Source organism: Megalops cyprinoides, chromosome 5, assembly GCF_013368585.1.
Source record: "Megalops cyprinoides isolate fMegCyp1 chromosome 5, fMegCyp1.pri, whole genome shotgun sequence".
Classification (NCBI taxonomy): domain Eukaryota; kingdom Metazoa; phylum Chordata; class Actinopteri; order Elopiformes; family Megalopidae; genus Megalops; species Megalops cyprinoides.
Genome location: NC_050587.1, coordinates 2,704,584 through 2,848,762, shown reverse-complemented (window position 1 = coordinate 2,848,762; position 144,179 = coordinate 2,704,584). Strand labels below are relative to the sequence as shown.

Genomic DNA, 144,179 nt, shown 5'->3' with positions numbered 1-144,179 from the left:
GAGAGGAGCCCTTGCATAAAAATTGTCGAACCTCAGCAGGTTTGCAGCGTGCAATCGTGAGCACAGGCTGTTTTTGAGCAATCTAAGCCGGAGCTGCAAACTGGTGAAGGGCTCGGCTTTTCCTGCTGTGCTGAGACAGATTCAGAAATTGACAGCTGGCTGTTTTGTACACAGCTCGTAGCACCCCAAACGCTAAACCAACTATATTTTCAGGAAAAAAAACCGCTGCAAGCATTAAATCCCTCCGGGGCCCATTATGTTTAATACTAAGTGGGCTAAAACATGTTCGGAGCCAATCTGCTCTTCTGGAAGCCTAAACAAGCGGCTCCATACAGGCGGCACGTCGGACGTGTGACAGTTTGTCAGTTGTCAGCACACCATGCAGCGAGCCCGCAGAGGCAGCCATGCTCTGCTTTTTTGTGTGGGCAGCTTCCGCGCATGAACTGTCAGCAGCGGAGCTGATGGAAGCCGTCCCAATTATGTCCAGATTTCCTGCCTTTCACCGACGCGCCGTTGAATGCACGCAGTTCCCGCTCGAGCAGGATGGTGAAGGCTACCGGGGAAGGGCCCGTGTTTGCACCTGCGGTGGTTCAGACATACATTAAGAGGAACGAGTAGCTGTCTGGCATGGCCTCCTGCCGAGGTGGAAGAGGTAGTGTTGTTGTTTCGGTGGAGGCTCGCCAAAGTCGCTCCCAGACCGTGGCCTCACGGTGCACTGCTGCGGTCGCCGCTGGGTGATTACCTCCTCTTCTCTTCTCGCTCACGGTACCCCATTCCATCACGGGGCCGTTCGATTACATAACCAGCCCAAATGGGGTCTTTCGGCCTGCGCCAAGTCTCTAATGGTGCTGACAAGGTCACTCGGAAGCGGATGCGCCGCAGGCCGAGGATCGAATGGCCGTTATGAAGTGTTTATCGATCTTCCACATGCATTAAAAGTAAGGACTGTGTCAACACTGAGCAGGACTGGCTTTAGCCTACAGTAAAGCTGTTTACCAGGAACACCCAGCTGTCAACATGAGCCACACAAACGCAGCTCCACATTCGACTAACTATGGGATGGAATTTTACAGCCTACCCTGTAAAACTCAGGCTCCTGTTTCCCTCTATAAACATGAAGAGCATGGCTAACGGATTGTGGATAATAACAGTCTTACATCCCTGATGGCTAATTCCAGCAAATTATAATGTTGGTGAGGAGAAATCATACAGCTGCAAGATAATTTTTTGGTAGCATTTCTTTTGATATTGAATCTTCTGTGCAAGTGAGATCCTATCCAAGTAAATCTCACCAAGGACTTGCACTGCAGTGTATGGCTTGACATGACTGTTGCTATTGTTTGACTAAAGTCAGGGTAAACCAACGGTCACGACCCTCTGTTCAGAACCACAAGGCATTCCTGTGCAGCGCAGCCTTCTGTGTCACTGCAGCCGGCTTGTGTCCCCATGCAGATGGAGTTAGAGCCATTTAAATTGTTCGGATGAGCAGAAGTGGTTCCCACGTGGTGCCTTACCTCGACTTCAGTGTACTGAAGCTGTGAAAACTTCACAGGAAGCGGTGGTGATCTCCATCTCTGATACCCACTCCTGTGGAGAGAAGTAGCTGACTGGTGGTGTAGCCCCACGCCATTGCTGTGCTGCGATGCATGTAATGCTAGATGTGTAATTTCATATGGCCCCTGCGCTCACAGAATGGGAGGCAGCATGAGAAACGGAGCCAGTGCAATCTTAAGCCTTTCGAAAGCCATTAACAACTCAGTATCGACTGGCTGAGCATAATTTAATCGCACTGCTCCTCAGACTTATCTGATATGATAGATTTCTGCCCCGCTCAGAGGAAAGAGCATCTTTATGCACTTTTATGAAAGACCTGCCACTGAGTCAATCAGTCTTAAGACACACAAAGAGTACTCACTAAAATGCTGTGTGTGTAACACAATGCACAGTGACTAATGAGTTCCAACCAAGTTGTCAGCACCATGTTTCTGTTGTTCTTTCCCACTGTTGTGCACTGTATATGATTAGTAATAGATTACATGATAAGTAAGTAAGGCACACACTGCACACTCCTAATAAGCTAGACAAGCACTCCTTAATATGAGGCTGCAGTCATTAACAAATATTAATGTAGGTCATAATGTGAAAGGCCCAGTTTTAATGGATGTAATGGCCAGATACTCAAAGGAATGCTTTATGTTGAAACATAAAAAATAATTATAAATTAGTATCGAGCACTATTGACTATTGTAGTAGTGATTGATAGCCTCCATGATAAAGCAATACCTGTCTTTGTAAACGCAGAAGACTACTGCTGTTTTGATGTTGACCCTAGATGGGCCTACACAGAAGAAAGTAATTTTGTAAAAAGGGAAGACTTCCCTCAAGCCAGAGACCACAGAGGAGAAAGGGACAGTAGCTCCCATTAATTGTCTCCACTTTAAGCTGCGTGTCAGAATGTATTAATGTAAAAAATATTTTGTTTTTTTTTAAGAGCACTTCCACCTTGTGATGTGTCGTCGGCTTGGTGGGTAATTAACAGGAGCTGCTTCCTCCTTCTTGCCCTTGTCCAGAGCGGAGCTTTTGCTACACTTACTTTGTGCTAGATGAATGCACCCCTTATATAGACTATGGAAGACATCTTATGTGTTGCTGGTGGTATTAATGATGGAGGGTGTACTTAAGTTGGTGAAATAAAGTTTGAAACATCAACAAGAGAAATAATAAAAGTGTGTAAGCTAAAATTTCAGGAAGGTGTAGACATTAAGCATCCCTTTTGGAAGGAGAATTCCTGGCCTAGGGCTTTATCTTCTGGACTCAGAGTACAGTATATGTCACACATATTTGGTTTTTTAGCTGTTTTTAGCCATTTACTGTAAGATCCACTCTGCCTAAGGGAGCCCATACTGTAAGGGCACAATCTAAGACATTTGGATATAAATACTTCCTGTGCTTATTTTTGACCTTCTGAATAATACAGAAGGTTTAGGCCTGCTTCAGATGAAGAAACTCTTGGACAAGGTTGGGCGCACTTTTAGGTTTGAGGATAAACATAGCCTGGCTTTTTCTGGCTCAGTGGCTGCATCGGTCCAAATGGAATCCGCAGGACTGAAGCTAATAAAGAGACACCCCAAAGTGCCAGCTCACCCCCACTGCAAGTGTATATTGATGGTTTGGATGGAACATGAAAGGGATATTTGACAGGGAGGATTCAGGATGGATTGTCAAGGACGAACAGAGGCGATAAATTAGAAGCTTTCTGCATGCGATTTGGCTGATCTACCGATCAGCCAGGGACTAAAGAATCAAATGCTTGAGCGTGCATCGCACCAAATGCACTGGAGTCCAGAAACCAGAGAAATCAATAACCAGTCACTTATAATTAATTATAAAAATTGTGTAATCCGCACCAGAGCCCATCTGGTGGCTTAACTTTTTTGGATCACAGCAGAAGCTCATGTGCATTGCAGTGGGAGAGTCTCTCTGCCTTTCTCTTGGTGGGCAGCAGAATGGATTGGTGCTATGAGTGTGGAGGTGATGCATCACTCTAACAAGCTGTGTCAGCCATCCTCAGGAGCACAGCATGGTAGGACAAAGCAATCCCCTTCTGCTCGTTCCGCTTCGTCAATATATTGGATATAGAGCTCTCACATGGCACCACAAGGGAGGAGGAGTCAATTCCAGGCTTTGTTGTGGGATTATATGGATGAGTTTTGGGAAGGGGTCTTGGATGTGTGTGAGTGTGTGTGAGTGTGTGTGTGAGTGTGTGTGTGTGTGTGTGTGTGTGTGTTAGTGTGTGTGTGTGTGTGGAGGGCTTTTTCATGGTTTCATATGTGTAGCTCTGGACTCTCCTACTCATGGCCACAGTAGTCCCCCTGTTTGGCTCAACTTTGGGATTATTACATCAGTGCCTGTACAGCGGTAATGAGACCAGGGGAGACAGAGTTGCATCTGCACCAAACATATGGGTATCTGGGGGGATATCGTTGTGCAATTAAGTCAGTTAAGAATTTCCAGGCCTTTTAAGGATCCTGGCAGAGGAATTAATGGAGGGAAGATCAGTGCTTATCTAATTTTCAAACTTTCTCAGTCTCCCCCAACTGCATTTATATATTATATAATGGGATATTTCAGCAAGATGCAGGAAAGAAGTGTCTTACAGTATGGGGTACAAAACCTCCATTTGTATTTCCAAACAGGCAGCTGTAACTATTGGAAAAAAAATACCACACAAAAATTCCATGTGATACATTCCATCCCCTACAGACACCTGTGTGAGCACCTTGCCCAAGCTTGTAGACCCCTCCTTGCCGGCATTCCCCAAGAGTACACTCTAATCCTTGGACTGCTTGGTCAACCTCATCCATCCATGCTGTATTGCCACATGGGAAGATGTTTTCAACCTCCAGTACCAGCAGATGACATCCCTGTGCCCTCCCTCTGCTCTCCTCTCTCTCTCACACACACACACACATACATACACGCATACACTCACACACTCTCTTTCCATCTGGGAAGTGAGGAGTGGCCAGCTCTGAAACCTGGCCCTTACAGATTGTGATAAGTCAAATTTAATTAGCTGTGCTAGAAGGACGAGTTACAATTGACTGGAGGTGAGGCCACCAACAGGGAGTGGATAATCTGTTCCTTTCCCCCCTTTGCTTTGCTCTCCACCCTGTCATTCAGCCTGTCCTCCCCTCCCCTGTGTCCTTTTCCCCCTGTCAGTACAGGGAGCAGTAAATGGCACTCCTGTTCACGGGGAAAATGTCAGGCAGTGTAGAGATTTGTACAGATGACAAAGACCTGCCAAGAATGTCCTTGTAGCTCTAAAGGCATTGATGCAGGTTTTGAGTTCTGCCTTGCATGCATTTCACCACCAAAAATCTTTGTTTTTCAGTCTAAAACAGCCTTTGCCTCTGTCCGCTTCAGCTGTTATTTTGCCAGTTATACTTTGGACTGGTGCAGTCTCCTTTGTTTGTGTGAAGAGGGAAGAATCACAGCACTTTTCTGGTGCAATCTCTCACAGCTCTCACCAGCAGTGCACCCGACGCAAGTTGCTTCAGTTAGAGTCCTCTGAGTTGGCCGCAGGCTCTCGTCTGAGGATCCCGTCTGAACCTGCAACGTCTCAAAAAGGAGTTGTTTACCACAGCCAGTCTCCCCGCGTTACCAGGCGCGGTGTCTTCTCTTGCGGGTGGAGCCTCCGGCCGAGGCCTAGCATGGGGATGCTTGACGTGGGCAGCGGCCCCTCCCCCTCCCGAGGACTCGGCCTGTGTTTTGAACACAGGAAGTGAGGCATCTTTAATTCATGTGGAGAGACACACACACAGAGGCAGGGACTGGGACAGCAGGTCCGTGGCCCGGCTCACCTCACAGCCAGTAGTTAATTACCTCACCCTCACCCCCTCGACAGCAGCGGTAATGAGAGATACCTAAACACCTTTCTCCTTAAATACAAAGGTATGAACAAGGGAGAGTTCACAATATCTCAGTGTGCACTTAGTGCTGTTGTTAAAGAATTCAGCATGCTGAAGAAATGATCAGTCCTCATGTTTTAATATCATACACTGTGAGAATGTCACAAGATTATACACATGATGATACACAAATTATACGCATCATGATAAATGACTATTGCATATTTAAAGTATATTATGAATGGTATTTTACACACACACACACACACACACACACACACATAATAAACACATTGACATGGTGTTTATTTATTAGCACGTTTCTCTACAACTTGGCCCACTACATAGCTTATTTGATTGTTGAGTGCTTGTACTGAAGTTATCTGTGTCTGGTGCCTTGCTCAGTGTTATTAGCAATTGTGCCCCACATTGGATTTGAATTCACAATCTCCCTGTCATGGATTCTGTGCTGCAGCCACCCCTCTGCAGTCCTGCGCCTGGATGCGGTCGTGGTTTAGATCCAGTGTAAGGGCTTCCCCAGTGACCGCACACTGCCAGTGTGGCTAGTTTCAGTTGGGGGTTGAGTTGGGGGTTGTGGTCCTGAAGTACAGGTCCATCTTCCTTTATGGCCAGTCTTTGTCACATGGAAAGCCAGCAGATGAGTTGTGTCGTGGTAGGGCTAGGATGCCACCTTCCACATGAGATTGTGCCAGTTATGCAGTGATGAATCTCCCGGGGGCTTGCGCTTTCTCCACTGCTCATCTGCATCATGTTACACCAGTTAATTGGGATTACAGGAGTGACTGCATTGATTGCACTTAGCTGTCCCTAGCTGTCAGCATTATCAAAAGTTTTAAGATCAAAGCAAGTGTCACTTCATAACTGAATGGTATGTGCAGCTGTGTTATGCTAGGTGTGATCTGAAAGGAAAAATTGCAGGTACGCATGTAGCCTAACATGTGAGTACATCATGACAATAACTTGGTATATTTTGTAATGCTCTAGTGCAGAGGTTTTCAACCTTTTTGGGGCTAAGGCACGTAAAAGGTCAAAGCAGAACATCAAGGCACACCAACTTAAAGTTGGTTATCGATTATGAAGAATGCCACACACATTATGATATAATGTCATTAGCGAGATTTGACCCATATTGCACTACAGCAGCATTATCAAACAGATAGTTAAATCAGACAGAATCGTATAATTTATTAAAAATGCATTGAAGTGAATCGGAGCAAGAACTTGTCGGACATAGTGTGGCATCATGAACAGCAACATACTAAAATAAAATAAATAAAATGAAACATTACTCCATTAGCCCTTTCGCATTTAAGGTCACACCGGTGTGATTTGCCGTTTGGTGCGTATGATAAAACCGGTGCGATTAGAACACTAGATTGGAAAAATTATGACTAATTTTAGCTTTGCGGAAACGGCGGTTTAACTTAAAAAAATATACCAAATGCGAACTGAAAACTATGAAAAGCCTAATAACACTAATGAAAACATAACCGTGTAACGTAACACGTGCACTACATAGCATAAAGATATGTTACGTGTGAAAGGGTTAATAGCGCAATATAAAACATAAGTCTTTTCACAGAGTGTGCACGCACACACCTATATCAAAACGCATCAGGTTCCTCAAAATTCCACGGCACACTTCACTTTGCCTCACGGCACACCGGTTGAGAACCACTGCTTTAGTGGATTGTGACAGCACTGCGTTGCATGGTAAAAAAAAAAAAACAACAGTCGTTTTATGTTTTTTCAATCAAATGACGACATTCATTTGCTTTGTAGACAAGCTTATCCAGGTGGACTTAAGATAGTGGACACTTTACCAGTTACACAGAACAGCTTCATATTTACTGAAGCAATGATCATAGTGGTGAGGGAGCAGAATTTGGAACCTCAGGGGTGCAGATTTAGTGCCTCTGTTTCACCCTTGAGAAAGGCATCTAGCTTGATTTGCTTCAGTAACTATTCAGATTGTTATTGACTATAATGATGAATGTAGCTACATTGCTACATTTCTGTTGTCAGGTTTTGTCACTCTTTGTTTTTATATTTTATGGTATAAAATGTAAAAAATATATATATATACAGGAGCATGGTGCTGTAAATAATTAATTTGCATTCCTGCTGTGAGCTTTTGCTTATGAGATAGTTAGCCAAACCTGATTGATGCACTAATTGTAAGTCACTTTGGTTTAAAAGCGTCTGCAAAATACCAAATTGTAAATTGTAAATTCTCTAAGTGGCTATCCAGTGGACAGTCATAAGTTGAAAATGGTTCATACTGTACATGATAGGTGAGCTCTGATGCAATTTGTTGATTTATAGAATTTTGGAATTGTCAACCAGTAGAGTAGTCATGGCCTGGACAGATTTGTGAAAACACTGGAAATGCCAAGCAACCTTGAGAAAAGTACTTTGCACAAAATTTGGCTTGTGCAAAGGGGCCTTGTAATCCAGCATTTGGCACTGTGTGTTGAATATGATAATCTATAATAAAATGTTTCAGTGTTGCGTACCATAGTTTTGTTACGTCTGTGATGTCACACAGTTTTATGTGTGTCCAGTAGTTATAACAGCACTCTGGATTCAGGACTGAAGCATATTGCTGTTGCAGTCACCCTGTTCTATTCACACACAATAAAATTGTACTAAGGTGCATCTGTTTACGGTCCTCAATGAGTTTTATTACTCAATACCTGTTGGCACAATGGCTTTAACACAGGTAAAACCTTAAAAGTCACTTCAAGGAAAGTACAGTTTTCAAATGTCTGAACAAAGAAATGTCATTTCCAGCACTGTGGGGGGGGGGGTAGGAATGAGCAAGATTTACTTGAGTTTTTTTATTAACCATACAGCCTCCTTTGTAGGCAGCTCTTGATTAAAAAAAGCTGTCATGCGAGGATACTTGAGCTGGCAGGAGGGTGACTGGTGGTGACCAGTACAGAGATAATAAATCTGGATTGTGTGTGCTGTTGCTGGAGCCTCTCTCAACAGCCTGTTAGCGCCGCTGTGGCAGTCTCCCTCCCCGCGCTCCGGAGCCGTGTCAGTGTCAGCCGGCCCATGGCCTGGTGCAGCGTCCTCCAAGGCCCCAGCGCCGCACAGTCTCCGGCTCAGAGCACCACCGCTCTGCTCTTCTGCCCGGTTTCTCCCTGACCAATCAGGGAGCAGCCTCCCTCCCTCCCTCCCTCATCTCCTCCCTTCTCCCTGCAGCTGTGTTCTGTAATTTGCCAGAAGCTCCAAAAATGTGGTGTCTGATGGGCAGGCCTCCCTCCGGCGTGTGTTTGGGCTGAGGCCCACTCTGCCCAGCAGTGTCACAGCCATGCAGTGAGGGGAGGGAAGGGGAGGGGAGGGGACAGGGGGACAGGACAGGGACCGGCTGGTCATGCCGAGGTGGCCTCGGATTTCTGTTGAACAGGAGGTGGACAAGATGAACACACTGTTTGGATCAGAGACATTGATCTGTGTATTTCTGGTTTGTTTCATTAAAAAACACTGCCTGCTTTTATTTACATTTTTTTAGCTTGTTTGGTGGATAGAGCACATCACAATAATGTAGTGGGATAGAAGCTGAAGCAGTGCGTTCACCATAGTCTTGGTGTGACAAACTAGCCTTTTGAGTACTGTTGATAAGTAGTGAAGCTACCTCTCTTTACAGGACCATCAGGCAGTTGTTTAGGGTGAAGTTATAGCTTACATATGTATCGCAATATGTCACCCTTAAGTGTAATTTAAAACTGATTGCAATTTAATAAGAGTCAGCTGGATTTTGTCCTAATGAAATAAACATATTAAAGGTAAAGCCAAGGCTTCAAAGGCCCCGAGCAAGCCATTTGTTTCTGAGGATGAAGTGAACATCAACAACAGTTGTGTTAAAGAGAGCAATGATACAAGAGGCATTCATGCACTGTGTAAACTCTTCCTCCAAGCTTTTTTTTTTCCTTTGGTGAGTGCCAGAGCCTCCCAAACTTTGGGATGGGTTGCACCTCCTTGTACAGCATGCGCCCTAATAGCCAAGAATCCTATGGAAAGAAAGGCGCCCAGACCAAATAGTCATGGCTAATTTATAGCTAAAGGCGTGTCGAGCAGCAGACAGTCTCTTTCAGTCAGGTGTCTTTTGCTGTGCAATAGCTACATTTGGAACAATCCCTGTCCATGCCAGCCCTTTCTCACCAATAAGAACAAGTATGGGGTTACTCGCAGACATAAACTGAACTGCATTCACAGTGGAGGGGAGATTGCAGCTTTGACTTTTCGCAGTGTGGCCATAGCAGGACAAGGCAAGTCTTTCCATTTTGTTAATGAATTACACAAAGTCTTTTGTAATGTGCTGCACAGAGAAATGTGTGCAGTGTAGCTTTACAGTGAGTGTTAGGGGGGGCACACCCGCACCCTTGTTCACAGTATTCTTGGCCTAATCTGCGTTTGGTGCTGCACGCTATCTGGCACCATCAGCAGTGACCTTATGGGGACAACAGTGCTGTGCATGTGGCAGTATGTCTGATATTCGACGTGGCCAAGGCCACACGGAGCTGCAGTTCTGCTCCTTTAGGCCACATGGAGCTGCAGTTCTGCTCCTTTAGGCCACATGGAGCTGCAGTTCCGCTCCTTTAGATCACACAGAGCTGCAGTTCTGCTCCTTTAGGCCATGCAGCACTGCAGTTCTGCTCTTTTAGGCCACGCGGAGCTGCAGTTCTGCTCCTTTAGGCCATGCAGCGCTGCAGTTCTGCTCTTTTAGGCCACGCGGAGCTGCAGTTCTGCTCCTTTAGGCCACACGGAGCTGCAGTTCCGCTCCTTTAGGCCACATGGAGCTGCAGTTCCGCTCCTTTAGATCACACAGAGCTGCAGTTCTGCTCCTTTAGGCCACACGGAGCTGCAGTTCCGCTCCTTTAGGCCACATGGAGCTGCAGTTCCGCTCCTTTAGATCACACAGAGCTGCAGTTCTGCTCCTTTAGGCCATGCAGCACTGCAGTTCTGCTCTTTTAGGCCACGCGGAGCTGCAGTTCTGCTCCTTTAGGCCATGCAGCGCTGCAGTTCTGCTCCTTTAGGCCATGCAGCGCTGCAGTTCCACTCCTTTAGGCCACATGGAGCTGCAGTTCCGCTCCTTTAGATCACACAGAGCTGCAGTTCTGCTCCTTTAGGCCATGCAGCTCTGCAGTTCTGCTCCTTTAGATCACACAGAGCTGCAGTTCTGCTCCTTTAGGCCATGCAGCACTGCAGTTCTGCTCCTTTAGATCACACAGAGCTGCAGTTCTGCTCCTTTAGGCCACATGGAGCTGCAGTTCTGCTCCTTTAGGCCATGCAGCGCTGCAGTTCTGCTCCTTTAGGTCACGCAGCTTCATCTGTGTGCCTGTGTGCTGAGTATATGACCCAGTGCCGTTTCTGTGACGCCATTTCTCTAGATTCCCTTAACCTCCTATGTCAACATCACAGTGTGTTCCTGGTAGAGGGTGTCTCTTACTTCTCACCCAGGCTTCGCACACACCTTCAGAGAGGCCGGGAAGGGATTACATAAAACATCTGGCAGCTTTGGGCTTTCTTCCTTTCTGAGAGAGGTGCAAGTGTGACCCTGAAGAAGAGACAGCAGTTTTTTGAAGAGGAGCCGTGGAGAAAGCGTGCTTCCACTCTCGAGTTGAATGGACTGAGTTCAAACCCCACTTTAAGATACATGAAAGGCAGGAGGGCTGTGTGCTAGATGCGCAAAGGAGGGTATTCCCTCACCAGTACCCCTGGCTGTCAGGGGGCTACTAAGGGGGTGCATGCCTGCTAATCCGGTCCCCTCAAAAAGGCATTGCACATCCTAAGCCTAAGGGACGATATGGGGCTATTTTAAGTCACTACCAACATCACACAAGCACGCCTCTTATATTGTGAAATTTGTTCCCTACTTTACATACATATTGCTTTTCTGGACATAAAGCCTCTGTGAAATTCTCATAAACAATTGCATTAGCTCACTACCTCACAATCAACTCCATATATAAGGGATGTTTAATATTCAGTGTGCATTTTTTAAGCATGCTTTAGTGTTTATGCAGTTTGTATGCTGTGGATGAGCAAAGATGGTTTATTTTTGATGTCAAATTGAATTGATTGAGCAAAGAAGCTTGCGCAGAGAAAGCATTTCTTCCAGGCAATTGGGAGGGAAACATCGTGCTCCTGTTCACTGAGGAGTGATGTGACAGTTCCAGATATGCTGTGGAGTAATTCTGATTTACCTGCTCTGGGTGGGAATGAGAGATGGAAGAAGAGAGGTTCTGTGTGCCTTCTGTAACAAGTGTGCATTTGTGTTTGTGTCTGTGTGAGCGAGTGAGTGGGAGTGTGTGAGTGTGGATCACTGGATTTCTCCCCGCCTGCACTTGCGGGCTGTCTGAAGCGGTGTCCCAGTGACTCATAGTGGCCCTGTCCCCTCTCCCCTGTCCCACAGATCACATCTGATGCCGAGGCTGAAGGAATCACGGTCTCACGAGTCGTTACTCAGCCCCAGCAGTGCAGTGGAAGCCCTGGACCTCAGCATGGAGGAGGAAGTGGTCATCAAGCCTGTGCACAGCAGCATCCTGGGACAGGACTACTGCTTTGAGGTAACACTGCTCACATTCCATGCCTCTACAGAAATGGTACCTACTGCTTTGAGGTACCCTTGTCCATGTTTCATGCCTCTGTTTAAACGCGACCTACTGCTTAAAGGTAAACCCACTCACATCTCATCCCTCATATAAACTGTACCTACTGCTTAGAGGTAAGCCTGCCCACATCTATTTAAACTCTATCCACTGTTTTGATATAACCCTCCCCACTTTGAAAGCTTCTTTTTAAACTCTGTCTACTGCGATAACCCGGGTCACATCTGACACCTCTCTTATTGCTCCACCCACATTTTGAAGTAATCCCATCCCTTATGCTCCACCCTCCCGTTAGCCCTGCCTCCTAGCCGCCACAGGCCCTCCTTGCAAGGGGCCTGAGCATGCGTTTGTGTTGTGTTTCTCTTTCTGCCGCTCTGTTCTCCTCACTAATTAATTTATGCATGAAGAGGATTCTGTGGAGGCTGTGTTGACCCAACGCTCAGCGTGCCTCTAATTATTCTAAAACTGGAGCGATCACCCCAAGGAAAGCACCTCCTGTGCCACAGGAAATATTAGATATTTATTACACTTTTTCACATTTCATAAGTGCCAAGATAAATGGAAACAGCGCTTTGTCGGGAGGGAGCCAGAGTCGGAGCATTTCCCTGGCATCATCTCTTTCCGGGTAGGCTTGTCTGACTGCTCACCGGGCCACAAAAGACTTGTTCCTAAAAGAGGGGAGAGAGCTGTTGTGTTAGAGTCCCTCAACCCTCCCTCTCCCTCTCCCTGTTTGTGGCACACGCCATTTCATTTGCTCTGGATTCGATTTTACCATGTGCAGTACACCAATTTGTTCCCTATTCCACAGAATGAAGCAAAATGGAAAAATTATTTCTCAAACAAGTACCAGCAAGTTCAAAAAGGGCTCAATTTAGGTGAAGCTTCATTATCAAAGAGACTGCAGTTTGGAAATGAATGCCACTGGTGAGAAAAATATTTGCAGCAAAACATTTTGTATTTTTCATGAAGCTCTGCTTTTAAAATGAATTTTTAACTGGGGCATGGTTTGATGGTAGCCCCAAAATGCTTGTGTTGGCAGGATTTATGATTTATGACCAAAGATAATCTGAAGCTGTAATGTGTGTGTGTGTGTGTGTGTGTGTGTGTGTGTGTGTGTGTGCGTGGTCCTTAGTGCTTGAATTGATCTTTTCCATTTGTACCATGGCACCACACACAGTCTGTGGTTTGACATTAGACTGACTGCAGCTTCACAGAGTTAGTATTTTGAAAGCCCAGGGGAATGAATCTTGTAGTGATATTTTTGACTAAATGCCCATTAGAGTCTCCTCATCGTCCCCGCATGGAGACGGCTGCTTTCACATTTCATATTTCTCACGCCAAATGGAGAGGAAGCCCTCGGCAGCCATGGTGGGAGGCGGCGGCTCATCTTTATCAGCCCTCGCAGTATGAACGTCTCTTGCTCCGCCATTAAACACCAAGCCCAGTGCTCATCACTCCAGTCTGTCCACTCACATAGATCTATTATCCATCAGCACCGCCAGCACTAATACCACAAGCACTAATACCACTGCATCCCACTATTACCTCTCCATGAGGGTGAGGTGCTAGCCTAGTCCACAGTGCCTCCTGTAGAGAGAGAGAGAGAGTGTGTGTGTGTGTGTGTGTGTGTGTGTGTGTGTGTGTGTGTGTGTGTGTGTGTGTGTGTGTGTGTGTGCTATGTTCCCTTCCTGTAGAGCAATTTCTGACATGAATGCAAGCACACTACAGCCTGTCTCATCTAATTAATGTTTAATAATTACCACTAAGGGGCTATAATAATGAGGCAAGACAGTTAAAACCTACACATCTTCACCTCAGTTTTGATCTTGTCTTCCCAAATGAGGATTCTGTTATCTGATTGGATGAATTAATGTGCTCGTTTATAACTGGCTTGCTCTTACACACACACACACACACACACACACACACACACACACACACACACACACACACACACACACACACACACACACACACACACACACGCGCGCATACAAACACATGCACAAGCACACACAAATACATACCTGCTCATATTCACACACGCATACACACACCACATAAATCAAACACACATGTATGTGTGTGTGGGAGAGAGAAAAGGCATGCCGGTTTTAAATGAGCATATTAATTCATCCAACTAGATAACAGAACCATCATTTTGGAAGACAAGATCCAAACTGAGGTGAATATTTGTGAATGTATAGATTTAACTGACTTGGCTCATTATCATAGTCCCTTAGCGGTAATTATTAAACATTAATTAGATGAGACAGACTGTAGTGTGCTTGCCTTTATATCAGAAATTGCTCTATAGGAATAGTTCTGTCAGTAACAGTGCATTTGAGTTTGTATGACAGAGAAGGGGCTATTTCCAATCGGGAGACACGCATTTCAACTCTACATTAGACATTATGTTTCAGGAAGGAAAAATGGCCACACTTTTTAAATATGTGTTAAAGTCCCTCAGGTTCAGGGATGTATTTTCGGTCGGTTGCAAGTCAGCCTTGAGGTCCGAGTCATGGGTGTATCTGCGAACGCCGTGTGGACGGGGCGCAGGAGAGCTGCCTGTTCCTCCTGTGCTTGTTTATTTGAACCCAGCCGCCGGCCGTCTCCAGGTGCTCTGTTTCCTGCCTGAGTGGGGTCGCGAGTGTGGCATCTCCCGGAATTTGCCGCTTCATTGCCTCGGCGGCTGCTTGCTGGAGGTGGGCTTTGGGGCGATCGTTCAGAGGGATTTAGAGGCTATTAGGCTAAAGCCCATCACCAGCTGGCCCGAGTGTGGCGATTTAGTGGCGTGGATTTAGGCCGGGTTCTGCAGGCTGCAGCACAGAGGGTGGCGTTGCGTGGAAACAGTCAGAGGCACTGTTAGAAACGACCGTAATCATTAAAAGCCATAATAACAGGGAAGGGCCATCGACTCTCAGTTAATCAGTACACATCAGTTATCCAAGCACATGTGCATCCATGCCCTGGACGATTGTACTTAATCCCTCTGTCTCTCCACATATCGCATACATTATACACATGGATGTGTTTTGCTGTCTTTTTGCCCACTCATACACTAGCAGGCAAAAATAATTGCCCATCTGAAAGGTAACGGCTTGAGTTTGGATAAATTGACTGCCACCATGTATGCATCAAATCATGAGATTGATATCATACATAACCTCCTTTAGGCTGAGGGATGATTTCACACTACATTCTCATAATAATAAATAGTCATGCATTTTTTTTTGCTAAGCGCCTTTCCCACGCTCCAGGCGCTGTGCAGTACAGGATGCAGTACAGTTGCACCATTTGTGAATACAGTGCTACAGTAAGAGCTACTGACTATATATTGCACATATTCCCATGGGGAAAAACGTATAATATGATTGTAAGCCAGGTTCAGAGATGCTCATCTGAGAGTTACACCAGCTCGGGGCCGTTTCCCAGTGCATGTGCATGCATTGGACCTGGGTCCTAGAGTCTCTCAGCGGAGGTTTCCAGTCCATTGCCTGGTGATATCAGGTGAAGGGCACTCATAACCTCATGTCCTGCCTACACCACATCCTCATCTTTCCTGCAGGATGGCAAATGTCCTGTGATCCTGCTCCCCCTGCCCACATGAATCAGGGAATGGTCACATCGCTTGTGCGTGTCGAGACAACATTGTTCTGCGTAGACATGCATCTCTGCGTGTGATGGGTAATCCTTTTAGACTGCCCCTGTCACGTCAACTCATGTCTCTCCTTTGGTGCCCTCCACCCCCCCGCCCCCGTGCAGGTGACCACCTCAACTGGAAGCAAATGTTTCTCATGCCGGTCATCAGCAGAGAGGGACAAGTGGATGGAGAACCTAAGGCGAGCCGTGCACCCGAATAAGGTAAGCCCATGTGATCACCCAGGGACAGTGTGGTAGGACAGAGAGTATAGTATGGTAGCACACCATGTGATCATCCAGGGACAGTGTGGTAGGACAGAGAGTATAGTATGGCTTCACCTCTCCCTCTCACTGCAGATTATGACTAATTATATTTGCAAATGTTGTTGTTACTAATTTCAAAAAGGATTCTGATCATGCAAACCCGATCATGCAAACACATACATAGTGGCCCTGTTTACACTTGTTTTTAAAACTACACTGATTTCCACCTGAAATATTACGAAAGATCAGCATTATAATGAAAAATGGATGACTGGAATTGTTCAGGACAGCCACTTGTACATGCATTTCAAGCTTACTTAGAGGGAAGAAACGGGCTTGGCACAGGGAGTTTTAAATCAAGTGTCTATTCATCACTCATGCATGAGAGAGGGGCTGTACCACTGCGGAGGTCACAGCACATGAAAGCTGGCAAGAAATGGACTTTTCCACTTGCTTTTCAATATGTCTCCTAAGTAAGGCAAGGAGTAACATGTATATTTTCAAGCTTTTGGGCAAGTCACCCTTTAAGGACATATAAGCACATCTACGCTGTAGTGGAAGCAATGTGATGACGAATGTCTGTTGGTGGAAAACATGACTAACTTGAATGAAACTACCTCTTATTTTACATTCAGGAATGCTCTTTCCTTCATTATTTAACTAATTCAAAAGAGCTCAGCTTCATCTACCATCTACCAAGTTCCTACATTCTCCAGGCTTAAAGAAAATCTTCTCATCTTTGTTCCAGTTTTTTTTATTGGGTCTTATGAAATAATTAGAATTCAGCAGAATTTGTTCCTCAAGCTTTACGATTTCAGTGTCAATCTCCTGCAATTTAAGAGGTTAATGGTAAAATAAAGTTCAGCTCATTTGCTCCTCTGAAAGGTGAACTATTTTAGAACATCAAATTGGAGCTTGAAATTAGTCTCAGGGCCTGCAGAATACAGTCTTGTATGCATTAAAAAAAATCCTACTCCTTCCAAGGCTTTGCGCATCCAAGGTCTCGCTAATCCCAGGGTAAATTTGTAAATGATTGCTGTTCATTGAACCAGTTGAGAGTTGTGGTTTCCTTCACAGTGTCCCACACACCCAGCCTCCCTCTTTCCACAGGACAACAGCCGCCGTGTGGAGAACATGTTGAAGCTATGGATCATTGAAGCAAAGGATCTGCCGGCCAAGAAGAAGTACTTCTGTGAGCTGTGCCTGGACGACACCCTCTACGCACGGACTACCTGCAAGCTCAAGACAGACAACGTGTTCTGGGGCGAGCACTTTGAGTTCAACAACCTGCCCGCTGTCAAGAGCGTGACCGTGCACCTCTACAAGGAGACAGACAAGAAGAAGAAGAAGGACAAGAACAACTACGTGGGCCTGGTCAACATCCCCATCGCGGCTGTGACTGGCCGGCAGTTCGTGGAGAAGTGGTACCCCGTCAGCACACCCAACCCCAACAAGGGCAAGGCATCGGGACCCATGATACGCATCAAGTCGCGCTACCAGAGCATGAGCATCCTGCCCATGGAGATGTACAAGGAGTTCGCAGAGTACACCACCAACAACTACATGCTGCTGTGTTCCGTGCTGGAGCCCGCGCTCAGCGTCAAGAACAAGGAGGAGATGGCCTGCGCTCTGGTGCACATCCTGCAGAGCACGGGCAAGGCCAAGGTAGAGTATCCCCCCCTCCCCTTCCACTTAGCAAGGCTACTGACACCTCTCCAGAGCTGGTTAGAGTGCCACTGCCACTGCTGGTGGAAGCAGTTGTGTAGTTTCTGCCTCCATTTTGTCTGTCCTGTGTGTTTTAAACTGACCTGGATTCAGGATGTCGAACCCTGGCTTTCGCCTGTTTTTTGCTGTTTTTGGCGAGGGCCGATGATCTACGCATCCCCACTATCCTCGCCTTTGGTGTTTCCCAGTTTTATTCAAAGGAATGAGGCAACAGTTGCTGGGCTTCCTGTTGTGCAGGAAGTTGTGAGCGAACTTTGACCCCGCAGCAGTCCCAGGAGCCCAGGGGTAGTCACCTACAATGACGAAAGGGGTCTGAAATTTAAAGTGGAATGAAACCTATTTTCAGCTGGAAATGGGGGTGTGGGGTATAAAAAAAGCCAGTGAGGCTGTTTAAATGTCAGATATAGGCCATTAACTTCAGTGTCTGTGAGTGTTAAATAGGATTATGAAATAGCAGCCACTAAGGCACATCAGAACTGCTGTATAGAAGTTCTTGCTAATGTTGGTGTGACCGAAGCACCCACATGAGTGCACCTGTAGGGATACAGTGCAGGGTCATTTTTCGTGCCTGGTTTGCAGTTGATGCTGATTGGCCCTTTCAGTAGGCAGGTCTTTTTCAGTCTTTTTAGAGTTGCCAGGGGGTTACATCAGTGCTCCCACTAATGTTTTAGTTCTTCTTTTAGTAATGAGCAAACAGCGGTAATGGGGGAACATTTTGGAGATCAGTATCAATTGTTCGACGGTCACCTTTTTTCCAGCTGCAGCTCATATCCACTTATAGGGCTGTGCGATGTAGCCGTCGCGATATATCACATAGCTATTTTTAGCACAATAACAGCTATGCTATCCCTGGTATGTGGCATTAGGTTTTTCCCTTTTGTCATACTTATCCATTTATCACGCCTATGTTATATCTTGAAAGAAACATTTCAGAAATGTTTTTTCAACAAAAAAAAAATGGTGACACAAACAAAACATGCCAGTGAGTGTAGATTACGGTACTTAGAGACAGCTATCTCATGGAGATAGGAGGCTTTATATCACTTCCTAATGGTAGCAATGTTTAATTTTTAACAAATCTTGTTCCATCAGATCAGGCCTGGTTGAAAATGGGTTGTTTTCGTATTTAAATGGGTCATAATGCCCTCGGAGGAGTAGCCACCCTAGCGATCTCTGGCACAGTTCAAAGAGCTGGTACAGGAAGTAGCTGGAATCCAGGGTTAGCCGTGTGGACCAGAGAGTGTTTAGTCTGTCACAATGGGGAGCATTCGAAAAGATTATCTCTCACTCAAACTTGGCTGGCACACTCACCCACCGCACCCTGCACAGCAGAATAAACTAAATATTTCCTGTTTTTGTCGGGTAACGGGCTGGCACAAATAATGTCAGAGGAGCCTTCACAGCTTATTGGCTGCTGCCTTGTCAGAGGGCGGGGTTGGCTGAGCTGTAAACATCAGGGAAAGTGAGTAATGGAGGAAATGTGGCTACTCTATAATGAAGGCCTATTAAAAATGTGTTTAGGTTGACCTAATCATGCATATCTTGGTTGTTCCTCCAACTGGAGAGGGAGACTGTGGTCACAGAGGTCTAAGTTGCAGTGGCCACATACTTCAATCACAGCTTTTTGTAGACATGTTACAAAAAGCTGGGGTTGAAGCATGCATCTCCTGCAAAGATGTCTGCTGTTCCAAGCTCTATGCTTCTCTTTAATTATGCCTAACTGTAGCAGCTAATTACCTATTCAAGCCATGAAACACAATTTATGAGAGTTATGGGCCAGCTCTGTTTGCTCTTAGTACAAGGAGTCTGCCTGGAATAAATTCTGTTACTTCCATTTTAGATATTGCTTTAAATTTAAATGTTAGTAAGTAAAAATATATCAAAAGGCAGACATTGTACAAGGAAGAGATATACTTTAATCCCAGTCCTCTTGCGTATCATTTTTCAGAAATTAGTTCAGGGTTTTTGTTTTGTTTTTTCCCCTCAGTTCTCTGTTGTACTGGCTGCAACATCTCCCCCCGTTCCCCCCCCCCCTTCCCCCACTGCATGGTTGCCAAGGACAACTTCTGAATCCGCAGCGGGTCTTGCATGTTTGTCAAAAGGAGCATTGAATTTCTGGCGCGCTGCAGCTTTCCAGGACAAGGGGATGGGGGGTCGATAAATGGATTGTTTCCAATGGATGGCGGACGGGTGCGTACAGGGTTACGCTCCGTTACCACGTGTCCCTGGAGAGACAGGCGCGTCAGAGCCCCTTGTTGTTAATTAGCTCCCATTAATTGCGGTGAGCACGAAACAACTTTACGGTCCTCCCCCTTCCTGCGGGTGACGCACAGTAAAAGTTTAATGCGGACGCTGTGTTAATTCGCAGCAAGGTCATTTTTCACAAGGGGCCACTTCGGCAGAGGTTGCGCCCGCGTGTTCCCATTACCATTACCGGCACGCCGCGGAGACGCGCCGGGCTCAGAGCAGGTAACGATCCTAGCGATAATTCCCAATGATCCGCACCCAGGCAGAAACACGGAATGGCAATTAAAGGAGGGACGTTCAAACAGATGCTTTTAACTGCTGCAGGATGGTATTGATTGAGTCAATTAAAAACGGTTCTGTTCGGCCCGGACTCTGGTGCTGTTGGCTCTTAATGAGAGCACTCTGCCCCAGATAACTGAACTATCTACACCGTGCCTTCCCACAAAGACTACCACCGTTAGTGATGGCAAATATTGTGCTCATGACTCATGAACAACAACTCGCCCAGAAGCTTCAGACCGATGGTTATGTTTACTTTCTGGAAGTTTCTTGGCTTTCACATGAGAACGGCTTCGGTGTTTCGGTGAAGGATACTAACGTTCCGAGAAGTGCCGGTCACTTCAGTGTAGCGTCGCTTATTAGAAGCTAAAAAGAAGCCCCACTCGACTAGACTTGTTTTCACTCTGTTGTCTCATTGCCATTGTTGCACTGTTTGCTTTCATCAAAAGGAAAAAAAAACGAAGTATTCATGGTTGAAACATCATTAGCTAATAGATGGTACATTAGCTATGCAATCTGTAATTGCTAATTAATACTGCCATCAGCAAAAGAGATCACTTCCTTGTGTCATTGTGCATCTCCGGTGTAATTCATGTATGTAGTGTACAGTTATTCTTTAAATTTTAATTGCATTGTCTGCTGACAGCTCGGTTTGTTATATCCTGTTTTAATCACCACACGGATGGGGAAATGGTAATTGGTGGAGGCTTGGCGCATGTTCGACTGAGTAGACAGCCATTAATATTCAGAACGCAGCTTTCCTGTATTATATACCGATACATCAATGCGCGATACATTTTCCAGGAGTGCTCTGATGTGTATCGCTGCACTCCAAGGCAGTGACTTTGAGGGGATGCTAGTGACGCTCTGAAGCGACAGATTGATGTGTCTGTTAATGCAGAAATCACTGCCAGGCTGGCGATGACATTCACGTCCCCACCCCCGCCCTCCCAGCCCGCGGAGCCTGTCGGATGTGCATGTAAAAATGAGGGGAATAATCTCGAGATGGAGTTAATGGAAGATCTGTGAAAGGGGCCTGAAACACCGTATAAAATGCGGCCTTGTGGAGGAAGCGATTTTTTTGCTATTTTTAAAAAGCTGCTTGTGTAACGCATCTCCTCACTCTCGTATCAAGAATTCGCTCCTGACTTGGATGAAGGCAGCGTACTGGAAAAAATATATATATTTCCTCTCTTCTTTTGCATCTGCCTCGTCCTAGCTGAAGCAGTTGTCAGTGTTTATGTTTATTTGCCCACGGAGGCGAAGGTGCTTTGGCACCCCTCAGAGTGTGGTTATCATTAGGTCCTGAGCTTACCAGGTCACAGTCTCTCCAGCGGCCTGTTTCGCCTTCTAACCACATTAGGTCTGTGCTACTGGATGGACATTCCTTACAAATAATAACAAGGGCTTTCTTTGTCTGCCTCAAGGGTCTCCTTCCATTTTCTTTGTTAAAATGGCTACAAGGGAGCATGCTGTGGAATTGATTCGCCATCAACAGTGGCCTATGGGAATAAATATCTCTTGTCTTTTTTTTTCTAGTGGCCGTTTACTCAATGAGGAGGAAAACGACCCAAATCACATCTTCCACACGTTTGAGTCTGTCAGTATTTAATTCCACCGAGTGCAAATGCAGTTAAGCTTGGGGAACATAACAGGTTCTTTGTTTTGTGGCGTAACCACTGACAGCATGTCTAATAAACACATTCAAATGGTGGAGGAGGAGAAGAAGGTGGAGGAGGCATCTCAGACTTCTGAGAGTGGAAAGAAAGCGTTATTACTGTTTTTTGGATGTTTTTACTGTGTGTGGTAAAGATGGAGGGATGCAGCAGCATGGCATTCCTGCTTTTCTGTCTCATTCCCTGCGCGCTGTCTGCGTGACCCACTTTTTCCACCGCGCTGAAGAATCATCACGTCAAAAGAATATGCCGGGAGACACTGGCATCTAAGCAGATAAAGAGCAGCTCATCGCCACATTCTCCCAGGTTCAGACCGGGGCTAGCTGCTGCGTGCAGCCCAACTGTATTTATTTATGCTTTGCACAGCACACAAACTGCACATCCCCATTAATTTCCTCTGCTTCGCTTTCATCTGTTCTCCATATTTGGAACTGAAATATATTTGTTATACCTTGTTACAATACCATTGGATTAATGTTCATTTGATCATCCTGTCACTGTTTTTTTCCCTTAAAAATGTGTTGAATTTATAGTAATGTTTAATAGTAACTGTTTGTCCTGGTGCTTCCTGATATCTTGTATTCCTCAGGACCCCTGCAGGGCGCCTGGTAATATGCCTGTGGGGAATTTTTGACCTATTGTTTTACAGCATGTCAAAACAAACACCGGTGGAACATTGAGTTTTAAACATTATTTCACAGTGGTCACTCTTGCAGCTTTTTATTGATGGGAATCTGTTTGCGTCAGTCTGTTGGACCTTTGTGAATTTGTTCAACAGCATTTAAAGACGAAGATCCAACACTGGCATCATATCTTTGGGAGTAAAGCTCTGACTCAGAATATAGTTTGACATCTTAATGACAGAGAGGGAAAAAAAGAAAGGGAAGATGGAAGAGAGCTTGGTGAGAGCTCCTCTGAAATCTTATTTCTTCTCCCCCTCTCTGCCTGGCGTGTCTGTCTGACTGCAATGATGCGGCTTTGATTGAACCCTTTACAACCGGCTGGACTCTCGTTATCATTAATAACAGAGAAATTCCAGTGTGTCTTCCTTGCCTTGCTCACACTGCCTTCCACCTTGACCACACTGGGATGTTCACAGTAAAGCATGCTGGGAAGGGGGATCAGAGCCTCGGAGCCAAACGTACCCTTAAGAAGATGAGATGGATTATCAATTGCGGAACTCAGAAAGCCATTTCATCTATCCAGTGCTCGACCCTTTGGTGTAAATTTACAGCTTCGGAAGTGCATGATGATTTGATTTCAGCCTTTCAGCTTCCACACCCCAGTGTCCTTATGAGTATATTCTCAGAAGTTGCATTACTGTTATTTCAGTGCTTTCAGCACTGACACACTGAGCTCACTTTCCCATTGCTCATCTCTGGGATGGCGTAGAGGCTGTGTGACCTGGGCTAGGTTATAGCCACTTCAACCACGGCGTCTTTGGCACGCCAACAACAAACTGTTATGCGCTTGTCCGATTCTGGAGAAGTATATTGTTGGGCGGTGTTAAAAAGGTACCCTGTCCAAGATTTGGGGTGCCTTAGCTCTATGCTGGCTCAGTGGATGCTGACGTTTGGAGCCCTGGAGGGTGCTTTGTGTGTGGAGGCCTGGTCTCGACAGGCTCGGGTGTCACTCTCCAGGCCTCAGACAGACAAGGCGCCTCCACAGGGTAACACCCTTAATCACCTCTGAGAGCCTCTCCACATTAGCACCTCAGCTAAACACATTACTGTCCCCCGGAGACTGGCTGCACGGAGGGAGGAGCTCACCATGGCGATGGGCCTTTCAACACTGGGCCTAATCAGAGGGATTGGGGGGGGGGTTGATCTGACACACCCCCAGATGGATCAGCCTCTCTTTCCCACAGGGAGGAGTCACTTTGAGGCCTGAGCTATCACTATCTCCTCACTCTTTAAAACCAACCAATCCACAAAGGGCGGCCACCCTCACCACCCAATGGGTGTGCATCAAAAGCCCCCCGCAGCCACTCCCTTTAGGTAGGAGGATTAAGAGGAACGCTCTGCGTTTTTGAGACACTCGGGAGAGGAGGCCTTGTTTGGCTTCAACGGAGTCTGTAATCCTTCCCCAAGCCTCTGAGGGCAATGGAGGGTCAGGCTGAAAGATTCCTCTGCACTCCAATGAAGCAACTGCCTGGGGGCTGAGAAAACAAAGTTATTGATTTTGCAAATGTGTTGTGTAACATGTTTTTGTTTTGTCTTACTGACCCCCCCCCCCCCCCCCCCCCTCGTGCTCTTTGTTTGCTGGTGGGACTTTCATGTTTGAGTCAGCTAACTTCTCACGCCAAGCTCCTGAATATTCAGATGAGGTCAATTATATACAAGGTCGGTCCAATTTAAAGGAGCTGAACGTGGCTGTGGTAAATGCCAAGTCCTTCCATTATTGGAGCTATGAGTATCATCAGAGCTGTCTGAAAGGTCATGGCGTGCATATCCATGTTCACGCTCTGTTTTCCCCTTTTTGCCATGGAAACATTGGAGGAGGACTGTCACTGCTGGCTCGGTGTCCATGCACACAGCCTGGGAAGAGCTTTATTATCAAACCTCAGTGGGATCGCAAAGGCTGTTAAAGCAGACTGTAGAGAGCGAGCATGTGTGTGTGTGTGTGTGTGTGTGTGTGTGTGTCTCTTTTTCACCCTCTTTGTCCACATTCTGTATGTTTGGGTGTGCATGGAGAGATCCAAACAGCTTTCACGCATAGGACACTGTTTAGGAGTGGATAGGTAGATGGATGGGAAGAAGCATACATAGATGGTAGGAATCTTAGGAGTTTGTCTAGATGGTATTAAACTGTGCAGTTTTTCTAAATGTGTTATTTTCACTTTATCTTTGTTCAGACATTTATCCTGCATCAGACTGTGATACTTAAAGGTGTGTTTATCCTGATTCTTGGAGCGTGTGTTGAGCAGGACTGTGATGCGTTTCGTGGGAATTAGGCTGCACCACGGTGGGTGTTAGGGCTGTGTGAGGAGGCCTTCAGAGGGGTGCTGGGTAATGAGGAGAGTTGCGCGCTACTGTGGACGTTAATGAGACCGCAGGGGGTGCTGGGACAGGCGAGGCCAGTGCAGCAGGAATATGGGGACTGAGTCACAGCAGCGATACAGGGATGCGAGACGGCCGGTCTCACTGCTCTCGGCTGTTGGCAAGCCTCAGCACACAGGGGCGCACACACAGACGGGCACACACAAACACCCTCACAAATACAGGGGCATGCATGCACCCACACACAGACACACATTCACATACAAACACATGCACACATTCACACAGACACACACACACACACACACACACACATGCACACATGCACACATACCAACACACACACAGACAAACACACATGCACACACACATGTACAGGCACACATGTAGGGGCACACACATACCCACAGATAGACACATGCACTAACACATGCAGACAGAAAACATGCACACACACAGACTTTCCATATGTCCTAGTGACCTGACAAGGGATTACGATGCCATTTTGTGCATCATAGTGTCCTTTTTATAGGCCTTTAACTCCTCCAGATACGGCCTTTGTCCTATAGTTAGGCTGTTGTATTTTTTTTAAATATTGTAATAAACAATGTGATTTGTAATTTTTTTGTTTATAACTTAAAGCATCATCCATGTTCTCATTTGACCTTAATGAAACCTAAGTGGGTCATTGTCCCTCTACCTGCAGGCAGCTAATCTCACTCAGCGGTAACCTCTGACCCACGTCCTACGGTGGCGTGCCAGTAGCCGCTAATGGCCACATGGGCTGCTGCTCTCAGACCCCCTCGGGTGGAGAGTTACACCCACATGGCCCAGCGACATCGCCCCCACCCCCCTGCTCCAGGGAAGCAGGCAAACACAAGAGCTGCACTTCAAACGGTGTCTCTCTCACGCATGCGCAACCATGTGTGCGCGCATAAAGGCAAACAAACACACACACACCACGCCATAAAGCCTTTATCTCCTGCCTTCAGGATGGCACCCGCCTTATTTCATTTTACCATTTAATTCAATCAGATGGACAGCACTTTATGAGTTTCTGCTGTCAGCCTAGCTCTGGGGAGCTTGTCCATCCCCCCCACCCCTCTTCCCCTTCCAGTTCTCTTTTTCTCCCCTGTTTATTATTGTTGATGTGTTTTGCCCCCACCCCCCCGCCTCGGCGCTCGGCCCTCGGCCCATCGGCCTCCTTTTTCAGGATGGTAATGATGCAGAGGCATGGCTCTGCTGATCTGATGTGACAGTAATGCAGAGAGCACTATACTTCCTCTTATTAAAGCCGGGGACCGGAGACCGGGGAGCAGGGAGGAAGCCGAGATAGGCACGATTCAGCCCCGGAGTCCTAATTGAATACAGAGCACTTTGGCTTCAATTAAGCAGCGGTGGGGGGGTCATATATCACGTGCCACACCGACGAGTCTCGGGGTGCCCCGTTATTATTCCCCTTGCCCATGCAGACAGACGCAGGCTGCTGGTTCCCCCCGAAATGACCCACCCTTATTTGGCGCACCCAGCCAGATCCCAGAGGCTCCGTTTATGGCCAATCAACAGCCCAGTGATCAAGGCTGGACTGCATCTCAGCTAGTGGGAAAGGGATGTGTCATGCTGCACTTAGCATTAAGATGTGTTTTTCCCCTAATTGGTTATTCACAGAACGTCAGCAGAAGGCTGTATTTGTGCCTCTGTGAAGGATGCATTACTCTTAGACAAGGAGGCTGGGCACTTATCTGGCATTCAGTCCACCGTAGCATTTATTCACATGATTTGATTATAATTAATGAATTGATTAAACTGGCTGAGCCTACATCCTGGTTCTGGAGCTGGTGCTGCATCGTAACCTCACTAGACTGGAGCCGCTGCGTCCCCCTCTGATAAAAATGCCCTCTTAACGCCCCCTACCCTCACAGCCAGGCGCTTCTCAGGCCCCTCTCCAGCCGGATTCGCTCTCCATGGGCCCCATAGAGGAGGAGCTCTCAGGAGAGCAGCGTGGGCTCCGTCTCCATGACAAGGACAGAGGCAGGGGAGCGGCTCCTGCTAGAATTGGCCGGCGTTCCCCCAGAACATGCATGCAAAACCTGGGCTAATTGCAGGCATCACGCGAGGAAGCCAGGGAAGGTCAGGCCGAGTAGGTGTGCTCCTATCGCTCTGATCCTGCAGCGGCGCCATGCAGCTCGGGGGCCGTTTGCTTGCTGGCGTAATTGAAAGAGACGTTTTGAGGGAGGGAGGAATGCTAATTTAGCGGAAAGGACAGATTTGGCGACGCAGTGGTGTTGCAGCAAACGTAGCGTTGTCCAAGCAGCCCAGCCCTAGAATAAAAAGAGTGTAGGTCCAGCTTCTGCTTTAATCAGAGAGCTGCTTCCTCTGGAGCATCCCAGCATGGTCCCCCCCCCCCCCCCTTTCCTGCCTTCCTTTCCGATAGGTAGCTTTTCCAGGGAGTGGTAATGGGTCTGAACTCTTTTCTGCAGAATCTCAGATGGGGCCTCGTCCCACACTGAACATGTTTTCATCCCTCTGCACCACAAGCTGCACAAATACGCCATCCTCCCCAGCCAGTGGTTATTACAGCAGCGTACGCCTCTCCGTTTGATTCACTAATCCATCCTTTTTTCGTCCCCCCCGCAGCCTGTTCTGTTCGCTGAGTCAGGCTGAGCCGCGCTCTCTGGTCCTGCTTTGTGCTGCGCACTCAGAATTACACATGCTCCCCCCTGTGTCAGTCAAACTTATTCAAGCTCCCACGCTCATGTTTCCATCGTACTGGCCTGGCTGCTAGCATACCAGCTCTCAGTGCATCATTCATTATACCTGACGACATATACAGTCCCTCATTGCAGAACATATCACCTCATCCCTGTTTATGGTCCTCTCTGTAACCGTATTAAAGAATGTTTCCCGTGCTAAAGGATGTAGGAGGTGATGGGTTTCTGAAGTGCTGTGCCAGTCATACTTTCATCAGTGTTTTCAGCCTGATCCACCAGCTATTTCGGCAACGTCATCCCTGGTGCCATCGTGTTTACGTCATGTAATGTTTATAAGCATTTCATTTTGATAAGATGTTGTTGAATCAGAACAAGACTGGGAACAGATTTTGTCCTCCTCTCCCTCTCTCTCTTTTTTACTTTCCCAGTCTGTCTGCATGTTATTTCAGTGCTAGTTTCCCAAAGTAGGTCAGGCATCTATTCTTGGCTTATGAATAAAATGATTGAAATATTCTCCCGCTGCCTGCTGTCCGGGCATCAGGAATCAACCAATCAGTGGGATTACAAGCCAGGGGTTGCCTGAGAAACATACACCAGCGCACAGCTTTTCTTTGTAATGAGCCCAATCAGACAGATTAAACCATAGTGATTGGGGGGGGGGGGGGGCTGCTTAGAACTGAGCCAGAGAACTATTCGGTGATTTTGGGATGGAAAAAAAACACCCAGCTCTCATAAGAGAATTGTCTGATCCACTGGCTCCAAGTCAATGGAGGATTGGACTGAGTCATCACTTCACTGGTAGCTCTGAGCCACCTAAAAATCGCTGCCTGTATTGTCATCTCCTTTCAGGAAACATCCACAGAGCTCTACAACTGTAGAGCGTGACTTTAAAAGAGAAGTAGCAGTTTTTTGAAATGACTAAGAATCCATTCAGCTGTAATTGGAGCTCACTCAATGTGTATTGCTGTTACTCCATTATTCATTTTTCTATCCGGGCTGGCTTGCATAACCAGTTTTTTCATATTAGCCATTTATGAGCCTCTGGTAACAAGTCAAGTTCCCTAATCACTATGCTGCTGCCGTTTTTGCTGTCACCCACTGATGTGGACATGAGACTGTTTTGTCCGTTGCTATCAAACACACTTGTAAACAGAAGAGATCATTTCTGGCCACACAATCATCCCCCTAGCTAGTTCCTGCTTACTCACAGCTAGCTCCTTATGTTCCACTATTCATAAGGATCTTGTGTGCCTCGGCCATTGGTTTTTAATGGACTTGAGTGCCCTGTGTGTCTGAGATAATGGAGTAGCCTCACAATTTGCTCGTTTACAATATGGTTGCCACAGGTTAGTCAGAAGCTACAGTGGAAGAGACACATCATGTACAGTCCCTGGTGCTTTTGCTTAATGTTGGCAGGACTGTGTGAGTAATATTGGCTGACCATTACTGTGTATTTGTGTAGTTATGTAAGATGGCTTACCTTTAAAACCTTATGGCCTCGTACCAGTATATTATGTGATATGTGAATAAACATTCATTAGTTGCTACCCTGTAACATCTGGATAGTAATGTAAAGGGTCTGGTTTGCTAATTGTGAACATATCATGTAATGGACACATGTAGTACAAACCACATCCTTTTTATGTTACTCAAAGAATGGTATGGACTCACCTAACACTCATTAAGTCCTCAGCCTGGAGATCACAGCAATGGCCTCTCAGCAATGACTGTGGGGGTTTTGAAGAGTTTAGCTTTCTCTGAAAAGGGAGCCTGTAGTTCTGCTCTTGAACATGCAGCATTTAACACCAGTTACATTGCAGTGGCAGTGTTCATACAGAACATTAAGGCTGGTAGCATGGATTTTCCCTTTCTTTGCCAGTAGAAGTTAAGGAAATAGCTTGTTGAAGCAGTAGCTTGTTGGCACCCTAGCAATGGTGGACAGATGTGCCCATCTGCAGACTAAAATGCAAGGAGCAAGAAGAGGGAAACGAGAAGCAGCATATGGGGCAGAGCCCCCTTTCCCCCCCAACATTAATCACAAACATGGATAACCTCCCATTCCACAGATCGCTGCACATAAACCCTCAGAGCGTACGCCATCCAGAGGGGATGGCGCCTGCCAAGCACCTCTGAATTTCCCAGAGCGAAAAACCTGCCTGTGCCATTTTTCCCTGGCTCCGTGTGCAGGGCCTGAGGTTGGGTGTTAGCACATTAGCATTTTAGCATGTTTAGCGGTGGATTGGCTCAGATAATCCTGAAACACAGCTAATCCTGAACACAAACAAGATAAGGCTTCTGATGTCCCATCATCAAACACATTCATCTCCAAATATGAAACTGTAAATTTGTCATCTGTGCCCGTAGCTTCTATATTTATAGAATTAAAAACACAGCATCTTGAGAAAGAATAACAGTGATGAGACAGCGTGTGTACTTCCTTATCAAATCTGTCATCTGTCTATTTTGATCATTTTGATTGTGGTTTTAGGTTACTTTTTAGGTTTAAAATGTGACTTTAGTAAGGATTGATAAAGTATCTATTTCATGACACAACACATGCCCAAAGGAGACGTGGATATCTAATTCAGCTAAGGTGTGTTCTCCATAAGAAGGGGTGGTAGGGCACTGCACCTCAGGGTTGTGGGTTCAAGTCCCAGCTGGACACTGCTGTTGCACTCCAATCCAGCTCCAGGAAAAGGCCAGGTATTTAATTTGTCAACGTATAAAACGCAGGTAGCAGAAGTTTCCCTCGAAGCGGGTCACTGCGTAGCTGGAGCTGTGATGTTACACGTAACAAGGGGACGGACAACTTTTGAGGACACCGCCGCTGCGGTCACATCGGGCCACACAGACACCTCCCTGGCAAACGAAATTACACCAAGCATCCGCATCTGTTCCTGTTTGGCTCAGCCACTGATCACACACCACTATGGCCAGGCAGGGGAGCTAAACATAGCCATGGGGAGGTTGGGGGAGAGGGGGTGATTGCTGGAGGGCTCTTTGTTTACTTTCCAACCCCCATTGTTTTCCCTTTCTCATCTGGAATTCCCATTGCCATTTGCACTGGTTGATGTTTGCCAGGCACACTCTGGGTACAGACAGGCCTCTGCCAGCACAGACTCCATCTGATGGCCCAAGGCCATTTACCTGAGTTTAACTGGGTTACAATAACAGGTGTAAGATTTAGGATAAATTGCGATTAAGATAACTGTAATTATGCAGTAATGGAAGTAGCTTCTCTGAGGAGACAGAATGTTTTCCAAAATACCAACTGAATGAAAAGCAAAATTATCACAGGAAGAGGTGCAGATTATGCTATTATAGGGGGGCATCATGCTGAACAAGTGCTAGAAGTCCCAAATGGACACACTCTAGTAGTAATGGTTATGTCTAGGAGCTAGGGGTGTAACGGTATCGAAACCAAAACTGCGATACAAACGTCCACAGTCTCATAGGGCTGTGCTCACACGTAGCGTGAAGCTGTCAGCATCTGTTTTACATAATAATCCTATGGAGTAGACCATGTTTTCAAAAACGTTTCAAAAACGAAGTTAGTTGTGCTAGTTTCTGAGCACAGTGACAGTTCGACTGTATCATAACATTCATCATAAAGAGGCCGCTTGGAGTCAATTTGGATGGATCCTAGGAGTTTCTGGAAAGTGTTTGTGTTTAATGCTTGAAGTTGTCTTTAGCAAAACTAGCCTTTTAGCTAACGTTAGCTCTGCAACAATGTATAGCCAGCTAGACGCTAACAATGTACATGCTACTGTTGTTATGGCAACAAAAGAAGCTCTCAACTGCTTTTTGGAACAAATGCTGCCAGAGTTTTTTTTTACTTGAAAGAATTCTCTGGCCAGCGTTTTTCATAAAAAAGATGCTACGTGTGAACACAGCAACTGAATTAGCACATGTTCAGTAGCGTAATGTCCTACCGTAGCGTAATCGATAGTTCATATCATTGTTCAGCTGAAATCGGGTATGTTGCTGGCAGTACGTCGAACATGATTACTCATTTGAGACAGCATCATCCAAATGTGAATATCATCGGTACAAGGACAAAACAGAATGGAGTGCAAACACTGCTCCCTGTGGCATTTAACTAAGCAACCTCTCCCTGCTAATTTATATCAGGCAAAAGCAATAACAAACGCCATAGGTGTTTGCCTTTATGTGCATTCCTTATGTGTTCAGGAAATTATGGCCAGTTTGCCACTGTTTACAAGTTTGTATAAGTTTATATGTTTACAAGTTAAATTCATAGTAAATGAAAAGAAATTTCATGTTTTGCATGTCCTTTTTCACCGTGCCAAAAATGCACCGAACCGCAACTTCAAGACCGAGGACTTTTGCGTACCGTTACACCCCTACTAGGAGCCCATACCAAATGAAACATGTTGTAATATACTGAGAAATATGTTGTGCAACCCGAGAATATATTGCAAATACTTTTAAAATATATTAATGAAAAGCACAAATGTATTGCTAAAAACCAAAATAGCAATAATTTGAATATTTTCAATATACTGATTGCGCTAAAATATATATTCTCTAAAATATTCAGTATTCAATACATTAATTTTTTGTGTGCGAGTGTAGTGTTTTCCATTATATTCTGCTAATTTCTTATTTTTTTCCAAAGGGTAAATTCAAGTATAAAGGGGACAGTTGCACCCTTTTTCCTCTAAGATTGCTCTGTGTTTATTTTGGCCTGGTCCAAAGCTGTCTTTTAAAGGGCAGGTTTGGTTGAAAATCATTTGGATGACTCCCCCACTGGGACCGGTGTGAAATGAAAATTGCGATCTGCCCATTAAATAGAAATTAATAATTTACCACTCACAGTGTCCATCTCCCTCTGAGGTACCTGGCTACATCCAGAATTCGAAGAGATGTTTGCTCTCTGTTTGTAACGCTTGTAAAGGTTTGCTGTGATTAAATTGTAGGACTGTGTTTAATCTTGTCTTGTTTAATCTTAGTCTTGTACATTAGAAGCAGGCAAAAAGCCGTGTTGGAAGAGCTTGTTTTTGAGGAGTTCTGACCTGGTGCATTTGCGTCCTTCCCTTGTCTCAGGACTTCCTGACAGATTTGATGATGTCCGAGGTGGACCGCTGTGGGGAGAACGAGCACCTCATCTTCCGGGAGAACACCCTGGCCACCAAGGCCATCGAGGAGTACCTCAAACTGGTGGGCCAGAAGTACCTGCAGGACGCTCTGGGTACGTAGAGCCGGGACAAAAAGCCGAATGGCGGCCAAATCTCCATGATCTCACATGAAAAAGACTTTCTCTTCTAGCCTCTGCCTCGGCAAAGAAATGGCAACTATAATCTGGATGGAGGGAGAATGGAAAAGGCCAGACAAGGCACGATAGCATCTCCTGTGTAGATGGAGAGCGTTGGTCCCCTCCTCCTTCCTTTGTGCATGGTGACATTTGAGGGTCCCCTGGAGGCTGTGCGGTAGAAAAAGCAATAACATTTATCTCTCCTGCAAGTGTCCTTAAGCCTCCACGTGGACGCTGGCCCATCCGCTTTCCCTCATTTCGGTTTATATTTAGGCCCCAGCTCCCAAGAGGTCCTCTAGACCTTGAGCGAGAGCCCCCACAATGTACTGGGGGAATGGAGCAGAGCCGTGCCACATGCACACCACCTCAGCCAATCAGACGCCAGCTCTTGGAGGGTGTGGGGCAGTGGGGATTGTCTATCCAGGTGTGTTCTTACACGTAGCCGCCTTGTCGGTTCAGATGATAACAGTGCGCTCACAGAGAGAATTGTTTGCTCAAAGCGGAGACCGCAAAATGCATGGAACAGCACCGAGAAACAACGCCCTCCACCAAGGTCAGCGTCTTTTTAAAAGACCGAGCACGAGCACGTTGTGGGTAATTTATGTTATCCTCTCCAAGGCCAGGACAAATCTTACACTGTGGTGTCACAACCTTGTCATTCAAAGCCACTTCTGGCCATTATCCCGCATGAGCGATACCCATCTGAAAGCAGGAAGGAGTGGGCGGACTGCTGCCAGGCTCTCTTTGTAAGCAGGATATTCTGGTAATAATACTCCTTGATATTGAAGCAACCAAGCAAGCCATGTCCACCCCAGCTGTCCCCACCGGCAATGTTACTAAATAATGTAAATTCAGAAAGGTTCAGATAAGATTCATACAGTTTTACATAAACTGATGGGATCTCACATGCATTTATGTGACTGTCACGCATGCAATTTGAGGTCTGGAGATGTTTGCCATTGTGCGCCACATTTTCATTCTCATCCGCAGAATCCGCCCTCTAAATTCTCTTCGCTTATTTCTAATCTTGTCAGTGTAGATTTGAAGGTAGGAATACATCTCTAGGTTGAGTCGAGAATCCATTGAAGGTCGTGAATAATTCATGAGTGTTTTTCTAAGAATTAACGTCGTTGGAAGTGGTCCTGAATTATTCAGCCCATCACTCCCAAAGATTGACTGGTTTTGGCGAGTAGCAAGCATCAGGCGCAAGGACACAAGAATCTCCTTGGATCTCTCCGCCTCCTAAAGTCCTGTTTCGCCTAAAGTGAGAAAATCCCTCCCCAGTCGTTTTGTTAGTGAAAGCCATTCCTTGTTTGTAATCACCATGACTAACAGCATAGAGAAAATTACTTTAACCTAATATCGCAGTTGAGCAATGCGACGGGAGCAGCAGTCGTTGGATGTAATTTAGCAAGCTGCTGTCTGGTGCGAGTCAGTGGGTTTCTCTGAGGGAGCGCTATCTCAGGAAGCTACAGTAGGGCTCTGTGGCAGGGGTATGAACTCACTGTGGGAGCCCGCCATGCCAGTTCATCAGATTGCTAATTGCTATGTTTATCCTTCCACACAAACTAGAGGGAAAAACACCTTGAATGCAATGTGAATGAGATTCTGCAGCAAGGAGCAGACTGAAAATTATAAAGCCAGTTGAGTTGAAGGCTGACTATTGTGCACTTTTTCTACTGAAGATCTACTGATCAAGTAAGGTCTGTCTTTTTCATAGAGAGTGTGTCATAGTTAGCCTTCAATTTCAACTTAGTTGACTTTCTATTTTTGAATGTATACTACATTAACAAATGTCCACACACACTGTTTGATAGTAAAGGAAATGAAAGCATTACCAAAAAAATCTCCATACCTCTGAACATAGTGTATATGAGTTGCTTTCTAAGCAAACATAAATGAAATCTGTGCAATTTGACATAAGTTATAATAAATTCAGTAGTTTTTTTTCATGTGTTTATTTAGTTACTGATGAATGTTTTCAAGATATCACAGAAGGCCCTAACAGTAACATTGCTCATTTCTCCTAACCAGCAACATACATATTAAATTGCTTTGTGAGTCCTGCAAATTTTACCATAAACTGGACTTGAGTCTATAGTGACTGGGTGTAGCTCATAGCTAAGCTGAGTCAGTACTCAAATGAAAAAATTAGCATGATGTCATAACCAATGTTGTGATATGAATGGCTGTCTTTTTAGCTTTAGCTTTAGTTGTATAGTTTTCTGCCGGCTGGGTCTCATGGCTGAGCTGAGATGCACTGGGTCACTAACGCTGCTTTCAGCTGCTTACTCTCTCAAAGTATAATGGAAGGTCCTTCAGGTCCTTATGTCAGAAGTTGAAAAGGTGTTGTTTTAAAAATGAAGCAAAAGCTAACAAAACTCACACAAGGTCAATTTTCCTGATCAATTCAGTTCAGCATCCCAGAGAGAAAAGGGACAATTTGGATGATCAGTTCATTGCAGCCCTGTTGAGTGCCATTGTCATGACACATCAATGTCAGATTCTTAACTGGGACCACATTTTTGCTGCTAATTCATGACTTAAAGGGCACTTATAACTGTTCTTTGGAATTATTATCAGCCATTTACCTAACAAAGTCAGAAAACCAGTATGTTTAATTGAAACTTGAACTTGCTTTTTTTTGGTTCTGGAGAAAGGTCAGATATTTCAAAATGAACTCTTGTAAAGGTATTAAGTGGGACACAGCAAGCACACCCTGAGTCAATGGCCCTTACCGAGAAAATTAACACATAATCGGCTATTTCAGCTCAGGGGACAGGGGTGGGTGCGGAGTCCTGACTCCTGAGTCTGCTTGCCTGGTGCAAATATGTGAAGTCAGTGTTTTTGGGCTGGGGATCAAAGGGGGTCAGAGTGAGTCGTCTCCGTTTCAGCCAAGAAGCGTGTGTGTGCATATGTGTGTGTGCATGAGTGCACATGTGCCTCACGCATGTCTCTGACTGCATCTATGGTCCCCTCCCTCAGGTGAGTTCATCAAGGCGCTGTACGAGTCAGATGAGAACTGCGAGGTGGACCCCTCCAAGTGCTCTTCAGGGGACCTCCCTGAGCACCAGAGCAACCTGAAGATGTGCTGTGAGCTGGCCTTTTGCAAGATCATCAACTCCTACTGGTAATTGCAGCAGCGTAGCTCATTATCATCTACTCCATCATTAGCCCCTGTAGGTAACCGTAGTAACACTGTTTATTATCATCAGCTCCTACTGTTACCTGTAGTACTACTGCATACTGTTATCATCTTCTACTGACTGCTGTGTGTTTTACTGCTCTGTATCACCAACATATATTCCATCATGACATCTCCTTAATAAATGACTCAACATCCTTAACTCCACAACATCTGCAGGACTGGCAGGAACCAGTATGGAACACGAGTGCATAATCTCTCTGAGCATCCCCTATCAAATAGTCATCTTAACAATTAACGCTGTGCACAAGTCTGGCTGCTAACTAATCATGCCGATCAAAACCGCGTATTCTTGTTGGCAATTATGGTAATTCCCACTTGTGCCGTGCTGAACTCATACATGACCCACTCATGCTGAGGGCAGAAAGTTGAATTTATCAGCAGCAGCAGCTTCCATGTTTTTATCTTGAAAGCTGACCTTGGTTGAGAAAGAGGCCTGGTGTTCCTGTTTGACAGCACTGGGATTAGACCACAGGGACCTGTCTGACCAAATCTGTCAGGAATTCACACATGGAATAGAACCCAGCAGGAGGAATTCTTTGCCTTTTATCGGCAAACGAGCCGCGGCTTTCTGAGGTCTTCAGCGGGGTGTCCCAGCTTGGTACCTCAAGGCAGCTCTTTGTGGGATTGTAGATATTCTTTGCCACAGAAATGGAATTCCCTGGAACCATCAAACTTTGTGTGTTTATTTCTCTGTACATCAGCCCGTAATTATGTGTAAAGTGTGCCCTGTAATCTTTTATTCATGAAATGTCCATGTTGGTGAAGTAACTGCCGGTTTGAAACAAAGATGGTTGGTCCAGTGTTGTGGCTCTATTCTGTTCTTTAATTATGGCTATCTTAAAATGGACCTGGCCTGCATGAAAGGACCACATGTGAACATATTGTGTTACTTATGTGTAGCTGTTGTTCTCTGTTGATGTTGGAGGAATTTCACTGGCCCAGCTGGCTAGTTCTTGTTAAATATGTGACTCTTGGTCCTGCCCCCCTTCAGTGTGTTCCCACGCGAACTGAAGGAGGTGTTCGCATCATGGCGACAGGAGTGCAGCAACCGGGGGCGACCAGACATCAGCGAGCGTTTGATCAGCGCCTCACTGTTCCTACGCTTCCTGTGTCCCGCCATCATGTCACCCTCACTCTTCAACCTGATGCAGGAATACCCCGACGACCGCACTGCCCGCACGCTCACCCTCATCGCCAAGGTCACACAGAACCTGGCCAACTTCGCCAAGTGAGTGCTTCGGACTACTCCGGTTTGGCTGTGGTTGTTCATGTCTTTTCACCCCCCCCTTCCCCCAAGACCATCCCAGACATGACTCCCTGGGCTCTGTCCCCTCTGAGCAGGTTTGGCAGCAAGGAGGAGTACATGTCCTTCATGAACCAGTTCCTGGAGCATGAGTGGACCAACATGCAGCGCTTCCTGCTGGAAATCTCCAACCCAGAGACCATTTCCAACACGGCAGGGTTTGAGGGCTACATCGACCTGGGCCGCGAGCTGTCCACTTTGCACTCCCTGCTGTCCGAAGTGGTGTCCCAGCTGGAGCAGGTACGGACCTGGGTGTGGCTGTACACTCAGTGGGGGGTGGGTGATCTAGCTTAGGAGCTATTCTTACTATAACTTAGAAGTAATTGAGTTCAAATTGAGGATCTGTTCAGTACAGGATATGTATATTTTGAGACATGCAGGGAAACAAACGTAAATGTAATGGTCCTGTGTTTCCATAAAATGCTGCATAGTGCATGCTTCCAGTAATATTAGGAGGTTAGCTGGAGGTTTGGTATGGAAAAGATCGTTAGAATGAACATCTATAAATAAATGGTTTACATCAGAGCATACTGAGTCACCAAAACATTGTGAGCAAAACTGGCTCCATCACTTGAAATGTGCTCATTGATTTTTGAATACGGTACCAAAAAGGGGAAATTATAGAAAAACCTAGAGTAGATGCCTTTATGGATTCTCTCTCAGTAAACCATCGTTGAGACTGTAGCTAGTATTTCAGTCATATTATTAATCATATAAGCAACTACATTTTTAAAAGTTTTAACCTTTTAAATGTGTCAGTGGTATTTCTAATGCTGTTAAATAACCATACTATTATGAAGCTCATATTGTGTACAAAATGAGCATTAAGTGCTAATGTCTTTGAAGAGATAGTATCATGATGGTATAGGTGTCACCTTAATCATGAGCTGAGATATTTCCTCTGTTATTTTAAATGTCTTTCAGGAGTTGTAACTTGTCACTTCAACAGTTCTTGCTAATGATGAGTTCTGTCTGTAACAAACATGGAAGAATTGAAGGTATAGCTGTCATATCAGGAGGATTCAGATGTAGTGGTACAGACTGCAGTGTTACAGAGCTCAGGCAGGGAGTCTGGGACAGAGTTAAGAAGTGCAGAGACCTCACAAGCAGCTCAACTGAAAACTGCTGGTTCATCAGCATCATCCGCATCTAAAAGTCGCAAGGAGGTGTTTGTACAGCTGCAGAGATGTGACAGATGCTCCTCCTCAAAGAACCTTCCTTTCCTCTGGCATTTCAGGGAGTTTGGGTTTCAAAGCCCAGGTTTTGCATGTATCTGCTGAAATTACCCAAACTCAGCCCCCCTACACCCCCCACCCCCACACTTTAACGCTCCGTGGGGCCCTCATAAAGAGGAACGCTCAGCCCCTTGCATGAGGCTGACCAGGAGGAGGCCCGAGCCCATCGAGCCAGGAGGCCGACCATGGCCCTGGCCATTGTGTTGCGTTGATTGCATTTGGGCTAATAGCCCTGAAGTGCTTTCCCACCGCATTACATTATTAGTGGTGCTGATTGAGACGCTGCTTGAAGTGTGATTTTTTTTTGATGAGGGGAACAAAAGGGACGCTGTTTTCCGGAGCACTAAGTGCCGGCCACGGTGAACGAGTGTGACATCTCTGGCGCGGTGGCGTGCGGGGTTGCATTTGATGTGCGTGCTGGTGTATTGGAAGTGGCACCTCCTGTGGAAAGAAGCCAGGGCAGAGAAAATGGAAACTGAAACAGATAAAGATGTCTGAGCGAGGACTCTGATGTGCAGCACCGAAGAAACTTTGGCGATGATGATTTACAGATAAAGATACAGATTCTTTTATTTGGTAATGAAGTTATGCGTTGATGACAGCAAGACTACCATCTATGATAAAAATGTTAAACATCAAAACAATTGTATATCAAGTAAACTGTAGTGATAAACATAGCAGTGTAATGTCATTAAATGTTTTCTTATCATTGAAGACTGTGAAGTTGAAAGAAATGAATGATTATTGCCTCTTTCAGACAAGCATTTCTTACTGATCTCTCTGAAGAGCTCTGTGATTCCCTCAATTCGGGATAAAGTAGCCCCATATTTCCCAGCTCTTAGGGGTGCAACGGATCACAAAACTCACGGTTTGAATCGTATTACAGTTTTTGAGTCACGGATCGGATCGTTTTTCAGATCAGCAAAAAAAAAAGGGAGACAAATATAACGTTGCTTTACATTTATAACTTAAAGAACTTAAAGAACACTTAAAGCAAGGAACTTTTGCCCATGGTTTTAAATGAAAACAACATTCAAGATGCCCAATGTTTAAATAAAATCTTAAAATAAAATATTCAATACTCAATTGTTAAATTAAAGTGCAATATGAGCGCTTGTTCTGCTGTCCTTCAGCTGTGTCTGAAATCACTCCCTATTCACTATATAGTGTATATACATTTGACACTTGATCGTTGGACTTAACTGCCAGCTAGCTAGCCAATGTTAGTTTAAACTAATTTGAACAGATGAAGCTGGCTGCTAGTTCTTTCACTAAGTTAGCTAGTGATAGCTAGGGGGTCCGTACGGATCACGGATCAACTACGGTCCGTTACACCACTACCAGCTCTGCACTTTAAAACAGTTGCAGTGAGTATGAATGCTACTTATGGATACGTGTAGCTATGCCTCTGCATCTGGGGGGTGGAACACCTACAGACTTTAAATGACCTGTGGCTGCTCAAATGTCTGTGCTCTGTCCCATGTTTCTGATTTGATTTGAAGTCACAGGCTGTACAAAATTGATTAAGCAGATATAGCTGCATCTGCGTGGGATCTGAAGTGCCGGCAGAGGAATTCACAGGCATATTCAAGGAGAGTCACTGACAGGCAGCCAAGCATATCTCACGCATGCAGAGTGATTTTCAGATGAGGAGCCAAACTGGTCAAAAGTCTTCCCCTTCCTAGTATTTTAAGTACGAAATAAGTGTCAGCACAATATTATCACACCCTTATGGAAGAGTGTCCCCTCAGGTGAATGCACTTCAAACGCTGCATATGAAATCAAAGCAGAGATCCTCGAGGTTTCTCTTAATTAGGGTTTATTTTCTGTGGCAACCTTTGAAACCAGGTGCTTGAAGCGTTGTAAAATAGTGGGCAGGGTAGAGAGGGTCCGAGAGGCAGTGACTGACCCTGAATCTGGCTTGATTCCGCCCCCTCACAGAGCATGGCCTCCAAGCTGGGCCCACTGCCGCGCATCCTGAGGGACGTGAATGCTGCACTGACCAACCCCGCCAGCATCCAGATGTCCATCCCCTCAGAGCGCATGGCATCCCCGCCTGGGGCCAGCTGCAGCATCTCCACTGGCCTGCAGAAGATGGTCATCGACAACGACCTGTCTGGGTAAGCGACTGCAGTCACTGTTATAGTTTAGGTCAATGTCACTAAGCCGAAATATGATCACATGTTAAATATGTCACACCGTTACCGTTGCAAGTTGAGGTACTCTGGAGTCAGTTTTGCAGCTGCTGTATGATACAGGTGTGGAAATCATTACCAAATTATTTATTTAGTGATTTTCAAATAACAAGTGATACTGCATTCTTGCATCCTTGTGGATTTGCAGTCTGTCCTAATATTGCCCATTGTTCATTCTGTATCATATATTTTTACTGTAAATCCACTTGCAAGATGACTGTCCCATGGTCGTTTTGCGATCAATAAGGATAATTAAGCACCCTCCCAATGGCTTCGCTTGAAAGCCGCTGTCATCTCTTTATCTCGCAGAGTTAAGCCGGTCCCTCCGAGATTTATAGAGGACATTGTGAATACTCCCTGAGTCCTACTTAATTGCAGACTATTTACAGCGAAAAGCTGACTGGAGTGAGACAGTTTGTGGCTGTCAAGATTGCAAGGAAATAAATCACCTGCTGGCTGTAATTGTTTTTAGACAATAAAACTGCGGAACACCTCCTCCTTGAGAGGGGAAGGCACAACGCGACAGGTCTGCAAATGAGAAAATACAGCTGGAATACAAACTGTGCCTGCGCCTCTCTGAGCGAGACAGACGTCCTCATTTAGCACCCAGTACCTCTTCTTCCCAGAAACAATTTGAATCACACTCATCCCCCAGCTTCTCTGCGGTGCGCGGCTTTAGATAAAAATGTCAGCTCTACAGTGGAGGAGCAATGTGATTCGCTCACAGCCGGCGTGGCCATGTCGTAACTGCAAAAGCCTGGTGTCGGATTACACCTGCCTCATATCGCTGTTTGTCATCCGTGTTCAGGTTGGTTGACTTCACACGCCTGCCATCACCAACCCCCGAAAACAAGGACCTGTTCTTTGTGACGAGGAACTCAGGGGTGCAGCCTTCACCCGCTCGCAGCTCCAGCTACTCAGAGGCCAATGAGCCAGATATGCAGATGCCCAATGGAAGCAAGAGCCTCTCCATGGTGGACCTGCAGGACAACCGCAGCCTGGAGGGTGGGCCTGGAGCGCCAGCGGGCGAGGGCCCCAACGACAGCCAGTCCCCTGTGGGGCCGGTGGGCGGTGGTGGGGTGTGGTCGGCACGGACACCTCAGGGCGGAGCCGCGGCCGCAGCAGGCGGGCCCACCCTGAGGAGGGCCGGGCAGACCCCCACCACACCAAGCTCTGAGAGCGTGCCGGGCCGGCCACAGCTGCTGGCACCGCTGTCCTTCCAGAACCCGGTGTACCAGATGGCGGCGGGGCTGCCTGTGTCACCGCGCGGCGTGGGCGACTCCGGGTCCGAGTGCCACAGCTCTGTCAGCTCCCAGAGCAACAATGAGGACGGTGGTGTCGGTGGTGGGAAGCTGGGCTTCCTCAACCACGGTGGGGGTGGGGGTGGGGGCAGCAGCGGGGACGACTTTGCCCGGCGCTCCGGTGAGTTCACCCGTCGCCAGCTGTCTCTCACCGAGTCCCAGCACCAGCCCACTGTCCCGCGGCAGAACAGCGCCGGCCCCCAGCGCCGGATAGACCAGCCTCCGCCCCCAACCGTCACCAGGGGGCGCACACCCCCCAACCTACTGAACACGGCACCCTACCCCCGGCCCTCCAGTGGCAGCATGATGTCCTCGTCCCCGGACTGGCCGGGCAGCGGGGCGAGGCTGCGCCAGCAGTCCTCCTCCTCCAAGGGGGACAGCCCTGAAACCAAGCAGCGCGCCCAGCACAAGCAGGTGAGAGGAGAGCATGGGGCTCTGCAGCAGTTCAGTTCTCCCATAAAGCCCCCAGCTAATCTGCTGCACAGTAGACCAGTCCCAGTCTGGTGTATTGAGAGGGTCATTTATTGCTACACACCGCTAGCTTCACCTTGGGATCACTGTGGTGAACTAGATTAACATGACAGTGTTGCAGAGTAGCACCATAGTGTAAGTGGCTGTTTTACCTTGCTGTAATTATTCAACATGCATGTCTTATTGGACCATGAAATGCACTCCACTCCTACTAGGCAACTGTAATGGTTTGAAAATGAATCCCTGTTTGGACATACCAAGCACGCACAGTCAAGGGCCATTTTAGAGCAGGTTTATGAATGGCTTGGTCTGTCTAAGCAGAGCCGTCCCCTGGGTCTTCTCTCTGCATAGAGGTGCCTTTTAATAGCGCAACCATTGTGGGAAGAGCGGGGCTGCCTGTGAGCCATCCGCAGGGCCGGTCTGTGACGGTGATAAGGAGCAGCACGTGACCATGCACAGGGAACAGCCTGGTATGGCGGAGAGGCCAGGAGCCAGGCAGACAGGCCAGATGAATAGTGTGCCGGGCTGGCCGTGCGCGCCCTGATTAAATGCCCATTTCCATTGTCGAGCCTGCTACTCTGGAGCCCTGCGAATGAATCTTCATTAAAGCCTGATCAAGCAGAGCCCAACCTAACCAGCAGTGGGGCTTTACCTCAGAAGATATTGGAGCGACACTCTATGTCTCTCTTGTGCTGTTTCTCTAGCTACCTCTTTCTCTCTCCCTCCCTCTCGCTCCTTCTCTGTCTCCTTTTCCCCTCCCTCTCTTTCTCTCTGTACCACTTTCTCATTCACTCTCTCCCTCACTCTCCTTCTCACTCTCTCTAGTTCTCCCTCTCTTTGATTCACGGGCTCTCTCCCGCCCTCTCTCTCCCTCTCTCCCATTCTCTTTCACTTGCACTCACTCTGTCTCTTCTCTTGCACTTGTTTTTTCTCTTGCTTGCTTACTTCCTTCCCCGTATACCTTCTTTTTCTCACTCTCTCTTGTTCTCTCGCTCTCCAAATATAGTGATTGATGGTTCAATCAACTAGATTAATCACCGAAAGCTTTGATGTGTGATTCATTAAATTCAAGTATAGAAATATTTAATTTTCTATTATGATTTCTTAATTGAAAATGTACATACAGGACAAACTGATGTTTTAATAATCATTAGAGTCATTGCAGGCTGCAGTACGTTGTCAAAGTGCATAATGAGAATGTTTACAGCAGAAATTGCATTTCTAAAAACATGTCCTCCTCAAAAGCACATGGCACCTGGATCTGAATTCTGAATGAATCACAATAATTACTCTGATAATAACAGTAATCAGCATGATTGTTAGGCTAATGTTGTTTTTTAAGGTAAAGAGGGATGAAAGTGTTCATCATGCCTAAAAGCTCAGGGCTAATCCCTCTCCCACAGCAGCACTGGAGCCCTGAGCCCCAGTAACCACCCCACCCCACCCCACCCAAATTCTGCAGTGCCTCAAGGGCGAAGGGAGTTTTGTAACCGGAGCGGCGTTATAGAGTGAGAGATCAGGAAAGGTTTGGCCAGGGAGCGGGTGAGGTCACATGACCTCTTCGAACCCTGTCAGAGTGAATGAGGACAGGGGCACTTTCTGGCAGAGCGGTGTGGCCACACAATACGGGAGAGGGGTGACAGGGGAGGTCATGCAGGTCGCTCCCCGTAGGGCCTCTGAGTGCATGCAAACAGGCGTGTGTACTATCGATTGCGAGCTTTATCATGCTGTGCACCCGTAATGGTGGCACGGCTGTCAGCGGGTCATTTTAATTGGGTGTAATTATAGACCCAGGTCGATCATTGTCCTCAGTTAGCTGAGCCTTGCCATGAAGGTCGCAGGAAGGGCGTCCCGGCTCCCACAATGCATTGCTTTCCCTTCGGGAGTGATTGATTGATGGAGTCCTGGGGCCAGTGTGTGGTCAAGCTGCCGAGATTGTCACACAGTCAGATTTGGTGCTGAGATACTCTTCGTAACGACTCGTGACAGCTCCACAGTGCTATGGTCAACAGGATAACTATCATTTCAAAGCTGAGGGTCTGAATGCGCTATATAGAAGCTGAAGTGGTGGATTTTATAGAGAAAGTGAAGGTCACAACAGTATCTCCATAAATGTTTCAAGCCATGTAACATAAAACGAAATGGTTTACTGTATCATTGGTCTGGAATTGTTTTCCTTTTCAAGTTTACTGGGGCTGTTAATACCTTATGTGCTTTCCACTTTGATAGTGTGAATGGCAGCAAAAGCAACCAGTAAAAAGATGAAAGTGCCAAACATAATGATCTTAGCATTCATGCAGCAGCTCCAGAGGACTGTCAAATTTCAGCTCGGGGGTCGTGGAGGGCTCCTCTGATGCCCAGAAACTCCCAGCTCCCAGTACAGCTGCGCTCTGTAATTAAGCCTCTCTGTCACTGCTAGCATCATTAAATCTCGCCAGATCCTAATTGTGGAGAATTGCCTCCATTGCGTATCCCTGGCTTCGGTTTCTCTCTGAAATCCACCTTCTCCCTCTCTTTCTGTCCCACTGGCGCTTTCGCTGACCCCGTGTACACACACACACACACACACACACCAGCAGATCCACAACAGCCGTATGAATTATTTAACTGACCAATGATAAGAACTCATTAAGCAACCGCATTTGCATTTTGATAAAAAAACAGAAATCATTGGACTAGCTCAGGCACCTTCCCGGAGATGGAAAGGTGACATGTGACCCCATCGTGTGAAGATCACACCTCAAATTAACAATGGGGATGGGAAGGCAGAGCTTCCAGGTCGTTGTCCACTCCACCTGTGACAGCAGAGTGTTCATTGGGGGCTGCTTGGGTTTGAGAAAGCATATGAATTCATCCCATCCTTTGAGTCTGTGACTCCATCCCCCCACCCCACACTGCTGTATCTGCATCCCCATAGCAGCTTGTTGATTTCATTTTTAATGCAGTTTTTCTTTCTTTGTTTTCTTTCTTTCTTTCTTCCTTTTCTTTCTTGCTGTCCTTTTGTTCCCCCCACCCCCGTTGGCGAGCTCATATGTTTGTTGTGTTGGTTCCACTAGGCCCCCTCCCCAGTGAACCCCAATGCTCTGGACCGCACCGCCGCCTGGCTATTGAATATGAATGTGCAGTATTTAGATCACGAGGGAATTGACCCAGATTCCAAACACAGGGAGGACCTCAGAAACACAGAGGAGCTCACTCAAACTGAAAAGGTAACGTCCCCAACCACCCCCCACCTTACCCTCCCTTATCCCAGCACCTCATCCCAATCCTAACCCCTCCCTATATACTAACCCACCCCAAACTACCTCCCTCCCCACCTCCCCAAAGTAATGCACCAAACCGCATCCCCCTAGAGAAAAACTAATTAGTTTTGCATGGTCCCACTAACTTTAACTTAATGATTTTGATGAATGACTGTAATGATTTGTCATTTGCACAGAGGATATTAATTGTTCTGAGGATGATTGACAAATAGGGTAATTGAGTTATTATTTCAATTTTATTGTCACTGTTACTGTATTTATTACACTTAGTAGTCACAGTAGCAGCAGTACTAGTTAGTACTAGTAAAGTAATAGATTTACTGTTAATATAGATAGATATAGGTATACAAGGCTTACCTTACCTGTTCTACCTCTTGGAGTGAATTCTCAGAAGTGCCATGGGCTTAGTTTTTGTCCTGGTTTAAATAATGTACTGAAAATGACTTAGCACACACCGTGTACGCTGCTCTGTGTGAGACCCAGTGGAGGTATCCTCATGGCTGGGGTAACCCTGCGCCCAGGGTACCCCCTCAACCAGCTTTCCATCCAGCTTTACACACCGCATGAAAGCACCACCTCCATGATCCAGATCCACCCCCGCAATCACATCCCACCTAACTGTCTGCAGTTAGCCCTGAAACATCAGAGATGCTCACGTTCCCCACACGGACGGGAGATCTGGGGCTCAGATGGCCAATGGCTGACACACATTCTCTCTGCTCTGGTCGTCCCTGAGCTCATGCAGGCAACCGGGCGCCTCCGGGGATATCAGGAGAAGGGAGGGCTTAATCGGCCACAGTGAATTGTCACGATGGGATATGAAGGGAGGGGTTTATCCAGCCCAGTGCATTCGATCACACACTCCCATCTGTAGCCATATGAGCAGGGATCTGTAGCAAAGCACCATGGGTAGGTCCACTGAGACTCCAGGGCAATACCTGGTGGCTTTGGTGACTGCACAATTGCAACCATGTTTCTGGCTTACCGTTATAGAACTTGAGTTTTTTTGTGTATTATTTACATATACAGTACATTTCCTTTTCCTGTATACATTTAAAAGGGTAATACATTGAATTAGAATGTGTTAGAATGATATACTTTATATAACAAACTATGAATTGGGTCAGCACTTCCCTTCGGTCCAGGCCTGCGTCCAATCCCTCCAGTTTTCAGTCTAATAATAGCCACAGTATTAATCATATGAATTGTCCATCGTTATATTTGGAAGTGAACACATAAACAAGACCTGTTTAATTGTTAGTCACCATGGAGAAAAAACAGGGCAGCACAGTTTCTGTTTCCTTCATATGTAATATTGACAAAAATATTCCTGAACACAGCAACCAAATTAGGCACAGTCCTAGGTTAACATTTTTGTGATGTTGGCACAGTGTTGCGGAACCGTTTTTAGAATGTCATGCCTTACCTGGGATCTGTGGTGCGTGAAAATTGTCGTCCTGAACCAAGTCAGCGAGGAATCACCATTTTAAGAGCTTTTAAGAGCAGAGGAGCGACCGCGAGGGAAGACAGCGAAGATGGCCGAGGCGGCAGAGTGCGAGCCACTGGCCCAAGCTCGCTCCGGCCTGAAAGGGGCCAGAGGAGTCATGGGAAATTGGCAGGAAGCAAAGCCGCTCTGTGGGCATTCGAGATCGTTTAACTTCCAGCCTGGTGTCCAGCCAGCCTTCTGGAGCGGCGCGCTGGGGTTGCGACAGACGGCTCGGAGGCAAACGTGCCGAGTCGCGTGCCCTCGTACAGGACACCATCGTGGACATATGGCCACGGCTTTGTTTCAGGGACATGAAAAAGGCTGGGCTCCTGGGGAGGGCGCAGAGGTGTTCCTGTACGCCAGCTGCCGCAGGAAGCATATGGAGCTTGAAAAGAGGGAGCAATCGAATGGGAGAGGCCTTCATAAATGAAAGATGAAAGCCTGTAAATTTGACACTGCATTCCAGTGTTGTAATTCCCGCTGACAGGCAGGGACATGTTGAAGTCTGCCGGCACTGCACAGAGAATGGGAGGGCTCCTCCTAATCGCCTCCTCTGGTGTTCATCCCGCAGCGGTCTCTTCAAGAGACTGCCTTATGAATTATAGACCGCCGTCTTGCCACGCTCAACACTCACACGTGTTCCTGTCCCATTCAAAGCAGAAATGGGAAGCTGTTTCACTTAGCCAGTCCAGCTAGCAAGGTCTCAGAAAAGCACTTAACAGGTGAAGCTATCATGCACTGTCAATCATCGACTAATCTGAACCAAAAAACACAAAGCAGGCAGCATAGCAAAGGACTCTCATTGGTCCAGGAAGAAGATCCTTGCAGTAGAAACCCACACTTAGCTATACAACACTTACTTAAGTAGCCATGAATACTTTGGGCTTTCAGATCCGTCACTATTTAGCAATTCCCACATGGCTGAATCATTTTCAGTCCCCGCCCCTCTCAGATTTCCCCTGTCGCACCAGTAACACTCCTTTTATTGACACGATAAAAATGGCTGCACTTTGCCCCGTAAATCTTTACTGCAGTCCACCACCGATTTTCTCAGTGCTTTTAAGAGGAAATTAATTTAGTCCCCCTGATATACAGTATGCCTCGGATCGGTTTGCTGTCTGCGCTGGGCGAGGACAGGAAGGCCTGCTTTATGGTGGTGCTTTTATTTCCTATTTTAAATTGCATCCCATGATTCTGCCAAAACGTTCATATGGGGGCTGTGACGAAGCCCCCACGCTGTCTGTGAATTGGTATGTCTGCATTTAAGCTTTCAGGGTCATATGAGTGAAGGCAATAATTGCCAAGCCAGGGCATCTCATGCTGGTATTATTTTAAAGTAGATGTTCTCCTGTTTGTAAATGAATATTGTTGTACAGCATTGTGGACAATGGCAGTGTTCTAGCCCAATTGTCAGTCATCATGATTTCTTCAACAGTAGTGTTAGGAATGGCGTAGTGAAACCCAGCATGCTGGGGGAATAAGCCTTTTATATATGAATGTAAAGTAAGCATATAAGAATATTATATAAATAGAAATAGAAGTCCTGGTTTTCTCAGTGGAAGTTTTCTGTTCTTTTTCGGAAGATATTTTCTCAGCTGTTTTTTTGACATTGACCTTGTTGCACTTTGTAACCGTCTGATATATATTTTTATAAATCCCTAAAGGGTTTTTCTTCCTCTCCCAGTTTCCCTGAGCCAGCAGAAATGTTCTGTAAAACATCCCTGGGTCTGAAACCAGGACTAGAGGGGCTTTTCTCAGCTGAGCAGGGAGAGAGAGGAAGTTTCATCTTCATACTCCCTTAACGATACTCCCCAGACTGACCACTTACACACAGCCCCACAGCACAGGGCAAAGGTCAAGGGTCTTTTACATAGATGGATGTGGTTTTTTTTTTTTGTTTCTTTGGGAGGGGGATTATTTTTCATATTATACCTGGCAAAGGATGGATGATGTCGAAGATGACAAGACAGGCAGGATAGTGCAGCAGGATGAAACTACAGCTCAGGTCAAAGATAATAATGAAAGATGATGATGATAATGATGATTATGATTTTTGGGGATGTGTTGCATGCGTCTGACCTAGCCTGACCCTGTCTTCTCATTGTTTTGATCACGATGATGGATGATGACTATGACAATGATGATGACGTTGGTGATGATAACCATGACAATGGTGACCATGATGATGACAGTGATGATGATGGGTGCATTCCCCCTGCTCTAACTGTTCTTGTTGTCTTGTCTCTAGTACCAGCAGGAGATAGCCATCCTGCAGGAGAAGCTGCGGATCTCAGTTGCAAAGCTGGAGGAGTATGAGTCCAGGCTGAAGGGACAGGATGACCAGACCCAGAAGATGCTGATGGAGTACCAGGCCCGGCTGGAGGAGTCAGAGGAGAGACTGCGCCGGCAGCAGGATGACAAGGAACTGCAGATGAAGGGAATCATCAGCAGGTGAGGGGAGAGAAAGAGGTGCTGGGATGCTGATGGGGAATGAAGTCCTGATCTAGATGTTACTGTACTATGGAACTAGTTTTGGACTTCACTTCTCATCAGCCCCTTGGGGAAACATTCTGCCAACCGAATACATACCTCCCACTCCCTGGTTTTAGAGGGCTGTGGGTAGCAAATCTAGCCTAAAAGGTAAATAAATAAAAAGTACTAATGTTTGCCCAAATTAATGAATGACATTTTCCTTTTCTGTTCACTGGAAATACATTTCTGTATTTTTCCTTTTTATGGAGTGTTTATCCCAGTTTATGGTGTGAACACAGAACGCTATTCTCCAGCCTGCTGTCAGATATACGGTGTCAGCATGACCCCTGAACGGAAATGACACTGCAGCTGACACAATCTGCTGTAGTGTGATGCCGGGTGACAAGCACTTCCCTGTTCGCTTCAGATCGCTATCAGCTAAAATGCTGCAAACCAAATTATCTGAGCATCACGTTAACGATTTCATAGAGGCTCCTTGCAGTGCCGAGCATAGCAAACTCACCGGTTCTGCTGACGGTACAGTAATGCCCTCTCCTTTGCTGCGACCTGCTCCTTGCGGCACTCTCTGACCCTGGGTGAGTGATGTGATTAAAGTCGGCCTTACAATGGCTGAGCTGGCGAGTCGGTCATGTTGGGGTTCATGGATCCCCCGGGGGGAAGCACAGGTCCGGGGTCACATGTAGGCCCGAGTCCCTCTGTCTCCTGTGATGGAAACAGCTGAACTCTGACCCCATCCTCCCTGCTGTGAGCAGCAGAGGAAGAAGTGCTATTAACCTGAACAGGAGGAGAGGGGCCGTGCGACAGGAAGCGGGGTGTTGTGCTCATGCTCTGCAGCTCAGAAAGTATAGCCCCACCTCTTTTCACCACGTACAAGTCACCCCCCCCCCCCCCCCCCCAAAAGAGGACAGACTGTCCTCAGTGCCCATTTCCTGTGGTTGCTGGCATTGACAGATTCCCTGTTGCCCGCTGCAGGTTAATGTCTGTGGAGGAGGAGCTGAAGAAGGACCACTCGGATATGCAGGCCGTGGTGGACTCCAAGCAGAAGATCATCGAGGCGCAGGTGAGTCCCGGGTGGCTCCGCCAAAGGTGTGTGCATTCAGGCAGCAGCGCTCCTATCAGCCAGCAGTCAGACACTCCGCTGTGAGTTCTCCCGCAGAGAGGGCCTGTCAGACTGATGCGAAGAGAGCCTCTGTCAAACATCGCAGCCTTCTTTTCTCTTCTTGCAGAAACAGTTTAAACCCAGGGCATCAGGGGTGTGTCTGTCTGAAAGACCAGCTGTTTAAGTCCCGGGTGCCTCATTTACCAAACATTCATAGGAATTGGCCTGAAATTGTGTTTCAGAAACAAATTTTATAATTTGCATAAACGTCAAAGTGAGATTCGCAAACGGAGAATAGGACCCACGTGTGTGCATTTCCTTCCATGTTGTATAGTTGCACTCAGATGCATTACAGGTCCACCTAGAAAAGACCCCCAGTTATACATGGAACATGTCATTAAGCGGGGAAAATGGAGGAAAAGGAATCTGAAATGGACAAAAGAGCATCTAAGGTGGGAGCTAAAAAAAAAAGTTGATATGTGGATTGACTGCCTTGGCAGTGGCATGACAAGTAAGATTAAAGCTGCCGTTTGTTAGAAGATTCCATTATTTAAGTTTCATCAGAGTGCCAGGCTCTGCGAAAATTGAAAAAAATGGCTTCAATTCGAAGCTGGAAGCAAGAAATTCAACATCGGGCACAAGGGAGGGAACAAGGTGAACCATGCTGTCACTAGTCATACTAAAATGTAACACAGACACGCAGCTCCCCGGTGTCTTTAGCCATCACAGTGTCTTGGCTTGATGCAGTTTTCACATCTTTTGTGGGCAGGTCCGGAATGAGACGGCATAAGGTATGGCCGCGGTCATATGTGTTTGTTCACCCTAATAATGTATTCTCAGGATTAATTATAAAGATTGATGAGGTCAATTTCAGATTTTGCTTGGAAATCTTCGGACCCTAAATGCAGGATCACATTTGTGGCTATAAATGTTTGATAAAGGATGCCCCTGGAGCTTTAACTAAAGAGGCAAAACCAATAAAATGACATATTCCTAAAGAAAGGAGAATGTGCCCACTGCAGAAAATGAAGGCTCTCCAGTACATTCCTATGGGACTAAAAATCACAAAAAAAGGAAGTCTAATCAATCGTTGCAGTGAAACAGACTCCATGCATGAACCAATGATGGCTGTTTGACTGACACATCTGACTGGATATCAGGAGTTTGTCTGGATGGCAGGGTCTGATGCACATGAGCTAAGCTTGCACTTGACTTCAGTCAAGGCAAAATGAATTACACATTTCAAACACATACACACCCATGTATGTGTATGCACACATGTATGTATATAATATAAACACAATGCCTGTGAGCGCATACTAATATCAGGAGAGGCGATGAAATCCACTGTTTAGTTACAGAGCTGAACTCTGAGGGCTGAGTGGGTGTTGAAATGGAATCAGAGGCTAAGAGCCCAATCAAAAGAGAAGGTGGGTGTGAAGCCTCCTAACAAACCACAACAAGTGGAGGTCTGCCACCAAGGCCCGCTGGGAACAGTGAGGGCTGACTGAGCAGAACAGCAGAGTCCTGCAGGAGTGCCAGCCCCAGAGCACGCCTACGTCTCCCACGCGAATGCTAGACTCTGGCTCTTCAGCTTTGTCACCTCCTACCATGTCACCAAGGCCTAACGTACAATCAGTTTCCCAGAGATCTGAATTGTTTCCAGTTCCAGTGAAGGCGAGTTGAAAGGGGATTTATGCTCATGCCATAACAGAGGTGTTCATAAATGTACACAAAGCAGGGAAAACTGAGTCAAAAGGAGGTATTCCTCTTGGCTCAAATAGGTTGCAACTGAGGAAAGCCAGGTTCCTGCCAATATGTACACAGCGCTGAACATTACACAGTGGCAGTTTCAATGCTAATTCTAGCTACACAACTGCACTTAACTCAAAACACAACCAAGGCCCAAAACCATGTGAACATCAAATGTCTTCAAATTGATGTCAGACAGAAAAATTATCTTATCTATAAAGATTATGTCTTAGCTACACGTGTGTAGTATTGTCCATTTGGTACAATGCAGCTAGATCTCTCAGGAATGTGTCCTATTTGGAGACAGTTAAGCTCTATGGTCAGTTTCAGTTTTTAGTGGTGGTTACAAAACAGAACCAAATACAATTTGCGTGTTTTGTATAGTTGGCATCAAGCATTAGCCAGCATTTCTAGTGACATTATTATAACTCACTGTGAGGAAAAAATAGGAGTCATTATCAACTGCTTTGAAAAAAATGTGAAAACAGCTTTTCAATATGAGGGGCCCAGTGAAACAGCACCCTCTGGTGGCAGAAAACCTTAAATAAGTATCAGGGGAGACATGATGTGGTGGGCATAGCTCGGTCAAGGCAAGACCAGCTGATTGGTGCCAGGTGCCTGGAGGTTTTATCCATTGGTTCTCTTTCAGTTGTAAGATTATTTAACAGCTGAGTAGATCATGTGATTCAGCATTATGTCTAAATTAAGACAGTCATGACTGGCCAGACTGCAAACTATGCATCTTTCGAATTCATGTGGTAGATCAGTACTTAACAAACCTGGTTCCATATGAGGGGCCGTTTAGGAAATATTTCAGACTTTTGTTACACAAACACATATGAAACACGTACACATTCACATGTGAAACTTTCTCACATGCATCCATACGACTGAAAACTCACACACATATATGTGAAACGTTCATATAGACACATGTCGCATGTTACGCACACATACTTATGAGATGTTCATACAGATACACATGAAACAGGCGCATTCATACAAATGAAACGCGCATATAGATACAGGTGGAATGGACTCACACATACATATGAAGTGCTTATATAGACGTATGTGAAACACACTTTTGTAACATTGCACACTCACATACATGCATGTGTGAAGCGTTTATGTATGAATGTGCCCGTTTCATGTGTATCTGTACGAACATTTCATAAGTATGTGTGTGTGAATGCGTTTCACATGTGTCTATATGAGCATTTCACATATATGTGTGTGAGTTTTCAGTCGTATGGATGCATGTGAGAAAGTTTCACATGTGAATGTGTACGTGTTTCATATGTGTTTGTGTAACAAAAGTCTGAAATATTTCCTAATCAGCCCCTCATAGTTCCGGTGGTCAGTTTACTGATAACACTTTATCCTGTAAGGTAATTAAAGCTTTGTTAGGTGTGCTCAGTTGAAGTGACTAGGTGTTTTTATGTTTAGCAGTCAGTTGGCTTTGTAAGGCTTGTGAGAGTGGTGAGACTAAAAGTTGTGCCTACTGCTGGTTTTTAATGCAGTTCCTCCTCTTCATTATTGGTACATGTTTATATATTTTGTGCAGCGTTTTTCTCAACAGTTACCGCCAGTGTCAGCATGAACCATAGTACATTCAGTGCATGCAGTGTCAAGAGGAGTAGGGGGTAGAATGCATTGAAATGAGAGTAGAGTATAGAATAGAGTACTCATCACAATTTACTCCAAAAGCCCTTGTTGACCAGATCAGGTGGTTGTCTATGACTCACTCAGTTCCTCTCAGGCTAACTGATACACTCTACATTTTCAGAACTCATTCAGACTGGCCTGTTTCATTGACATTTTACATGGTACCCATTTATAAAGCTGGAAATTTACTGGAGCATTTATATATTATGCTGGGATGTGAATACACCTAAGGTTCAGGCCTGCGTTGCCACCAGTAGATTCAACACTGCATGATCCTTGATTTAACACGGAATGGTGCTGTTTGTTGCAAACTGTAGGATTGGATTAATTAGTATTTGCAAGTCTTTACTGCATTCTAATCACAGAGTAACTTGTCTGTGGATGCTGCTGTAGCAGCTTGCTGTGCTGGAATCAGGCCAAGCTTCTGTTCTTCAGCAAACACGCAAAGTAATGAGACTTCATTCTCCGAATAAACATGAATCAATGATCCAACTCCTGGCCTAACCACCCACAAAAACAGGATATGAAAACATAATTAAAAACTGAATCAGAATCTTAGTCCTCATTTTCCCAATATCTTGGGCAGATGACAATTTGAAATAATTGAACCCAATAATTGAATCAATAACTGTAATAAGGGTGAATGAATCAGACGATAGAACTGCATGCAGTGCTCCGGGAGCAGGTCTGCGTGCCTCTGTGCTGTGCTGAGGTGGGTTGATGCTGACCCTCTCTGTTTTTTCCGCAGGAGAAACGCATCGCCTCCCTGGACGCGGCCAACGCGCGCCTGATGAGTGCCCTGACACAGCTGAAGGAGCGCTACAGCATGCAGACGCGCAACGGCATCTCTCCCACCAACCCCACCAAGCTGCAGATCACCGAGAATGGAGAATTTAGGAACAGCAGCAACTGCTAGGGGGCGGGGCCACGTGAGGATACACCCCTGCAGGGGTGGGGTTATGGGGATGGGGGGAGGGGTTGAGGTGGGGGCTGCAGGTGGGGCAGTGCCAATTGTGGACACGTAGGTAAGGGATCACACAGAGTGACCTGTGGAGAGAGAAGAGGAGGGGGGAGAAGCATGTGGATAACCTATCAGCGCTGCCTGTTGTCAGACTCTTAGAGAACACCATTGTTTTCAGTGGAAGTACTAATTTTAATTTTACATTTCTGGACTCAGGAGGCAGGAAGAGGGCTGGGATAGTGTCCTGCGTTCTGCAAATGGGGGCAGTTTGTCCTTGAATCGATGACTGAATAGCACCTCGACAGCTGAGTCCTTAAGCAGTAGGGACTATCTAAGAGGAAGTGAGGACATTCTTAACACTTAATTCAAGCTTGTGACAAACCACTATATTACATAAGTGTCTGCAAGTGTTCACCCAACTTTGTACAACTAATTTTCTTTCCAGTCAGGACTAGGTTGTGTAGACCTTGTTTTTACTCTATAGTATGTTATGCATTTTTAGAGCCAAATTTTCTGTTTCAATTTTTTTTTTATCAAATGGAAGCTTCTGTTGTTAGTCATAAATCAAGCTATTTACGCATTTCATTTCACAGTCCAAGGTAGTGTTCCAAAAGGTTTACACCTTGGCCCTTTGTAGTGCACTTCTTGAAGGTCGAGGTACATGCAAAGCCTTAAACACACCTCAGAATAGTCATTTCACATTGCATTACATTATTGTTATTTAATAGACACTCTTATCCAGAGTGACTTCCACAGGTTATAGTTTTTCCATTTCTACAGCTGAATATCTACTGAGGCAGTTGTGGGTTAAGTACCTTTCCCAGTGGGGAATCGAACCAGGAAGCTTTTGGCTACTATTCCCACTCCCTACCACTACACCACACTGCTACACAGTTCTACACCCTCGCTCAGCAAAAAGGGCACAGTTTACTCTTTCAAGTGTGGGTGTTCAACCATTTTAATTATTTCTCACTTCTCCAGATCAGAGCAAACATTTCTTTAAATGTATTCAGGTCCTGGGATTTCTTGGGGGTCTGTGTAGAGTGTTAGGTCGCAAGAGTGCACGTAAGAGTGCATCTGAGTGTACTTGAAGGTGCAAATTTACATGCATAGTAACATTTTCATTGTCTGACGGGGCATAGGGGATGATATGGAACATGACCATAGTGAAAAGTTCAGATTCTAGCAACAGATATTAGTTACTCATATTCACCCCTTTGTTCCATAACATTTATTATCAAATCCCCCATTAATCTAATTCAGAAAAAAAACACATAGCCCAATTCATGTTGCCCTGTCAGTCCAATTCAGTCAAATCAGTTTTAAAGATGAACATTAAACTAATGTTTACGGCATGTGAATTTCTGACCCTCAACATGTTTCAGTGCCGTCTCTGGTAATGTGAACACTAGGCAGTGCTTTTCTGGAAACTTTGGAGAATTGCATCTTGGGTTCTGATAGAGTTCACTGGCTATTCTACATGCTGCCAATTCCATGGTCCCATCAGGGAAGTTGCTGTCAAAGCAGACTTAAAACACACATTCAGGCAGGCTTTTTCTCTCTTTAATAATCCCAACTGTTCTGATCTACTGTCTAACATTAAAGCTATGCCTACTTCAGTAGCCTGGGAATGCTGGCCCCAAGAACCCTGCAGCAAGCATTGACACCAAGTGAGAAAAAGGTGTGACAGTTCATTTTAAACATACACTGGAGACTGGTAACATTGTTGCTCACGTGCTAGGGTAGCAGCCGTGGGGGGGGGGGAAACGGTAACTGTAAGAGTACTTTCCTCTCCTCCTCTCCTACTCTCCTTTTGCCAATAGTAAGCATGCTGCATCGAATGATAACATGTTAGCGTTGAGCCTAAACTTTCTTTTGAATGCTAAGATGCTAATCCAAAACACGATGAAGCTCTTTAACGTGGCATTTTTCTACCATTAAGCCCCATCCCCTGAGCACCCACACCCAGCATTTCAGCGCTCTATATTTTGTATATTTTTGTATTCTTTTTCTTACCTGTAAAATATATTTTTTTCGCGCATGTTTCATGCTCAGTGCTATGGACCGTAGCACGTAAGGTATGATTTGTTTTCAGTTGCCAATGATAAGGAAGAGCAAACTTCCACTATATTATTTGCTGCATACATAAATATTAAGATGAGTGTATTAAGAGGCAGTATGCCTCCAATATGTAAATAAAATGTTCACAATATTTTTACCTAATGTTATAAGAAAACCCTCTTTTTGTAAATGTTCCCTGTGTTTAACTCTACTGTACTGACATCACAAGAATATTGTAAATAGTTCGAACAGTGATTTTTTTTTTTTTTTTCATTTTTTGTTCTCTTTTTTTGGTGCAGCTTCAGTAGACGGTTTCAGCTTCATTTTACTGCTGTTTCAGTCTGTTGGCAATATTTTCCCTTCAAAGGAAAACACTGATCATATTAGCAAAAAAATAGAATTAATACAAAGGATGTATTTTCAGTGTGTCAGAGGAACAGAGTGCAGAGGAACCTGGGAGAGGCCTGGCTCTCAGATACTTAGCTCTTTACCTGATTCACTGAAGGGGACGTGAGCTTTAGAGAAACAGAAGCACAAACTCCATGCCCCTTCCTCCTCCTGTGCACGTGCACTTCTCTAACAGAACAGCTCTATGCACTTTTATAGCATCTTGATTTGTCCCCTGATCAGAGGCGCTGGCTGGATGCCTGCTGTCATGCCTAGTTACGAGAAGCTCACTCACAGATGTTGTGTCATAGAGGGGTGCTTGCAGTGTGACGAGTTCCATGTCAGTGTTTTGCTTTGAAAGCGGAGAATACTGTGTATCATATAAGAAGCAACTCTACTATACCACTACAATAGGCAGGGATCACTGCAGTGTTGAGTTCTGTGGTTCTGTCTTCTTGCTGTCTGTGCAAATGTTCTGCTCCAATGGACTGAGATATATCTGATTCACTGGATCTGGGTAAAACCTTGCTCATCATCATCCTTGGATCATTAGCATACAGAAACAGGTTACGGTCATCATTTTTTTTTGGAAACAGACTTTCCAAAGCAAGAAGATTGGAAGCGGCGGGTGTGCATTTAGTAACTTAAACATTTCACGTTATTTATTGATTTTATTTCCTTTTAATGCAAAGTACCCCCCGCAAATGAACAATCATCAGAATACAGTGAATTGAATGTGATGGTAGAAGGAGGCAGGTATGAATCTGTAAGGGTTAAAGTGGCTCTCCGTTCATCTTCCTACAAACAATCTGAAAATGAAAGACTCCTATATAGTGGAGCCTCTGAAAAATAATTGTCATGGAATTGGATTAAATTCACCACGTATTTTGGAGGATGGATTCAACAACACACTGTCTTCACATGGTTTGCAATCAAATATGAAATACCGGAGCCATTCCACTCTTTTCCACCTGCATGTATGTCACATTAGACCCATGGGGAGGGAGAAGGCTATAGCGTACAACATTGAGGGAAACAAGCTGAAGTCTCAAGAGTGTGGAGATATTTACTCTTTCTCTCTGACCTGCAGTGTGGAAAATTACTGGTTTCTAAAAAATGGTGTTTGTTTTATAATCTCTTATAGAAACTCTTTTGTAAGTATGTTGAAAGTAAAGTATTTGCTGGAGTCTGCTTCAGTTAATGACAGTGACAAAACAATAATGTACAGAGAAAGTTGTTTGTGTTTATGAAAAATGTGGCTGTGCAATTTATGTACATTTGCAACTAGAATTATTAAAGTTTTATTTAGCTATTTTAAGTATCTGCCCCGTGTTGTCTGTGATTTCCTTTTTTGCTTTTGCTTTAGTGGTCTTTCTGACACTTGCAGGAATGTAAGTTTGTACATCAGAGTAGAGGTTTCAAAACTAAAGCATACCGTTAGGGTTCATTATCCTCTATCATTCAGGGTAGTCCACTGGTTGGACTTGACATTTGTTCACTGTACAGCTCCACCAACGTGACCTTAGCAATTACAATGGCTACCCAGTTCTTCAGTCTGGCTGAGTCTCAAACATATCTTATAGCTATCTTATAGATTTCAAAATTTCGAAATGTGTACCTACATCATAAGTTAGGGATAAAGCCTTTCTCAGTTTTAATATGGGCAGCTGTGACATTCTAATAACTTCATCAAAGAATCAGAAGAATGGTCTTTTGGTCTCTGTGTACAGTGGATTCCAGCCTCATTGCCATGTTTACTGGGACACCAGAAATGAGTTCCCATCTAGAGAAAGTACCTACTCCCTACTCTCCACAGGAGCTCCTCACCCCCTCAGAATCCTCCCACTCTCCACAGGAGCTCCTCATCTTCTCCGAATCCTCCCACTCTCCACAGGAGCTCCTCACCTCCTCAGAATACCCCACTCTCCACAGGAGCCCCTACCCTCCTCCAAATCCCCAGACTCTCCACAGGAGCTCCTACCCTCCTCTGAATCCCCCTACTCTCCACAGTTGCATATCAGAAAAGTAGCCCTCAGTGCATGAAATGGATTCAGATAAATTACATTGAAACTGAAGTTTGCTTAAAGCTCACTATAGCACAAGTTCTTCATTCAAAAGATGGCAGGATGTTCTGACTGCTTGAAATCTGCAGGACGAGCTTGGAAAAGGAGAAATGAAATGGAATTACAACACCCAGCTGGTCAGCTGAGCCTTTGATCTTCAAGTCTGGAGGATTTCTTGTACCCCTGTCTGGATATTGGTAATTTCCGCTCACCTGGCAGACAAGTGAAGATGGCCATCCTGTAGGCAGAACATCATTTGTCCTTCCCCCACCTGTTCATAACCCACAGCCTTTTCACTTTCACTCTACTTTCAGAGCTGGTTGTGTATCAAAACCAGTTGCGTATTTATTTTCAGTAAATCGGCACAGAGGCCACTAATCAGTCACTAATCCCACGTCCTCCCTTTTCAAAGCTAATATTCCAAACCACCCTCAGAATTTCATTGCTCCTCCAGTACTTCAGCTGCAAGGATCCTGAACTGCAAGGATTATCCTCATATATGCTTAAGTCACACTGGACAGTTTTTAATTGCTTCTGTACTTTCCACACAAATATCAAATATCAATGCTGTAAGCAACAGGGCACCTGTTAATCCTCTACCAGACAACCAAACATATTTGATATCCGAAAATATTCCTTCAGAACCAACAAGGCTACTGCAAACATGCTTCAAGATCTCCCAGATCACGTCATCCTCTGATCACACAAACAGTTGGACAGATTTCAAGATTTCAAGAATTCAGAGTTCAAATGACCAGTTGCCGTAGGGTGTTTTTACATCTAAGGCCGGGGCCACACCGGATGTGTCGCGTGTAAGTGACGGTCGCGGAACGTCTCGATTTTCATTTCGGCCACCGTAAATATTCGTTATGCGCCTATTTCTCTTATTGTGGATGATCTCATACGAGCAACTAGGGCTGTCACTTTAATTAAAAAATCCTGTTCGATATTTTAAACAGAAATGAAGATGAGTTCGAATTAATATTCGAATTTCCGTGTTAAAATGTTTTAAATTCCAAGGCTAAATATAGGCCAATCCAGTGGCAACTAACTAGTAATTGGGACGGGTATGCAGAAGAGGGCGTGAGAGCGAAGTAAACAGAAAAAACAATCCATATGAGGATTTATTACCGAAAAGTGCCGTGCACAAAAACACTGCAGGCCTAGCCTAGCCTACTGTATCAATCAAAGTCAGTTAGCAGAGATTGGGCTGCCATAACATTAGTCTAATAATAACAAGCACAAACATTAAACTGTGCATCATTGCAGGCTAATATAGTCACATTTACGATTTTATTACAACTCCAACAGATTACTAGCGATTGTCCAAAAAAAAAACCTCAAACTTAAAATGCCCTTAGCCTACCTGAGAACAACTGAGGCTAACTGGTACATTAAATATGTTCAAATTAGTCTAATGCAAATTATTTGCCAGGAACACAAGCCGATCAACGTGATCGCAGTCCAGAGCAGAACGTTTTTTATTAACTATACGCCCAGCAGTGGAGAAGACGCGCTCCGAACGTACTGACGTCCCGGAAACGCTAAGATACCTCGCTGCCAGCTGTGCGTCATCGTCCACAACAGCAGTGGATCGCTGTCGGCTGGCTCGCAATTCTTTCAACAATTTTAGCATTCTTCCATTTTTGGTTCATGATCTACGTATTTTTATCTCTATTTTTAAAATTGGCAAATAAAATTTAAATACATGACAATAATGTTAATATCGGATTTCTCCGTTCATTTTCGAAACACGTGTTAATTAACAAATTCGAATTTAATTTCGATATTCGAATTTAAAGTGACAGCCCTACTAGCAACATTACACCGTTAGTTTCGATGTCTATATCTGTAGAATATGTCACAGACATATAAATATATATAAAACTCAACAGTTCCTGTATCCGTGTCACATTCTCTCTAAATATAAATGAAATGTATAATGAAATTAAATCAAACACTCTATTATTGATGGCCATTATCAACGGCAAACTCAATGTAGAAAGATAGGGCTTGCGGTAGCAGCGCCGCAGCAGCAACGCTGGCGGTGTGGACAAACACACGCATGCGAGCCGCAGCAGTTCAGCGACGTAACCGTCACGCACACGCGACGCAACTGGTGTGGCCCCGGCCTCAGTCTTAAGTCAGCAGCCAAAAGGACCTTTTGACTCCAGGTTTGTTATCTTTTGTTTTTTTTTTTTTTGTTTGTTTGTTTGTTTTTTTGCCACAACTGATCAATTGTCCCAGCTGCAAGTTAATATGTGCAAAGTACAAAGACAAATATAGGTTGTCAGAGTCTTGCTCAAACCAAATGCATTTTCCATTTAAACAAAGGTCACAGGTGCATTTTAACTGAGATGCTTATCTTAATTAGGCAATAAAAAGGCAATTGCACTTTTATGGTTAAAGACAAATAAGACATGCATAAATAGCACTGATATAATGATATGTCTTTGAAAATAAAATAAAGGCCCAGCAATATCATTTATGTATTGTGTTTTCTATAACATTATGTATCATGTTTTCTATAATATTCTATAACTTTTACATCACATCGTATTTAATAGTCTTCACTGTAGTCTGCAGGTGGTTGACCTGCGAAAGATATTCATGTCAGACAGGCCCTTCACAGGTCACAGTAATTGTTAGGTGGTAGACTGTACAGCTAGGCCGGAGCTTCAGTCTCAGTAATAATACAGCAGTAACACACCTGACGTAAAGCTCCCCATTCAAACAGTCAGGCTATGTTTAACCTCTTAAAGTCACTGGTTTCATGAAATGGCATGTTCAGTTCAGTTAATCAAGTGAGATGGCCTTGAGACTGCTATCACAATGCTTCTGCTCTCTTGCCTGTGCTGTGAAATGCTTTGAACAGTCTTGCACATTGGTCAGCTCACCTGTGAAAAGGGCCCCTGTTTTTTTCAGAAATGATCCATGAACACAACTGGATTTTCACAGGAGCATTGGCTCAATGATGAAATGGAACTCTCGCGTAGTCTAAACCCAGATTCTGATTCCCTGCACTGTTACTCCACACAACTGTTCATTCTGGGGAACACAGTCTCCATGCCTTCCATGACATGAGGGATGTTTATGAACAATTTGACATCAACCTGCCTATAGATGTGCTGTACATTTACAGAACCCTGAGGTTTTCACTGCTCAAGCAAAAGAGTGGTACCACTAAACTGCTCTTTGAATACACGCAGCAGAACACTTTGCTTTAAATCAATAGCACAGCTGTTCACATCCAGATGGGAGAAGGAAAAAAAACTCCACTTTGTTATAGATTAGAATCACAGTACCTGCATTTTATATTAGAAGACCTTCATTTCAAGTCCCAGGGCAATTAAAATTATACAGGCTACAAATGTTTTTTCGGTGAGGACTGTGAAAGTACAGTATATATGTATGAGGAAGAAATAAGAAACTATGTGTCTTAACACTCTTACACTGATGAGCCAACACATTATGACCACTCACAGGTGAACAGAATAACGTTGATCATCTCCAAACAAAGGCACATGTCAAGGTGTGGGTAGATTAGATGGTAAGCGAACAATTAGTTCTCGTAGTCAACGTGTTGGATGCAGTCTCCTGGGGCAGGAGTAAAGACCTGAGCGACTTTGACAAGAGCCAAATTGTTATGGCCAGACAACTGGGTCAGAGCATCTCTGAAACGGCAAGGCTTGTGGGGTGCTCCCAATCAGCAGTGGTGAGTACCTACTGACAGTGGTCCAAGGAGGGACAACCTACAAACCGGCGACAGGGTGTTGGGCGCCCAAGGCTCATCGATGCACGGGCAACGAAGGCTATCCTGTCTGGTCCGAACCGGTCTACTGTGGCACAAGTCACAGAAAATTTTAATGATGGTTATGGGAGGAATGTGTCACAACACACAGTGCATCGCATCCTGCTGCATATGGGGCTGCGTAGCTGCAGACTGGTGCCCATGATGACCCCTGTCCACTGTCGAAAGTGCTGGACCTTGGAGCAGTGGAAGAAGGTCGCCTGGTCCGATGAGCCCCATTTTCTTTTAGATCACGTGGATGGCCGTGTGCACCGTTTACCTGGGGAACTGATGGCACTGGGTTGCACTGCGGGAAGATGATAAGCCAGTGGAGGGAGTGTGATGCTCTGGGCAATGTTCTGCTGGGAAACCCTGGGTCTGACCATTCATGTGGACGTCAATTTGACATGTGCCACCTACCTAAATATCATTGCAGACCAGGTACACCCCTTCATGGCAATGGTATTCCCTGATGGCAGTGGCCTCTTTCAGCAGGATAATGCACCCTGCCATACTGCATACATTGTTCGGGAATGGTTTGAGGAACATCATGAAGTGTTCAAGGTGTTGCCCTGGCCTCCAATTTCTCCAGATCTCAATCCTATTGAGCATCTGTGGGATGTGCTGGACCGACAAGTCCAATCCACGGCGGCTCCACCTCGCAACTTACAGGACTTGAAGGATCTGCTGCTAATGTTTTGGTGCCAGATACCACAGGACACCTTCAGGGGTCTTTTAGAGTCCATGCCTCAGCGAGTTGGTGCTGTTTTGGCAGCACACAGAGGACCAACAGCATATTAGGCAGGTGGTCATAATGTTTTGGCTCATCAGTGTATGTTTAAGTGATTTGGGGCTAATTCAGTCATGACAGGACTGCCCATAAAGAAAATTCTAATTGAACATCAAGTATTCCTCAAGAGAAAGAGACTAAATCTAATTTGTTTGCTATTTATTTGTACCATGTTCTGAGTTGTTCTTCTTTGTGTGTATGTTATTAGTTATTTTCATTTGGGCTGGAGCAAATAAAGCTCATTAAATTTGTATTTTTTCTGTCAGTCTAACAAATTATGTATTCCTTCATTTTAATGACACTCATTGACATCCCTGCTTATTACTTACTATGTGCTTATTGATTGCTAGGTGCGGCCTGCCCATTTTCAGGATGATAGATAATTTTCAGTTATTTTTCCTTATTATTTAATTGAGGCATGTCTTCGAAACAAGGCTCAATTCATGGCAGAAGCCCAGGGTGATGTTAATACAATCACACACAAGGCTGGAGAGAGTGGCAAGCTAACTAGCTAGGATGCATAGCCAGGTAAGTAGATAGCTAATGACAACAGTACCAGTGTGTCAGAATAATGTTGTGATGTATCACAGCACTTGATAACATAAACAATTTCCTCTAAAGTTCCTATAAACAATGGTGAAATTTTCTTTCAGCTATTTCATAAGTTTCTTGCATTTAACATAGTCTAGACACTTGTTCCTTCGCGAATACAGATAAACCAATTCTATTTTCAGGTCAGATACGGTGTCTATTTTTTTCTGTACTGAGCACAGTACAAACGCATATCATTTCATAGTCAGTTTGAGAAAGGAGTTGCAAGAACTTTACTGATAGATTGAAATGCACATTTCTGTGTATGTCTGGTACAATAGACTAAAAAATCCTTTGAAATCTCCAGGTTTTTTTGGGTGATCTTAACTGTCAGTTTAAAAAAAATCGTCAAGAATGACTTCAGTAATGCATAGATCAGGCTACAAGATCGTAATATGTTTGCTTTTTTTGATTTGTTTGTTCACCATCACTATCTCACTGTTTGTCGAGGAAGTCACAACATGTCATAGTTGGGTTAATAAAATTAACAAGACTGATGTATTTAAATACATTTAATTACATTTGCACACATTGGCTTCACAAGTAGCTGGTGTGTGGAAAAAGTGTTGGAAAGTGTGAATGAAAAGCCATGTGGTCTGTTGTGCAGATTGCACAAATGAAGCACTCTCAAACTGCAGAGAAAAGTCCTTTAAGTACACCACCAGGTCGTGCCCTTTCATTGCTGCTAGCCTTTGCTGTCTCTCTGGAAACAAGAGTGTGGTTGTGTCATACAGTTGGGCTGCCACACTTAACACTTATCAACTGGAATCTTGGCTCAGGGGAAACTTAGATTGTATTTGTAGAGAAAGATTCTGGCCACAGCAATTTAGTCATCTTAATATTGTGCTTTGTATTAAGTAAAATATTTGTTGTGCTTTTCAAAATCAATTATGAAATGCATATTTCTAGTTTACATACCCAGGCTATTTTAATATATTATGTTCTTTCTAATGCTCTAGCTTTTATAATACACTAGCCCAGCATAATGACAGATAGTTCTTTGATAGCTCAACACTATCAACCAATGTTATGCTCTTCATGTTATCTTCACTTATAATGTGTTCCAGTGCTTTTCTTTTCCAGACATGGAACAGCAGTTGCAAGAATTAGCCTAAAAACCTTGTGTTATTGGTGGTAAATGTCATATTGAACAAGGCCATTGAACTTGTAAAATTGTAAAACATTAGCTAGTTAGGCAGAAGGTGAGGGTGAATTTTCTAACCATCTAAATGAGCCAAGGTCAGGCAGAAAGAGATAGGGATTCTCTTTGCGCCTCAATTGACCAAAAGACCAAAAGGACTTGAATTACTTCTGTATTGCAGTGCTCCACATGACTCTTAAGTGGAGGTGTCCCTCAGAGTGTGGAGAGCTTGCACCACTGGCAGCAGCTTTTTGGGTGCATCATCACTGTCCCTTTCATCTGCTGAGCCCCGCAGTTAGGCCAAGTGCACAGTGTAGGCCTGGGAGCGAGAGACAGGCCTCAGAAGCTTGCGAGAAAAACAGACATGTTTGCTGCAGGACTGCAGAGAAGGGGAGAGAAAAACGGCGAAAGTGGTGGAGAAGGAGGCAGTGAAAAATGCACTCCACCAGGCTGACCTAGATACGGCGCGATTGTTATTCCCCACAGCAGCAAACAGAGGAGGAGGAGGAGGGAAGGGGGAGAGAGAAAAGGAAAAGGCTGAGACACCAAGGAAGCTCTCCTGAAAAATACACGTTCCACAGAGATGGGGTCAGCCCCTTAAAAGGCACAGGTAAACACACTTATGGTTCCCACAGTCTCAGCTAGGGGTGGACTCCCTCTTCCTGCACTGGCACAGGCTTTTTTTCAGGACAGATTTCTCCCTGACATAAGGTTGCGCTCAATAGACTGTGGGTGTGGGGGAGGAACTGTGTCATTACATACTGATGACCAAGAGGAGAAAAGGACACATCAGCTACAGACACAGTCAAGGCCACACTCACAGTTGCTGCATACACATTCTTCTATAGCAAATGACATTTCCTTCAAGCAGTGCAGAAATTTTTTTTTTTTTTTTTTTTTTTAAAGTCACCAAAAATTCACGAAGTGATACATGAAGCAATACTGAACACCATGCCATTCAGAACCAAAAGCAAGGCTGAAAAGTAAGGAGTAAATTCTGTACTGCATTGCGCATTCATCAGCAGTCAACATTTTCTGATTGCAAGGACATGCAATGTGAGGCAAAGTCCTACAGTAAGTAAATCTGCCCAGAAATACACTGTGCAAAAATTCTTGTGAACAGCAGAAACATTCAAGAGAAATCTTTCATAATTTATAGCATCCATCAAGTCCAACACAATTTCATTATTGCTATCTGACAGTGTGCTCAGATAACAGTTACATTTCAGAGTATTTTAATGTTTATTCAAATAAAGGAATCATTTCCCAGTAAAAGTGATCAGGTTTTACCCCACCACTTCTTGACTGAAGAACGACTGAGCACATCATATGTAATCACAGGTACACTTTCTGCAATCGCTCCCTTTGTCCTATAGGGTGTCTCAATGTATGTCAGGCAAGGCCCTGTCAGAGGATGAGCTGAGGTGCTTTGAAAAGGAGAGGTGCACTTCTGTGGCAGGTTTTATGTTCAAAAGGGAAGCAGGGAGGTACCTGTTTTAGTGTTTGTTCCAGGTTAGGATTAGGATTAAGGTTTTAGGGTTAGGGTTAGGGTTGATTTAGGGTTGTTGGTTAGGGTTAGGGTTTCTTGTTATTAGGGTTAGGGTTGTTAGGGTCGTCGGTTTTGGTTAGGGTTAGGGTTAGGGTTAGGTTAGAAAAAAATCTGTGAGGACCCCTTAGGAAAGGGACATTTGCATTGGCCATTCAGTGTACTGGAGCCCCTGAGTAGACAGCATTTTTGTTACCCTAGTGTTGGTTTTTTGTGTGTAGGGTTGGAATTAGGGTTAGGTTTAGGGTTCGAGGTCAACATCGAACCCTAAACCTAACCTAATGGGTCAAAGGACAACATCAACTACAACATCAGCACAATAATCATAGTACAGTACATAGTACAGCTAGTACAGGGAATGGAAGTTCATACCAAGTTAAAAATAAATAAATAAATAAATATGCCGGTGTGCAAATGTACAAATGTGCAATGTACTGGGAAAAGGAAATTCATACCAAGTACAATGTGCTAGTGTACAAATATGCAAGTGTGCCAGTGTACACAGTAGTGTCAGGTCTCCGCCCCCTTAGCTGTAGTGTTTTGTTTTTTCCCTGTCCATGTGCTTTTTGTTTTCCTTGTGTTCCAGCCCCGCCCTGCTCCCCGCCTGGTCTCTGCCCACCTGATTGCCCCATTACCTTTACCTGCCTGCCTGCCCACCTGCATCCCATCTCCTCGTCACCCCAGCCCCATATATTCCCTCCGTGTCTCTGTCTTGTTGCTAGTTCGTTTCAGTGTTTCAACCTGTTTCGTCCCCGCTGTAGTTCGTTCCTGTGTATTGCCGTCTTCGCTTTTCCTGCCTGCTTCCCGACCACGATTCTGCCTGCCGCCTGGACTCGATCACCTGATTACTCGCCTGCCTGGTTCCTGACCCTCCCTGCTCCGATTCCCCGACTTTGGATTTGCCCCCAGACTGCTTCTCTATGTTTTGAACCCTGCCTGTCTCTGGTCTTACGAACTGCCTGCCATTTTCAATAAACGCCTGGAACCTGAAAATCATGTGGTCCGCGTTTGTGTCCCAGTCACCCCCGTGACAAGTAGTGCAAGGAATGCAAACCAGAGTGCTATCTGCTATTAAGCATATCAGTTGCACTAGGGATGAAAGAGACATGGAGTCTCTTAGTCCTACAAATAGTAGCCCTGAAACGCCAACCTGAGGGCAACAGCACAAACTCCTTCTGGAGCTGATGGTCCTGACAATCCAATATAGTGTAAGTCCTCCTAAGGACCTGCCTGTTATAAATGTCCAAAAGCTTGGCATGACTCCCCCCTGAGCTCTTACTGGCCATATTAACAAGACTTCCAAGTCTGTTCTTATTGGAGTTTCCAAACCACACAATAATACAAAGGGTTAAAACAGATTCAATAAAACTTCTATAAAAGAGAGTCATCATCAGACTCATCAGACTCATCACACTAAGCCACAAAGTCATCCACCACCGGCCCAGGATCCTGTTCCTCTCCTACAAGAAGGCTAACAATAACAGTTTAAAATGTGTCTGTTCTTGTAGTTGCTGTGACACTCATTAGTGTACAAGTCCATAATCAAAAAATCCATAATCCATCCAATCAGGTTAGAATCGAGTTTAAAATGACAGATAAGCCTCTCTGCAAGCAGGTATGGTTGAATGGTATTAAATGCCGAAGAGAAATCAATAAATAAGAGTCTAGCATGCATCTTGGGGCCCTCCAAAGGCTGGTACAGATAGTTTAACAATGTAACAACAGCATCCTCCACACCTCTACCCGGCCTGTATGCAAATTGTAACGGATCAAGTTGTTCCTCAACCCGCATTAAAACCTCAGTCTTGATAAGCTTCTGAAATGACTTCATAACTGAAGAAGTCAAAGCTACTGGCCTAAAATCATTTAATGTAGAGGGGGTCTACTCTTGGCTACTAGGACAATAATGGAATGTTTCCAAAGCTTAGGGACCTTTTGCAACCTAAGAGATAATGTAAAAATGTACTGAAAGATGCTACAGAGCTGGTCAGCACAAGTTTTCAGTACAGATTTTATCAGGTCCTAAGCTCTTAGTCTTAGTATGCCTAAAGAGGTTAGGTTGTTACTGCTCAGCTCTGCTTCAATCTTATCCATGTACCTCAGTTTAGCCTTTTTATTTCAGCCCTAACCTCCTTCTTTAATGCCCTCTCAGTATTGACATCACCTTCCTTAAAAGCAGTATTCCTTTTACATAACAAATCCTTAATGTCTTTGGAAATCCATGGTTTGTTGTTAGGAAAAATCCTAACAACTTTAGTAGGAATCACAGATTCCTTGCAGAAGGAGATATAACTGCACATAACATCTGTAAGTTCATCAATATCAGAGGAGGAGTCCTGAAACACTGACTGGTCCATGCAATCAAAACACCCCTGGAGGGCAAGAGAACTGTCCTTAGTCCAGATCTTGATGTGCTTTTTAATAGTCTTCTCCGTCCTCAGCACAAGTCTACACACAGGTAGAAGGTGCACAGAGTTACGTGTGCAGGTCCTAGACTTAGACGTCTTAGACTTATATGCCCCCTTAATGGAACCATAACATAGGTCAAGAGTTTTGTTGCGAGGTGAAGGGCAGGTGACATATTGATAAAAACTGGTCAAAGATTTCTTAAGATTGCAATGATTAAAATCTCCTAATATAATATTTGAAGCATCAGGAGAGATGGATTGCAATTCCTGGGTTACTTTAAAAATAGTGTCAGCAGCAGGGTTAGCATTGTTGTGTGTGTTTGTTTAGTCCACCTGGAAAAATTGTGTTGAGTTTCCTGATCCAGTGTTTTTCTGCCCTTCTTCTTTCTTCTGGTGTCCAGTTGATGTTTGTTTGAAGGCCCGATATTTCCAGTGACCCAAGTCCATGGTGGAGGAAATGGGCCACTAGGTGTGGGTTAGTGTCCCTGTGGTTTCTAATATTATATAAGTGTTGGGCTAATCTAGTTCTAATTGTGTTGCCTGTCTCTCCTACATATTTTATGTCACAGTGTTTGCACTATATGGCATACATCCAATTGTTTGTGGCAATCGTGAATTTTTGTCTAATGAGGTTTGTTGTGTTTGTTGTGTTGTTCTAGACTGTGGTGGTCTGTTTGTAGAATACCAGGCCTTGTGTAGGTATTCTGTTGATAGCTGGTAGTTTACTCCTTACCAGGTGGTCCTTCAAGTTTTTGTTTTTCTTGTAGGCTGAGATGATTTTGTAGTTCTGGAGCAAATTGGCGTTCTGTAGGATTCCAGTTATATTGCGTTTATTTTCCTGTTTGCTGTTTGACTGAATGCCGAGTATGCGGTGATAAGCGGGATTATTTTCCTTGTGTCCTGTTGTTTTGTGGCCAAAAAGGTTTTTTGGACCTGCCTGAGGAAGGATCTGGAATGTCCTCTTGGTTTCAATACTGTGAAGAGGGTTTTGGTGGCCTCTTCAAAATCTGTAGTTTGTGTGCAGATCCTCTGGAATCTCAGTAATTGAGATTTGATTAATCCCTTGAAGGTGTGTTTTGGGTGGAGACAGCCCTTGTGTAGGAGTGCGTGTGTGTCTGTTTCTTTAAAGAAGACTTTTGTATCTAAGATGTGTGTTTGGGGAAATGAAGGTCCCTTGTATGTGGTGGTATCCAGAAAGTCTATGTTTTGAGTATATGTGGTGTACTTAACTGTGATGGATTTGTGGTGTGTGTTGAAGATTCGTACAAAATGTTTAAAATCTTCTAAACTATGTGTCCATGTTCCCCATATATCATCTAAATATCTGAAGTAATGTGCTGGTAGTTTGGGGCATTTTTCAAATATAGTCTCCTCCCAGTGTGCCATGTAAATGTTGGCATAGGCCAGTGAAATTTTTTTGCCCATAGCCGTGCCGCTGTTTTGTAGAAAGAACTCTTTGTTGAATTCAAAGTCTTTCTTGGTTAGGTTGATTTCTAAGAGTTGTAGGAGAATTGTATCCGGATGGTTGTTGTCCGGGTATTTCTCCATCCAGGTTCTTACTGCTGTTAGTCCTGCTGTTGTGTTTATGTTTGTGTATAGGTTGTCAATGTCAATGGTAAACAGGATGGCCCCTTCTGCTACTGTGATGTTTTTGATTTTGTTTACAAAATCATATGTGTCCTTGATGTAGCTGTCATGTTTTTGTGGAGAGTGCATTAAGAAAATGGTGTATATACTCAGCGATCCTGTAGGATTCACTGTTGCAGTCTGAGACAATGGGTCTCCCTGCTGGGACCTCATATAGTGTCAGCCAAGATACTGGTGGTTTGTGTATTTTTTGGAGGAGGTAAAAAATCCTAGGTCTAGGACTCTCCTCTCCCCTCAGGTAGAAGCTTTGTTTTTTATGTGTTTTTCATCCAGTAGTGTCTGTATGATGCTATGTATTTCCTGTGCTGTGTCTGGGTATATGGGCCTGTCTAACTTTCTGTAATGTACTGTGTTGTTCAGCTTTCTGTGTGCCTCCTGTATGTATTGTGTTCTGTCCATGATGACTATAGCACTTCCCTTATCTCCTGGTTTAATGATGATTTCTTTATTCTTAGTCAGTTCATATTGAGCTTGGCTTTCTTCTCTGCTCTTTGTCCCTGTGTTTTCTGGGGTTTAGTGCCCTGATCAGGGTGGGGTCCTCTGTTATAGTTTGTGTAATTTGTCCAGGGATTTGGTCCTTTCTGGTTTCGCAGTTGGATGTTAGTGTGAATGGTGTTTGTGTTGTGGTTTCTGTTCCCTCAAAGAAGGCCGCCAGTTTGAGTTTTCTGTGGGACTCCTGGATTTTTCCTTTGAGGGTTTCCTTCTGTTTTCTGTGGATGCCTACTGCGGGTGTGAATTATAGTCCTTGGTTGAGTAGGTCCAGTTGTGCCTGTGTGGGTGTGAAGTTGTTTGCTAGGAGCATGATGTTTTTATCCCCCTCCCTGCTTGTTCTTGGGGTTATGGGGGTCCTCATGTGCCAGCCAGTGGTCTAGCATCCTGGTTGCCGTATTCCCTGTCCAGTGGATGTCATCCTGTGTGGTGGTGAAGAAGTCCTCCGGGAGTTTGGGGATGTGTGGCATGTTCCTGTAGATGTGGTCGTTGACTTCCTCTATGTTGGACTTTTGGTGGGGTTCCATGTTCCCGGAGTGGTTTATGAGTGGATTCCAGATTTCCGCTGCCGGGAAGGTGGATTTGGCCATCCTCAGCATGGTTTGTAGTTGCTTGATAGACGTCTTCCGTGGGTGCTGGTCCTTGTTGTTTATTCCAAAGGACAGGACCACCTTCTGCACCCTAGGGATTGCTTCTGTCTTCTCCAGGGGAGCCGCTTTGTCCTTTCTGGTGTACGACCTGGAGAGGTTGGAATCCCCCAAGATGACATTTGGCTTGCTGACCATGATCTCCCACTCCTGGGTCTTCCTGTTAAACTGAGGGTGTCTTGTAGGATGGAAGATCTGCTCTTCTACTCCAGCCCCGGTTGTGTGGGGGGTGGGGGTGGGGGGGTGAGTAGGTTTAGGGTTAGGGGTAGGAGGAGGGTTAAGGTTAGGGGTGGGGGGAGGGTTAGGGTTGGGGGTAGGAGTGGGGCTGGAGTGGTCACGGTCTCGCCATCGTGTCCTCTGGGGTCACTGTGGGGTCACTGCTTCTTGTGTTCCCTGGGAGGTGGTATGGCAGGTAGGGTCCTTCCGGGTTTCTTCTTTTCAGAGAAAGAAAATAAAGCTGCCCAGTCAATCACCCGACTTGAATCCAATTGAAAATCTACGGAAAGAACTGAAGATCAGAGTTCCTAGAAGAGGCCCCCAGAACCTTCAAGATTTGAAGACAGTTTGTGTGGAAGAATGGGCCAAAATCACACCTGAGCAATGCATGCGACTAGTTTCTCTATACAGGAGGCATCTTGAAGCTGTCATTACCAACAAAGGCTTTTCTACTAAGTATTAAATAAATTTCAGCAAGCGTGTTCAATACTTTTTCCCTGTGTCATTTCACTTTATTACACATAACTTAATTTATGGACTTATTTTTTTGGATTACTTGGGTTGTTACCAACATCTGGTGAAAATTTCATGTCAATAGCCCCATCAGAAATATATTTACTGAGAAAAATGTTGATGCGTTCAATACTTATTGTCCCCGCTGTATAATAATAATAGTGAAAAATTCTAACAATTACAATTGGCCCCTAATAAAATAATACATATTTTAATAACCCATATAATAATAAACATATTAGTAATAGGTCAGATCCTCAGGCCAGAAAGGCGATGTGACTGGAAATGGCTGGTAAGTGTTGTCTGTATATGGTATCTTTGTATATTGTATATGTGCACAGTCACTTTACTTATATAACAGTCTACATCATATCCTGTGGAATTTATATTTATATTTTTATATTTCTAAACCTACCATGTGCCTTGATGCACTTACTGTAAATATTTGTAGCTTGTTCTGTCTCTAATGTCACACATTTTATTTATGTCTGTGTTATTGAGCCATTTGTGTTTATTGTATATCTGTGAAAATTCTTGTTCTTGTCTCTAAGTGTCACTGTGTTATGTCAAACTGTTTTATTGTCACCGTGGGCCTGAGAGAAACGCAATTTCAATCCTCCGTATGTCCTGTGCATATTGGAGAATTGACAATAAAGTTGAATTTGACTTTGACTTTGATGTGTTGTTTGAGTCATATTAATAGTGTGTTCTGAGTTTCACCGACATACAATTTGTCACAGAGGCTACACCTGATTAGATAAACCAAGTTTTTTGAGTTGAGTGTCGTTGACTTCCATATAGGTGCTGAAGTATTGCTGTATCTGTTTGTGATATATGTTAGAGGTGAGAAATATTCCTGATAGGGTGTTATAGAGTTCCTGAGTTTGGATGATATTGTGGAATGCACCAACATGTCCTTCAAATTTTTGTTTCTCCTATAGGCCGCAATCATTCTGAATGATTGCAGTTGTGGAATATTTCTGTTTAGGCTCTCAAAATTATTTTTAATGTTTGAGGCCAAAGTCTTGTTAGATTCTGTGAAAGTAGTGATTAGTGGGACCAAATTCTTATTGTTTCTGTCTGTTTTCATCATCAAATGCTTTAAAATTTCCGTCTTTGTGTATCTCAAGACTCTTTTTGAATACCCCCTATGTTGTAGAACTGAAAATAAGGTGCTGGTAGCCGCCTCAAAGTAACTCGAAAGGGAACATATTCTATGGAATCAGAGGACCTGAAACTTCACCAGCTTCTTGAATGTGTGTTTTGAGTGATGACTATGTTTATGTAGTAATGCATGTGTGTCAGTATTTTTGAGGTAGACCTTTGTTAGCAGCTGTCTGCAGGCTGCATGTGAGGGGGGAGAAAAGAAGACCATGGTGTCCAGAAAGTTAACCAACTCCTGCTCCAACATGTATTTCAATTTGATGGATGGATGGTGAGTATTGAGAATCTGAAAAAAAACTGTTCAAATTGTTGAAGGCTATGTGTCCAGATCCCAAATATGTCATCCAGATATCAGTAATAGGCCATGGGCAAGAAGGGGCACTCTGCTAGAGCCGCCATCTCCCACTCGACCATATAAATGTTCATCAGGCCTAGAAGGATCCAGGTTACGTGAGAATATGTTCCTTACTGTCTATGTTAGTGTATAAGTTGTCCATGTCTGTGGTAAAAAGGTAGGCCTTGTTTGGTGCTTGTACCTGTTTAATCTTCTCCAGAAAATTGTATGTGTCTTTTTGATAGCTGGCATGCTGATGAGACAGGGGATTCAAATAGAAGTCAATATATTGTGCTACATTGTAGGATTCGCTCCCACAATCCAAAACAATTGGACATCCAGCCGGGACCTGAAAAAAGAACAATCCATGCCTCAGTTTCTTTGTGGATTTTCGGCAGTAAATAAAATATCCTGTTTCTAGGTGTATCTGATCCCATCAGAAAGTTCCTCCGTTTGTGATTAATGTTGACTGTTGACATTACTGCCCCCTGATGTACCTCCCCTTTTTCTTTTGTTCCAAATCATGTCTGTCCTTGTGTCCGTAAACAATACATTGTCATTAGATTCAGTGAAGGTCAGAGGGTCAGGGTTATGGATATCTGATTGCACTACTATTTTCTTTCCTTGTTTCAGGACGCACAGCTGAGCTGCAGGCGGCATACCAACAGGTGAGTACTCGTTGACAGTGAGTGCTGATGTATTTGCAATGTCCTTCTCTGTAATCTCTGTATGTCCCCTAGGTGGCGCTAGACTAACCAAGGAGCTGGGGGCCGGCAACCTAGGTGTGGGTATGTGGGTTAAGGTGAGTACACCCGGGCTCTAGGGGCCCCTTTTCAGGAGCTGGGTCTAAAGGCCTACTGGTAGGGTTGCCGTCACTGGTTTTCCCAGGATTGTTCTCTTTTTTGAGCGACTGTCCCGGGAAATTAATATTCTTTCCCGGGACACGAATTGTCCTGGTTTTTTGTGAAAATGTACTTTTAAATTAGAATTTCAAATAAAACCTCATTTGGTTTCCTTCTACTGCTATTCTGTTTTCTTCATGGTTATGTTTATACGTCCAATCCTGTGTCCGTAAATGGGTAAAAACGGGTAAAACAGTGAGGATTGGCCATGTCTATACTTTTATTTGATTGGTAGCAGAAATACGAAAGCTTACCTTATTGCCTAGCAACTGCCCAGGCAGTCGGTCTGCTGTGCACGTCCACATCCACAACCCCACCATGAGTTCAGTTGCTAGTCAGAGGTAATGTTAGTTTTTTTCAAAAAACTTTCTATTTATTTTGTTGGTTTTGTGAAATGGGGGAGAAAACAAAATCGGACGAGCTACCAGCATCAAAGAAAAAACGATTTACAACGTACAACTCAGAATGGGCAAAAAGAGAAAATTTTTCTGAATGGGTAAGGTCCACCCAAGGAGACCTGTTCTCCACCACCTGTGTTTTGTGTCCAGCCAAAATTTCAGTTAAATATGAAGGAAAAACAGCGCTGGAAAATCACACAAACACAAAGAAACACCAGAGTTTTGTATTAAGCAAACGCAAAAATCTAGCCATTGCAACTTTTATGACAAAAAAAAGGTTCACCAGAGGAAGACAGGATAGCAGTAGCAGAGCTTAGCAGTGTATACCACGGAGTGCTTCACGGCCACAGCTACTTATGTATGGATTGTGGCAATAACGTAAGTGCAATAAATCTTTCATGATTCGAGTATTAAAGCATTCATTCAGGGACAGCAGGGACTTCTGCAGGCAGCAAAAAGGGATGAGAAATACACATGGAAAAAGAGGTGAGAAATGTCAGTGTTACCCTGCGCTCACACCGGCAGCAACTTTGTTGCTGTATGTCGCCAAGTTGCTGTGTCGCTATCACCTAGCAGCAACTAGTCACTGTGTCGCTGTCGCTTGCAGCCAGCTTGTGGCAGCTGTTAACGTAGTTTTGAGGAAATGGGCTACAAATTGACAGGAAATGCATCAAGTTTCTAAAAAAATGTATATACTAATAAATATTATAAATATATAGCCTATTATATTTTATATTTATTTATATGTTATATTTACATCATCTTTGCTATATTCATCGTGGAGTTGTATGTTTGTATTTTCTTAAAGTCAGGTCTAATTAATATATCCCCCAATATATGTATGAACTCACAAATCAGGTGCATTATCGCTGAAAAATGTGTTTTGGAGTGAATTTATTTTCCTGTAAATAGTGTGATCTTGCTTCAAACACTACCGTTTCACCATGGACCGCAAAGTAGCATTCACAATCGCCGCTATCCATGCGTGGAAGAGGAACACATCTGCCCTCTGATTGGCTGCTGCTCAACTCTGTTGCTGCTCATTTGTATAAAGTTGAACTTTGCTTAACTTTCTTTTTTCGCCAAGTTGTGGCGATTTTGTCGCCAGGCGACACGCTGCGCTATGTTGCTCAGTGTCACGCAGCGACCATTGGAAATGAATGACTTCCGGCCGCTTTGTCGCTTGTCGCTGCCGGTGTGAGCGCAGGGTTAGATTGCCCAAATCCATTGAGTTAAAAAGTTGTTTATAATCTATTATAATACATCTAATCATGTTTTCATTGCTAAAGGGAGTAAACCTTTGGACATATGATTAGATTTTATAATAGATTATAATTGGACAGTATATGTTTACACGTTAAAGTAAAAAATCTGTATTTAAAGTATAATGGGACAGCAGCAGACAAAGGAGACCAGAGTGAGTGCAACTGTGTCAGGGAGTGCATCTACATTGGGACAAATATAGGTAAGAGTGGCAATAGGGAGTCCTACAACTGTTAACATAGTAACATAGTATATTTGCAAATATGTTTAATGTTTATGTTTAATCCGCCCCCCCCCCCCCCCCCCCAAAAAAAAAGAAATTTGTCCGAGTGTCCTGGATTTTCACAAATCAAAGGTGGCACCCTTACCTACTAGTGAACTCTGTCTGAATGGTGATTGGTATAGGGAGCGCCTTAGCCACCTCAGCATATGTTTGTTTTTTGGAAACTGATGTATGAGAGGCAGATCTTGGGGTTGTTTGTGGAAATGTACTGGTTAGAGGTCCCAACTGTGTGTCTGGCATCCCCTCCCTGGTCTGAGAAACTCCAAACAATTCCATCAGCTGATAGACCATTGTGTCTTTAAATTTATGTTTATATCTGACTTTGGCCCAGACTGTTGCAATTTTGAGGGCCTCCTGATCTAAAGGGCCCAAGTCTTGTGTCTGCGTAGCTATGACCTGATCATAATGAATTTGCAAAATTTTCATGTTATTGTCTATCCATGTCAGCATATTGGCTTTGACTTTGTTCTTAGTTTCCTCAGAAGGGGAGGATGGCTTTATAAACTGTCAATTTGTTTACTTGACGCATCATTCCTTTGGGGAATGTGCCAGAGTCAATTGCCTGTTTGATCATTTCTATGTGATGGATTGCTTGGAGTAATTTAAAGTATGTTTTCACAGTTTGCTTATTGGGCTGGGCCTGTACTGAAGTAAGAGAAGGAGGGGGAAGAGTAGGAGGAGTGCTCTGCGCCACTTCCGTCAAATCATTATCTCTCAGGTTGGCCAGAACAGTATATCTATTGCCTGACAACATCATCTCAACACTTTAATCAGACCCATTCTGCCACTACCCAACACCACTATGCCTTTAAGGCAAATGTTTCCCATGCGGGGGTCTCACCCTTCAGTTCTCCAGGCCCTCGGGTTTTGTTTGTTACTGGTGGATGTTGACAGCAGCCTCTTGGCCTTTTGAGCCAAACTGGTCCTGCGCGCTCCCTGTCCGTGGTGTCTGGTCAAAGACCATAAGAGATGGTTAGCAGCACGGTGATCTGAGCTCACTTTAACGTCTGCACGCATAGGTTTGGTTCCGTTTGGTTCCTTCCTCCTGCTGTTGCTTGTGCAACAAACTGCCTTATTGTTGTTTGCTTGGTTTGGGAGCCCTTTCCAAAACTGATCCTATTAAAATCCAAAATCTTTATTTGTTTCAATGTTGTTTTAAATAAAAGGCTTCAAAAAGACACACTGTTTTGTCCAAATCTTTCTCGGGATATAGCAGGGCATTGGCTTCATTAATAAAAGATCCTCATCATCCATGCTGAAGTAAATTACTCTAATTGCCACCCCAGGGGTTTGCTGTGGGCTAGCCCTGAGAGGGCACCTCCTAGTGATTATTTTGACAAAACTACATACATGCTCTAACAGTAGTCATTCAGTGCAACTCTTAGCAAAGCTGGGAAACCAATTCTGACAATCTGGCAGAATTTCATAGTAGGTTCCCTCAAACCATCAGTTTCTGAATACTTTCAAATATGGTGTGGGGGTGTTTCGAAGAGAGGCTCACCTCCTTTACAAGTATGACATTTGTGTTCGAGGTTTCCATTCCCTCTTGTGCATCATTAGAGTGCATGCATCATGTGGAAGCTACGATTAAGAAGTGGTATTTATATGTGTGTAATTACATAGTAGTTATAATCACAATATAACTGGTACCTACATAGCAGGAAATGCTAACTTAGGGCTAGGCAATATGGCCTATAAATAATATTGTGATATTTTTAGGCTATATCGCGATACACAATATATATCTTGAAATTTTGAAATTTGACACATTATATTCTGTAAACATCTTATTGGTGTGTCAGCATTACTTAAACAAATGTTTATTTTGTATCAAACCATTAATTTAAGTTAAAATATACTGTGATAAATTTTGACATGGATTTTTGTTCTTATTTTTCATGTATACAGAAATGTTTTGGAGAACGTATGGTCATGAAAATTTGCCTCAAAGGCATGGAAAAGTCATGGAAATTTATTGGTAAAAATGTGTATGAAAACTGTATATAAGTTAGACGTGTTTTTGTATCCAGAGGGAACAGGGAAAGAGCCTGGAGAGATCAAAAGCACCAAAGCGAGTTTTTACGTGTTGAGTTCAGAAACGGTAATAGATGATGGAGGTGGACGAATTGGTTCCGAAAAGAAACAGCACTGGATCCATCGTCTGGCAGTAGTGTGGGTATCGCAAGGAAGATGTTGAACAACGGTTATTTGCAAAATTGCAGCAAAACCACCGCCTGGTTTGAATAAATACTGTTTTGTTAAATTTAACTTGGTTGTGATTTCCCCCTTTTTGCATGCAAGTTTAAAATTGTTCCAATAGAAACCACTAATGAATATAAACAAGAATGTTTTAATGCAGAAATATGTTGCAGGGACTACTAGAATCATCATACTGGTGTGATTGTATGCATCAAAGGGTTAAAGTATTGTTTGACCCGTTTGTGTGTACGTTCACACCGGTGTTATCAGCCATTTAGTGCGTATGCTAACACTAGTGCGATTAGAACAGGAGATTGGAAAAATTCTAGCTAATTTTAGCTTTGAGGAAACAACGATTTTAACATTAAAAAAATATAGCAAATGCGGCGATGAAAACGATAAGAAGCTTAAAACGCTAATGAACACATAACAAACCATATAAGGTAACATGCACGCTACATAGCATAAAATAAGTTACGTGCAAAAGGGAACCACATATACTCTATTATACAGGTATTTGTGAAGCAAATTTCCATGACTTTTCCAAAATTTTGTGGGTTTATTTTTACCAGGCCTGGAAACTGCTATTTTCAAATTCCATGATGTTTTTCATGACCATACAAATCCTGTATATAGGCTACGGCACACACACTTGCCCAGGAAAGTGGTCTGGATGGGCGGGTGTGTATGGGTGACGTGTGTATGTGAGTTTTTTTTTTTCTTTTTGTGTCTGTGAGAGGGAGAGAGCCATAGGAGAGAGCGAAAGAAGTGAAACGATAAAGTGAGTCTCATGCCAGCGGCTTAAAAAAATTATGTGACAATTTGTACTCGATGTACTTCGCTATATAGTTTACATCCCACGCAGAACAAGCCGCAATACATCGACTATATTCGATATATCGCCCACCCCTCCCCTAACTCTTCATAAAGTCTCATTTATGAACTTTCTTGTGCTACGGTATATCCTTAGTAGGGTTGCCAACTTCATGGAATGTAAATAAGGAACGGGGGGGGGGGGGAGTTGAACTGAGGAGCTCCGACTACTGTGGACGGGTCTTACATCTGCATTATTACCCTTCAGTAGTAGACTTACTGTATCTAAAGATATAACATAAAATGCCCACATAGCCTACTTGGTTGTGAGAAGTCCTATTCATAGCATACATAATCACATCAAGGAAACTGCAATGGCTTCAACCATTTACCAGACATGTATCTATAGGCCCATGTATTAAGACAAGCAAACACACAAACCTGAATTTGATCAGTTTTGTGTTTTTGAGCGATAGGAATCCGTGTGTAACAGATAATAATCAATAATTTTTGGGCTGTGCAAAATAACAGTTTAACATATATTATTTTCCCATTCTTTAGAATAAAACAGAACTGTATTTTAAGAAAAACAATATATATAAACCATGTCTTTTGCAATGCAATATGCAATTGCATTTGTGATGTCTTTGTGTCTTTTCTTTTTTTTTGTCGTAAGGCACGGTGATGGAAAATGCTGATACGATTGTTTACTGCTGGGTAGTTGCACTAGGAACTGGCCTGGTGCTTGTCGAGGGTCCACTAACAACACTCGTTTGGGACTGTAATTTCTTACTTTCTGCGTGTTCTAACGGGTGATATTGTTTCAAATGATGAAATAGGTTTGTGGTGTTGCTTGTCTTTGATGGCACGTGTCTTCGGCACAGTTTGCAGTGCACGTTGCTCTGTTTTTGTTGGATTGTAAATAGCCAAAATATCTGCAAACTACTGAACTTGAGTGACCTTTCTTGTCGACAATGTCTTCGTCCTTCGAGCATGGGCATTTCTTTTTCTTTGGTGTCGCTCATTTTGCTTATTTTGTTTATTATGCTCCATCTACAAGCCTGTCAGCCACTTTGTAGTGGGTAAACAGTACCATGTGCTGGCCTGAATTTATACCTCTGACCGTGCACCCTGACTTGCACAATACATACCTCTAGTCCTGTGACATGATTGGCAGGTCGCGATTCATTTCTGTGCTTGCTATCTAAGCATGGAAAGTAATTATATCAAACGTTTGTTATATTTCTATCGAAAATTATATCCCAATAATTATTGTTATGGTTTTATTGCCGAGTCCTACGAATAAAACAAACCTGGTATTATGAAAGAATTTCAATCATTAGCGCTGTCAGGCATATCGTAACAACGCTGACAGCGCTTCTCACCGGTCGTGACTCACAACCAATGAGAAGCGCATTCTCTGTTTGGGTAGTGGAGCATAACATGACAGACAGGCTGAGGGAGAGCAGCAGGGTTTCCTTCTATCTCATACAAATCGCCCTGTCTTAATAGTCTAACTTATAATATTTCTCTCCCATAGATTTGCACTGAATTGATTCTCAAAATACGGAACGAAGCACGTCCCATATCAGTTCAACACGAACACATTGTTTAGTTTCCAATTACGGGACGATTCCGTATTTTACGGGATGGTTGGCAACCCTAATTCTTAGAGTATGTTTACCACTGGTTCAGTGGATTTATGCAATCATTGTGTAATTAGACATGTGTAATGAGGTGTAATTCTTTAACATGTACATTTGAAGTTAAACTGATAGGCTGATATAAGTGGGATATATGCCCAGAATCATAAGTAATTCAACAGTGAATTTAATATTATGCACACTTGACCTTATTCTATAGATAAGCACTGCAAAGCACTGTTCATTATAATACTTCAAAGTAGGTCATCTGTGCCGGTGGAACAGTGATCAGCAAAAATGTATGTAAAAATAATTATCTGCATTTGTATTAAATTACCTTTGTTCACTAATTACAGCTATGTAAAACCTTTTATTTGAGCAGATTATGCTGCCAACCCTGGGTCCAGAGGAAATTGATTTTATGAAGTTCAAATGTCTAAGAAAATGAGACATTTCTGTGGACAAATTTTTATCTGTTCAGTGTGATGCTTACACAAGATCAACATGGCAAGAAAAAACATTTTATTTCCTCACCCATTGCCTACCACATTCATAATACTATTGTGCTGTGCTTGTAATTAAAGGTAATAATTGAAATAACAGTTGATGAAGCATCCCCTAAGATAAAAATAACTGCAGTGCTAAGAGGAGGGATAGCATTATAACTATTATTTACACTAATAATGATAATACTTGTTTTTTTTATGTGAGGGGGTTTAATTAATGCTGATACATTCAGACATCCTAAATGTTAGGTTTAGTTTAATGTTTTGTAATTAGTTTTAAATTGTAATCTGCACTAATAGAAATTACCACTGATAGAGCTTTTCTTTCAATATGGGAAAGTATGCCATGTACGGATGAGCCAAACATTAATGTTTAACAATATGTGTTTAGAGTTTAGACACTTACAGAAACGGGATTATTTTCTGTTAGAATCAAACATCAATCCTAAACAGCAAACAGAAAAGAATTGGAATAAATCTGGATCCATATTCATGAAGTTGTCAGTGAGATGCAGATCCACTTTCTGAAGCAAAAGTAGTACCAATACACACTGGAAGACAATAGGAATTTACCCAAAGCAGAATAAAGATAAGAGAAACTGCATGATTATATGTTTTACAAAGATGGTATGCTTTACAACCAAAGAGACGTGTTAATTAGACTGAAGCCTGCTCTGTGGAATAAAACCTAATTGTTTTATTATTAAATAAAAGCCTGTCAAATCAGAATATATTCTTGACTTCAAGGTTTGAAGTTGTTAGGAGACGGCTCTGTGGAACGGCATGGCGTTTGATCCAGAGGCAAGCAATGTATATTAGAATACAAACGCCAGAGACAAGCGATGGGTATTAGAATACAAAAAGGCGCCAATTCACAATTACCGCTACTTCCAGTCTGGGGAACGCGGGGTTCCTTATGACCGTATATGGACTTCCCTTCCAGGGGGTTTCCTGGCCGTCACATGTAAATGTACCTCCTGAAAACTGTATAAATGTGAACCATACATTGTACCTGACGAACTTCTGCTCCATACAGATGTTCCCACGGGCGGCTGTGCAAATAAACCTTCCTGTCTTTTTCTACGAACATCGGATCTGCTTCTTTGTCGGAACGAAACACGTTTTGGTATTTGGGACACTACTAACAAAGTCAAGATTGAAGTCCAGGAGGAAAAGTGAGAGGAATGCTTATTAATATGTTCCACTGAAAGTGTGTCCCCCTGAATGTCAAATATGCCAAAGTAAATTCCATTTACATGCAGTAACTTTAGACTGGTATTTCTGAACCAAGTCTGTCTTGGTTTCAATCAATTTGTCTGTGTGGGTGTCTTTCCAAACTCGGGGCACACTGCATGCTGCAAAGCCGACTCACACATATTATATGGCACAATACATCCACTGACCTGTCACCACTGGGCAACTGAATGACTCCACTTGAAAGTGAACTCAATCACAAGTACAATTACTACAAAAAGAGAAATGAATCAGCACCAGCTGCAAGTAGGTCAAACTGTATGGAAGATGTACAGGCAATGGTCCTGGTTTGTTGAAAGTAAGGTCAATTCTTCTGTTTGAGGAATGGGATCTAGAAGAAGAGGTACACTTGGAACATAACACAATAAGCTTACAACCACTCAAGATTAAATCCTCTTTTACTATGCTTAAAAAGTAACCTGAAATTCAGCTCTGTCAGTGTAAAAATGCTTATATCCAAATAATTAGACCCTTCTGTATGATCAAATAATTATTCATTTCATGCATAAAACTTGTATAAAAAAGAGCTCTCTAAAATGATAGTATAACGAGACATCACTTTTGTTCTGCAACTCAGAATGAATAATATACATACGGTAAGTTTAATGCTGTCATTAGTACTGTTCTCTGCTGCTCTCAAAAAAATGTAAATTCCTGCAGGGACTACAACAGTAATTAACAGCAGATTATAAATTGTGATTTAGCTGACTCTCTACCACTATTCTACTGCAATTGTTGTGACTAACCTGAACAAAAATCTGACAATGTACCTGTTACTTTTGATCATATGTCAGAGACATTTGGTAGAAGCAACACTCTGACAACCTAGATTTTCCTATAAATGTCACATAGCGAAAAGCTGTCAGGATGTCCAATGTTGCATTATTTCTGAAATGCAAGAAATGCATAGCAGAGGCTGCTCTCCTATACAGATAGATAAAGAGTATCTGTGGAGGGGAAAAAGCAAGTCTGTCTACAGAGAAATGCATCACCAAAGAACTGCTTCCAGTGTTTTCCCTAGAGTGGAGAACATACCTTCAAATTCAAGTTGTACTATCACGCGATTATCAATCTATTTGTTCAATCCCATTTCTAACAAAATTATGTCACATTTATTAATTAGTTAATTCACAGTCTGTGTTCTTAAGCTCACATGCTATGGAATGCATGCCCTACATGTTCCATGACCAAAAGAAAATTTCTTTTTTTCCATATTATTTTGTTATTCTCTGTAATATATAATAAATAATCAAAATAAACATAACTTAAGTAAAGGAGCCTACCGGCCTTTCCACAGGAGATCAAGCCATCTGGAATGAAAAGGACTGGACATCTTTCTTCAGGTGTGTTACCTGTCCCTGGAACACAGGGTGTAAAGGCTAGCGTAGAGAAGAGGGTAGGATTGCGCTGGGTTGTAAATGTGTTTTTCAGCAGAGAGCAAAGTGAAATTATCTGTGGATGTTATGAGGTTTGGCTACTTAATTTAATCAATTAACACTGTAAAATCATTCTTGCTAGAGTCGGACAAGCAAATGGAGGGAAAAGCAGCAGTTTATTTTCTCTGTCTTTCTTGTCGTTCTCTTGTCTTGCAAAAATACCACATAAATTTTCTCCTCCTATTCTCCACATATGCTCACCAGAGGGACTGGCCCACCCTGAACACAATGGACTCATGCAACTGCCCAGCAGTCTAAATTGCCTTTTTCTCTCCACTTATTTGCATGTAATTTATAGAAAGATGTGCTCGTTATTGCCAGTGATGGAGGAGAGCCTAACACAATGGAAATAAGACTGATCTTGACAATCCATCCAATTAAATTTAGCAGGTAAATGACAGTAAATGACATAAGACACATATTGCCCAGAGGAGGTGCATATAAGGAATTTTCTCCCATGCTAAAAGAAGCCAAGATGAGTAGCGAGCTACAGGTTCTTTGTGCACCACTACAGCTGCAATGATTGCCATTATCTTTGACGTTATTGTGCTCACTAGTATGCTCATTGTTTACATTCATAATTGTCGTCATGTACTGTTATGCCAAATTTCAACATCTACAATCAGTGATACATGTCAGATTAATGGGCCAGACAAACTTTTCTCCCCATCACTCTTCCCCTTCCACCAGCTAAAGACCCAGCTTGCCTACATGTTATATTACTCTAATACTAATATAATATATTAGTAATATTATATACTAATACTAATATAATACTATGGCAGTGTCCTGTATACATCACTTCAACTGGATGCAAAGCAGGAATAGGGAATTTAGGTGTCACTGTCTTTGACAGCAAATGTCAAAACGATGGGATTACACCCAAGATACATATCAATGAAGATGGGAAAACCAATGATCTTACTGCCATTAACCTCACAATCTGAACTCAGACTTTTATGGCTGGGAGGAATGGGTACGTCTAACTCAGAATGGCTCTGCAGTCTTGACTCTGTACAAATGCATATGGACCAATGAGACAGAGGAAAAATGGAGTAGAACGCAATCATTGTGCTCCAATGCATGTTTTCATGACAGCTGGAAGACTATAATAACAAATACATGTGTCAAATGCAGTGCACACAGGCACATCAGGAACAGAGCTGCACTCTGGTTATCTATTCACTGAAACCAAATCCCTCATTCCCTCTGTTGCATCTGTATGAAGCAGGGCGTTTGCAACACTAATAACCATGGTAAAGGTCTGATCTCACGATTTCCATGTTAATAACCTTATGTATTTTTGTCCACTCTGGCAGAGGAACTTGGACGCTTCCTGACCATAACCAGTTGAGTCTCCTCAATAAACCTGCTTTGAGCCAATTTCAATCATTAAAACCCTCCACATTTCACAGTGTGAGCTTTCCACACAAACACATGAAATAGATCGCCCGGCTGCACTCCGTTTCAACCAAAGAGCTGTCAGCAGCAAACGGTGGGGATCTGCGGTCGCGGACGAACCTATATCAAAGGGAGAGCTGTGGCCATTTTGGATTCGATTATTCACAAACGGAGTGGAGACAAGGGTGAGAATGAGCCTGAGGCTGGGCCCCTGCTCGCAGTGAAGGATGAGCTCAAGGTTACACAGAAAACTTGCCATGTGCCTCCAACGCCGGTTCCTTTGTTCTCCAGTGGCGAGGGAAACCACGAGAGGAGCCCACCTTCAATTTCATTGCAATCCTCTGCGGCTTTTGAGACGACTGTGCCACCCCCACTCCCTACACTGCCCTGAGTCTAATCATTTATTTATTTAAAATGGCCTTGTTTTTTCTGCCCCTCAACTGTAGAATTCCTGATAGCGCGATAACCGGCTGGTAATTCATGTTTAAGTTAAAACAAGTCTTAATTTTCTGGACTCATGAGTAAAAGTGCATTTTATTCACTAGGTGTAACTGAAAAACTGCATATGATGTGTACTTGCAAATTATTTATAGGATGAATGGTTAGACAACCCATCCCCCCCTCCCCTGACCTTCTCCTACACTCAAGAGTTTCACTGAAATAGAACACAGTAGAACACACTGTTGTTAGAGAAAGTATCCACACAGTCTGAGTACTCAGTTAAGATCCTCTAGATCCATCAATCATGGTGTTTGGATTTGATTACCCTGACTGTATCCCAATCACCTATCTGATCAATTTTTTTATGGCAACTATTTACTCAACATCCTTCAAGCTATTAATGCCTAAATGCTACTGTAATTGTTACACACATATTCTATACACATACCTATTTCTAGCTAATTATATAGATAAATGGGTAAATTGTTACAGACTTATATTTGTGGTAGAGTGAACAAGGGTGCAAGTTCTTGTGAAATGGGACATCACCTATAGGATTGCCTTCATCCCAATGTTTCAGAGGAGGAAAAATGCAGGGTGAAAATGGATATAAATAAGGGACCCTCTCTGTTCTATCTTGACATTCATTTTCCTCATTCAGCATTCTTTTTCAATTTTGCCAGGTTTCTCTCATTTGACTTGCCTTTCTCTTGATTCACATTCCATTTGCACATTTGACATTTCCTCTCCTCTTTCAATGTTTCTGGTTCCACCTTCAACCGTGTCTTGACAGGTAATCCCAAAATAATTTGCTCCCAGGAGGCAGAGTTCTTGAGTGGGTGTTACTTGCCAATAACTTTAAATAGTGAGAAAAGAAGGAAATGTGCTGAACAGACTAGCATATGGGCATGGAAGCCCACTTCTGCTGCGAAAAATGAACTAACACTGTCACATTTTCTTATAATTATGAATACTATTTACGTAAATCAATATCAAATCATAATAATGGCATGCTACATCAAAATTATGACTTGCCAAGACATCATTTTGAAAACATGTCACAAAATAACGAGAACCTTCCTGGGTAATTATGACTCACTAAGTCAAAATTATGTGATGCATTCTGCACAGCTCTAGTCCTCAAAGTGAAGTGCCACTAACTGGCCACAGGATGTAGAACAGAATACTACATGTTGTAGTACACCTGTTCATCATTATACACTGCATGTAAAGAAGGCGATTGTTTTTCATTGTCTGCACCGGAGTGACATCTCCATTGTCACAGCGAACTCCAGAGGAAATTGCCACAGTTAAGCTGATACTCAGTATTTGGCTTTAAACAGAGAAGGATGCTTATGTTTCACAATTTTTCCTTTGATATCAAAATCATTTCAATGGTATTGCCAAACAAACTTAAGTGCTGGATTGAAATGACCAACCTTTTTAGAGGTTGTGGATGCTTTCACAAATGTTTTCCTGCAAATTATGTTGGGAAATGGTTGGGTACAGAAAGGTACTGTTATGTGCAAAGGCAGTTATTTTGACCAGCCAGTATTTATCTCTACATTTTGAGGAACAAAATTAATGAACAATGTAAACTGAGGATGGGCTCTGGAGTGGCTTGGCAAGGCACTTTTAAGTACAGCTAGAGCTCTGTGGCCTGGGCTGGAAACCAGCCATGTTATCTAATAATGATGACCAGAAGCCCTCAGCAGAAGAAGAAATTAGCTTTGGGGACAGGGATGGGTTGATTGGCGTGGGTTTTCTGAGCTCACCCTGAGATTCATCAGATGCCTGTGAATTGCTCAGGTGAAGTCAGCGGAATAGCATCTATCCTCCAATGGGTGCATACACAATGACTTGTAGCATAACAAATAGGTGCCGTAGCACTTCTGCACAAAAACAGGATTTCATAAAGTGGGAGAAAGCATTAAGAAGGTACAAAGTTCTGTTTCCTCAATTTGCATTCCTTTTCGTCATTTGTCATTTCTTCATTTAGTGGTTTAACATTGGTGCAACATTGGCGTGCCATGTCCTGTGGGAATCATTTGGTTCATAAATGGGCTTCATACATGCATTTCATCAGTCAACAGCCTGAAAAGCCATTTCATTTGCTTGGAAGTGTCCTAATTCAGTCATCTTTTATTGAAGAGCAAATATATCAGTTTAATTAAAGGAAACTAGTGAATATATTGTACATACTTAATTTGACGCATCCCTTTGACATAATACAAAACTATGAAAGGAAACTCACCAACTCACTCCTTGCAAAATCATTGAAGAATTAGGATGAATTATGAAAAGATACCTAATTGCAAAGCTTTGTGTCAAATTTTACACATTTACCATACATTGAAAGAAGATTTTTAAAAGTCATTTGTTTGTTCACTCATGTAGTTGGAAGGGATCCAGGTACCACTTCAACTGTCACTTGAGCTGCTATCAATATGTGTAAAAATAGTGCGGCAGCATCTGTTTTTTTTGGCCTTTGCAGATATAACAGTGCCACAGGTAGGGTGGAGTTCTGTTTCCCCTTTAACAGGAAATAATAATGTGAGAATCTCTGCTGAAGAACCTCTTTAGGGAAGCTCGCTCCTGTGACATGCATCTGTAGATAACAGCCACGCTAAGCTCATTTCGGTTTTCAGATCCATGCGGTGCTGGGAGGGACAGTGAGACCGCACCTCAATTTTTTTGGCTAATGATGGTGACTTCTGAGGTCTTCCACACCCCGGGAGGCTTTTGGTGCTGGAACAGACACACCAGCCACCAGCACAGCTGAGGCTGAGTGCAAAGCAGCCTAGGTGCAGCCTGCTGCCTTAGTTAGGCCCGTTATAAAGACACAGCGTGGAGTGTCTCTTCACTGAAACCCAATTCCTCATTTGCTCTCTTGCGTCTGTATGAAGCAACACATATGCAACACTAATACCCATAAAGGTCTGATTTCACGATTTCCATATTAATTACCTCTTTAGATGAGCCATTGAACAGGACCTTTCACCTTCCTTGTTGAACGTGTTTTGTTTTGATGATTTTATTTTTGTTTGATAGCCATGCTGCATTTGTTTTACTGTTTTGGGGGGGGGGGGGGTTGGGGGCAAACAGCTGCCAGCCAAATCCAGGTACTCAAAGTCCTGTTTTGGTCCAGTCGCCATCTTGCATGGCTGCCCTGCCTCGTCCCCTAAATTATCCATGGGTGTGCAAAATGTTTGAGTACACCCCAGTATTTTCACTGTGATATCATTACCCAGGTCACATGACCCGTATGTCACACTGGTGCATCAAATGAGTGCCAGAGTGCTGTGACATCACCCTCCACCTCACTCCCTCTGGCTCCAAAACGGAGCTGCAATCTGAGGCTTGCTCTCTCAAGTCATCCTCTGCCGTGACAGCCGCAAAACGAGGCCCGCCAGCTGGCCGAGTCAGCATCAATCACCCTGTGCACACTGACAGACTGAGGAAAAATGTCCACACCATTTTGATTGCAGTGTTCTAGAGAGGGTAATACTTTTTTATCTGTCTGCGGTGAATGGCCAGGCCCTGATGGGTGTATCAGGGAAATGAAGAAGTGTGCCACAGAGGGAGCGGGGGGCTGGGGGGGGCAAGACTCAGGGACCCCACTTTGCTGCCTGCAAATCAAAGATAAACCTTCTGCTGACTTCTACAGCATGCAGATTCATCACGATGCGACAGGAGCGGGTACCCGCCACTGAAGACACAGCCAGACCATGTGAGGAATGGGATTCTGTAGCACAAAGGCCCTTCTTCAAGGGGTGGGTGGTCGCTGGAAACAATGATCCTGCTCCAAACCTTGAGTCAGACTTCAGCACTGTCACCATCAACCTATAACCTGATCTACACCTGGGGATATACTCTAGAGAAGGCTGGATTATTACAGTTGATCCGAATAAATTTTCCCTGACAGCACTTTGGTAGCCTGGTACACAAACACACATGTGAAACTCAGATTTATTCTGTGGGGAGGCAGACACACTGAAAAAAATTATATCAGTAATGGTAATCATTATCATGGTAATAAGCTTTAATTTACAGAGAATTACAGTCCCTTTTCTTAAGGCTGTGCGATATGACCAAAATCTCATTTCCCGATATAGATCATTTCATATCTCGATAACGATACATATCACGATATAGCACATTTTCTGTAAATTCAATGAATAAATAGTTTATATAAAAGGACCACATGGAAAGGCCTATTTCTTATTACATTTTGAATTATATACTTGACAAATAAAAGGTACTTACTCACATTTGATTATTTTTCTCCTTTTATTTAGAACCTTGTGCAAATGTTAAATTTACGCCTTGTTTCCATATAGCTCTGTGTATGTATGCGAGTCAACCGGAAGTCCATTCTTTCCTATGGGAACCTCCGTGATCTCTGATGTGTTTGCGAAACTCCTCCTTCCGTTCTTTTAAGGTTCGAGTGCGTTGAAAAAATTTACTTTTGCGGTGGATTTCGGAGAGACAGTATGCACTGTGTGCCATGAAGTTAATGGCATTGGAAAAAGGAATTAGCTACGGGCTATTCAATTCAGTTGCTTGACTAGTGATCGAAGTTAAATAAAAGTCAGAGTTCTTTAAACATATTTTGAAGAAAGAATTTGCATAATCAGGCAACCTTATGCATTGACATAAACACTGTGATTTAACCAATAATCTTAAGAAATACAGATCATCTTTATCACTTTGATATGAAAACTTTATCTCCCTCCCATTCTACTGCTGTGATTTGCCTCAATTATATTGCTGCTCATTTGACATATAGAGGTTGCTTCACCATTGCATTCATCCCATGATGACACCGACATGAGTGAGAGTTACGTTTTGATCCATCTCCTTTTCCTTGCGTTGAACACTAGAGGGAATATTGCGTATATTATACTGAATTACGGACACCAAACAAAACTGTGTGGAAACGAGGCGTAACCCTTTCGTGCGTATGGTCACACCAGTGTGATTTGCAGTTTAGTGTGTATGCTAAAACCTGTGCGATTAAAACACCAGACTGGAAAAATTCTAGCTAATTTTAGCTTTGAGGAAACAGCGATTTAACATTAAAAAATATAGCAAATGCTAACTTAAAACTATGAGAGGCTTAATAACGATAATGAAAACATAATGAACCATGTAATGTAACAGGCACTACATAGCATAAAAATAAGTTACGTGCGACGGGGTTAAGCATGTAACAAAATATAAAATATTAATGTATAAAATGTAAAAAGAAAAAGAAAAAAAATAGAAAAGACTTTTCAACTATAGTTCTGTCACATTCACTCTCCTCCATGTTTGTTTGTGTTGCTTTCATGCAAATTTCCTGCCTGCATCCGTGCTGTGTGAAAGAAATGATGAAAAATATTGCCGCAAAGTGTGTGATTTGCGACACAACGAAATAAACGATAGAGCACATGAAACGATAGACGGTTTTCTATCGTCACATCGCACAGGCCTACCTTTTCTTAAATAACAGTTCTTAATACCTTGAATATTTTCAATTTAGCTGTCTACCCAACTTCCAAAATATATTTTTTCAAAACATATAATTTCAAAATGCATTTTTTCTGAAAGATTTCAGTAAGCTCCACATAGTGCAGTGCTATTTTAAAACACTTGCTTTTTTAAGTTAAAAGGGCATGTAACCTCAGGTGAGCTCAATGTTTCTGTTGTTCCTCACCTTGCACTTTATTTGGCAAGCGATGAAGTCATAGTCATCAAGGGGTAAACAGTGCTACATGTGCAATTAGGCCTTGATCAGAGGAAACAGGCACTGGAAATCCCCTAGTCAGCAGACCTGGATTTGAATGGGGTATTTGAATCAACACCTACATTTCTCAGTTTCCAGTTTCTTCAGCAGAATGGGACAGTGGAACTTTTGTCCAATTAACACAACTAGCCTGCTAATTAGCTATAGTGAGTATACCACACTCAGTAGCTGGAAAGCTTGCTCATTTAGTTGGAGTTAGTAAGTTTGAGCCAGCACATCTGCTAAAATGCTTGCCTGTCACTAATAACATCTGCAGATTTTTCTGAACTTCTGTTATTCCTAGCTAGACAGTTAAATTATTAAGTCTGGCTTGGGTCTATGTGTCAAGCATGAAACCCATGGATTACTCTTGGACACTGGTCATCTACAGTCATAATGACATGGGCAGCTAGGTAACTTGAATTTGAAAATACACAATACATACCCCAAATTACCTTAGCACGGGCCATTTTGTACTGTGTGTTTGTAATGTACTGCTTTCCTTTGGTGTATCCTTGAAATCAGGAAGTTTGTGTGGCAGACCTTTCTAATATTTTGGATCACAACTTTGTAATGAGACAATAAAGAGAAAACTAAAACAATCCATGCTGTATTTCTGTGAGGTCCACAGTTTATTTCATCTATTTGTAAAGTCAGGAGTATTCCCCCATCAAGGTTAGCATGTTACCTATTTTTCTGAGGTGATAGCAAGTATCGGGTGAGGAGTGAAAACACATGAATGTTTACTGAGCATTTCAATATATGTTGTTTATCATGACATGCATGACATACAGTGGTAAGAACCAAAGTTGCAAATTCATGCTCCTTCATTTCATGTGACACTGCTGTGCCCTACAGTATGCAAACAAGAACTGTTGGACAAAATGACAAAAAATACCCAAAATTAAATAAATTTTTCATAAAATAAATTAAACGCAAGTCGACCAATGAACAGTACTTTTGTCCCATTCCTGATTTCTATTTTTCAGTCAGGTTACTAAGGCTGCCAGTGGGGAAATTTGTGGGACTCCCCGTTCCCTCTTGAATTCCCTCCCCAGTGAATTATCCTGGTCTCCTTGAGCTCTTCGTCAAACAGCAGAAAAACATGACTTCCATGATAACTGCAGTAGCGTCCCTTGCAGCGGGAAGTGGCTCTGTGCCCAGGGACCTGATCAGAGGTTATTTACTCGATGCCGTTGTGAAAACTACAAGCTCATCCATGCGAACTGGATTCTGACTCCCCCCACCCCCAAACCCACCTTCGTGTCTGTGGCATCTGAGCCGAGCTGACCGCAGAGTTGGTCAGCCGTGTAATTAAAGCTTCCAAGAGTTCCCTGAAGAAAGATGCCGTGCAATTGCAATGGGAAGATAACCACCCTGTAAGTTAAAAAAAATCAATAATTGAATCTAAAATATGAATTCAAAAAAACATATGTCTTCCCATCCACACAGCCCTGGACTGCCGGTGCAGATAAGATTGGGGAGGAGATAAGAAAACAGAGAGCTTCCCAGCGCCCACATTCCTGGATGATGGGGCCAACTTCTCACTTCTCCTTGGTGGAGGGGTAGGGGGGCACTTCCCCATCACCTTGCCAGGAAAAGTAATCAAGCCAGCAATTGATTTGCTGAAGGGTTGTGCAGTAGGTGGATGGAGGTTCGGCCTCTCTGGCTGGGGCCGTGGTGATGGTATGCTTAAGGAACTCCCGGTCCTTTCTGTACCCAGAGTGGCCTGCCCACAGGCCGCTCTCAGTTCTCCACATTCCCCTTCAGGGTGGGCCTCAGCGTCTGGTGGAGTCGGTAGTTGGGCAGTTTATGGACGATTGCCGGGGAGCTGAGCTGGGGCAGGGTGGGTAGAGCCAGTGGGTGGGCGGTCCCCTGCACCGTCCTCTTCTCGGCTGGGGTCTTAGTGCAGAGGGAGCGCTTCTCCTCCACCCCTTCCAACTGCGCCTCACACACCCCCAGCAGGGACACCACCTGTTCCCGCAGCGGCAGCCCCTTGAAGCGACGCTGGGCCAAGTAGAAGAAGGCCTCCACGAAGGCCTGCAGGCCCATGCCTGAGTGACAGATGGGGAGAGAGAGAGGGCCCATCATACAGACGAACATGTTACAGACAGACAAGACATGCACCTTCACACAGAGAGGATACCACATTCAAGTGGCAAATCTAAAGCTTCAACAGAAAAGGACACACAGGAATTCTGTGAGTTGCCTTCTGTTGCTGTTTAATGAGGTGGGAGCTGGGCCTGAGGTTAGGGGTTTTGGGACTTTAGGCACAATAAGACTTTCAATATTCTAATTTTACTATTTCAACATTGAAATATTCAATATTTAATCTAATTCAGTAAGACACAAGACTTTACCAAAATGCTCACCAATGTACATGTACAGTGCCCTCCAAAAGTATGTTAAGGGTAGAGTGGAATTTGATATTTTTGCTACTTCAGGCATTTGCATTTGAGATCAAAAATGACTATGAGACCAAAGTAGAGACTAGCTTTGAGCTTTTATTTCATGCTATTTACATGCACATACGTTTTTCTTATTTTATAGAAAGAGCCATTTTAATTTTGAGTCCCCTTTTTTCAGATGTGCAAAAGTAAGTTAACAGGTGAATTTCAAAACATATCAAAGTGATTAGGTCTAATATCTGGTTGCATAGCCCTTTGATGCAATGACTGCATCAAGTCTATGACCCATTGACATTGCCAAATGTGTGGTATCTTCTTTGGAAATGCTTTTCCAGGCCTTTACTGCAGCTGCTTTCAGTTGATGTTTGTTAACGGGGGCTCTCTGTCTTCAATCTCCTCTTCAGCAAGTAAAATGCATACTCATTTGGATTTAGATCTAGTGTCTGACTTGGCCAGTCTAAAACTTTTTTGGAATGATTTGGATCATGGGCAGTTCCTATCTTTCTCCACACTTTTGGCTTTCCATCACTTTGGTGAAAGTTTATGTTGGTCTCTGTCATTAAACTTTGCTCCAGAGCTCTTCTGGCTTGTCTCTGTTATTTTTTGGTGAATTCTAATCTAGCATTTCGATTCTTGTGGCTGATAAGAGGTTTATATCTTGCAGTACACCCTACATTCTGCTGTCAAAGTCTTCTGCGAACAGTGGATTGCGATACTTTCACACCTGCACTCTGTAGACTGGCAGTGATGTCACTGACCACTAACTTAGGGTTTGTCATCAGCTGCAGTTGTTTTCTGTGGGCGACCTTCTCTGTGTTTATTTCAAAGTCCACAAGTGGTTTCTATTTTTCAGAACATTTCCTGTGCTATGGTTCTTAATGACTGTTTTGTTCTCTCTTCTAACAGATTAGCTGTTTTTCTGCCATATTCAGTTCTCTGGTTTTCATGCTGGTGTATGCCCTCTTGCTCCAAATGCAATCTCCACAGATGAAAAGATCAAGGCTAGACAGCCACTGCCCTTTTATGTGTGAACAATCTATGCAAAAGGAAACACCTGAGCAACAAGTTACACCTGTCAGTTATTCGTTAACTCAGTTTTGCACACCTCAAAATGGGGGCACTCAACACAACAAAAGCCATTTCTCTAAAATGGTAAAATGTATGTGCATGTGAAGACCATTAAATAAAAGCTGATAGTTTCTACTTTTATTTCACATTCATCTATTCATTTCAAATCCAAACACCTTAAGTTAATGGCAAAAATGACACATTCCATTCTACTGTTAACATACTTTTGGAGGGCACTATATACTCAACTTTAAATCAGGAGTCCACACTTTCATAAGAGTTTCCAGAGCTGTTACTGTACACACAAAGTGCACACAATCTTGTGAGGGCTGTGAAAATTTAATCACACATCGCAGTAGATTAAAAGATAATAAAACACATCTAAAATCAAATTGCCATCGGGATGTTTAAATGAAGCCACCCATCAACTCTGCAGCGGCAAGTAACAACTTCTTCAAATGGTTTCTTTTATTTAGAAGTGTTTCTTCTGCTCATTAATTTAATCAGAGTTCTCAAGGTTTTGTATATTTAATACAGCCTTGATAACTCATTCATGCATAGACAGAAAATTGGAAATTCTAAATCCCGCAACACGGCCGCAAACACTGTCCTGTTCACATGTGTACTTTAAAGACATCAGTGGGGTTTCAATTAAAAAATTTCTGGGTCAAGCTACTGCTGATCTGTTTCCACTTTTAAGACTTTTATACTGTACTGGAAATCCCTGCCTTTTCCCACACTTTCTTCAACTTGAGGCAATAAAGTACCACTGACTGACTTTTTCAAACAGGTCCTTGACATATACACTTAATGCAAAAATAGAACTAAACTAAATCTAAACACACACCATATTTCAACACCTGCCAACTTCACCAATAAAAGGTAAGATCCCGATTCAATGCTAATGTTTCACAGGAAATTATATCACAGGTTCCAGACAGACATTACCTGGTGTACCACCAACCACATAATGTGGACAAAAATGTTAAATAATTCCCAACTCTTTTTAGATAGATCCCACACTGCTAAAACTGCATTTGGATTAAATCAAGTCAGCTAATTAGTATAAATGGCAAAGAAACAAACCAGAATTCATCCACTGACAGGGACAAAACTCAGCAAGACAGAACTTAGTTCCTGTTATTTCTGTGGGGTTATGAATATGCAAAATGTTTTATTTCAGCTCTACACGGCAGTGGAGTCTAAAGTGGGAAAAAAAGGCAGAGACCTCCCGTCTAGCTTTCAGTTGCTTTCGCTCCTTTTCTGAATGTTTCTGCCACCTTATTCAAATCAGACAAAAGCTGAAATGCTTCACTTTGTCAGATGAGCTGAAGTCATTCAGATTCAGAGTCAGGTGATCAGTTTGGAGCTGTCAGCCAGAGGAACCGGATTCAGATGTTCAGCTGCTTTCTCTGACAGTCATGCGCTTCCAGACAGGGGCTAGAGAGCCGGAGAGGCAGTGCAACTGTAGTTAAATTTGTAAGGCGTAACTGGAAAGCACATTGTCAAATTATTCCATACAATCAACATGACAGAGACAGGTGCCACTGACGGACAGTTACCCTTCCTGTTACAAGACTGACGCTGTTGCAGGTAATCTCAAGCCTACTGATAGATGTCTTAAGACAACTGCTTTTGAGGAAACTGATGCTAAAACTAGTGGATCATCTGAACAGTATTTGGCCAGTGTAAAGTGGGTCAAAGTCAAGTGAGATAACTTACCTCCAGTGTCCAATTAAGACTCAAATCACTAAATAGAATCACAGACAGGCACAACATATTTCTGCTGCCTGGCTTCACTCTCACAGAGATATCTATTGGAGGGAAATTTGTCATCTGAGCATTGAGATTTCACTAATATAATGATAAAGCTTCAATAATTCAACAGGATTTATATATCACCATGCTAGCAGTGACAGCAGTCAGCCCTTACACCTGAATGACTGACAGACAGAAGGAGACTTCATGAACTGTGGGAACTGAAGGATTCTGACTCTCTCCTCCGTCAGTGTGTTTATAACTATTTAAATAGGCCATGCATATTAGGTTCAGGGCTAGGATGCAATTTAACTTGAGAAGCAATTTATAATTAAATGAGTTCTCTTCATGAGCTTCCAGCATTTACGCTCGAAAACAAAGTGTTCCTTACAGAAGGGAAAAGTATTTTAAGGATATGAGGGAGCTGTGCTCGACAGCTGCAGGGGATAGAAAACCTGCTTCAAATGCAATTAGTGATTCTGGTACGTGAATGGCTCTGATTGTAACGGAAGACGCTGACTGGGAGTGATCGCAGGCCGACTCCTCCCGAGGAACGCATAAAGAGATGAATGCGTTAACAAACCAAGGGGGGGAATACATGTACGCATGAAAGAATTAATAAATGGATTAATGAGAAGCAAGTGGGTGCAGGGAGGGCGGCGGCAGGCCTCTGACAGGAAGTCCAGAGAGCGCTTGCTCCGCCACGTTATCTCCAAGTGACAGCTGCTGCGGTGGCAATCAGGCAGTTAGTTACGGGGCTGCTGGAGGAACACCATCACCACGGTGAAACCAAGGCCAACTTGGACTGGCGCACAGAGGAAGCTCAGGTGGACCGCAAACTGTCCACAAAGGGGACAAAAACCCAAACCTGACACATAAGATTTTAACATCAAAGGGGGGAAGGGTTAGGGGGGTAGGGAGGCCTATGGTTGCTGAGAAATAGGGATTTCATCACACCTCTTGTGTTGAGGTGACAGAAGATTCTCATGGCCGGTCGGAAGCCATTAACATGAGGTGGAGAGAGAAAACAAACATGTCTAACACTGAAACATGAGACCGCTCTGTGCCAGCATGTGTTTACAGTGCTGCAAGTCTGTGCCTGCTAACTTCCTGCGTGCTTTTGTTCTTAGTAGAACAGAATGTTGTTTCCCAGTGAGGCGTAATTACCAGAAATTACGTGCTGAACAAAAGTGAGCAAGCGTCTTCGCAGTGATGCTGCGCCACTGAAACGCAGACAATGGAGAGGAAGGTAAAGGGGGTGGTGGTGGTGCCAGAAATGATGGGAAGGGGTATGATGTCTAATGGGTTCTGGAATCTGCATGCCATTCCCTCAGCTGTGACAGATGCTGTCAGCTCCTGAGAACCTGCTGGATATTTCGTTTTGTTTTGGCTCACAGTCTGCATGTGACCTTGGGCCGGATACATTTTACTGGCTGAAGTTCCTTTTTTCCTGCAAAGGATCTTACATCAATTTTACAGGACTGTTCCGTGGAGAGGGATGAACAAACAGACATGGCCTTGGGAAGACATTCATTAAACAAAGCAGTAAGTGTAAACTTGGCGGACAAGCTGACCTTCTTGTGAAGCTACAGTGCCACTGTGATATTGCACCAGGCTGTAACCGATTTCAGCCAGGCATCAATGATCCAGCACCAGCTACAGCTCACGCAGTGAAATGGGAGAAACAGCTCCATGACTGTTTCTGTAGGTGTCATCTGATCACAAGCTCAATCCCCCCCTACTCCCCTAGAGTAAGCACGGTTAAAATTGTGCTACATCACGTCTTTCAGTTATTTTCCAGTCACTTGTGGGAATCTTCCTTCCATCATTCCTTTCTTATATGCAAGATATTGCTCTCGGGGGTGAGGTGGGAGTGGGGGTGAGCAAACAATAGCGGTACGATATAGGACCCGTGTATTGCGGCTGTACTTGGTGATCTCAGAGAAGGCTTCCTGTTTCACTTCCATCTGTCTTTGCACTCCATGTGAGGGAAATAACCCCAAACAGTAATTAAGCCCAAGCTCTTAGGAGAGAAGCTCAGAGCCCAGATGGTGAGCGCTCGCTTGTCCCAGCAGTGCTATACAGACAGACAGGGTAATTGAGAGCTCCAACTACTGCTCAAGTTTTTCTTAAACTCTTCAGGTATTGGCATCTCTGTTGTTTGTACTTATTTTAACGGCTCATGTCTTAGAGTCTAAGCGCAGTCTCCACTAACCCCTTTTTCAATTTATTTTTCTGTGTTCCCCATTATTTTAACCTGCTATTCTTTGGAATTGCAAGTCAACCAGCACACTGGAGCAGAGTGGACACTCATTGAAGGATAGCCCTACTCCACTGACATCGTTCAGGCAACTGGCAGGAATATGAGGAGGTGTAATGTGCGTGAGAGTGGAGAGACAAGGAAACCCTGGCTGACTCGCCCGCACCCATCTAGAGCAGGACAATGGCCATTTCTTCCTCTGTGAACCCCGAGTCATCACTGGGTGATGACACAGCTGGGATTGAACCCAGGTTGTGAGCGCATTAACCACTATGCTTCTCAGGAGCCCCTGGCAATACCTTTTTTAACTGGCCTGTGTAAGTGGTGGATCCCTCATATGGCTAAAACAAGTGAAGCGGGAAAACTGGAGTGAAAGATTAATCAACAGCTTTAGCCACTGATCTCAGGCGCAGAGGCGTCTGGGAACAGTCAAGAGATCAAGAGATTCCAAGAGAGAAGGAGAAGGCACTGGAGAGAAAGGATGTTGAGGTACAGAGTTTTTTTTTCTCTGGTAGGAGGGCCAAAACAACCAACACTTTCTAAAAAACCTCAGCCCTTCTCAATTTCTAACACTATGCTCTATTATTCATAAATATTCTCACCCAGTGTTTCTCCCCCTTTACATACTCCACCGGAGCACCATATGAAACAGTATTGGCTTTGCACCCTCTCACAACAGTAATGAACAGAATCTCACAAAGTTCTTCTGGGTGAAGTTAAATTCAGTTCATGGCTTTCTCAATTTCCCATCCCAACCAGATAATATGATCCTTCAAAACAAGAACACTCCCTTCTGTCTATTTTGAGCATTAAGTCACAGCCTGCTGTGAATAATTCATTTTGGGTGGATTTTCTGAATATCCTGGCTTGACCTTAACTTAAACTTAATTCGGGACCTGTCCTCTCATTATGAGAATGTGGTGTGAATGTTTTTCTTATTTTAAAACCTGTGGTAAACAGACACGTTAGCACAAAATCGTATTACCAGAGAGTCAACTCAACCTCCAAGATAATTAAAGGTTACCGCCAATGTTTCAAATACACCAAATTACTCTCTTGTCTAAAAAAATAAAAAGAAGACATCTTGTTCTTGTATTGACACTGTTTAGGAGTGGTTTGAGAGTTCTAAGATAGTGCTTCTCCCATGAGCACCTGCTTCCCTGGAGTCGGACACCATGCCAGCCCAGCGTCGTGTGATGTCGATGTAGAGGATATCCACAGACGCCATGGACAGACTGCTGCCACTCAGCTTACAGTTCCTGAAAGAAAAACACAGAACAGAACTGCCATCATTGTGTGGATGAACACACCTCATTCTGTCCCAGAACTACTGGTCAAATCTTCTTTCCATCAGTTGTTTGCCCATACTACTTGCAGCATCAAACAGGTGCTGGGTGGAACTAAGTGGGTTTGGATAGTTGTGCCTCAGCCTCTTTACTCCAAGGGATTTTTTTTAGCATTTCTTCTGTCTACAATACTTAGGAGGAATGAAACCACAAACAGGTAAGAGACGTGCAGAGAGGAAGATGGTGGGAGGAGGAAACTAACAGCATGTGACAGACTGGTGCAGGAAACATACAAACAGAGAGGAAGCTTGTGAAGGAGGCAGGGCTGGAGGGAGTGGCTTCATGGGACAGTGTGATGAGGCCCTGAGCAGATGGAGGAGCACAGAACCTGAAGCATGGGGGGCGGGGCTGTCACCTGATGAAGGTGCGGAACCCCGTGGGCCCCATCCGCATCGTCCCCTTCACCCCCAGGAAGCGTATGAAGAGGGCAGCGATGCGCTCCACAGTGCGCAGGTAGTTGAACTGCTTGGTGTATTTGGGGAAGACCTGCTTCAGGCACAGTGAGGGCAGGCTGTTCTCCACAAGGACCCCGTCCCCAGGCTCTGCCTTGTCCGGGGACCCTGCCTCCAGGATATCCTCCTGCAGCTCAGAGCTGTTGCCAAGCGGGAGCGACCTGTTGCCATGGAGACAAAAGGGCAGTGAATCCTACCTGTTCACCAGCTCGTCAGGCGCATCCTTGGGAACACCCCTCCAATCCTCCATCAATTAGACAAAGCCAACCCTGGCCTTGGAAAGCAGCATCCACAGTAGACAGATTGACCACAAAAATAATGCAACTGTTGATCTGACCACCAAATATTTCAGAATGAATGACGTGCACTGTGAACTGAGACAAAAACTTAAGGGAATATAGGAATATTCTCTGAACAATTATCAAACCTTCACCTTAATATTATCACTCTACACATATGCAAAATTTCAGGCCACTATCAATTTCATATTCTCTTTAAAAGGTAAGTACAGGAAAAGTATGTGCAAGGAGAGTGTTTGGTTAAATATATAAAGCACACAGCCAAGCAGATGCCCCTGAAAAGGGTTACTAGTAAAGGCCCTGAACACTTTATAATTCTGCTTTATCATTTTCAGCTCTGTGCTTGCAAAATGTAACATGATCAGTACACAGCTAAATTGTTGGGGATGTTGAGGAGGATGAACAGTCATTTAAATACTAAATTTTGAGCCGAATTCTCCAGCTGAGGGGCCAGTGTCCCCATGTGCGCTGGAGGCAGAGGAAATGATGTACGGCCGGGGGAGACAGGATCCGTCTTGCTGCTGTGGATACTGATCTAACTCCCACAGCCATTCCTAACTAATGTCGCACCTGCTTCCTATCGACATGTTAGCAGAAGGCCACCCCTCATAGGCCTGTAATGAGGTCGTTAGATCAAAGAAATGGAGGAGGGCTTCAGGGCTTGTCAGAGCTTTTCTCCATTTGTCTGGGAGGATTCCAACCGCCACCCTGGACAAAGTGGCCCTTGGGTTAAAATCCATGTAAGAAATACTGACCACCAAGTAGAGAAACATTCAATTCTACAATAAACAAATCTCATCCATTATGAAATTATTGCAGTTCTTATTGGTTTACGGGGTCACACTGGAGCTGAATCATCAAAAGTGGAGTCCTGTGTCATAAAAAAAAGCTGTTTTAATCTTAATCTTACCTGGAGGACATTGGTATAGAATACACACTACAGAGCTGACGATTGACTGCATATGCAATGTTAATTTGCTGCAGGTATGGTCTGAATTAAAAATTGGTTGTGTTCCCATGGCGCACCAATGCCAGTTATTGCCATTATGTAATTTCATTTGAAAACATATCTTTAACATAAAAGGTTGTCTTGTAACTTTATTCTATTGCATTCATTAACTAGGGAAAACTACTCTTTGGAAAACTGTCTTGGGGGTTAGCACCCCAGATCAACCATTGATTTATGGTGTGGCAGACCTATAATTGCAAATGCAATGCACTCGGGCCTGTGATGGACTGGTGTTTTTAGGGGTGCATGGGCTGTGGTTTGTCTGTGCGCTGTCACAGAACGCTTGAAGCGAAACGTCTTCTTTTACTTTGGAGCTTGTACTTGGTGTACCTAAAGCTGATGCTGGTATGCACAGTCTTCATAAACTTCATTCAACCTATGCTTAACAAAAAATTCAGTAGGTAGACAGTAGGTACATTTTTCCCTTATTCTTTCAATAAAGGTAAAGTGATAATGTTAAAAATATGAACAGCTATATGGTCCAAGTAGAATTTAAAACCAGAAAAAAATCGAACTCAATATACTTTGTCCACAGCTGCCCATAGAGTAAAGGTTTAAAGTTAAGGTTTTTACCTCATTTTTTCCCAAATGCATCGGCTGCTATGGTACCCATAGTGTTTTTTTTTTTCAGGAAAAAATAAACAACAATAACAGATCCCCTGGCTTTAAACGTGCACTGCGGCTAGACTGGCTCTTCAGATAAGCAGGAGCAGAAAACAACAAAATGGGAGGGAAAAAAATGGAGGCAGGCATGCTTCATTATCTCCTATCCCCAGAAATGAGGCTACCACTAAAAGTGAGCAGTGTCTTAATAAGGGGCCAAGCACCAGACCTGTGTGGGCATTTTTTAAAAATTATTTGTCTGCTTGGGAAGATTGGCAATACAACTCAAACATGCAGCTAGTCAGGTCTGTAGAAGGCTTCAAGCCCAGTGTGGCATTAATTGCACTTATGGTGAAGCAGTAATGTTCTATCTGCAATGTTTAAATCATCATAACACATATGCCATTTGCAACAGAACTGCAAAACTTGCTGCCACTTTTCAATCTCTCAGTCTCTGAAAGGATGTTTTAGTGAGTGTACATATGACTCCTGTACTTGCACAACTGATTCTCCACCACAGTTCAACCTCTCCTTATAAACTGCTGGAATTAGCTGCATACAGTTTGGTGAACAGACCAGCATTACTCTCCACCACTGATTTTGCTAAATAGTATTTTGTTAAATCCTTTTAAAAAGTATCCCATAAAAACACAGCTGCTGTGAGCTGATCATTTTACAGAATTTTCCACAAAACACACAAAAAAGAAAATGCTGAATGTTTCTTTGTGCAAAACACTTAAATATCAACCTCTCATTGAGTGTACTGGTGATTTGGACAGGGTTTTTATATTTACCATGTAATTCTGAATAAAAAATGACTTATGAAAAAATATGGCCACCATAAATCAATGAACTTGTAGAGACTTCTATACATATCATCAAGACTAGTATTAAGAAGTTAAAAACTATTAATGTGTGTGGTTTAGTGGTGAGGAGCAGAGCTCGTAATCCATAACAATGTAATGTAATGTAACCCATAAGGTTGTAGATTTGATTCCCTGCTGGAGTACTGCTGTTGTACCCTTGGGCAAGGTACTTAACCAATAACTGCATCAGTAAATATCCTGCTGTATAAATGCATAACATGTAAGAATTATAACCTGGATTAGAGCATCTGTTATGTGGACACATGTAAAAAATATGATAAATCAGTGGCATCTTACAACTGTTCCCATGGGTTATCAGCAACCTTTGATTTACACTCAGCACTTTACCACTTGCCCTTGATGCTACACAGATCTCTTTCTCTTATTTCCACCCACCTATAACCACACAGCATGCCACTGTGATGCATCTGACTGGATGATCAATAAACACCTCGAGCTCAATCCCACCAACACTGAACTTGTGTGCATGCCAGCTCAGTCATCAGCACGGCATGACCTTTCCTTCCCTCTCAACAACATAACTGTGTCAGCATTACAGAGCGCCAAGAACCCAGGGTGGTGCTGGATACTAACCTGCCCTTCACAGGCAATGTAGCAGCAGTGGCATGGGGCTGCAAAATCCTGCTCTGCAAAATCTAAAAATCTTTCTTACTATCAACTCAGCACATGTCTTAGGTCAAGCCATGGGACTCTCGGGCCTAGACTACTGCAGCTCTCTGCTGGCTGGCCCCCAGGAAGTGCCATCAGACCTCTCCAGTTCATTCAGTATAATGCTGATGGACTGATCTACAACTAACCACAACACTGTCATGCTGCACCCCTCCTCATCTCTCTACGCTGACTACCTGTAATATCTTGGTTAAAATTCAAAACTCTGGTTCTAGTGTACCATAGCAGTAACCATTACACCCCCATACTTACCCCCACACAATATCTATTATTACACCTTACACTTCTGTGATACCACTCAGCTCCACTACGTCTTGTCCCCTAGTAGTCCCTTCCTGGAAGGGTCGCTCATTCACCCCAAAGGGTGTCATGAGCTCCCCACAACTGTCAGAACAGTGGGATCACTGTCATTTTCTGGGGCAGACTCAAAATCCACCTATTCTACATCTGGACTCTGACCCCCAAACACAGTGGTAAAAACTGGTAGCTGTAAAACATATGGCAAATTAAGCACAGAAGATAAAACACTAGAGGAACTTCAAGCTTTTGCAGTGGAATAAGCTCAGTGGTAACTGCTCAAAGGTTGAGTGCCCTATGACTTACATTATTGTCGTTTAGCCGATGCTTTTATCCAGAGCGACTTATGTAGGTTACAATTTTATATCGTTGCTGTCAGGCGGAAACCTTGTATCTCCATATTTGGTCGTTTTTTTTTTTTTTTCATAAATCAATGCTATTGGCCACCCTTTACGTCTGTCTGTGGGTTTTACAAATATTTAACCAATGAAAAGTATTAAAAAGATCTTGTGACTAAATCTCATAACTCCACTGGATCCTCAAACTGTAGGCAAAACCTCATAGCTCCACCCCACCTCCATCTTGAATGAAGTGCCACACACAGCAGAGCTGAGGGTATACAGTGACGAGGCGATTTCGTCTGACTTTGTCTGAGGCAAATAGCTCAATAAAATGTTTTCAAATTGGCCCTAGGTTGCAAACTCTGTTAAAACTATGCAGTGTACCTGTTTATCAAATTAAGCTCTGATGTTAACATTGTGATTATAGATGGAAGTGTTTGCTGACGAGACTGGCGTAGCTAGCTAGCAATGTGACAAGAAATGATCAGGTTATTCATAGCCTTTCTCTCGCTAGCTAGATCTATCCCTACTTCATCGAAAGTAATACTTTCGATTATGTAGAGGTTACTAAAAATCTAAAAATTACTAAAAAGTCAATTAAAACTGTCCATTATTGAAACGTTGATAATAAATGAAGTATAGCAGCTAGCTACACTGTAGAAGAATACACAGCAGTAGTAGGCAGTTGTTTGGAGACAGTCTCTGGTTGTTTGCAATGCAACAGCTGCAATGAAAGGCTAAATAAAGAACTGGTTGTTTGAATAAGTACAGCGTTTTCTGTACTGAAGAAACAGTAAGTCTATTAAGGCTAATGTTTTATGTATTTGAGGCCTTAGACATGTGGGAGCAGAGAAGACAAAATGCAGGCAAACCATAGTAGGTTGGAGTGCAGTTTAGTCTAGCATTTGCCATCTAGTCATAGCCAATACTGTCTTCAATAGACTGTTCATAGCACTTAATGTTTTATAAAAAGAGATTTTGGCCAAATGTATTCAACGACAGGAAAAACTGAGTGCACACATAGCTACATTTAACTTTGTAACCTGTAAGTTGATGATAACATAATGCGATGCACTTACTGCCTCAGATGCAGCTGTTCTAATCAATGAAGGATAAAACAGGTACCTCGACATTCGCTGGTCAAAGACCATCATAACTCCATTTAGGCTTGATTTTGGTAAAATATTAATAATATAATGACACACGCAAGTATCCGACCATATATAAACACACAACACCAACTTTGATGACACGATGTTCAATTATTTTAAAAACACAGGTTTTTTTTTCATTTCCTGAAAAGTAACGGTTTTGGACAAGGTTTCTGCCCGATAGCGACAATATGTTAATAATTTATATAGCTGGATACTTATTGAGGCAATTCTGGTTTAAGTACCTTGCCCATGCATTCAGCAGCAGTGCTCCAAGGGGGAATCGAACCAGCAACCTTTCGGTTACAAGTCTTGCTCTATATAAGTATTCCCCCCTACTGCAGGCTAAAGCACTTACTCCCCTTGTGGCAATGTTTACCACAACAACAGTGCAGCATCTTTCAAGAACACTACAACTGATTCAGAATCTGTGCAGACACTTGCCTAACCCTTTTGAAAACACATTTATAAATTGCTCTGGATAAGAGCGTCTTCCAAATGCATAAATGTAAATATTGCATGAATGGTGAGATATCTGTTTAAGACACTGCACTTGCAATTGTAGGAGAGCCAGTTCCCATGCCTTTATGTTTCAATGCTTCGGGTAACGGGCCCAGGTAATCTGAGGAAGTGGCCTATTTGCAGCCCCAGTAAGAAATGCATTAAAGTCAATTGAAGAGAAGCATAGCGCAAATAAATGGAGGGAATGAAAAGATGGTGAATAATTGCAGCCACATAAAAGGTACACCCGACCTCGGCAGCAGGCCCAGAGGTGCACTGCACAAAGAGCAGGTCAATGCGACAGAACATTTGAGCAGAGTGTTAGCGGGACAACCACGCACAATTGTAGCTCTTTCTAATGCCAAACAGGTTATGTTTAAGAACACTTCCTAGCCACCTCTAAACAGGACTGAAACAATCTCTCCCAGAAAAAAGTAACGAAGGCAGCAACATTACCTACCACCACATTACACGTAGCACTACTACTGAGTCTGTAAACTCTGTATCAATCAAATACTACTGAATGTGACACACAAAAATGCTAGTGGTAAAACGCTGTACTTCAACAACATATATCAAACGGCAAAGGACCTTTGCTGCCATCTGTGACAAAGAACTACACTTGCCACAAGGATAAGGTCAGGACTGCTATGGGAACACAGCTATTACATTCCCCCTCTTCACCGCTGCTCTTGTGTTTATACAGACACGATGAACGCACAGACAGAGCAACAGTGTACAATGCTCTAGGGCCCCAGTGTGAGAACTGACTTAACAAATTTCAAGTTAAACTCTTATACTGAATAAAATGTTTCTGGTGGGCATGTTACGAAGAGCTTTGTTTTTCAGAGGCACTTCAAGCATCTGAGACAAAAGCACCCTGCGACAAAGGAGGGGGGAAAGCTAATGACTGTTAATTTAGATTCCCATCACATCGGCGTACATGGCATTGTGGGAAATGATTTAGCCTGGTTATAGCCAAGTTGTCTGTTTACTGAGGTGTTGTTTTCTTTTATTGCTGGTTGATTCTGATCCTGCAAGTCGCTTCAAAACATACTTAACAAGGATGTTGTTTGTCTTATCAGGATTTCAGCTCCAAAATCTTGACATGATCAGATCTGGTAATTAATCCAAACATTTAAGAGGCAACACTCAATTGTACATATAGCATGTACATGCTCTTGTTTGTTTGTGATGCCTTCACTTATGGACACTGTTCAACTGATGGATGTATAAAGAGTCATTCAGAGACAATAACAGTGAATACATAATGAATTCACTGCTCAACAGACCTTTTTTCTGCAGCTTTCAGTCAGAAATTTATCACTTTAATTGACCCTTCCCTGAATTTGGAACTAATCTGCACCATGAAACAGGCTCTGAATGAGAGCCACTTCCCTCTGTAAAATCGAGAGCCCGGGACATTGGGCCCAAATGTGCCCATTTACCCCTGACTAAATCAGCAAATGGAATGAAATGTCAGCAAAAGGGCACAAACAGAACTAATGGAGTTTACTTGCTCAGCCATTAGAGGGAGAGGCATAGCCAAAAACACATGCACACTGGCACGCAGATGGGAGAGGGGAGTCTGAGAGGGCCGACGGTGGCCAGGAGCTTTTACAAGCGCCGAGCAGCATGTTTAACTGAAAGGACCAGAGGTTCACACTTCCGATCTCACCCCAGTCCAGATGGCTCACACCGTCCTGGGAGACCCCTGGGGGGGTCATTCAAGGAGAAAGAAAAGAAATTACTCCTGAATTATACAACTGGGACAAGAGACACACACCTTCATTTCCGCCAATTCTACATGCACACGTGGAAGGCAGAGAGGCACGAGAGGAGATTCGAACCAAAACATGTGTGTTTGGATATGGGTGGAAATCATACTGCTGCCTCTCCCTATTGATTTCCTCTCACTTTTACCGCATTGATCCTAGAGCCGTCTGGTGGACAACGTCCGGCTCACAATAGCAAGCTGATGACTGCCACAATGGGCCTGGTAAGAGGACCGTGTTGTCCAACTATTCACCAACAGAAGCACTTTTTTTTTGGAAAAAAAAAATTCCCTTTTGGACTCAGCTCATATTTTTTTGTTTTTAAGTTTCTATGAAAAACATTCAATTCTGTTATTAAAAAAAACAGAATGTGAACTTGCAGGTAGTTCAGTATGCCAACTGAGCCTCTGCCAGCTTGAAATAAAATGTTATCTTTTGTCTGATTGTCATGAGGAGGTGGAAACTTTTCAAAAGCCATAGGATATGTTTGGCTTGAATGGAAAAAGAGAAGAAATTCAAATATTAAGAGGGAGTGCCAGTGTTCAGCTGACAGCTTCAGTGGAAGATTTGGACACCCTTTGGTCCCTGCTAATGACAGCTTCTTAGAGTGTAGAATAATTAATCTGAACCCCAGAGGTAAGCCAGCACGGTTTTGGTGCCGCTGGACTCAAAGGCTAATGTAGATTACATACACCCAGAGCATGGAGAGCTATGACAGTATCCAGAGACTTAGAAAGAGGTCCAATCAATTTCTACTTTTCTTCTTGTAAATCATGCAATCAAGTATGACTTATGACTTATGCAGAAACTGACAGGTTTGGGCCTCTGTGGCTACATCTGAAAACCATGGCTTTTTCATTGATGCAAAACTTACCTCTGTTAACATCTGCATGAGGTGGATGTAGGGAATCCAAGGACTACACTTTGGTAAATAGCTAACATTTGTCATAAGAAATGCTGGTGAGTTGGTGACTCTTCATGACCAAAAAAAGATTAAGTAGCACCAAACTCAGTGGCAACTGCCTGATGGGGCAGTGGTGGCATTTGTAACTCTGTTTAAAAACCTTAGTACAGACATGATTGCTGTTAATGTCTGAAAGGAACACATTATGTAACTACACTATGTCAGCTGCAAAAAGATAAGGTATCCTACTGCATGCTCTGTCCACTGCTAAAGATCAGCTGGGGCCTGAGAGATCTCCAAATCATTCAGTATCACTGTATGATTGATCAAAGACTAAAGCTGTTCACATTCATCATTAGATATAGGGCAGGAACAAGCACACATTAGCATCAAAATACATAACAGCAAAATGTTTATATTTTTCTTCTAATTTAATTTCTTTTTCAGTTTCTCAAAACACTTTAATGAACCCTTTAACTTGTGGACTTTCCCTGCATTGCAGAGGTACTTTGCTGGTGTGTGGAGAACATCCTTCCCATAAGAGTGGAAGTGCCCTCTATTTTAGAAAAAAGGGTCAAAATACATAAATTACATGATATACATACATAAAATACATACAAAAGAGAAAATAATAGGCTATGTGACCAGGTGACCAATGACCTGTCTGCTCAATGCAGACAGGATGTGCTACTAAATATCTGGTGTTAATAAATATCTGGTTCGGCGTCACTGAAGGATTACTCATCCTCACAAACATATATTACCACAACCCCCTCATCATCTACCCCCTCAAGCAGTACATCGTTTTTATTCTAATGTTGCTGTGTCTGTTGGGCCCATTTAGAGTACTGATGGATGACCTTACAGATGACATTTTGCGGAGGCTATGATTAAAGCGTGGTTATATCCCTGGCCCGACAGGATTTACAGTGCACCTCCTTCCAATTACGTTCTGACAGGTGTTCAGCTGACATTCATTCACATCTAATAGACTTGTTCGCTTTCCCTCTCACTCTCTCTTGCACTAGCTCTCTCTCCTCTCTCTTTTACAAAGGTGAGATGAGTGATTCCTCCTGGCATCAACATAAAATATAGCAGCAAGCAGACAAAGAAACACTTCTCGGCGAGACGTCTCCTCTGCAGGTCTTGGACGCGCCTGACACATAGTGTGATAGCCTGACAGTGTGAATCTGAGATATGAGAAATGTGTATCTGCTCCTTCCAAAGGAGCTCCATTTTGTGTATCCAGCCTCTCGTATGTGTGGAGCCACGCTCTCAACAGAAACTCCCATCCGAGTGCAGCATGTGCTTCACCTTGAAGTTTCATGACACCAGGCGGTACTTTCAAAGTCAAAAATGCAGACTGACCTCAAGTAACCTTTGGGGGTGGGGCTCATGGAGTTCGACCATTTCTGGGAGACCAGCAGAGGCGTGAGACTCCTTAACACTAGTGAGGCAGGCTGCGATTCAGAAGGCTGCCTTGAGCACTGCGGCAAATCAATGAACGACAATCAGACTCCTTCTCATCTGTCAATTTCTCCTCTCCTCTTCATTTGACCTTGTTGTAGCCTCTGGTTACTGGAGTACGATACTCTTACACCTTGTGCTCTTCTGCAGATACCACCTGCTTGCACAAGCAGAACTTGCAGCTGCCAGATCGAGTTGCAGGAGGTCCATTGCAGACACGAAATAGACATTATAGTTGTGGTTAGCTTCACTAGCTTCACACAGTACCAATACAGGCTGGCACCATCACTGGGAGGTGCTGTTTCTCTGCCCCAGTGAGATTCAGGTCGCTGTAATTTAGCATTAGTACACACAAAATGTGTTGTCTAACGAGAAGGGGAAGCAATCTCCATGGAACACAAGAGGCTCTCCTGCTAGCACGCTCACATTCCCTGCATTAACCTGTGGAGGTCATGATGTCTGTGCCTCAGGTAGACAACTTGGCCCCCTCCCACCCCCTAACCATCACAATATTGTTTCTCCTCCACCTTAAATAATTTAGCGCATTGGCTGGAAATTAGATGAATGTTTAATGAAATCAATCTAACCCGACGGTTGAGAGTGGAGAGCAAGCTCCCTGGGCAGGGAGACGATGGGCACGTGAAAAATCACAGCGCAAACAAACAGAAGGTCATTCACATCATTACCACTGCGCAACTTTAACCGTCTACATCAAACAAGCAGACAGACATCTTTTGGCACTCTCTGCACTGCACAAACAAGCAGAAACAAATCAGCTTTAAGCAGAGTTAACGATGCATAATTATAGCAGAAAAATCAGCACATACATCATCATCAAAAGAACCCAAATATTTGATTTTCACACAAATCACAGATGGCAACAGCTTGATTTATGGTAAATTTGTGTTTCTAATTTGTAATGTTCTGGGGAAACAAAAATTCAATCATAGAGGATTGTGTCAACAAAACAGTAGAAATGTATTTATATCTTCTACACGTTATGTAACAGCTCATTAACATACAAATAACTGTCTACATTGATTTACTGGTGTTTCAAGACAGAACATCAAATACTATTTTTGTGAAAGAATTCTTTTATTTTTCCTTTTTCCATTTTCTCCCCAGTTTGGAACAGCCAATTCCCCAAATTCTGGAATGCCCAATTAGTCATCATCGTTGTTTGGTCCCATTGCACAACCCCCACTGTCAATCCACGAGAGCGTGGACAAGCATGTGCCCTCCTCCGAGACACGTGATGCCAACTGCTGCTTCTTTTCACACTGCGATCCACAAGCTAAGCTAGCACAGAGATGAGTCAGAGGAAGATATTTCATATGCAGCTTTGGCACGTGGACCACAGGTGCCCAATCGACCAGCAGGGGTCGCTGTTGCTAATGGGACCAAAGCCCCTGCTGACGTACCCACCCCTATCCCTGGCAGAACGAAGCCAATGTGTTCCGCCTGTGAGCTCCCAGTCACTGTTGGCTAGTGACGCGGTTGGGTTCGAACCTGGGCCGTAGCATTCAGTTTACACTCAGAACGAGTGCTTTTACCGACTGAGCCACTCGTGAGCCCGAAAGAATTCATTTCTATTACTCTAGGATGGACAGGAAAAATGTGTTGAGTAAGTATGGGGCCTGATTAAGCCAATACTTAATGAATGAAAAGGAATGAATCACCTTCCTTAATTACCTTTTTAAGTCTTTTTTACTTCTTTTTTAAATCACACACGTCAGTTTCGCCCAGCGGTTCGAGACTTCAAAAAAGGGTGCTTTGTGAGCGAGGCAGAAACTCAGTGGAGAAATTAGAAGTGAAATGCTGAAAACTCAGAGTACTCATGATTCATGCTGCTTTTCGTTCAGCTCCAAGACTGTCATTACTTAGTGCCAAGTACAAAGTGAATGCGGTTATTTCTGGTCCTCTTGCCCTTAATCACTTCATAATAAATAAGGTTGTGAAATGAAGGACTAAAATGGTTTGAAGGCCAGGGGATTGGCTCTGACGCAGGACTACAGAAAGTGGGCTACGTTAGATATAAATACAGCTTGATCCACTCCAGGATGTGTCACACCCACAGCCCCACTGCAGAGAAACAGGACACATTTTCTAACGGGCTATGATGGCATTTCTTACACCTCAGTAACAAGGCCCTGGGTGCGAATGCCTCCTGAATAGTGACACATTTGGGAGGCAACAGCTCCACATCTTAAAAACCAAACATGCTACTTTCTTTCCCAGTAAACACCTTTATAAGGGCAAAAGTACACTGCGTACAAAAGTCATTCTTTTTGCATTTGGCATCCATGCATACAAGGAGTGATTAAACTTAATGTTCCTTCTTCCAAGTGTGCAACAGAATGTGAGAAGCTGTCGACCCAGTGTGCAAATTAAAGACCCTTAATTCAAATTAAGAACTACATTGTACCGCTGCCTCTCTCTGTGATTCGCTGTATTGGTGCAACTCATCTTGCGGGCCCTGCACCCCCAGAGCCGATCCGAAAGCCGCAGATCCCGCCGCACATGCATGGCATTACAGCTCATAAATCACACGTGCTGAGGCGGCGCTTCCTGTTGGGCAGGAGCTGTGGATTAATGAGTGAGGCGCAGGCCGCAGACTGTGGGTGGGTGATAGCGTCACGCTCTGTCCCCTCTGACGGACACTTTAATAGAGGAGCGCCTGAAAAGCTGTGCTTCATATCGATATTAGCATCAATGTTTTAACATTTACAGGCACAGGTCAAAAAATGTCAAAAGAAAGACTGCGCACCTGCGCCAGGGAATAATAACGCTGAGGACAATTCATTACGAATCTTTTTGGAACATGCTTGCTTTTATGTTTCAATTGTCAGATAACCTAGGCGGGCTTGTGTCGGTGAAAAATTCAGCTAGGCGTGGTCCTTCAGATGAAACACAGCAGAATCCCCTTTGAAGAACACCGACTGTATTCTTCAAATGCCAACGCGACCCATCTGGCTTGCATGGTTTTGGCATATACAATTGAACCTTGTGGCATGTAACTGTGGGTAATACTCTACTGATGCTTTCACTAAACAGTGGAATTTGTTGAGCTGATGGGTTCTAATAGATCCTGGTAACTGTGTTAACATATTGCAAACAGCTGGGCAGTAACTTTAAATGCACAAGACTGAGATGAGTGAGATTCAAGCAATTTAAGAGTTAGGCAATTTCCATTATGCCCCCATTGAAGTGTGTTTATCATCAATTAATGTCTGCTTCAGGTGAATCATTACACCTAATTACCTCTCATACCTAATGACAAACAGGTCTTGTGACTGAGAGATGACCTCTACAACCAAACAGACCCTTTCGTTCTCACTGGTCAGGATAAAGGTGTCCCCATTCACAGCATTAAAGGAGTGAGGCACTGACAAGATACACACAGTAAACAGCACTTGTCAAATGAATCTCTTTAAAAAAAGGTGCAAACAGCATAAACGAAACAGTGCATGTCTGAACGCACTGTCTGACCTCTCATGTCACACACTGTATTAATTGAGAATTAGCTGATCTCAGAACATCCCGTCTATGATATTTAAGCATGCGTGGCTGATGGAGCCTAGCCCCGGGGGATAGCTCAGACCGATTCATTAGCTTTTACTGCTTACTCTCAAATTCTGTCCTCCTGTCGTTTGACTGATTCACTGCTGTAATGGCTGGTGCACGACACTGGACTCCAGATTTTGGGGTATCAGGGTACAGAGTCAGCACCTCCCTCGACAATAACGACATCTGCTCTGGTCCGCTGTTCCAGAAAAACGCTGTCCAGCAGGAAAATGGGCCAGAATACTGATGAAACCTCACAGAGTACGCCTTCCACCACCTTAACTACTGAGAAATGCACAGAGGATCCCTAAGGAACAACGAATCACACAAGACCCTGGTTTTTTGTTCTTGTGGATGTGACTCTGTTCTACGGTACCAGAGGAAGAGATGCAGCAAGATTTGGAAATGGCTGAAGGTGACTACAGTCTGCCTTTAGACAATCATCTGCATTCAATTCAGCTTATGTTTCTGAGAAGACGATAATGACAGTGAGTTCATCAAAAGCTGACATTCTGAAAAATCAAACTGTATCTGACTTAAAGAGCCCACAATTTACAAGTTAAAGAGCCTCCATTTGATTTGTTTGTGGAAGTTTGTGGAAGAAGAATGTGAGTGTGAATGCTGATGATTCATGAAGAATGTAAATGCTGACCTCTTGAAGCTGTACGTAGCCTGTTGCTGACCTGAGAACTATTTTCTGTAACTGAATGTACTGCTGATATTAGCAAGGTGCTTCCTGGCTGGGAAGCTAGCTAACTGTGCATTCTAGCATTATCTAGGTCTCTCTGCCCGGTAGCAATAGACTCCTGAGAACCAAAACCAGTTTTGAGCAGTTCTACAGAGCCCAAACAGGAAGATAAGAAAGACATCACATTGTGTATGTGTGTGTCATAAATCACGAATGCTCCTGAAGGAAAGCCTGTGTAAGAGAATGTATCTAACAATATATCAGAGAGACTGCATCACCTGTCCAGCGTGCATGTGGTGACTCTCCCCGTGGGCATGAGAATAAAGCTTTGCTCCTCTCAATCAGAATAACTGCTCTGCTTGAATTATTTCTTCAACAGGAGTTCAAATTTAAATTTCCTATGATATATATTTTTCCTTGGAAAATGCAATCCTTACAGTAATTCACTGATAATAATAATAGTAACAATAATAACAGTACATGTTTTGCATCTTTTTAATACCCAGACTATGCTGTAAAGTACACAGAGATTAATCAAACAACCCAAAACACCTCTTTAAATATAGAATAATATACAAATTAGGGCTAAAACAAATTAAAAACAGAAGACTGACCACTTAAAAGCATCAAAATAACTAAGAATTTTAAAAAATTCAACTCATTAAACATTAATGGTTAAACTCTGTCTGTCCCCCAACAGGGGGATTCTGGCAAAGCCAGGACACAAACCCGCAACTTTGCCAGGCTTTTTATGCTTTAATTAAAATGTTCAGACAAGCACATGTTTCAGCCCAATGAGGACTCCTCAAGGTCCATCTCACTCAGGATAAAGTCACCAAATATCCTATTTGAAGAAATGCCAGAAAATTCACGTTTTTTAATATGGCCTTCACAATCAATCACTTCACAGGTTATCAGTTTTCACTGTACCTGAGCACAGACAAGACAAGCTGCTCTAGCATGAGAAATTTCTAGGATATCTTATACGGTATGATTCTTAGATAGCTTATACTGCTATAACAACAACAACAGTAGAAAGTTACCTTTATATCAAGACCAGGCAGAGCTCAGATGGCACAACTGCTGTTTAGATTGATCTGACCATGTCCGATCAAATAAAACCAGAGAGAAATTGCTCTACCATCTAATCAACACTCTCAGCAAGTAACACATCAAACACCAGCCATTACTGCTCCTCTGTGCAGAATGAGAGCATGGCTATTATAAAGAGCTGAAGACTCAGAAAAACACAACACCTCTGCCAGGAGCTGTAAGGGGTGAGAGGGGTGGACCATCCAGAATCTGTCCCCAGGGCAGCAGCACCCAGCATGCGTCTCACCTCCAATGCGCTAATTTTTCCTGGTAATAAGGTACTGAAATGATGTTTCCAGAAGGTCAAGTCAATTTTTCTGCTTCATTTACTTTCATTTTAAAGATCATTACTGAAAAAGAGAATGGCATTTGCCAGAAACAGACTCATCTGCTTGCGACTTTGCAGATATCCGATGAAGACGTCAGAGATTTTGGCATAAATTTCATGTGGTTGTCTTTTAATGATAGTCTGTGTTTGACAGTCATCTCCCCAACAAACACGACTCTAGAGAATTGTGCACACAAAGAAAATGACATGATTAATTCATTCTCATTTTCGTCCTATATCACTAAACCCAACGAGAGCGGAGCTGATTGCATTTTTGCAGCACATCAAGTCTAATAGCTAAATTAACAAGCATCAGTAGCAGACATATATAATTAGCAATCTCTCCCTGCAGTCACTGTGCTCAGTTACACTCTATCTGCAAAGCTGACAGAAGATATTCCAGGAATGACAGAATGACACAAACACTAAACTTTTTTCAAGGTAAGTTTAGCAGGGGCTCCCGAGTAGCTCAGTCAACAAGGGCTCATCTAAAGTGCAGGCTGAGCCCTAAGGCCAAAGCTCCAGTCACAGTTGTACCATCAGCCAACAACGACCAGGAGCCCGCAGTGGCAGAACAAACTAGCTTTGATCTACTGGGGATATGGGTGGACCAGTTTGCCAGGCCTGCTGCCTATGAGCAGCTGGGATGACAGTGGAATATTGCCTATTCCCCAATTAGTGCCCACTTCACAGCTGAAGTGCAACTGAACTAGAGGATTGCATTTCTCTTGTCTCAGCACACCTGCACAACTGCAGCTGTTACTGTGGTGAGACAATCCTAATTCACACGAATGACAATTCCAAACAGGGCCACATGATGAGGAAAACATTATAAAAGATTAGTTTAGCAGGAGTTTTTTGGAGGGGGCATCTGGTTCCATGTAGTTCCCATGGTACGGTGCTTACAGATAAGTTATTTCTTCTCGGTAAAACTGTCTGTAGTCTTTAGTCACTTTCCTCTATGGTAGGAATCAATCCTGATACTTCAAAATAAAAGTACATGTTTATGTACAGGTCAGACACATTTGCTCTTCACACTGAATTTTTTTCATTTAGTACAGTAAATCCATTCTGAATTGGGCAAGTGGTCTTTTGTCTACAATGTGGTAGTAACCCAGATCTCAGTATACCTGTTCACTAATGATTAGGAGACAAAAGTAAACTGCACTGCACAGAGATCATTGTAATGACCCAACATTTTATACAACAGCAAAGATGGGCAAAAGTACTTACTAATGAGCGTGGGTTGACCATAAATCAACAATCATCACAACAGAAGCATTAAGCTGACACTTTATTTACAGTTGCATGTACTAATGATGCTATTGTACAAACGTAACTAAAGCTTCTATGCCACAGCTGCTGAATTAGATGGCCCAGACCACACCATACTAGGCCTTCTTTGAAGCATACCACATGTAAAGTACTGTATGTATTCTACCATACAATAGATCACCTGACAAGATATCTCCATCCTTTTCATTTATTCTACATGCATGCCATGAGAAGCCCTCACAAATGTTCAATGGAAATGTTTACTCACATGACACCATTCTATTTATGTTATCATTCAATTTGTCTTGGAAGTAAATTACGTGCTTTCATAGCAGCTAATAAATCTTGTTGTCTTTACATCAGAAAAAAAACACAGCGACTGTCAGAAGGCAGTGCTGTCGAGAGCATTAAAGTCCTGCTGAGATTTGGGGGTTGAACTCAATGTAAAAGACTCATTACACTCGGTGCTGTAGTAAGAGACACTATTTCATCTCAAGTTAAAACCTTTGAGCAGTGCTGCAAAATGGACATAGTGCTGCAGGAGGAGCTGTTAAACTGAGGTCCTGACTTCCTCTTAAAAAAATACTCTATCATTCCATTCTTCACAATCCCAATGTCCTCAGTTCAAGCCTGCATTATCCCAGACTTTCTGATGTGTGGCGAATGTTGCAGCTTATAGTGGCTACCACTGGTCAAACAGGTCGGGACTACATGTCTGTGGTAGCTGGAGTCCCTCTCTATGCATAATACTATTGAGGACTGGCAATAAGCTCTATAGGAGTGTAATTCTTCTGCTGTTAAAAGGCATGAATGGGCTCTCTAACAGGGTCATTCAGTCACAGCCCGATAGACATGCTGATAGAGGAATGCCTGTTGCAGCATTTGGCAATATTGTTTTTCACACGACCATCTGAAAACCCAACAACACAATCGCAGTGAAACAGCAGCTCCGGACAGTTATTTTTACCTCCCTTTCTGGAATAGAATCACAATCCAGAAATAGATATTTGGCATGATGATAGAACAGAGAATAGCCATCATGTGTCAGAGATAAACAAAGAAACCAAAAACATGACTCATTTATGCAAATTCAAAGCACCAATAAGCATCTGAAATTGGATCCAGAAAATGTACCAAGTGACAGGAGAAAATAACTTCAACTGGGATAATATTGGGTTATATAAACAGGGCCCAAGTTATAAATATGATAATTTGAAAGTAGGCTTTATTTTTAAAATAGTCACCAGAGCCTGTGTCTTAGTGAGCTGTGATAGTGTCTGAATATGATCCGAGGGGCGGCTTAAGGAGGAGGCGGATTGCAGGCTCTCAGAAAAGGCCAGGCAGCTAATGCATGGCCCACAGAGTGAATCATGAGTGCTAGGCAACACTTGCCCCCCCCCGTGTAACGAGACCAAGATCTCCGCACCGCAGCCCTGGCTCCTTCATTGGTGCAAACAGCCACCTGTGAAATTCCATCAGGTTGCTGCAGGAATTTAATTTTCTGTTTAACAGGCTTACGCGGCCTGCATCGGCAATACATCATTAAGCACCACGGGCCTGAGCGAACCATCCCCGCTGCGTGACTGCCATCAGCCTGACGGACAGGGCCTCTCGCTGTCCAGGCAAGGTGACAGGGGTGTCCCTGAGAGCTCCCACCAGATGATGAATAAAACGTTCCGTCCCAGAGCCTGTGGGTCATTACCAGGCCCAATGGAGCATGTAGGCCTGATATTAAACCATCCACCACAGCCACTAGGGCCAAACCATAGCATGCTCATGAGCGTGTGCGCACACACACACACACACACACACACACACACACACACACACACACACACACACACACACTCACATGCACATACACACATGAACACTCACTGGAAGACACAACCCACCGTGACTCTCCTGCTCCCAAGAGTCAATCAAAGCTGTCAGCATTGTGCCCTTGCCAGTGTTGTTTATCAGTGTTTCCCACACATAGACTTTACTTGGGCGAGCCGCCCAGGTATATTAACGGCCACCAAAGTATATTTGGCGACCCATTTTAGCATTTTTTATTTCTATTTTTTTATCCGTTCGAGAGAACAACGCCATCCGCGATCAATTAACTAGTCGACAATCTCCCCTCGCTCTACCCCTCCTGTACCTGTTCATTCTGCTATCGTGAGAAGGGTCTACTGACAATTGCACATGATCTGCAGAGAAACACAGAAAGAGAGAAACGATCTCTGGTATTACGTTAGAAGACACGGCCACGTGGATATTTTACAAGCAACGCCTTTGCTCCTTATTGTGTAATTGTTCTCTGACTTTGGTAGTAGCTTCAAATTGTACAAAAGAAAGCAGCAACTATGCTGTGTTGGTAGCTACAAGACTCAAGAGTGAATTCAGCCCACGTAACTTGACCATTGCGCAACATGCAGCAAAGTTGTCCTGGCTAAATATAAGAAAGATTATAATTTGTTTTGTCTTCAGGCTATGGCAGTTAGAAAGACACAGACTAACTTTAGCTAAGGTTAGACTACTAATTTTTCACACATTTGCTCAGCAGATTTGAGTATTCAAAAATATTTTAAGAGAATACGGTGTGAAGAAGAGAGACGCACAGCACCACAGGTAACTTAGCTAATGTTAGCATTTAGCGTGAAATGGCAATAAATAAATGCATAAGCCTCAATAATTACAGGTGTCAGTTAATTTTGTAAATTAATTAAGATTAAGTGCTCTGACAAACAGTGCCATCTTTGTACACACTAAAGAGTGTTTTATTCTTAATTTTTTTTTTTTTTTACTTTGTCTTACTCTTCCCATGTGGGTAGATGGAAGGGAGAGTTGGGGGTTGGATATGTGAAATATATTATGTGAAATTAATAGTAATATTCAATAAATCAAAATATTGTGTTAAAGGTCACACGTATTTGTTGTATGTCACATGTACTAGACCATTTTTGTACCGGCATATAATGCCAGCCCTTTCTGCCGGCTACCACCACAAGTTTCAGACCTGTGGGAAACACTGTTTATGCTTTCAGAGGCATATTCAGGAGGAATTTTAAGGATGACCCCAGGCTCAGATTAGCAATATTCCATTAACTGATTGTTGCCTCAAGTGCTTGGGACTTGTAGCAGGGCCTGAACTGCAAAGCACTCTTTTCAACAATTAGCTTTTTGCTTGCAGATGTTCTCCACTTCAAAAAGTAGCTCTTCTTGATGAAGGATCTAGTTGTTGTGTTGCTCACTGATATCAGCACTCTGTTGCACGGTCATGTGTGTGTGCCAGTGTGCGCGTGTGCATGTACTTACATGGGGTGGGAGGGCCTTCTCTGGCCAGGGTCCACGAGTCGCAGTGTGTCCCGGATGACTCCCACTTTCACCTCCTCATCCACAGGACTGGGAACATACTCAAACACCCCTGGAGAGACCTGTAACACACACCCTGTTCACACTGCAGGGAATTTCAGGGCCACAAGTATAAATAAACTCTGAGGTCAGCCTCAGGGGGAAACTTCAACTTCACATTCACAGGTCAAACCTGTTACTGCCAGATCAAACTAGCATTGGCAGTCCTCATGAACTGGTGGTTTGAATTGGGGATGGAGACAGGTTTGACACATAATATCATAGGCTTGACCCCTAATAAACATTCTTCTGAAAAGTTCAATTTATCTATCACATGTACAACATTAGTACTTTTAAATGACTTTGTAAGTAAGTGCCAGAACAAGAACTGCAAAGGACTTGACAACAGATTTCTAAACTAGTACTTAGTTAACTTAGCCTAGCTGTAAGAAAAAGTCAAGAATGAAGATCTTGTTATAGCTAACTGGATAAACCTCCTATATAATCTGTTACTGGTGTCAGTAGTAGATTCCTACGTGGCTGGCTTATATACATTTCTGTTTGCATTCAACTTGCTCTAAGTAAATATGTTCTGAATAGTTTTACTGTTCTGGTCACTTGGTGTCCATTCAATAGAACAGTTTTCAGTTTTTTTTAATTGACAAGTTGCAGTGGGTTTTAATGGAACCAGTCTGAAGGCCTTTCACTTGGTTGTGACATATAGAGAGTAACCAACACCACTGATGACCCATTTATCTGTTAGTGTGTCTAATTGGTGGACACACCCAACGTATGATTTCCTAGGGAAAGGTGTGCCGAAATTGTGAGTACCAATCAACACAAGTTGCCATGAGCAACTGACAGCATGTCAAATCACCAACGGTCAAGTGCACACGATGTTATCCACGACAAATACAGCAGGCTCACTTCTTGCTCATGTTCAATCCTCATGCTGGGGTTGGCGTTGACCTCCAGTAAGACTGGTTTCAGGTTCTTCATCAGCAGAATGTCAAACCCCAAAATCTGCGAGACAGAAGAGTACATGAATATTTACAGGAAATCTCCATTGATTATAATTGAATGTGGTTTCATACATATAAGACATTTGGAAGTTCCTTTAAGGAAGTGTTCAGAGAGCTCATAAATGAATATGCAGATACATATGAAAGAACTATGAAACTTTCATAGCCTCCCCCTCCCTAGAACAGAAAGTGTACATTTTATATTGGTTGGCTCTAAGGAGGAGAACGCTTTCTACTAAACTATTAAAGAGATAAAAAGGACAAACTAGAGTGGTAGAAAAATATATATTGCATCCCCAATGTTTCTACTTTTTCCATATTTAGTTCCTACAGAATTCTTCATGTTTGAATAACTCATCAATTTTGAAGTCAGCTGGATAAAACTTGTTTTTACATTAAATCTGTCTGACAATACACTTTATTCAGAGCTGACTTCAAAATTCTCAAAACTTGTTCAAACATGAAGAAGTCATTACAAAAATGTCATCTGACACATGAAGAGGTGACCTTGCATGACACCACCTGCCCACCCGCTCACACTAAATGGCCAATATATGAGCAATATTTGAGGATACATGGGTTCAGCTGTATTTGCCCATCTTTATTATAGTATGTCATAGTTTCTATAACTGCATAAGAATGTGACATGGTGGGGCTCTAGAGCACTGACAAATGTCTAATTCAATCATTCATAAAAGATCCACGCTCAATGGAATGAGCCGCTGCCAAACTTCCTTGATCTCTAACATGTTTCCAACCTTCAAGAAATCCATGCTTTTAAATCTGAGACAAAAAGGAAAAGTCTTGTTCCAGTCCACATCAGATTAATTAATGGTACATCTTATCAATGTGACATGAGCATCTTTTGTTCATAATACTATCTATGTACTATACAGGATATCAATGCACTGAATTTTTTGGTGCAGATGATATCGTCACACCTAGGTAAGGGTCTACCTCATACCTGGCTGTGATGGGCTTCAGTTCCCTCCCGACTCACCTGAAAGCAGGTGGGGCCTGGCTTGCCCGGCGGAATGTCAGCCTGGTAGTACACCTTGAGCTCCGGCACCAGCGCAATGACGGTCTTGATAACCAGGGAGATGATATCGGACCACACCTTCTTGATGTCAACGCCCTTGGACGCCAGGCGGTAGAGGATGCTGGAGAAGGTGCGCTTGCTGCCGGTGTTGGTGCTGTCGGAGTGGACGAAGTTGCCGCTGTGTACGTTGAGCGAGTAGTTGGTGAGGTGCATAAAGACCTGGTTGAGGTTCTTCTGGCTGGGCTCCTGGTACGGCTCAGTGCAGAAACGTGACAGGCCCTCCTTGGCAATGTAGATCTCCAGCGGCTCCAGGGAGCGGATCAGCACATAGAGGCGAATGTCGAACTTCAGCTTGTCGATAAGCAGCGGCTTCTGGATGTACTCCTGCACCACAGCATGCTTGCTGTGGGCCCCTGCCATCGCCCGCAGGTCGCTGGGGTCGCGGATCAGGTAGATCCCGTCTCCCTGGGAGCCCCCGTCTGGCTTCACGATGAATGTGGGCTTCAGGGAGGAGTCGCTGTCTTTTGCCAGACGGATCTGCAGAGCAACAGGAGTGGAGAGTCAGAGGTCTGCAGAGGACTCCACTCGACAATGTTCCAGAGCGTGTGAGCATTTTATTAAATGCTGAGGAATTAGGTAGCGGGTCTCAGAATTAGACTTAATTGCTTCATTAAACTGATGAGAGGGCTCCTTAACAATCAGGCTGATTTGCTACTTTGTTTCATTTCTTACTCAACATGCCTCTTATTAATCACGGCAAGAATGGTAACCCTTTAAGGCATTAAAAGAGGAATTAGCACTTATGTTTCATTGTTTGCCAGGAAAAGAACAATGAAAATAATCTAAACCCTCCTTTCATTAAAGAAGACTTTGACATGAATCCAGTGTAATGTGTGTGGGGTTTCTGTTATCTGGTAATTACTGGTTTTTGCCTGGTAAAATGTATTTTAAAAAAAAAAACAATAAATTAAAAACTTACCGGTCAAAATGTCCGGTAATTATGCTCATACAAAACGTAGCTACAACGAAGGCTATCCCTAAACAGGACATTTGTGTTTTGACAGCAAAACGTGCTTATTTATGAGTTCAGCGAGCTGTATGCCGACTGGGCTACACTGGCTAAAATTGCCCGTGTTCTGCCCGTGTCAAGCATGCCAGCAGAGAGGGGCTTCTCTCTGCAGAATCAAATTAAGATGGCGCTGCAAAGTCGTCTGGAGGAGGAGAGAGTGACGTGGCTTATGCGCATTGCAAGCTGCAAAGACACCTTGGACACATTTGATTTCAAGTCGGCAGCAGAGGACTTTGCCGCAATGAAAAAAAGGAGAAAATAAAATGTTACCTGGTAGCCTATAGGCTACATTTGATGCCATGTAGGCCTAGCCTTTTTTTAAACAGGCTACAGATGTTACAGGTTACAAATGTTGCGTAATAGCCAACATTTTAGCGGCTAATGTTGAGGTTTTGCTCAATCGTTATTGTTCATTTTGCTTAATCGTTACTGTTCATTAAACTGGTATACATTATATTTGCGTTTGTAGCATAGGTTAATATTGAAACAAAACCAGTACGTTTCGAATTTGTCCAGTAAAATAAATTCTTTCTGGACACCAGACCAGCGGACCTAGCGGAAACCCTGATATATATATTATATATATATATATATATATATATACACACACACACACACACACACACAGTCATGCGCTGCTTAACGTCCGTAGTCTCATAAGGTTATAAAATATTTTAAAAATTCTGATCGCAGAATGGGACATAGGGGACGTTTCCCGTATGCAACATGTGTATCTCATGTCTCATGGAAATAAAGCGATTGTGCTGCCAGGCGTATAATGGTACAGTACATAGTATACCATACACTGTATATAGTATGGTGTTCGCACAACGTCCAAATCACATAACGTCCTACTTCACAGAACGTATCGTGGACGTTAAGCGATGCATGGCTGTATACACACACACACACACACACACACACACATATATATAATGACAAAACTAAAAAAGAAACCGAGCAAGAGAGAAAAAGTTGGAAAGGGAGCATGTGCAGAAGTCAGAAGTCAACATGTGAACTGAGTGCACCTGTGTCCTTCCTATAGCCTGACATGGATAAATGCAAGCAATCAGCCATTCTACATCTAACCCACTGAACCTAGCCACAAGCTGAGATACTTTTCATTTACTTCCTGGAGTCTCCTTATGAATATATCGACGAAGAACATGGCCCACCAATCACTGAGCCGGTAGGTCACAGAAGAGACTGCCACTTTGCTAACTACCTTCACAAACAAGAGCTGCGCCGCTGTTGTGATCAATTAGGCAGATTACAAACAGGAACTGCAGTGGACTAATTTGCTGTCCCAGAGGCAGTAACTCAGTCATTACTCTTCAACACGAGGCACTGCCCAGTCAAGGAACACTCCGGTGAGCGCAGGGGTGCAGGAGGGAACCCCCAGCAGGGCGACCCTCTCGAGCTGGGGGGACGAGTACACCAATTGGGCCATCCCCCGGATCCCGAGCCGTGACATTCACGAGTGGTCGATGGCCCAGTGGCGTGACGCATGCCTCCCAGCTACCATAGGAGAGCCCCCCTCCCCAACCCCTGCGGAGCATCTGCCAGTGCTTGTTAAGATCCTCGGGCCTCTGTTTATTTAGAGTGCAGTTGGATGGAGCAGCAGCCGGGCCGGCGCACAGCAAGCCGTCGACCGAGGACAACAGCGCCAAAGGGCACATTAAGCCGACACCGCCACATCCACGGAGGAGGGCGTTTAACATCTCCAACCTATGCCCCTCTCAAGCAACAACACACTGAGGAATCTGAAACTTTGTATCTAATCCTGTCTATTTTGATTATCAAGAAAAAATCGACACAGAGTGATGACGAGATGAGGCCATAAAACCTGACCACGCTTGTTACACTGCCTTTAGTCTAGAGTGTACATGGAAGTGCTATACTTCAAGCCCAGTCTTGAACACTGTCGGTTGGATATATAGCTTCCATATCTGATCCGTGTGTGAAAAGGCTGTTTCATTCTAGCCCAGAGTACATACATGGTACTGCCCCAATGGAACTGGGTACCCTGCAATATGAAAACCAAACAAGATCCCTAGATAAGGCATGAAGTGAATAATAAACATATAAACAGCTGTGTAACAATGTCACCTAATCACAAATTACTGCAACCCCTCATTTGCCCATAAGATTACATTGTAAAATGCTTCATTTCAAGCTCTGAAATACAATTCTAAATTCCTGAAAAAAATTACAACATATTGGCAATCTAATTCTGCTTTACACATGAATTTTTCATGAACACCATATATCCTACAGCTCAATTATCATGGCATCATTCTACATACACCATCCATCCTAGAGCAACATGAAGAATTTAATACAGGGCTTCGATTTAATACAGTTTGACATTGCTCAATAGTATCAATATAATTAAGACCACACACTGCATTTTGGGCTTTGAACATGATCTTTTTTCTTGCACTGAAATTCTCCAGGAGTCCAGATTTAATTCCAATTTATGGACAACAAAAATACATCTGTACCTCTTTACTGCCCTCTAGAGGATTTTTTAAACAAATAATAGTCTATTGTTCATTGTCTCTAACACATTGCTAAGGATTCAATTTGCAATTTATCATTGGAAGTACACACCTAAGGCACTTGGGAACAGTGATGTGAGACTGCTCCCCTTCTCGCTTGACATTCATTATACCTTCTCTGTACATTGTGCGACACATAAAAACCCCCATCCACGTTCTTGTCTGTGACTCAGTGTTAAATGCAGTTTCAAATCACCTTCCTAGAGATGCAGTGCCACCTTCTGTCTTTATACTTCCTCAACACAGCCTGGAAACTGTTCTTAGCATTCTCAGTTTCACTCATCTCCATCACACCTCACCACAATACTACCTTTAGCAGCTTGATTGGGTGTATTAATACATGGTGCTATATTGACCTGCTTTGTATGCACCTTTGTAATGACAAGCCTGAAGCCTCATATCAATATTCATGACACTTATATGAATTGTTACTAAATCAAACATTAATTGCTAAGTTATTATTTTTCTTCTGTACAGCCAGGTTAAATTGTGCTCTTACGGGATGAGGGGCATGGAGGTAAAAGCAATATGGACTGTTAACCATTCATGCAAGGTAGGGAGGGCTAAGACAAGGGTAAAACAATATACTTTACATTTCTATAGTCCAACACCAAAAAGCAGGGACTTTGTGAAGGTACCATTACCAATACCAACTACCAACTAGGTGCCATCAATAGTGGACTCAACATTTCTTCAGTAATTGGCAGTTTATTTTTCCATGTTGGCTTGATATTTGTCTAGTTGAAGCTCAAAGGGTAGAAATGTGAAAGCATGAATCAGCACCACTCTTTGGAGTCAATCTGACCTCGGAAATCAGTGTACATTTATTTTTGTTCGAATCCAAAATAGATGAGCTACAGCTTTGGTGGAGTCTGTATCAAATGTCCTGCAGGCAAACAAAAACATTTTGTTGACATGGTTCAAAAGTAGGACTGTCAACATTAACACGTTAACGCTCGTTCGCGATTAATCTGCAAACTTTAACGCGTTTTAACGCAACGTTTAAAACGAAATTTGCCATTCAGCACATCTGCGTTTGCCACGCCTTTCTGTAATTCAGCCAGGTAAATATCCGCGCTGAAATTACGGGAGGAAGTTGCGGTCAAACTTGATAATATGATTAATTAAGTTTCCAGATTAATCGCGAACGAGCGTTAACGCGTTAACGTTGACAGCCCTATTCAAAAGACAGTGTTTTCTTTATGGTATTAAATTCAGGAGCAACCATGCCATGATCTGTTACCGTAATTTGCTCATTTAAAGACTGCATTAAGCTTAATCAGACCAGCGTGCGGATTATCCCTTAACCCTTGCATCACTCTAGAGCAGTGTTTCTCAAACCTCTCCTGGAGTATCCCCTGCCCTGCATGTTTTAGATCTCTCCCTGCTCCAACACAGCTGATTCAAATGATCAGTTTGTTATTAAGCAGCTTCAGGGGTTCATAACGAGTTGATCATTTGAATCAGCTGTGTTGGAGCAGGGAGCGATATAACACATGCAGGGCAGGGGATACTCCAGGAGAGGGTTGAGAAACACTGCTCTAGAGTGACTGAAAGGTAGGCTGGAGTTCCTGCTCGCACGGTCAGCATCAGCACATAATTCGCTGTGTCATTTGCAATTAGCGGGTCCCGACCCCTGAACGGCTAAGACCGTGTTAAAAGGACACGTTCATTATCCCCATACATGGGTTCCACCACATGACCAGGTCCTGATCAAACACATGGCTGACCTTTTCCCTCACCAATCTCAATGTATGCAAATAAGCATACACCGGGTGGTGTGTGCTTCATATTTTATACCTGCATATGTATCTACTTCATCACGCTTATGGTTTTGTTCTATGATTATTTATTGTGTAACTTCAATCCGTAACTAATTTGGGTACCTGAATACCAATATTTTGTTGGACTTCATTCAACCAACATACACAACTTATGTCTTCCAGCATTAAGATGGAGTAAAATATGTATATAATTTCTGAATACTGTATATTTATATGGATAAACACAATTTTTATGCCATTGTATTATCGTAATCCCATCTCTTCCTCGCATCCTCTGGGGGAATTCTGTATTTCTGAATTTTAAATCTAACAGCCTATGTGGCAGTGTTTCACAACATTGTGTATTCTGGGTTTTGTTCTAAATAAGCTTTTAATTTGTTCTGTTTGATTGAGCTGTTGAATACTGATCTGCATTTCATATCACTTGACAGGTACAGTGTGTGCGCTCAGTCCTTTGTGAAAGAAATGTGTTATTCCTGCTCATTGTGTGCCATATACTTCTGCCCATACTCCTCCACTCGTTCCCTGGAGCCAATTTCCTTGAAAACAGTGAATTTTTATTAAACGGTACAATGCACAGCAGACCAAATGTGGCTTCCACCTGTGTTTTCAGGGAAAAAAAAACAAAAAAAAAAACACTGCATGTCAACCATGAAAGGTCTTCCTCAGGCAGCACCACCCCAATATGCATATTCTTCTCAAAAATCTTCTTTAAACATCACTGCAAAGCTGTGGCACTATGAGAAAGCTGCACCACTCCCAATTTGCAAATGTATTCAATTTTCATAGCATCCTGTTCCAAATACTTGTGTCTCTTTCTCATGGAAAACCAGGTAGACTGCTTGCGTAGTTTGTCTTTTAGTACTGTGACAATCTTTAAGCTTTAAGCTGACAATCTCTCTGCTTTGAAGACTGTGAATTGTTCTTTCTGCTCTTGCTGATCTGGGAATCTCTGGTATTGCTGACCTGCTGAATGATGTGGAATTACCACATGTATTGGACAAGTACTCTCTCTAATCAATAGCCTCTTCATAATGGAGAGCTGTATTTTGAGTTTGTTTCATTTTCTTTCACCTCTCTCTCTGCATTCTCTCAATGGTTCCTACTGACCTCTCTGGTGTCCCCACTTCATTCTAAAAACAGGTTTTCTTTGAATTGTTCATGCAACTTCCAGCCCCTTTCAAATTTTAAACAATAGCTAATGATAGTTCCAAACAGGAAGGTGCACATACACATGCACGCATGCACACGCACGCACGCATGCACGCACACACACACAAAATGACACTTCCATGGTCACATTGTCACTTGCTTTCTCCTCATATTCCATCAACACCAATGTTCAGAATTGGAATAAAGAATAAACAATTACCACAATTACACTTTTAGTATTATAATCGTGATAAGACGTCTGTCATGGCAATGCCCAAAATTAGCTAAAGCCATTGTTCTTGCAGACTGATGAAATTACTTCTGACTCGTATCATTATTCTGTGTAATCCGTGCTAGCTAGCAATGATATTCACAACTCTACTCAAGTCTTCTCAACAGTTGTACCTGCACAAAATGTCCTAAATCATATTAAACACAAAGCAATTGACACCATTCAAACAATCATTACATGAAATATACAAATTTCAATGAGTTTGGCTCTTACAAAGTCCTTTCAAATGCAGACAAAAGTTCAATACAAACTTAACATTTCCTCTTCTTCTTTTCCTTTAAATATTTGTCTGCAAATATTCCACCTCCTGACAATAATAATTGGCCCTGAATACACAGTGGTCTGTCTCCATTTCTATCCATTCAAATTTATTTTTCATGGAACTTAGTTATATTCCCCCTTCCCCTTAAGTTATACTGCAGCGCTTTTTTGTAAACTTTCATTTCCATCAATAAAAAGTAGACCATATCTTCAGAGTGAGGAAAAAAGGTTGCATTCAGTACATGCTGTTGCTTTGACTGTTTATCTCTGCCACCTATGATTCTAAGAGCATTAGCACACGTGCATGCTAATGGTACATATCTGCTCATTGAAATGGGGCTCATCCCTACCTTGCCCAGTTCACCAATGACGACACCAGTGATGATAATAGCAAACCCCATGCTAAATACACTGCAATACCATTGTTCAACATCCTAATCTGATTTAATTTAATATTTTCAAATTATAGTGTGGACTTGGTCCTAACTACTGAGAGCAAGACAGATGCATTTTGCTTTTCATAAAACACTGCAACTGTGACTAGTACTTGCAGTGAGGCTTCATTAACACCCATAAGGGGTGGAAGTACCAGAATATTTACATCTATCGCTCACTTGTATGAACCAATCAAAACTTTGCCCTCTACAGGAAAAACACAGTGACTGGTTAAATCCAGTAAATCACTGTGAACATACGATCCCTTCATCCATTTTGGTGTTCATAAAGCCTCACTATCCCGTTACAACCTGTGAGCCAAAATGGAATTTACTTGCTAAGTGATGGCTCCCTCGCTGCAAACCCCTGTGTACCTGTGTGGAAAAGAGCTGGAACTCCTCAGGAAGGATCCAGGAGCGGGGGTAGAAGTTGTACTCATCTGGGAAGAGCTCCTGCATGGTCCGCACAGCTCGGCTTAGGTTGATCTTCCGCAACATCTCGATCATCCCTGTAAACAGAGAGTGAAGAAGGTAGGTGAGAGGGGGTGGTCATCATGTCCACACAGTTGATAGCTTGTAGCTTTGCAGTTTATGCCTGTCCTTAAAAATGGTATGAGAAGGACACAAAATCATTTTAGAAAAAAAAACCTGTGCTGGTCTAAGAGGATAGGAAATACAATAAGTTGCACTGAAATTAGTTATTAGAAAGTCAGGTGGACATAGCACCACAACATGAAGGATAATGAGTAATGAGTGTTTAATGTTCAAAGTTGCTTTTCTAGGGGAAAAGAACATCTGGGAAGACACTATGATCTCAATGTAGTGTACACTGGATGGATGGCTACAAACTGTGCTTATCATCCAGACATGACAAACTGCTTTATTCCATTCAAATGGCACAGTTACGACAATACTTACACCTATGATTTTTTCCTCTGCTGCCACCTAATGTGAAGACGTAAATAATGGACGAGCTCACCAAACAGAACCTTGATGCTGGCCTAGAAAACAATGTCAGCTCATAGGTAAGTCCCTAGTGTACAACAAGAAGAATGACAGCACCTAAATAAGGCTCTGAGGTTCTGGAGTGACTGGGGTGAGTTTCTACCCTGCTTTCCTTTCCAAGGCATGGCCCTGCTTCTGCCTGTTCCCCTGACACTGCAGCACATTCTCTGGAATGAGACAGTAATCAGGCATGCTATCTCTGCTGACTTACTGAGCGTGCTCAGGCCCCAAGTACCGCTTCTGCTGACTGTGGCCCTTGTCTCAAATCCAGGATATCTGTACGATGTCCTGTCAAGGAACCGCACCTTACCTTGGGCTCGGTTTCATTCTGCTCGGTTTTAATGCACCAGCGCTGAGTGACATGGATAGTCCAGTGACTCCGGTCAGCACTGCAGCATTACAGTATGGGTGAAGTGTGCTGTGTGCCTGAGCCCAATGCAACAATCTACAAATGCAATTGCTAAAATACAGCATGAAGCCATTTGAAAGCAAACAAACACAAAATGGTACCAATAAACCTGGTAATAAAGGTAAAAAAAAAAACTAAGGTTGTAATTTCAAGAGGAAATTCTGCTGGAAAACACTTAAATATTTTGGGAATCTTGCAGACAGATTGATTTTAAGCTTAGTTTATCTTAGCTTATTATTTATTTCAATATCATTCAATTACTTTTCTTCATTTGATTACATGATTAATTATACCAATATGTACCAGGATCAAATATTCTCATGAAATGCACTTCATCAATTGCTCATACACCTACCTTTTCATCTACTGTAAAGCTGCGACCTCAGACACCATTTGCAAACAAATAAAAAAATCCTCAGGGCCTTGGTGCAGTAGCACAATAACATGGAAACTGACGTGAACAGCTAACCTGATCTATACATCCTAGAAATTCACAATCATGCAATTTTATGACTGTTATTATTTTTTGACTTTTATTACCTTTATGACTATTTTTACAATGAACTGACTTAACTTTAAAACAAGGAATCACAAATCAAAAGCATATGGTATGTAAGGGCATCAAACATATTCATTAAAAATGCAGAACCCCATTCCTTGTATTCAGTTTCAATTCCTTCAGTCTTCAATGGCATCAAACCACAACCACATTCATTTTTGAGAAGAAAATCAAATTGCGTTACCTGTCAGTTGTGATTCAATAACATTATTGTCTTGCTGTCCATTTGGAAAAAAATGCTTGATGAAATTCCACTTCTGTCACAATGAATCTAAATGCTATCTATAAGTAAATGACAGTAGTGTGTCTGCATCATTAAGCATGCTTTTGAACACAACTGTGCCTGTCACTCTCTCGAAACACACAACGTGTGAATGTTGAAAGGCTGAAGGTTGAAAGTTTATCCTGTTCCACTACATACCTGCATTTCATGCAAGACCTTACAGTGTGCTCTGTTAAGATACAAGGACTCTGTGCATGTCTTGCAGTGACATTTGATACAACATTAACATTTTCTGCTAGGGTGCATTGTTTAAAATGGCAAGCAACAGGAGGAAACACTCCAGTGACATGCAGACTGTAATATGATGCCATATTTGCTCAAGTTAGTTATATCAGTCTTTCAAGTGACCTTCCAGACCATCAAAAGACCTGACCATACCTGGGAACTTGTTCACCTGGCCGGATACGATGTTCTCATTGTCATGAAAAGACACCCCATGCCAGTATATATCACAGGCCACACGTCGACCTAGGGGAAACTGCACAGGAGAAAAGGGGGAGCTGTTAACACCACTTCATACAAATTTTTTTGCTCCTTTTTACGTCTGAATACCCACACATCCTGTCCCCGTACTGTTGCTATACTTACTGTATGCACTTTTGTACGTCGCTTTGAATAAAAGTGTCTGCTAAATAAATAAATGTACCCCAGCAGCCGAGCTCAGCCTATGTCAGTCTGAAGCACCATTGCCATTGCAGTTGTGTGAAACAGTGAGGTGATCAGAGGCAGAGCACTGCCATGAGCGGAGGAGAGAAGTCCTGCTAGGACATTTGTCTCTGATCAGATTAGAGCTTCCTGCTGGGTCTCCCAGCCAGGGAAACTGCTGCCTAACCCTTCCACGTCAGAGCCCCGCCCCAGAGAAACATTGGAAGAGTACCACAAGAAGGGCAATGATCACACCATATCCTTTTAAGTCTTAAGTCCAGGTTACTTTACAAAAGGATTGTGCTAGTATGCTATCCAGTAGTATGCTGCCATTGCTGCAATGTACTCTTTCATATTTCCCTCAGTAAAGTGGGTCAAATTAATACTGGCAGCATCTTGGGGATGAGGGCCTGAAATAGCCCAGTCTGAAGATTCACCCACACATCCACTCACAGGCATAGAGGAAGGACATTCAAACAATTAGTCTACCCATTCCCAATGTACAGATACAGTGAGCCGTGAAGTGTTGGAGAACATATTTCTATTTTGACTCATTTCTTTTCAGTAGATTACAATGGAGATAATGGAAAAAAAGCTTTTCTGACAAAAGTTATATATTAAAGCATTTCAATTATCTTCTTGAACCTACTGTATCATGTATGAAATATGAGTCTCTGTTCACTCAAATAAAGGAAATGACACCATGTGGGATTAATCAAACTAACTGCTCACAAGCTCAGCCTTAACAACTAAACATGAAGACATAAGGTTCTCATTTAATTTTAACCAACTAGCTAATTAGGGTTGCCAGCTACAACTCCAAAGGCAAGTGGCAAGTACAAATTAAACAAATTGTTTGGCTACTTGTCCATAACATCAACTACCAACAGGTTGTCAGGTCAGTGTTACCTGCTGGGCTCAAATGCAATAAGTTAGAATTAAGCAGCCATGACACTGCCTAGTTCTCACTGCCCTTTCTCATTCAAGTTCCTCAATACATCACTATGTGGTTTCAAAACATTTGTCACCTGTGTTAAGCTCTAATTTACTCAAAGCATGGGCCAGAAAAAATGAATTTCTATTTACTGATTTTACAGTGTTTTGTGAGATGGCCATGTAATTACACCAACTACGCAGAGCATGTTGACCATGTTGCTTTCTGCAACTTATTCGAGCAAGCATAAAATGCATTAACAAGCGATATACATCAACAGTGCCTGTTCTATTCTTGTTGGAATGCACTCAGTTTAGTCCAAAGTAACATTAAAATGTTTTCAAATGTTAGAATAACAGATCATTTGCACCTTGTTCTACAGAGAGACACCTATCTCCAAGAAATATTGTGTTGCACTACTGTCCCTGCTGCTAGGTTCTTTGCATAACTTAAGTCCTGGATGACTACGAAAACTCTTTTTACATGTAGACTGTTCAGAAAAAAAATATGTAAATGTTTTCCAAACAAGTACTTTGACTTGAGTAAGTTTCTAGCAGTCTATTGATGGTTCAAGTTGACTTTGTTGTCACTGAGTATCTATAACCCAGGCTTGGTCCTTTGTGTTAGTCACTCACCTTTATTCCATTTGGGTGTTTTTAAAGACTTGAATTTTAAAGTAAAATTACCAGTAAATTAGATTTATATTCACATCCAAGGTATTTGAAAATCTTGATGGAGACAAATGTTTATTGGACAACCACTACAATCTCTGAGGAACATCATTACATTAGCTTAATAAGTTAAATATGCACTATGATTCATGACAGTGATCGTAAAAGGTAATTTACATCTATCAAGCCACATTAAAGACTGATTGTAATGAACCCTGCAGTTTCAAACCTTGATTGTCATTTCATTATTGTCTGCAGAAACCATTACCTTTTCATACTGTGCTAGAAAAAAAAATAAAACATGTTCAACAGTAAACAAACAATATATGAATACATTTTTGTTTAGAACTACTACAGTAAATAAAATATGGTAAAAAAATTGAATATGTAAATCAGTGTTTATCAAACTTAAACTAACTTTTAATCTCGTCAACTGTAGTATTTCCACCATGAAATGAACACTATGTAAAGGCTCATACTCTTAATTAAAAGAATATGTTCACTGTTTAGTCAGTTAACTGTGAAACTTTCCACAAAAATGTACACTGAAATGTGGCATGAAATGAAATTCAGAGTCATTCAAGCTCTAAAAGAATAAACTCTCATTTAAGCATTGAAAAAAAGATTTAGCTTCACTTTGATTGTGCCACAAGAAAATTTAACTGATGGAAACAAATTAATTTGATGTTGTTAGTCTCATAAAATAAACAATAACAGCACTGACACACTATGGTCAATCTGTGAATGCATTACATTATGACAGTTACCAGAGACTTGTTTTCATATGCATGTTTCCATAAATTAGTATGGAGGTCATGTAGACCAGGATGTTCTAGCTAGAAGGACAGAAGTAGGATACATGTGTTCTTTTGTAATATTTTGATTTTGGTATGGCTTGCAAAAAGGAAGAGTTCACAGTGAACCTAAAACTGGGTGGAGATGAGGGAATTTATAGGATCATAGCATGTTTTCTCTTTAGTGTCTATCTAACCTGTTATACTCACTGAATACTGAATAATGAGTTTAAAAGGAAAAAAAGAATCGTTTCAGGTTTCAAAAGCTCAAGTATTAACCTTATTAATTTACCATAGCTCCCTAATTGGATTCAGTAGAGATTTAGAGATGTGGGAGGAGAAGGGGTTCAAATGATGTTGCAGGTCCTTCATTGCTGAACATCGTCAATGTGATACTATTGCAAAGAACAGCTAGCATGTAGGACACTAGACCAGGTGGAATCACACATCCCTGCAAGTCTATGGGTCCATCCCTCCTTCTGCTCCGATTTGCAAAATTGGTCAGGCCAGTAACTAATGCCTAGCTAGTTATCTGGAGGCATTAATGACAAGGGCGGTGCTACTTATAGAGGGAACAAGGCTGCACAGTCAAACTAGATACCCAATCAAAGGCATCAAACACACATGCATTTATACTGAATCGAATGCAGGTTTTCACACCTGTGAAAATCTGCATTCACGCACACATTCACACTTACTCCTGTATCCAAGCCACCTTAAATTATTCCTGCTTGGAGCAGGTATAGGTTGCGGCTGCTAATATGGTTTAGTATTTTAACCCAGATTACAGTGGATATAAAAAGTCTACACACCCTTATGAAATTGCAGATTCTTGAAATGTAAAGACAGAAATAACAACAATGTACATGTCAGACTTTTTCCATCTGTAATGTGATCTTCCAACCAACAAAAATCCAGAGAAAAAACAAAGAGTTAATTAGAAACATTTTAAATAAAAAACTACTAACAAATGAATGAATGAATATAGTTTTGTTTTACCCAAAATGGCTCCCTGATTGAGTAAAGTATATATATCAAATCCTTTATAAAATAAAATGAAATTAATAGTACAACTCGTGTTAACTACATTTAAGGGAGGAGCAGCAGTCTGGCATCGTGGTAAGGAACAGAGCATGCAACCAAAAGGTTGCTGGTTCGATTCTCCACTGGAGCACTGCTGTTGTAAGCAGTACCTTGGGAAAGATACTTTGCCCACTGACACAACTGACTCATTACATCTCCAACTGTACAAATGGATAACATGGATATAACAATGGATACCTAAGTAAGTAAGTCGCTCTGGATAAGAGCATCTGCTAAATGGCAACCATGTACCATAATGAGCGTCATCGTGTGCAGCTGATGGTACCGAGTAGGTTACAATGCCATGGTAGAGTCCTTAACTAAATTCATCAAATATCAAAACATAATTTCACTCAAATCTCAAATTTATCTGAGAGCTGTCTATAAGGTGCAGTTGTAGTAGGCGTGTCAGATGTGTCTTTACATGCTTTACTCTACACTTTATTTCCTTTCTTTAACACAAATTAGCAGGGTCTCACACCCACCCCATACAAAAATTAAATACACTGTAACATATTCAGAAACATATTGTTCAGCCCAAAGTATATTGCAAACACATTTAAAACATATTAACACAAAGCACAAATATATTTCAATATACCAAAATGGCAATAATTTACATATTTTGTAATTCATTATATTGACTAAGATAAAAAATTCTCCAAAATATATTCTAAACATATATTTTTGTGTATGGGAGATAATGCAATCCTGCCATCAGAAAGAATTTACCATGTCTTAGGAGGGTCCAAACCAGGTACTACAATCAGTTACCAAAAAAATGTATATTTTATATATATGCATTCATTTTTAAATTATATATACATATATATTTTTATACCAACACTTGAATGTTAAAATGTTAACAGCAGGTCCACTGTCTGGTTCAATCAGGAAATCCTGAAATGAAAACTCATTGCCCTCTTCACTTCACACGTTAGATCTCTCCCCTCCCCATCCCTTCAAACGGGCATATAGGCCTATTGGATTATCCCGGATTAGATCTAATTACTTCCCACTGTAAGGACGTGCCATATGCTGAAAGTCAGATGGCAGATGCTTTGCATGTGTGCAAAATGCGCTAGCATCAAAGCAAACTCATTTACAAACTCCAGCACTTGCTGTAGGGGTAGCAAATTGATTAATTAAGCATGGCTAAATACTGGTGATGACTTTATTATACCTCTTAATGATTCGTAAAAATTAAAAACAGACAGAGGATCTTATTTGACACATTTTAGTTCTTAATTCATGAGAGGAAAGAGAACTACTGTAAGGTTGCATTTGTCATTTTTCCATGCATTACAAAGAACAGACTTGCCTTCAAAAAACACTGTTGCTCTCTGCTATTAGATTCAATGAATAAAATGCTTACATGTGGGAATTGAAGGGGGAGCTAATTGGTTTGCTTCTCTTTTGACTGTCAATAGTTTTATGTCCAGTTATGAAATGTAATGAAATGCTATGTTATAAAATTGTCATGATCTGGACAAAAATCACTGAAGTCTTCAGTGGCTTCTGTTATGATACAACAAATGTTTCCTTTACACCACACTCATCCTGCTATTTTGGCAAAATTCACTTATTTTAGCACAATACCTGCTACACAAATAGATAAACACCTCCCTTCCTAATTTTCCGGGGCAGTTGTCTATAATATGGCAGTGTACTGTTCATTTTTGTGCTCATGGTGAGTAGTTTATAGTTTATTATAAGCTTTTAGGATATTTTTTCCATAACGAGACACTCAGAAGTCGTGATATCTGTCCCACCTACTGCCAGGACCTGTTCTTTTATGGAATAAATATATTAAATGGTAAAAATATTTTGCTGGAGGTTTTTTGAGAAGCTTAACCAAAGGTTTTTTGGGTCATTTCTCTACAGCCTTCACCCCACAAAAAGCTGCAATTCATTACAATTCACTGCAGGAGAGAATAAACACTCCCAATAAGTTAAGGTCAAAAGTAACAACATTGACTTCACATACACGAGAATATGAAATCAGGATATTGCCATTTTGATTCATTTAGGAAGATAAATCTCAGGGAAGAAATCTATTATAAATGCATACCATTACCATCACTCTCTTGTAAGGATTGAAGAACCTTATTGTCTGTGTGGTTGTGGAGTTTTCATTGTGAATTCAAAGTACAATTCACATACTTTACAAATAAATCTGGGTGCAGGACATACTTCTATTAAAGTTCAACACAATACACAGCCCTGAGTTGATATGTTAGGACAAAATTTGTAAAACCAGACGGCTCTTTCTGTGCATGTCTCAGATGGACACACCTTTTAAATAGCAGAATAGCACATGTTTCTGAAAGCAATCAAATTCAGTGAAATTTATACGTTTGGGACATACGCCAGTCTTCGATGTGTTAGGTCATATAATACAATATATCTTACGTCTAGATTTTATTCTTTCTTTCGAAAGAAACCAGATCCGCCAGACACTTGAAAGGTTTATATTACAATGGACGACAAGCAGTGACGATAGATAGCCGCATGTATATTTAACAGTACACAGATAACTGGAGATGACAAGGATTCATTGTGGAGTATTCTGTAACCCACAACGGACAGATGGACGACGGCTCCCGCTGTATGCACCCATATCAATTAGTTGCTTCATCATTGAGGCAAGCATTTATTTTAGACTAACTTGCAGTCGTAGCTGACTGTAATTTTATCCGAGCATTAATCCGACAGTTTCAAGTGTCAAGGCTGAACGTTACTGAGCCATGTTTTCAATATTTAGCCTGGATAATGAGTGTCTGTCAATCACATCTTAACAGTTAGTATCCATTACCCTTTGGACACTTAAATATGTCGCGTTAGTAGTTACTGGATTACTACTCCACTGTCAAAATAATATTAGTTTATATAGTCAGACACAGTCAGACGTCACTCGTCTGACAAAGAAAGTTTAAAGCAATAAAGCTTGTATAAAATAAATCGTGTAGGAATGTGTACTGAAACCTGTGTTGGCATACCTCTTTCCACTTGAGTTGTTTAATGCTGACTTTTAGAGCCTCAAGCGATGTCTTTGCTTTGGACGTATCCACGGTCACTGGTTTCCTCCTCTTAACAAGTTTGTTTCCATCGTCTTTGGTGTGCTGGTCTTTCGATCGGTGGTTGGACACCGTTGTACCATTGGTTTCATTTTTCCCTTGAAGCACTTTGCCGGTTCCTTTGATCTGAAGCATTTGCTCGCTACTGTTACGATTGGTCATTTTACCCGCAGTGGTTTCGATCGGCCCTTGAACTGGATTGGTGTCCTGTGTGATGCCCGTGCTACATGCATTCCTATCAAGAGCTCCATTTTTTCCCCTACTTTTACTCCTGTGTCTACTGCCGGCAGCAGAGGACCTGACAGCATCTCTCCGCCCTCCAGCAGTAATGTTAGCAGCAGCAACCGGAGAGACAGATCCAGGCGAGGGTGTTAGCAGTGCCTCCTCTTCTGCAGCTGCCTCCCTTTCAGTTCCTTCCTGTTCCGATTTCATCTGCTCCAACTGAACCTTAACTTTGACATAGTGATCACTCATTCTGCTAATAAAAAAACCGCTACTTACGTTGTTTGCAAGGGTCACCAATTGCACTGTGCAATGCGACAACTGGTTTCAAATGGTTATGTATTTAAAGTCCCTAGCGAGACTATCTTCAAAGCAATTTCGTTAGCTGTATTCACAAGGCACATTGCAGTCTAGCAGAATAGATGATTACCTACCTACATATCTATCAGCCAGCGAATTCGGCCTCATTAAATATTCATAAAGGACACAGCCCAACACCAGATTTGCACTGAAACATTGCAATACAGCTAACTAGTTGTATGGTTAATAAACAGCTAGCTAGCTAGCAAGTGTTCCCTAGATACAGCATAACATCTTGCCAGTTAGCCGACGTTAGTTAGCTGCCTGTCAAGACAACTCATGTTTGATTAAAACTTAATCGCAAATTAGCAGCCTTGTTAGCTACATGACCAGCTAGCTGGCTATCTAAAATAGAGAAAACGAAGAATTTGGTAGTTAACTACAAACTAAACTTTGTGCATTTTAATCGGACAGACAATCGTAATGCCATAGCTACCTACTTTGCATAGGAGGAAAACCGATCATACCGTTAAAATCTGCAGTGCAAGATCCCCAATTAGCTAACGCTGGCTAGCTAGCTAAATCCATTAGTTAGGTGGCTAAGCTAGCAAGCTCGCCGACCTAGCTAGGCTCTATTACTGTGTATAACTAACTACTACTTGACTGCTGATGCTTACAAACTAGCAAAATCTTCATTTAAAGTTTATTTGCAAACCCTGCCCAACTAAATTAATAGGAATAGTGACCATTTAGCTAACTAGCTGCCTTTCAATGTGCATAGCTAAGTACAACCAGTATAATGGTAAGAACTGCCGGCGGCTCTGGAAGACTGTCGCTCAACTGATGCGAATGTACACAAACCGTAGAGGTGCCCGGAAGATCGCCTAGACAGGCGTATTGAAAATGCCGTGCTTGTGTTATGGTCCGGTTGACAACGCAACCAACGGAAGCCGGTGAGGCACAAGACACAGATAATACTGTGTTGGACCCACTTCATATCCGAAATCGCTTAAGGAAAGATGACCGCAGATAAATAACTTCAAATGTCATGATATAAAGCTTGACACATTTCGAATTTTTTAAATATTTCAGATTCTAAAATGAGTAACATCTACATTGCCCTTCTACTTTGAGGTCAAAATGTGTACTTAAATTTTGCATCTGTATCCACTTACACGTGGATGTTTTAATTATACAGTAGAAACAGTTATTTTTATGTTGACTTTTAACCTCAATGGTGTAAAGATTTTTTTTTCAAAGACAAAGGTCCACAGATTAGTGTTAATACTACACACCAGTGTCAAATGTCAGTGCATGTCTCCACGTGCCATGCATCCATGCAGTAAAATTAGTCAGGACATTGTCCTATTTTGGCAGAATCTTCTGACTTAACACACACAACACTAGCAATAAGAACCATATAAACAAATTATAAATGAATGCACACCCTTAGAAAGAAATGTATTCAATTCAAATGTAAAGGCTTGAATAAACATGTCATGACTGCTGACCTGCTGGGAAGTATTTGTTGTATTTTGTATTTGTTGTACAAGCTAAAACTTGTATAGTCTCTTCACAGCAGGCTAAACAGCACCCTACTTTACCAGTGCAACTTTCAGAATAATGTCCATACTTAAATCCTGCTCATCACGAACGACTGTCTTTGATAACTACACCATTGATCAACACAGACGATCTAATCCA

At 43.1% G+C, this 144,179-nt stretch overlaps 2 protein-coding genes across 8 annotated transcripts in view; one reads left to right on the top strand and one right to left on the bottom strand.

The window, feature by feature from the left end:
• Positions 1-55,272, top strand: part of dab2ipb (DAB2 interacting protein b) — a 219,230-nt gene extending 163,958 nt beyond the window's left edge. For all 7 annotated transcript variants that reach the window (XM_036528500.1, XM_036528501.1, XM_036528502.1 and 4 more), the window contains 13 exons: positions 11,857-12,010; positions 15,818-15,916; positions 17,069-17,623; positions 32,663-32,807; positions 35,856-36,000; positions 37,070-37,306; positions 37,420-37,621; positions 40,558-40,736; positions 41,620-42,526; positions 45,640-45,792; positions 49,581-49,783; positions 50,798-50,885; positions 55,093-55,272. In XM_036528500.1, coding sequence (XP_036384393.1) covers positions 11,857-12,010; positions 15,818-15,916; positions 17,069-17,623; positions 32,663-32,807; positions 35,856-36,000; positions 37,070-37,306; positions 37,420-37,621; positions 40,558-40,736; positions 41,620-42,526; positions 45,640-45,792; positions 49,581-49,783; positions 50,798-50,885; positions 55,093-55,260 — 3,235 coding nt within the window. In that variant the 3' untranslated portion in view covers positions 55,261-55,272. The remainder of the gene's footprint in view (positions 1-11,856; positions 12,011-15,817; positions 15,917-17,068; positions 17,624-32,662; positions 32,808-35,855; positions 36,001-37,069; positions 37,307-37,419; positions 37,622-40,557; positions 40,737-41,619; positions 42,527-45,639; positions 45,793-49,580; positions 49,784-50,797; positions 50,886-55,092) is intronic.
• A 39,197-nt stretch (positions 55,273-94,469) lies between these two features.
• ttll11 (tubulin tyrosine ligase-like family, member 11) lies at positions 94,470-142,927 on the bottom strand. The gene is made up of 9 exons (XM_036529898.1): positions 141,876-142,927; positions 135,128-135,227; positions 132,869-133,002; positions 124,902-125,477; positions 123,807-123,902; positions 122,844-122,962; positions 102,594-102,851; positions 102,045-102,151; positions 94,470-95,452 (listed from the first exon to the last, which is right to left on the bottom strand). Exons 1-9 carry the CDS (start codon positions 142,425-142,427, stop codon positions 95,145-95,147), a joined length of 2,250 nt encoding a protein of 749 aa, XP_036385791.1. The 5' UTR covers positions 142,428-142,927; the 3' UTR covers positions 94,470-95,144.
• Positions 142,928-144,179: the final 1,252 nt, after the last annotated feature.

Coding starts and splice junctions, on each gene's coding strand:
- ttll11 (XM_036529898.1), bottom strand. CDS start 142,427: ATGAGTGATCACTATGTCAAAGTTAAGGTTCAGTTGGAGCAGATGAAA. Junction 102,152..102,593: donor GGGTTCCGCACCTTCATCAG/GTGACAGCCCCG, acceptor TTTTTCTTTCAG/GAACTGTAAGCTGAGTGGCA. Junction 95,453..102,044: donor GTCCGACTCCAGGGAAGCAG/GTGCTCATGGGA, acceptor TCTGTCACTCAG/GCATGGGCCTGCAGGCCTTC.